This window comes from Garra rufa, chromosome 4 (genome assembly GCF_049309525.1).
Source record: "Garra rufa chromosome 4, GarRuf1.0, whole genome shotgun sequence".
NCBI classification, from domain to species: domain Eukaryota; kingdom Metazoa; phylum Chordata; class Actinopteri; order Cypriniformes; family Cyprinidae; genus Garra; species Garra rufa.
The window spans coordinates 22,006,597-22,150,775 of record NC_133364.1 but is presented as its reverse complement, the minus strand read 5'-3'; the positions used below and the strand labels follow the sequence as shown (position 1 = coordinate 22,150,775).

The following is a 144,179-nucleotide window of genomic DNA, read 5'->3' as shown; positions in this document are numbered from 1 at the left end:
TTTCAGCCTGTCAACATGATGCAAACATGAAATATCAGACATACAGTAGTTCTTCTTCACAGGTTTTTGATTCGATTGTGCTGCTTTTATGTAAACATGGACGCGTTTGACTTTTGCACTTGCGTCTCTTATTGTCTCGTGCATTAAACAGCATTCTAAAAACACACTGTTCAAGTTAAAAGAAGTTCACTCCCATCTTCTTACATGTTTTCCTATTCCACTGCCCGCGGTTGCAACTTTGTCAACACAAAAGCGCATTCTGTGTGAATGTTGTACAATAAGAGCATGTCCCATGTGAGCGGTTAATCATGTGCACCGGCATGCAGTTGGATTGTACTTTTCTCTTTACTCTTATCATTGGCATATTGTCAAAGTGTCTAATTCTAACTGTACGCTTGGTAATATTTCTATTCAAAGTCGTGATTCCTCGATTTCTCAAAAATAAAATTGTGACAAAAAAAATAATTCAAATTAATCGATAAAATCATAAAAATCGGCCAGCCCTATTAAAAAGAATAGAAATTTGTATTTTTCTTAGAAAATGACCAATTGTTTTGTTAGATGGAACCCTTATTCCTCGGCTGGGAATGTGTAAAGCCCTTTGAACCTGGACCTTTGAAATACTGGAATGTTTTCCTCAAAACCTTAATTTCTTTTCAACTGAAGAAAGAAAGATATAAACATGTTGGATGACATGGGGGTGAGTAAATTATCAGGAAATGTTCATTCTGGAAGTGAACTTCTACTTTAAGATACTCAAGATCATTCTTATTCCTGTTAAAATGACTGGATTTTGTACATGAAAATTCAAACATAAGCATGCACACCTAGGCATGATGAAAACATGTTTTAACCTCTGGCATCTCTTAGTATGTGACAACCATAGAGTACCAAAAAAACTTCCTCTCAAATACAACAGCTTCTGGCTGCGCAACCACAAGTCCAGATATCGACCCAAACACCCTGTAGACCACCCTGACAGACATCCATGCACTGAAACTTCATCGTACCCCAGAGTAACCCAGAGATCACCAAAAAAGGGAAAACATTAACCCTGTTAAAGTCTGGGTTTGCTGAAAGATTGAACTTTATCCAACTGTCATGTGTTCCAAGAGCTTTAGGCCTGTGACTGGATGTTTGCCTCCCTCCTTTCCTTTAGCAAATTCACACTCTCACCTTTTTTCCCCACCTCCTGCAATAATCCGCACACCTGCCGTGCTGGCATAAATAAATGCCCTCTCATGAATTCTGCATGCCCGCAGCTCACAGAAAGCTAATGACATTCATTACACCACACTTGGTCTGACAGGCTGTGTGTTTGCAAGTGTGTAGGAGGATGATGTGAAATGTTTTCGGATTCACATCGAATTGAGTGTTAAATACTACAAAGCAGGCAGGCCATGTTTGCACGGTTAAGTGAACCATAAAGTCAATGATCTGATCGTGCATGTTCCAGCATGCTCTCGTCATCCAGCGGGGGAATTTCTTGCGTTTTACGCAAAAAGGGGAATAATAAATCTGCAGAGCATCAAAACTGTGGTGAGAAGACTGTAATGGAAAGCATTGCTTTCAACCGCCCACTTTAAGTAAAAAACACCCAGGCATGTCAGTCCCCAACCATGGCAGGAGGAACCACAGGGCAGCAGATGAGACTGACTGTGAGAACAAGCATTTCGTGAGCTGGGAGGCCTGACAGAACGGGAGGGGTAGGATGAAGACATGAAAGAAAGCAAAAGATGAGAGCAGAACATCACTAAACAAGGGAGGTCCTCCATTATTGTTTATTAGTGTAATTGGCCAATAAATGCTCTAGTAGGTTGTAGCTTTGGGGCTTCTAAAAGGCTGGCATGCAACCATATTGGCAGAAACCCACTAAGCTGGAAAATGAGTGAGAGATTGCTGTGTATGGCATCTTTGGTCACAGCATCTTTGCATGCTGTGGTTTTTTATAAAGTTTCCCTTGTGTTTTGAAAACAAATAGTACATAACTTCATTAGGTCTTGTTAAGAATCATTATGGCAGATAAATCCATTCTATGTGTTTACAACAGAGACACTAGAGTTTGCAAACGGGTCTCTTTTTATAAAAAGACACATCAACTGTAGTTTCTCATTTTTATTACATTAAAAATTATGGAACATTCAATGCTTAATTTATTTTAATTATTCTTCTTAATATATATTAAATGAATTAAAAACTGTGTAGGGGGGGCACAACAACCTCTTTGGGGGGGCACGGCCCGTGAGTGCCCCCCCCCCCCCCCCCCCCCCAACGCCGGCACTGAGTGTCAGCATATTTAAACCAATAACATTAATGACAAACAAATGGGCACTTTGTGATTCAAATCATTTCACCCGTTCATAACCACACAACAGCGTTGAGTATCTCTTGGCTTACGATGCTCTAATTTAATATGAAAACCTCACACTACGCTCTATTGATGCAGCATTACTGAATATGACGGATAATGACTCATTTTCCAACTCTTTTCTGAACATAGGCCTGTTTTCTCAATTATCTTATTTATTAAACCAATAAACTGTGGGTTACCCTGTGTTCAACATGAACAGAAAAGAATATAGTTGTGATATTAAAGACATTTTGATGGTAGACAGAAGCAAATCAAAAGAGCAAATGTAGACAGAGAGATCAGGAGGGAGTCAGAGGGGAGCAGATGCTCTTTTTGGCCTGCTGAGATAATCCTTGATGCTAAAATCCATTCACTGATTTATGCTTGATAAAAACCCATGACTTCAACTGCCATTGCCACTGAATGCAGGATAATTTGAAATGAATTAAGTTTATCCTTTTGAAACAAATGATCCAAAACCTCTTAGAGGAGTCGAACTTCACTGCTGCTATGACAACAACACAAAAGCTAGTTAAAAATCTTGATTTTAAGGCAGTAAAGTATGAATTTCATTGTAAATAGAGTATTCAACCCACTGAGTAAATAAACCCAGTGACAGAGAAACCCACAAAACAGCCATTACACACAATATTCCTCTTTTGCACGCAGAATTTTATGATATAATGAATGCCACAATGATTGTTGTAGGGAAGGAAAGAAATTCTTCTTCTTCAGCATTTCTTGGACTCCATCCGCACCAATTCCCACTCACACACACACATACAAGCAGAAATAACAATCAGTATGGGTCCCTAGACTCAGCACTGCGAGGTGGAAAAAGCCCAAGTCTAATTCTCTCTTAATAGCACACAAAGAAAAACACACATACGAGGAACAATCTTGCTACCACAAACAAACACACACACGCCTAAACTGAGAAGATTGGATTTTGGCTGCACCTCGACGATAAAGAAAGACAGGCTGATTGTCTAGGTTATTTGGCATTGGTTAATTAAAGCCTTTCAACGTCAAAGCTAACAGGACACCAAGCTCTAATTGAAATGAAAACTGGGTGTTGAAGCTCTTTGATGATAAACATAAAAACCTCAGCATCTTCTGATTGACATTTTTAATGAAAAGGCAAGGGGCTTCTGGGAGTCTGTAGGCTATATACAGAGTTTCGATTAACAAACGCTTAAGGTAAGTTACAGCGCTGAGGTAAGACCAATTTTAGATTCACCGGCAAGTTCTTTTTTATGAACATTTTGAAGACAACATCTGTGGTAAGGCTGTTAAAATAAAAAAAATTGAAAATGATGCCTGACTATCATGTCTTTCCATTCCCAGTTTGTCTGCTTTAGCCTTAGCCTGGTGAGTTCATTAAAACATATAAATCTTATGACGTCAAACCATGTTTAGTCTCCATTTCCTTGTTGACAGAAATGAGGGAGTGGTATGGGATCAGACTGATCACACTTCCTATTCTGCTTCTCAGTTTATACACTGCAACTTTACATTCAGAAGAAGGTAGAGAAGCAGTAATGCACTATGTTCTGTCATAACTGCAGTGCATTGTTATTAGTCTGAAGCTCTGTGGTGTCCTTTGCCTTCCACACTCATGACCTGCTAGAATTTATGAGCTACACCTACAGTAAGGAGGGCAACTGTGGTTATTCACTGCTACAAAGTTAACTTAAACAACTAAGATATGTTCAGCAGAATGTGAATATCTTTATTATTATTATTATTATTATTATTATTATTATTATTAAGTAAATTGATAAAACACCTTATAATATTTTTATATTAAGCCAAGAAACTACCTGATCTCATGACGAAAAACCTGTGGGTTTCGCAAGATGCAAAATACGTACCAATAAAGTACATATCACTGCAGTTTCCAACAGAAATTAACACTATCGTATATAATAATAATTAGGGATGCACCGAAATGAAATTCTTGGCCGAAGCCAAAGCCGAATAATAATGAAATGCTTGGCCGAAGGCCGAATACTGAACGCGGTGTTTCGCATTTTTTTCCATTTATTTTGCCAATTTTTTCACCATTACAATAATTAAATAGTAAAAATTTGCTTTTTACTATTTTGCATTGCTTTTCAGAGAGATAAAATAACAAAAATACAATTTCAAAATATTTATTTAACACTGAACTAGTTTTTAATATTAATATTTTTACTAGAAATTAATATTAAAGTTTCAAAGAATAAATCAATTATATTAATTTAACCAATTGTTATCAATCAAATATTATATTACTTAAATAACATATACATATATTTTACTGCCTTTGTTTAAATTGTTTACATTTTTATAACACATTATCTTGTGGATCCATCAGTTCACATTTACAACTCTATGCGTTTCTCTTCCAGCAGGAGGCGCTATCAGAATAATATTACACAAAGCAGTGCAGCAAATGACTTTGAAACGTGCAGCGCTCTTATTTATTCAATGGATAGCCTTTTGAAGTTTCATCGCAATTCTTGACTTTCTGTCCCCACATTTAAGACCACCTGAAAGCATAATTAAGACTTTCTTAGCCCCTAAATAAAACTGCAGTCATCAATGAAAATTAAGAGCTTTATTTAAGTCTTTCAAAAAACAAACCTTACACAATATACGTTTCTTTTTATTTTTTTCCCACCATGTTCAGGGCACAAGAAAAATATTAAGGGGACTAAATTAATATCAGCATATAAAGTATAATCGCCTCTTATTGTCTCTGAGAGAATGCCTCTCAGTTTTCTGTCAGCCTGTCAGTTTTCACTTTCACATATACACAGTTTTCACGTTGCTTGTGTGATATCCATTGGCTCACCTCCATGGTTTAAAACATAAATATTTATAAAAATACAGTATATAGAAAGGACAAATCTTTAAAATATTGTGACGTAACACCAACGTAAAGCCGTTGTTTTTCACTCACTGAAAGCTACATCTGTCTCGATCTCTGCTCTCATCACTGGCTGCACACACGACTGCAGACACACCCCCTCTTGAAACTTCGGCATTACAAGTTTTGCAAATCGCTATTCTCGGATATACTGATATACGTCCGCACCACAGATGTGTTGCTTCAGACAAGCACGTGCAGGCTGCGGTTTCTGTTTGCGTCAACATACTGTTTCGGCCGTGTTGTTTCGGTGATAAAAGTCTTTCGGCCGAACACGATATGATGTGATCAGCCACACGATATGATCACCTAATCACAGTAAACGGCACCAAGAAAAAGGAGCAATACATCAAAAATCTCAACAACAACATCAGGCAGTCTGCAGAGAAACTTGGCCTTGGGCACCTGTTGACATTTCAGCACGAAAACGACCCAAAACACACAGCAAAAGTGATGAAGAAATAGTTAGCAGACAAAAACATCAACGTTTTGCAGTGGCCCAGCCAGAGTCCTGGCTTAAATCCAATTGAGAATTTGGAGGGAGCTAAAGATCAGGGTGATGGCAAGGAGACCCTCCAACCTAAAAGAAGCAAAAATGGCTAAGACAAAGGAGCTCACTGAGGACCTGCGGCTGAACATTTTCGGTGGCCGAATATTCGGTGCATCCCTAATAATAATTTCATACCTAGTTTTGATTACAGCTGCTCATGTTTCGCTTTCCGGATGTAACAAGCAACAAATCCTGTGAAAATCATGACTCACGATGAGAGAGCTAAAAGATAAGAGATCGAAAAACAAGCTAAAATTGTGATTGTGTTTTTACGTCACATTTGCTTTTGCTCAAACTATCGGGTAGATTTAGGTGTAGTGCAGATGGTATGTTATTTGAAAAAATATACAAAATATAAAATATACAGACAAAACCAACGTCACATAAAAATGTACATTCATCTGTTCCAGGGGAAAAAACTAACAATCTTTTAGCACCACTCAATGGACATGTCACATCGAATATGTCACGAAATGTACGCAGCGGTATGCATTTCTCAAAAAGCGGCATGTCCAAAATTATTCATACCCTTTACAAACTGTCACAGTCTATGGAAAAATCCAAAGTTCTATACCATTCCAAATAGTCCAAGCTGTTCTAAAGCATCCTAATTACCCTGATTCATTGGGAGCAGCTGTTTTAATCAACTCAACAGGTAAAAAACAGAAGCTCTCTGCTGTTGGTTTGTGGACAGTCATGGCTAAGACAAAGGAGCTCACTGAGGACCTGCGGCTGCACATTGTGGCTGATCACAAGTCAGGAAAGGGCTATAAGACCATATCTAAATGTTTTGAAGTTTCAGTGGCTACAGTATTATTAAAATATACAAGACGTTTTGCACTGTGAAAAAATCTCAGAGGATGTGGTCGGAAGCTAAAAGTGACACCTGTGCTGGCCAGGAGGATACTGAGAGAGGTAAAAAGAATCCAAGGATCACCACCAAGGCCATCCTGATGAATCTGGGCTCTGCTGGTGGCAACATCTCAAGGCAGACAGTCCAACAGACACTGCACACCGCTGGGTTCCACAGACGCAGACCAAGGAGGACACCACTTCTTCAGATAAGACACACAAAAGTCTGCTTGGCCTTTGCAAATGCTTATCTGGACAAAGAAGACGACTTCGGGTCTTCTGTTTTATGGTTACATGAAACAAAAATTTAATTGTTTGGCCACAATGATGTAGCCTTCATTTGGTGTAAAAAAGGAGAAGCCTTTAACCTTAAGAACACCATCCCCATTGTCAAACATGATGGTGGGAACATAAAGTTTTGGAGGTGTTTTTTACTTGGTGGATAAGGGAACCTAATCACAGTAAACGGCACCAAGAAAAAGGAGCAATACATCAAAAATCTCAACAACAACATCAGGCAGTCTGCAGAGAAACTTGGCCTTGGGCACCTGTTGACATTTCAGCACGAAAACGACCCAAAACACACAGCAAAAGTAATGAAGAAATAGTTAGCAGACAAAAACATCAACGTTTTGCAGTGGCCCAGCCAGAGTCCTGACTTAAATCCAATTGAGAATTTGGAGGGAGCTAAAGATCAGGGTGATGGCAAGGAGACCCTCCAACCTAAAAGAAGCAAAAATACCAGTGGAGACATGCAAAAAGCTGGTCAGCAATTATAGGAAGAGTTGTATTGCTGTAATAGCCAATAAAAGCTTTTCTTTTGATTATTGAGAAGGGTATGAATAATTTTGGACATGCCACATTTTGTTTAAATTTAAATAAAAGATGAGCAATATTTTTTTCCACAATTATGTCTCTTGTACATTGTCTTATTATCTTCTAGGAGACGTCTATGTCATTTCTAATTAAAAAAAAAAAACAAAAAAAAAACTTAAAGTAACTTTAAGTTAGAATTTGCCAGGGGTTTAAATAATTTCTGACTTGACTGTATATATGTATATGCTAAATGCAGTAATGATATATTCAATAAAGATAATATTCTTAGCTCATATAGTAACATAAAAGCATGATAATACACTATCAAAGGATCTCCAGAAATGTCTAAAAACCACACTAACAACCCAAAATACCTCAGTTGTAGAGATTGAATGAGGCTGCAGAGCAAAGATAAAAAGAAAGGAAGTAGTTACCGACACTTTTTTTCATTATTTCCTCTATTTCTCCTACTCAGAGGCAGTGTTGGCCACAGTCACAGACAAGTGCAGAAAAGAATGCCTATTTGTCATGACAACCTAATTCACAGGCATTTGAGAGTCGCTTCACAAGCCATCAGTGTCAGAATGTGCTCTGCTTTAACGGATCCAAGTGACAAATCAACTCGGCCTTTCTTGTTCTCTCTCCTCATCCCTTTGTCCTTCTCTCCATCTCACAATCTCTTCTGTATCTCCCTCCTCAACTTCTGTCACAATGCCCAAGAAGGATTTCTCAAGCACCTCTGTGACATCATTTCTCTCCTGCTTTATTCCTAAATTGCACTGGCGAGTCTGTTTCTAAATAACGAATAATGAAATAGAAAGTGAAAGCTAAAATACAGGTTTAAAACAAACACTACCAAGTTTTTTGACAGTAAGATTTTTAATGTTTTTTAAATGAGCCTTTTTTTGTTCATCATGCCTGCATTTATTTGATCCAAAGTACAGCAAAAACAGTAAAATTGTGAAATATTTTTACCACTTAAATTGACTTTTCTATTTAAATATATTTTGAAATGTAATTTATTCCTGTAAATTCAAAGCTGAATTTTTAGCAACATTACTCCAGTCTTCAGTGTCACATGACCCTTCAGAAATCATTCAAATATTCTGATTACTGCTCAAAAAACATTTATTATTATTATTATTATTATGTTGAAAACAGCTAGAATTTTTTCAGGTTTCTTTGATAAATAAAAAGTTCAGAATAACATAATTAATCTGAAACAGAAATCTTTTTAGACATTATAAATATCATCATCACTTTTGATCAATTTAAAGCATCCTTGCTAAATAAAAGTAATAATTTCTATAACTTATAAAACAAAATACTGATGCCAAGCTTATGAATGGTATAGTATATAATGTTAAAAAAGTTTTGTCTATTATCAAAGAATTCTGAAAAAGATTACCCAACTGTTGCAAATCAGCATATCAGCATATTTCTGAAGGGTCATGTGACACTGAAGACTGGAGTAACGATGCTGAAAATCTAGCTTTGATCATGGGAATAAACAACATTTTAGAATACAGTTTAAAAAGTACAAAATATTTAACAATATTACTGCTTTTGACTGTTGCACTACACAGTTTTTTGTCCAATCAAATGCTTTGAACCAAATAGAAAATAAAAATCATGTCCCATGTTCGAATAAACTAACTTCACTACTATAAAGTGTGCATCCTTAATTGGCCACAAACAGCAATGCAGCTGACATTGTAAGTCACATGACAACCCTAACAAGCATGCATAAATATAAAACTTACTTTGGTCAAAATGTAAATTCTTCATCATATGCCAACAGAAACCATGTAAAGATTAATCAGTTCTCTCCTCCATCTTTCCTTTAAACTTAAAGTTTGCTCTTAAAAAGGGACAAAAGACCACAGAAAAAAATACAGCATCACTTGCTCACCAATGGATCTTTTGCAGTGAATGGGTGCCATCAAAATGAGAGTCCAAACAGCTGATTTTTTAAGCAAAAACAGTTCAAAACAGCTATTACAGACTTGTGTTTTAGACAGAAGAGAATAGTTTGACATTAAAATGCCAAAATGATGGACTTGTTTCTTACAAAAATGCAGCTTTTCATGTCAGAAGACGTTAACTGATGGACTGGACTCATGTGAACGATATGTGGATTACTGGGATGTATTTATCAGTCATTCTGAAGGCACATATTCAAATAGAAAACAGTTATTTTAAATAGTAAAAATATTTCAAAATCATGTATTTGCTGTACTTTGGATCAAATACATGCAGGCTTAGTGAGCAGAAGAGACTCTTTAAAAAACATTAAAAATCTTACTGTTCAAAAACTTTGGAGTGGTAGTATAAAACCATAAAACAATGGCTGGAGGAAACACAGAATGTGAAAACAAGAACCCCAGATGGAGATGGGAGGAGAAAGGCTTGAGGAGATTGAGGGATGATCTGTGAATGTAGAAAAGGAGAAGAGAGGAGTCCTTCAGGGTCCACTGCACCGCTAGTGAAAGTGGCCACCGGTTCAAATTAGAAACCATGTGGTGACAAGTGTGAGAAAATCTCATTAACTCTCCATCCGCCCAGAGAACTGATTCATCTGTCTTTTACATGGTTCCTTTCAGCAAGCCTGGATTACAGCGATTCTCCCGTGTGCCATTCAGCACTCGAGTTCATTTACTGTAGTGCAGGATACAGGACGCTTTGAGGAGGAACTGGATTGGGACCAAACATGCGTGTGAATAACACAATCATGTAGAGAAACATCAAGTGTCTTGTCTTTCGCGACCGTGAAATCAGGAGACGATTAAGAAATGAGCAAAAGGCAATTAGTAGAAATGCGTGTAATTCGCTAGCATTCATTGCACGGATGATATCTGTCAAAAATAAGCCCCTTAATCGTAATCCATTCATAAACTACAGATAGGATGACACGGATCATCATTAGAATGCCCAGGGCTTTTTTAACAGCCAAAAAACTATCAAACCTGTGACACATATGCAGGATTTGGTCATTTACAATGTTTGAGATGCAATGTCATGTCAAGAAATGTGTTATGATATGATATACTTTATCTATAGCAATTGCAATGACATTTCTATCATTTTTGTACCAATACATTAAGTTATTTCGGAGACTAAAAATTTTAAATCACACAATTATAAAAATGTTTTGTCTCGCCACATAATTCATCATATTCATACATCATAGCAATTTTTGTGATATCATCTGAGACTTCAGAGAACTGAAATCAAACAATTATGGACTTATATATACACTTTATGATTAAATCTTACATGCAGAGAATGTTTGACGTTGAAAAATACTACTTCTACACATAATACATTAAAACATGCAATGCAAAGTGTTGCCCAGGGGTTTGTACCGCACATAAAGAATGATACTGCTCTGTTCTATGCATGTGTTAAGTCCTAAATTTACTTTTTTGCTTGCATTTAATAATAAATATGCAGCACATTCGAACAGATCTAACTGATGAGACTAAATGCTTTCTGCATGTTCCGCCGGAGCATCAGAGCATGTTTTGTTGCATCCCTCAGCATCCTTCATGCGCTTGGCTGACAATGAGCAACACTTTACCAACAGTGAGCAATTTAACACTTCAATCATAAAAGACCAGTACGAGTTCCATAAATATTCAACACTTTTGAAACCAAGTCTATCCACCTTTAATTCTATTTTAACGCCTGGTGAAAGCTCCCGCATCACTGGCAACAGTTGAAATACGACATTCACGTTAAAGTAGGCTATCTATTCGCTTCGCTTCAAAGGTTAAGTTTATAAAATAAGATAACGCGGTACTTACCTTTCCAGGGATTCACAATCTGTCCGCAAGTCTTTGAGTCCCGTTCTTTGGCATCGTCACCTTTCCGACAGGCAGCGAATTCCACAAAAGCCGCCTCACCTGCTTCAGCAGCAGCAGCAGCTCTAGGCAACGGAGGATGAATTCAAAGCGGAGATGCTGTGAAGGGGGTCGAGCTGCGAATGGCCAGTAACTCTCTCCGGGAGGTGTTAGTCCGCCCAGAGATCCGAGAGCGGCTGTCACTCCTGCCCGTCCCTCTCGCGGACCTGTCAGCGCGAGCCACCCGCTCTCATGAGCCAAACCCCAGACAAACAAACGCACCTCGCCGCTGTAACCGTTCCCGTAGCCACCGTGTGGCGCTGTTGTCTTCATAACAACGCGGGTTTGACTGAGGTGAACTCTTTCAGAGTTGTCATCTCGAGGCAGCTTTTACTTTATTTTGTTCTTAAAGAAAGGGACGTGGCGTCATATAATATGAATTCATGCTGTTTAACGTTACGGAATAATATTTGCGTGGGGGAAAAGTAAAAGTAAGCGTTTATGTGGGGTACAGACAGAGGTAGGTTAGGTGGCTCAAACCACGCCGCGCAAAAACTGACGTCATTCCAGCATTTCCGCCAGTGCGCGTTTTCTTGTTTAGTTGTTGTTTTTTATTTGTTTGTGTTTAACGCGGTGCTTTCTGTAATTTGTTTGGATTAAAAACAAAAGCTTCCAAACGCACTATGTCATCACCTGCTACGCAGTTGTTTTGTTTACGTTTAAATGTAAATATTTGTGCTCCACTCCTCCCACCGAATTTAAACTTATGAACAATGAAGTTTGATTATTTTATTTGTTTATCATACCTTTAATGTAGGCTATATGTGACCCTGGACCACAAAACCGGTCATGAGGGTCAATCTTTTTAAATTGAGATTTATACAACATCTGAAAACCTCTGAAAGCTGAATAAATAAAGTTTCCATTGATGTATGGTTTGTTAGGACAATATTTGGCCAACTATTTGAAAACCTGGAATCTGAGGGTGCAAAACAATCAAAATATTTCATGGTAATAATAATAAGTTTTCATATATTTAAGGTAGGAAATGTACTAAATATCTTCATGGAACATGATCTTTACTTAATATCCTAATGATTTTTTAAAAGAAAAAGCAATAATGTTGACCCATACAGTGTATTTTTGGCTATTGCTACAAATATACCCCTACTTAAGACTGGTTTTGTTGTCCAGGGTCACAATATACTCTTGTATATTGTCTGGTGTTATATCTTGTATTTTCTTGTGTTTACATTGTGACCAATATTTGGCTGAGATACAACTATTTAAAAATATGGAATTGGGTGCAAAAACATCAAAATACTGAGAAAATCACTTTTAAAGTTGTCTAAATAAAGTTCTTAGCAATGCATATTAATAATCAAAAATTAAGTTTTGATATATTTATGGTAAGACATTTACGAAATATATTCGTGGAAAATTATCTTAACTTAATATCCTACTGATTTTCAGCATAAAAGAAAACTCAATAACTTTGATCCATACAATATATTTTTGGCTAGTGTTACAAATATACCTCTGCAACTTAAGACTGGTTTTGTGGTCCATCACAATATACTCTTGTATATTGTCTGGTGTTACATCTTGTATTTTCTTGTGTTTACATGTAATTTTAGTTTTTGAAATTCTTTTAAAAGTCACAATGACTGCAGCTCATCTTGATGAAAATCTAACAATTTGAAAACACCAGAATGAATTACATAAGGGATCATTTGGAGATTTGAAGAGGGCGCACATTTGTCACTTTAGCCCAGGGTTCCTCAAATCATTTCTTGGAGGCAGAATGTGCTGCAGAATTTAGCTCCAACCCTGATCAAAATCACCTTCTAATGATCCTAAAGACATTGATTAGCATGCTCAGATGTGTTTGATTAAGGTTAGAGCTAAACTCTACAGGAAAGTAAATCTCATGGGCCAGATTTGAGGATCCCTGCTTTAGCCTAATAAATATAACACTTCTAAAATGAGTAATTGCATTATTTCATTGCTGTCTTATTTATTCACAAATACATATGTGACCCTGGACCACAAAACCAGCCATAAGGTTAATTATTTATATATATATATATATATATATATATATATATATATATATATATATATATATTGAATATGAAATTATACATCATCATCTGAATAAATAAGATTTCAGTTGATGTATGGTTTGTTAGGATAGGTCAATATTTGGCTGAAATACAACTGTTTGAAAAATCTGGAATCTGAGTTTGCAAAAAATCTGAATACTGAGAAATTGCTTTTTAAGTTGTCCAAATGAAGTTCTTAGCAATGCAAATTACTAATCAAAAATTAAGTTTTTATATATTCAAAATATCTTCATGGAACAAGATCTTTACTTAATATGATTTTTGGAATAAAAAGAAATTTGACCCAAACAATGTATTTTTATACCTGTGCTACTTAAGTTTTGTGGTCCAGGGTCACAATATACTCTTGTATATTCTTGTATTTACATGTAATTTGAGTTTATGAAATTCTTATAAAAGTCACACTGACTGCAGCTCATCTTGATTAAAATCTAAAAACTTGAAAACACCAGAATGAATTACAAAGGGATCATTTGGAGATTTGAAGAGGGCACACATTTGTCCCTTTAGCCCAGGGTTCCTCAAATCTTTTCTTGAAGGCAAAATGTGCTGCAGAGTTTAGCTCCAACCCTGATCAAAATCACCTATGTGAGTTTCTAATGATACTAAAGACATTGATTAGCATGCTCAGGTGTGTTTGATTAAGGTTAGGGCTAAACTCCAAAAGAAAAGTAAATCTCTCCAGATTTAGCCTATTAATGTAACACTGCTAAAACGAGTAACTGTGATGATAAAACACTGCTGTCTTATTTATTTACAAATGCATATGTGACCCTGGAAAACAAACCCAGCCATAAGGGTCATTTTTTTTAATCTGAAATTACACATCATCATCTCAATAAATAGGTTTTCCAGTGGTGTATGGTTTGTTAGGATAGGACGACAATATTTGGCTGAGATACAACTATTTGAAAAGTCTGGAATCTGAGAGTGCAAAAAAAATTAAAATACTGAGAAAATTGCTTTTAAAATTGTACAAATTAAGTTCTTAGCCATGCATACTTCTAATCAAAAATTAAGTTTTGATATATTCCAAGTATCTTCATGGAACATGATCTTAATATCCTAATGATTTTTGGCATAAAATAAAAAAAGAATATATTTTGACCCATACAATGTGGTTTTGAGTATTGCTACAAATATACCTGTGCTACTTAAGACCAGTTTGTGGTCCAGGGTCACAATATATATCTTGTGTTTACATGTGATTTGAGTTCTTGAAATTCTTTTAGAAGTCAGAATGACTTCAACTCATCTTGATTAAAGTCTAACACCAGAATGAATTACAAAAGGGAGATTTGAAGAGAGCACACATTTGTCACTTTAGCCTAAGGTTCCTCAAATCTTTCCTTGGAGGCCCAATGTGCTGCATAGTTTAGCTCCAACCCTGATTAAAATCACCTATGTGAGTTTCTAATGATCCTAAAGACATTGATTAGCATGCTCAGGTGTGTTTGATTAAGGTTAGGGCTAAACTCTACAGGAAAGTAAATCTCATGGGCCAGATTTGAGGATCCCTGCTTTAGCCTAATAAATATAACACTTCTAAAATGAGTAATTGCATTATTTCATTGCTGTCTTATTTATTCACAAATACATATGTGACCCTGGACAACAAAACCAGTCATAAGGTTCATTTTTTTTACATTTGAAATTATACATCATCATCTGAATAAATAAGATTTCCGTTGATGTATGATTTGTTGGGATAGGACAATATTTGGCTGAGATACAACTATGAAAAATCTGGAATCTGAGGGTGTCTAAATACTGAGAAATTGTCTTTTAAGTTGTCCAAATGAAGTTCTTAGCATTGCATATTATTAATCAAAAAGTTTTGTTATATTCAAAATATCTTCATGGAACATGATCTTTATTTAAGATCCTAATGATTTTTGGCAATGATCCATACAATGAATTTTTGAGTATTGCTACAAATATACCCATGCTTCTTAAGACTGGTTTTCACTCCAGGGTCACAATATACTCTTGTATATTGTCTGGTGTTCTATTTTGTGTGTGTATATATATATATATATATATATATATATATATATATATATATATATATATAATTTTTTTTTTTTTTGTGCTTACATGTCATTTGAGAAATGAGATTTTTTTTTTTTTTAAATCACACTGACTGCAGCTTGTTTTGATTAAAATCTAACAACTTGAAGACACCAGAATGAATTAGATAAGGGGTCATTTGGATTTTTGAAGACACACATTTGTCACTTTAGCCCAGGGTTCATCAAATCTTGCCTTGGACAGCCAAGTGCTGCAGAGTTTAGCTCCAACCCTGATCAAACCCTGAGTTTCTAGTGATCCCGAAGGCACTGATTAGCATGCACAGTTTGATTAAGGTTAGAGCTAGACTCTACTGAAAATTGAATCTTGTGGGCCAGATATAAGGATCCCTGAAAAAAAAAGAAGAAAATAATTGTGTTCTGTCATTGGTGTCTTTCTTTTTTTTCAATTGCTAACAAGCATTGTTCAAAACTGAAGCCACATTTTCAAAACTGTTCATACAGACTGCATTACCAACATGTCTCTTGGTCAAACAGCTGATCTTACCTCCAAAACTCACTCAGACCAACAAAACACTTCATATACATCTCAAAATAAGCTTGTTAACACCAGCAACAATTCCCATTCAAATAACATACATTTATTCATAACACACTGATCTAAAAATAAAATAAAAATCTATTACATAAACTTTGAACTTTTATCTTAAAGGTTTAAATGATTTGCCACATAAATGTTTCATTATAGGATAAGAATAACATTTTCATTTTATTGACTGTATTACAACACAGTGATTTAATGATAAAAGCAACCTTTCCCCTATTTCTTTACATATAAAAAAAATCAAAAACCCCTCAATGGTTACAAAATTTACTTGTGGGGGAAAAATAAATAAATAAATAAATAAATAAATAATGAATAAATAAATTCCTTTTAAAAATGGCTCTAGGAGGCCTTTTTGTGAGAAGTTCTCTGTGTTTCACATACAATCCAAAGACATACAGGACAAGTGAATTGGAGATCCAAATACTAGAGTGGCCACATATAGCCTCTTAAAATGCTGGATTAAAAACAACCCAACTTGGGTTATTTGGTAACCCACTGTTTGGTATATATTAAACAGAACATGTTCTGGGTTATTTTGACCCAACTGGTTGGGTTAAATGTTTTTACTTATGCTGGGTTGTAGAAGTCAACTGTTGTTTAAAAAAAAAATGATATTGCTTGCTTAAAATGGGCTGGAAATTAAAAATCACAAACAGAACTGTAGAGGCAACAGCAATAATCAAAAGATGAACATTTATTTTTAAACAAGAACACCCATAGACAAAAATATAAGACAATTTTAATTTATTAGGGTGAAAACAGCATAGTTTACAATGTCACATGCCAATAAATTCGTTAATCATTTTAGAAGTTAAAAAAAAAAATGTAATACCTAAAAGTAGTGTTTTAATTTAAGTGTATTCAACCCTTCTTTGTAATCACGTTTAACCGAAATAGTGCCAATTCTCATGCCGGTGTGTCGCCGAAATCTGATCCGGTGATGGGCCGCTGTTCGCCGGGGGGACAACTAACTTCAGACCGCCGCCTCGCGTTTCACTCGTAGCTGAAATATGCCGTGATTTACTCCATAATCTGCCCCCATAAAGAAACAACACTGAGATTAGAGAACACATTTTAACATATATTAAATTAAATTCCGTATTATAACGAATAAACTAGGTTTATGTTATGCAAGGCAAACGGCCTGTGTTTCATGCGAAACGAAAGACCGCGGCCAATGCAGGCTGACTAACACACCTTCCATGCATTTTACTTTGCATAAAACAATATAATTTACATCTCTGTTACGACTTCGTAAATTAAATAAAATGTATAAAAACTTTAATTTCGCTTAAGAATTGTAGAGGACACAAAAAGCCCACGCTCTGAAAGCCCGAATCCGGTTACATACCATTAAACAATCGTTTTAGAAGTAAAACAAATATCATTTAAAAGTAGCATTTTCATTTAAATGCATTCAACCGTTCTGTAATCACTTTTCACTGAAATAGTGCTAATTCTTGTGCCGGTGTGTCGCCGAAATCTGATCCGGTGATGGACCGCTGTTCACCGGGGGACTACTAACTTTAGACCGCCGCCTGGCGTTTTACTCGTAGCTGAAATATGCCGTGATTTACTCCATAATGAAACAACATTGAGATTAGAGAACATATTTTAACATCACATAAATTAAATTCAATATTATAACGAATAAAATCAGTTTATGGTATGCAAGGCAAAAGGCCGGCCTTTCATGCAAAACGAACGACCGCGGCCAACGCAGGCTGATTGACATACCTTCTATGTATTTTGCTTTGCGTAAAACAATATAATTCACATCTCTGTGAAGACTTCATAATTTAAATAAAATGTATAAAAGCTTTAATTTCGCTGAAGAAGTGTAGAGGACACAAAAAGCCCACGCTCTGAAAGCCCGGATACAGTTACATACCATTAAACAATCATTTTAGAAGTAAAACAAGTATCATTTAAAAGTAGCATTTTCATTTAAATGCATTGAACCGTTCTGTCATCACTTTTCACTGAAATAGTGCTAATTCTTGTGCCGGTGTGTCGCCGAAATCTGATCCGGTGATGGGCCGCTGTTCACCGGGGGGACGACTAACTTTAGACCGCCGCCTCGCGTTTTACTCATATCTGAAATAAATATGCCATGATTTTCTCCATATTCTGCCCCCATAAAAACAACAACACTGAGATTAGAGAACATATTTTAACATCAAATAAATTAAATTCAGTATTATAACGAATAAAATCAAGTTTAAGTTATGCAAATCAAAAGGCCGGCCTTTCATGCAAAACGAACGACCGCGGCCAACGCAGGCTGATTGACATACCTTTCATGTATTTTGCTTTGCGTAAAACAATATAATTCACATCTCTGTGAAGACTTCATAATTTAAATAAAATGTATAAAAAGTTTAATTTCGCAGAAGAAGTGTAGAGGACGCAAAAATCCCACGCTCTGAAATCCTGGAGACGGCCTCAACCCAGTGGTTAACATTAGGTTAAAAAAAAAAAAAAACCCAGCATCTTAACGTTAGTCACGGAAAAAATAGTCTTAAAATGGACTGGAAATTTTAAAAAGCACACACAGAACTAGAGGTAACAGCAATTGATCAAAAATGACACCATTGACAAAAATATAAGACAAATTTAATTTATTGGGGTAAATACAGCAATTGCAATGTTACATACAATTAAACTCGTTTAACAATCATTTTAGAAGTAAAACACGTAACACTTAAAAGTTGCATTTTCCGTTCTGTAATCACTTTTCACCGAAATAGTGCTAATTCTCGTGCCGGTGTGTCGCCGAAATCTGATCCGGTGATGGGCCGCAGTTAGCCGGGGGGACTACTAACTTCAGACCGCCGTCTCGCGTTTCCCTTATTTAAAAAAAATAAGGGAAACTGAAAGCCCGGAGACAGGCTCTGGGTTACAGAAAAAACTACCTAGCGCCTGGTAACAAAAAAATATTACAAATAACCCAAGAAGCCGAACCCAGCATTTTTTTTAGTGTAGAAGGTGTTAATTTATTCATCACCACAAGGCTGCGCTGTTCTTCTATTGTTAAATTCATCCAGCCGGCATTGCTACGTTGCCATACACAATGTCTTGAGAATGATTGATGCCTTGAGCAATCTCTGCCTGTTTATGCTGTGGAATGCTTAAAACCATTAGAAGGGAATGTTCACAAGTTCTCCCTTCAGCTTGTTTTGTTAAGTGCTGTCATTATAGCATCTATGTAGTACTGCATACACACACATGCGATTGTGATTTGTTCACTTGTCATTAGAATTTGTCTCATGAAACCCACAAACCATGAAACTTTTCTCATACAAATTTATCTAATTTAAATGGATTGCCATGTTTCCTGCACAATAAGCAAATCCATGCAGTTTGGTGCACATGGCTTTTATAATGAGCTGTCTCAGTCTGAGCTCTGATTAGAGCCTTTGCACACAGAGTATCAAGTAATTAGCACCTTCCCACCTTCAGCATGTGACTGCAGAGCATCTCTTACATGGAGATGTGACTGATTGCCTGGCAACCATTTTTGTCATCTAAAGCTGCATCACTCAATCACAATGCACAAAGCATTTTTTTAATACTAAATGGGCACAAAGTTTGTGATGCTTGGTTGCAGTTTTCAAAGTGTAAACATACTTAAATTATGCCAGCAGCACATGCACAGATTAACCCACATATAACCTGCATAAACATCAACTGGAACTTTAAGTTACCATAGTAAGTTTGCTGCAAACAGTTAAATACACAAATGCTAGCATTACACAATCATTTAAAACTCATTTCAGTGATCAACTGATTAAGAAAAGAGGAGCCCATTTTCACATTTTATTTCACTTTTATTAACAATTCAAAAACATTGAACATACTATTCAATTTTAGATTAAACCGTAAAGCTTAAGCAAAATCAGCTTTAGAACCACAAAGACAAAAGGGAAAAAAAACTTCTGTACAACTCACTATAAAAGACTTCAGTATTAAAGCAATTACTGGCACATGTTTGACCCGGAAAAAAAAGAAAAAAAAAAAAAAGAAAAGAAATTCCACTTAAATACCAACTTGAATTTTTTTGAAGTCATTTTTAAACAAATTGCTTCTACACAATGTCTTCAGTGTAAAAGTTTCTCTGGAACACAACTTCTGATGGATCTATCACTAAAGATGAGACACAGCCTCTTCCGATCAAAGGTCACGTGCTTCAGGCCGTTGGGACAAGCAATAATACCTTGCCAATGTGTCAGCAGCATTTGATGGGACTCCAACTCTAAAACATACAAGAGTGACAACAAAAGCTTTAAGTCATTAATCATTCTCATTTCTGAAAAGTAAACCGCATACATTTTTCACAACACCATAGTATTTTTGTTCAAATAAATGCAGCGTTAACAGGAGTTAAGTCTTTCAAAATCAAGTCTTACCAACGGCAAAACTCTTGTAGTGTAAATCACAAATATCTTTAATTTCTCATGTTTATCACATGTGCATATTAGGAGAGTTGAGACCAGATCAAACTATAAACTGTGTTTGCTCAACAAAACAAAAGAATAAAAAATATAGTGAAACGCACAAACCATACCATATACAGCGCAGATCAAGCAAAAGGACTGAAACACCCAACAGTGGATATAAATACACAGGATTAACGAGGGCTAAAACAAGGAACAGGTGGGACTAATCAATTAACAAATGAGTAACTATGGCAATCAACAACACAGGGCTGAATGCAGATAAAGAATCTAAACCAAAATTAGTACACAAACAATACGTGACAATCTTAGTTTATCTAACAATATACAAGCGTTTATTTTTCATTGTTTAGTTTTAAAGATTTAAAGAACACTTAATCACTCACACTATAATTGCATTAGATTTAAATAAGTGATCTGCAAAAACATATGCTTGAGTGTTTGTCAGATTACTTTTCATTACAATGAGTTTTAACCAACTGGTGTTGAGTGTTTTTGGAAACGTATGCAGCCAGTTCCATTCAAATTCATACAAATGTCTAAGAAGAGTAACACATGACAAGCGTTGTGTGAGTGTTTTTGAAAAGTACCTTTTATATATATATATATATATATATATATATATATATATATATATATATATATAAATAATTTGACACCTAGAAAACTCCAAATTGTGAAATGAGCTTGCACGGTCTTTCTAAAAAAAAAAAAAATCTACTTTGAGACTTTAAACATTTAATGCAACAGCCCATTAAATGACAGTTTTTATATATATATATATATAAAACTGTCATTTAATGGGCTGTTGCATTAGATGTTTAAAGTCTCAAAGTAGATTTATATATATATATATATATATATTTTTTTTTTTTTAATTCAAATACATGTTTAATAACTTCAACACAAACTTCAATGAGAATGTGTTTAAAGCTACTGTATGATTAAGTTCAAATGCATGTTAAAAATTAACCACTCAGGCTGACAGAAGACTTAAATTAAAACACAACTATATGTTTACTAGTCTTAAGGTATCAAACAAGACTAAATTAGTTTGATATCCAAAACTGTAGGTTTTGTTGGATACACAAAACAGCTTTGTAAAGTTTAAATTGTTATATTGGATTTCATTGTTACTTTATTTTAATTATTTTTAATTTAAAAAATAAAATAAAATACTTTACTACTTTTTAGCATAAACTACAAATATTTTCCATATCTCTCATCTTTGTCTCAGACACAAATAGGGAGTGTTCAAAACAAAACACTAAGGAATACAACTAGAACCACAAACCAAACCATACAGAGACCAGAACAAACAAAATAACTGAATCATCCAACAGCGGGTATAAATACACAGGATAAATAAGGGCTAAAACAAGGAACAGGTGGGACTAATCAATTAACAAATGAGTAACTATGGCAATAGGACACAGGACTAAACGCAGATAATGAAACTAAATCAAAACTAAACAATGTGTGAATAGAAACTTAGTTTTTTTTAAGAGTGACACAAAATATAAGCTTTTATTTTTCATTTTAAAGATAAAAAACACAATCACATACACACACCATTGCATTATATTTAAATTATTCAAATAAGTGATCTGCAAACAACTTATGATTGAGTCTTTCTCAGATCTAACTTCATTACAATGATTTTTAATCAATTGTGTTAAGGTTTTTTTAGTAAGGTGTGCAGTCAGTTCCATTCCAATTCACACAAATGTCTAAGAAGAGTGACACATTAACACCTGACAAAACTACTGCTAAATGAGTGTGTGCGCATTTTGAATAGTACACCTATTTTTTTTTATACAACTTAACTCCTAGCAATCTCCAAATTGTAAAATGTGACCCTGGACCACAAAACCAGTCTTAAGTCGCTGGGGTATGTTTGTTGCAATAGCCAAAAATACATTGCATGGGTCAAAATTATTGATTTTTCTTTTATGTCAAAAATCATTAGGAAATTAAGTAAAGATCATGTTCCATGAAGATTTTGTAAAATTCCTACTGTAAATGTATCAAAATGTAATTTTTGATTAGTAATATGCATTGTTAAGAACCTAATTTGGACAACTTTAAAGGTGATTTTCTCAGGATTTTGATTTTTTTGCACCCTCAGATTCCAGATTTTCAAATAGATGTATCTCAGCCAAATATTGTCATATCCTAACAAATCATACATCAATAGAAAGCTTATTTACCGAGCTTATTTATATATATACACATCTCAGTTTTATAAAATTTAACCTTATGACTGGTTTTGTGGTCCAGGGTCACAAATGAGCTTGCACTCAAATGAGCTCTCTCAAAAATTCTACTTCGACATTTTAAAATCTAATGTAGCAACACTAATAATATTTGTAAGTGTGACTCAATGGTCCATTAAATGACAGTTTTAGTACAACAGCTTTTTTTATTCAAGAAAAAAAAAAAACTCAACAGGTTTAATAATTTGAACATGTTCTATGATAGTTTTTAAAGCTACTACAATAAAATGTACCCATTAACACCTCAGGCTGATAGAAGGCAGTTAATAGTTGTTTTTATTTAGAAGTATCAAACAAGACTGGTTTTATGTATCCAACAAAACCGACAGTTTTGGATATTAGACAAAACTTACAGTATATCATCTGATGGGACCTGGCAAACTGGATCCAATATTTCTGGCATGGAGATTCAGTCTAACATTTTAGTTGGCAGGACGTCAGCACAATCTAACAGTGCTTAGCTGATTCAGAAAAGTTGATGAAGTAGTCAAACTCATTGTGCAAGTTCCACAAACTAATGAAAAACACTTCATACATAAAACTTCAATCACAAAGATTAATTGGTCAAAAGCAAAATTAATAAAAAAAAAAATTTAATGATAGAGGTGTTCCTCTGGACATTCAAGTGAACCTCCTGATGGATCAATCACTTCAGATGACCCACAGCCAAGATCGAAGCTCACAACTTGTATTAGTATGAGGGACTGCAACACCAAAACAGACAAGAAAGGTTAGTATTAACTGAGAAGAGCATGAAAAATACATAAAGGAGGTCCTCACCTGTTCCCACAGGCTTCACACCACACCCGTCCACACTGGCAGAATTTTAGTTTCTATTGACATACTCCAGATTTTTCCTCACTCAATTTAGATTCTCACAATACTGCAGTTTGTATTAAATCAGATCTTACAAATTTGCTTATTCTCTTTAATAACATCATGAAAAAAGAAAAACTGTAGAGTCATAGTTAGAATACAGTGACATTTACATTCTAAGACCTTACCAAGGAGAGGCAGATCACAAATCTGTTAATCTTTGGACTGTATGTACCTTAATAAAAAATACAGATCTAAACACTTAAACTTTTCACCAATTACTCTTGCAAATTTTAGAATTGTATATGGTTCAAAAGTATGGGGGGTCTCAATTTTAATGAAATCCCAACAAAATTACTTTTATTTGGATGCATTAAATGGATCAAAAGTGATAACCAACCTTTTCTTTAAAGACACGTCCACAAATATTAAGCAACACAAATGTTTCTTGAGTACCCAAACCAAAATGTGACAACATGCAACACTAAATACTGGAGTAATGGCATAGCCATAATTAAAAAATTATTAAGTTTAAAATTGTAATATTGTATTTCACTGTTACTATAAAAATTATGTAGGCCTAAACATATTTTTCTTAGAAAAAACTAACTAACCTCCAATTACTAACCTCAAACTTTTTAACAGTAGCATAAAAATACAGATATTTTCCACGTCTCTCATATTTGTCATAGATGCAGGCAATAAGGCCTGGTTTCACAGACAGGGTTTAGACTAAACCAGGATGACGCCTTCGTTCAATTATGACATAAGTCATTTTTATAAAAGTGCTTAGAAAAAAAACATTACTGGTGTGCATTTTGAGACAAAACAAAGACACTCATATATTTTAAGATCAGTCAGTGCAAGTTTCTGTTAGTTGAAATAGCTCAGACTTACATTTCAGTCTGGGACTAGGCTTAATCCTTGTCTGTGAAACTGGTGGAGGTAAGTGTTTTAACAAAACAAAGGACTATGGCTAGAACCACAAACCACACACAGACCAGAAGAAACAAAAGAGTCAAGTCATACAACAGCAGGTATAAATACACAGGATAAACGAGGGATGAAACGAGTATCAGGTGGGCCTAATCAATTAACAAATGAGTAAAGGGATAGGCCATATGACCAAAATCTTATTTTGCTGTATGAGAAATTTGCTTATATCTTGTGTACACACAAATAATAAATATACCAAAATATTGTTAAAAGCAACTTATTACACATGCTTTGGCTTTGTCCTTACAATTAAAAACAAAGTTAAAAACAATATACTGATTCTGTTTTGTTGTATAATGTGCAAACAATAAATGCATTTTCTTGTTTATAAAACTCTAAAAATCAACTAAAAATGAAGAAAAAATAAAAATTATACATAATAAATTAAACTATAAATATATTATTTTACGCAAATTTTATATAATTTGATCTGTCTGTGAGTAGAAAATCAAAAAGGTGTTCAATTGTGTGCCACCACAAGGTTGCGCTGTTCATCCAACTGGCATTATTGTGTTGCATGGTGTTATCTCTCATGGTCGTCTCATGTATAAACGAGGATTTAGTGTTCAGAAGCAGAAGGGAGAAACATTGATCTAGTGGTTAGTGGTTTAAAAAAAGTAGTGTGTGGATTGACTTGAACAACTTATTAAAGCCTACAGTAAGTGTATAGGCTTTGCTTATATTATTGACATTTAGTATTTACCTGTAAAGTGAGTCAGGTGCAAAAAAATGGATTTCATTTGTTAACACCACAAAAGATATATGTTAAGGGTTATGTCTGCTCGCTTCAGGTGTCACAAACAATTAGTCTGCTATGTGATGCCAGTTTGTAAGTGTGCCATTTTAAGTGCATTACTGAAACTGTTTTCCTCTTTTTCTGACAGTGAAGAATATGTTTTGTGCATTTTCTTCATGATTCTTGTTCTTGATTTTAAAATTATGGTTATAAGTGTATCAGTAATTATTAATGATTAAGCTGATTATATAGCAATCCTTTATTGACACTTCAGAAATCATGAAAACACATAAATCATCATCCAGACTTAATGGTATAACAATGAATAAATCAAAAAGGAAAAAACAAATAAAATTCTCAAATGTTCTTGATGTGCCTATATGTTTATCTTCTACTTCAACACAAGAATAATCAGCTTTTGTGAAAAATAAAAAAGCAGGATTGTGAGAAAAGCAACTAATTTTAACAAGGTAAATTACACAAAAAAAATAGCAGGCAGGTAAAATGAAACAGGCGGGTGAAGGAATGCAAAAATCTGACCTGAGCAAACTGGAAATGGTTTCATTCAAAAGCACATGGAAACTCATAATCTGTATTTGGTTCAAAACAACCATGAAAAATGAGCATGTCAAAATATTATCTGTTTACTTGTAATAATGTGATTGCTTTGTAGGGCTTTCACTTTCATTTTTTCTTGTCATCATTTACTTTATTCCTATATTTGCTAATAACCATGCTGACAGGGTGTATTTCCCATTGGCACAGGATGTGTAGGCATTGCAGATAAAGTGAGTGGTCAAAGTAAAAAAGAAAAAGAAAAATCAAATCAGCCAAAAGCCAGTGTTAAGATGGTGACACTTTCTTATTTGCCAAGTTTTTTTTTTTTTTTGGAATGAGTTTCCACAGCTGGCAAAATCAAACGAGACAGAATTAAAAAAAGTTACATACTGTACATGAATATCAAAGCATTAAATAATGATTGGGGGTTTCTCAGATCTAACTTCTCTATTCTTTAGGTGCTTATTAGAGTGTGAATGTGAAATTGGTTCCCCTCAAGTTCACATAAATGTACAGTAGAAGAGAAAACACAGCATTGTTTATCAAAGTAACAAATGACAACCGCATGTGTCAAATACTTTTTGCATTCAGTTTGACAAATATATCTGTAAAAAATAAATGCCACTTGACTTAGTTTTATATTGCAACAACATTTATACATTTTAATTTAAACCTAAGAGTCTGTTTACACAATCATTTTTTTCCATAACTCTTAATTTTTTTAAAACATACACAGTGACTTAAATACACCACTTCTAAGACAAGTTTTTTTCCTCTGAAAAACATCTACCTTATTTGTCTCGTAAGGGCGTACGTGGCCATTTGTAAATTTAATGTGTCTGCCTTCCAGTCTCGTATACGTCACTAATTGTTTATACAGAGATTGTGGGCACAACGGCTACTCAAAATGGCAATTACTTGTGCTTATCCTGATTGTTGCAACCGATTAAAAACTAAAAGATTACGTTTGTTTGCGTGAACTCATCCGGGAGCGCGCTCAGGACAGTTGGACATTGTGGTGGATGATATAAATACTGTTCAGTTTCTTGCACAGACCGATTGTTTCATGTGTTAAGACCTTAGTGTATCGTCACGAGCCGCAGGGTTTAATTTGGTTTAGTCTGTGTATGTTTTTTGACTCTCAAAGCTGTGGACCCCATTGACTGCCATTATATGACTGACAGACTGTAATGGTTTGAGTTAATAATCTTTGTTTGTGTTCTACTGAAGACATAAGTCACCTAGATCTTGGATGCCCTGGGGGTAACTTTTTCTGCCATTCCCCACTTTGGAGGTAGGGAAGGGTTCCAAGACCCCACCTGTCCCCAACCGCCCCAACTACGTTTAACTGTTAACATGTATTAAAACTTATCTTATTAACATCACATTTTAAAAACATAACCTCAAAAAACAGCATTAAAAGCTTTCAAATAGAGAAAGTAAAAGTGCAATTATATCATTACTTGGCATGAAATAAGACTCTGTTCAAAAGTAAATAATAATAATAAAAATAATGCAATTGTGTTTGCATTTTGCCTCTAATAACATCAAATGCAGAAACAGAGACAATAAAAGTGTGGACTAGCTGTTCTTTGCTTCATTTTGTCACTTTGCAAACTGCATGCGAAAAGAACACATTAACATAATTGACCAAAAGCAATAAGGTTCACTGTCTGTCTTGGTTTTCTCTGCTGGTGCCAAAGTTTCATTCCATGTCAGGAACATATCTATTGCTAACTTTCATACTGCTACCACCTACCGTCTTTTCACATTAAAGTTTTTGTTCCGCTTCAATTAACATTCTGTTCTTAAATCATTCTTGTAGGCTACTATGGTTCCACGCAACATTTTATTCACAGTCTGATGATAAAAATACACATCGTTGTATACATATTTTGGACTGGGGGGGGGGGGCATTATTTCGGTCTGCATAGCGACAATGCATTTTGAGCAAGCTTGGTGTGTTTGAATTTGGTGCTGCCGCACTAGCGTTGCTGGGAAAGATGAGACGTATTCAGTGACATAAGACCTAGCTCTGTAATGGCTCTCTAGCCCTTGGAAAGGCAAACTGCACAGCCAATGAAGAAGTTTCTCGGCATGGATTTCACTCGATATCAGGGGACATTTAGACTCTTGTTGGGAAAATCAAGGGTGTGGCATTTGGTTTAAGCCTACGCTTATATCCTTTGCCACCTGTAAGCTCTTTCAGTAGCTGTGGCCATTGTATCAGTATTTTATTTTATCAGTTGTGTTGCGGTAGAAATAGCATAGCTCAGTGCCAGTAGCTCAACGGTTCTACGGAATCAAAATAATGGCGCCAGCATAGTCCAAAATATGTATATAACGATGTGGATTTTTTAAATAACGTAAATCTTTCATGGGGTTCTACTACATATTTCAGTAAGAGACATCATTTATGTTATATTAAGCTATACAAGTCTTAATACCTGGGGTTTACTTTTAAATATTGTAAAGGCAACCCAAATTAGTTAAATGTAAGAACCATTCTTGTGCTCTTCACTGCATTTAACAGTCATCATTTTGCTTGTGTGTCTTTTAAACACATTTCATCACAACCCATCAGTGACCTCTAAAGCTGTGTGATGTATCAGCAATAATGTGGCTAAATGTTAACATTTTCTCATTTGCATATATCTGAAAAATTGGCAAAGACTCAAGTTACGGTTTACGTTTAACTTCTGCGTAAAGCTGAGAGGAGTCTACAAACAGCTCTTCCTTTGTTTGCTTTGCACTCACAATCACCTGTGCTTCTCTTGCTCTTAAAGACTTTGTGAAGTTAACTGAGGAATAAATGATGGATTCTTCATTTGCTGTGGCGGCTCCAACTGACGACATTGTGACATAAACAGAGTCATCTTGATTCTCCTGTGGAAAAACCTAAACATGAATAAGTGGCGTTTTTGTAAATGTGTAGTTTTTATGAATTAATGATTTGTGGGTTTTCGTGTGTCTGTTGTAACTTACTTCATTGGTATTTTGACCACTTCTCTTAGTGCGTTCTTGTGTAGTCGGTGAAAGTTTCCCTTTTTCTTTTCTAAAGTAAACAAACAAAAAAGCATGTGTCCAATGTTAAAATAATTTATATTCTAAATGAGCTTCACAGTTAGCAAAATCAATAAATCAGACAGGACTGGCATTTAAGTCACATATATGAATAAAATCATATTAGAAATGATCAAAACAAGTGAGATCTACAAACTATTTACTGTATGCTTAAGGGTTTCTCACATCTAACTTCTCATTTTTTTCAACAGCTTTTAAATGGTGTCAAGGTGGTTATTAGTGGTGTAAAGTGTGGGAAGCTGGTTCTTAAGTTCACAGTGTTGTTTATCACAGTAATACTTGACAACCATGTGTAAAATACTGTTCGGGTTGAAAAGTTACTGTAGTTTAAAACCACGCAAGCCTCTATTCTAATATAAATTTGTAAAACTGCTTGAAATTTGAGCTTGTAGTATTATGTGACTTAATGGTCCATTATATTACACTAATTTGTATCACTATCTATTGATTTTTAACAAAACATGTACAGTGATTAGAAAAAAAACTCTTATGATGAGAATGTGTTCCCCTGACAAATACACATTTAAAGACGGTCAGAAATCGTTGTAAGCTCTTTCAGTAGCTTTTTACAAAGATCAGAAATAATGTACAAAAAAAATCTGATCAAATATGTTGAATGTGTTTTTCTTACTAGTTTTACAGTGCTTTTCTATTATGCATCATTCTTTATACCCCATATGCGTTGTGCACCTACCGTACACAGATACATGTAATGGCACACAACACGACCACCAGAGCCACAACAGCTACTCCAATCAGCACAGAGAAAAGATTCAAACCTAAAGAAGAATAAATGAGTGTTTGGCAAACCACTGATGATTCACTGATTCAATCAAGCAGGTGCTAGAGAGATGTATTGTAATCTTTAAGCATCAATATAACCATGATGGCAGGGGAATGAGAATTTAAAAAGAGATTAGTATTAACACTGATGTCAATAGCTACATCCAAAAAGCTTGCTCCCTTATCAGGCAATGACTTTGCAGGCAGCGTTAGTGCACAAAAGGCACCTCACAAAACAGATTTAAGACAGACTTCTGAGGTAGCATAGGTTTAAATCATTCTATACTACCGACATCAAAAGTGGGGGAAAAAACTACATTTACAAATAGACCACTAACTGCAACTTCCAGGAGCCATTTTTATTTTTTAGCTCAGCTGTCACAGAATCAAACACACAGGATTGCGGGATATCAAAGGCAGCTAAACGAGATACATCTATGCTACCTTTAAAATCTGATAAGATAAAGGCACCAAAGGAGACAGTAAGTTAACACTGGATTTGGACGTGCCTTGATGCCTTGGAATGCAGCTTACGAAGGCAGCATTTTTCAGCTTTCAGACACAGCCAATGATTGTTACTCAGCCAGTGAATGCACAATTTAATGTTAAAATAAAATGTTTTGGTTTTTTTATTTATAGATTGCTGACACTATTAAATTAAATCACAGAACTGAAACTCACGTGCAACAGAAGGCGGCAGTTGAATCAGCTGACTTGCAGTTCCATGAGAGTTTTTGCTGACACACTGCAGAGTTGTATGTGTGAGAGACTGATGTAGAGTGATGGAGCTCCTCAAGCCTGTGCTGCTCAATCGCTCTTCACTGATGAACGTGTTTGAAGAGTTAGTGACAGGACGTCCAGACAGATGCCACTCCAGTTCAGGAGAGGGATTCCCATCAACCTCACAGAAACACACAGTTACATCAGTTTTGGTGCAGCTGGAGGAGTTAGAGATTTTAGGTGCATCTGAAAAAGAAAAAGGTAATGGTGAAATGTATAATCTGTAGATTCATAGGCATCTTATGGAGGAGAAAATAACAAAAATCTTACACTGAACATGTAATGTGATGTTGTTCTGTGCTGTTTTGTTCTTGTCCTGTAGCTGGTAGGTTATAGTGCAGGTGAAAGTGACTCTGGGCTGACGGTGAGTAGCAGTGAAGTTCAGATCAGAGATGAGGATGAGCTCCTGTAGTCTGCTGCTCTCACTGAAGGGGATTCTGGGAGTGGAGCTCCATGTGAGAGTTGGTGGAGGAGAGGAGCAGAGAGTCTCAGCAGAGCAGCGCAGACTCACAGAGCTCCCCTCCAACACCTCCTCCTGATCCTGCACCTCCTTCTGATCCACATACAGCTGCACTGTGGGTTTGCGGGGAGAATCTGAAACAAACATACATTTATGTCCTATATATGATTTTGAGAAAATGTCTAGTCCCATAAAATTCAGGTTTTCATTTCATCATTTCAGATAATGCTGACGAAACAGATTTTATTTTACTGTATTAGTTTAAATTGGTAATTTACAATAATCACAGTAAATAATATTTTTTGTCACTTACCGAATACATTAATTGAAACACTTCTTTCTTTAAAGGTCTCTTTCAGTTTACCTTCAGTCTCAATCCTGAAGTAATATTTACCACTGTGAGTTGATCTGAGGTCATAAAAGACAGTGGTGCAGTTCTTGTTTTCTAATTTTCCAGTTATAGTTCCTTTAATGAAGGTGTTCTGGCTTGATGCTCTTGAGTTAAACACTAGATTTTTGTTCATACCAGGTCCCTCTTTCATCCACACTCCTGTAACTATCTTAGTGAGGTATTGGTCATGTTCTTTCTTAATCTCAAATCTACAGTTTATGATCACACAGGATCCACTGAGAGCTTCAATCTTCTCTGGCAGAAAGATTTTGGAATCACTACAGCAAACACCTACAGAACACACACAATGAAAAGTATCATCTTAAAGGGCGAACAAACAGAACAACAGCAACAGTGAAATCTACTTCAAGCGTCATTGTAAATATTAATGTATTTTAAGATTTTAATTACTGTAACATTGTAAATATTTTGAATGAGATTCCAGTCTTTAGAAAACAATTTGAGTATCAATTATCTAGTTGATGAAAAGTTACCATTTAGTTTAATGCAGCAGACTAAGTTATTATCACTTGTTAAACTGGTTAATTTACATTCTCAGTCATACTGAACACCAGGTGTGAAGAAGAAAAGAAAAATCAAACCTTTTAACAGAAAACAGAAAATAATTATTTTCTCTGCAGTGTCCATCTCTTCATTAACAGATGTTCAGTCCTGTAGGGAAATACACTTGAACCTAAATATTTACATGCATAAACACATATATATATATATATATATATATATATATATATATATATATAAAAATCTTTGTATTTATCGACCTCAAGTCCCGAACTGCTGGTGATTCAAGACTGTGTGAAAGTGTGCTGTGAGAACAGACACTAACGCTATATACTAACTGAACTTCCTGTGTCAGCATCAACATGCATGTTTAACCTTGAGTGCAGTCACTCATTTTAAAACATTTTATATTTAATTTCTTAACCCATCTTGATACTCCCATGGACTGACAAATTTTAAAGCTCTAGTGCACTCTCAAAAAGGATGTGTTAATTGTTTACACATTGTTTGTGTTATGTCTATTTTAGCACATTTTGTGTTACTTTGTGTTAAATGTGTGTTAAAAACGAAAAAGAAAAAAGAAAACATCCAACACAATATGTGTTAAATATCAGCCAATCACATTGCTGCTTGCCTCACTTCATGAGCCATTATTCTACTGAGACAAGCAAATTTCCTCGTGCTGCAAGTTTTCATCGTCAGGACATAACTTCGATGTGTGAAGGTAAGAAATGTTTGTATTTGCCATTATACGTTTTTTAAAATGTCTTTTGTGATCGTTTGGAGACGGTCGAGGGGCATTTGGCACATATATACGTGGTAAAATTGCCTCACGAATGCCGATGCGAGCTGCGCCTGCGTCTGCGGCACATCACTACGGTGGGAGCTTATTTTAACAAGTTTTATAGTTTCTTTTGTCGGATTAATTGTGATCAGAATCGCTTTTAATTCATCGACACGTTGTAGTGCTAATGAGAAAATGCATTCGTTCGTCGCGTCTTTCTCTTTGAAAATGAACAGCTTCATTGTGACATGTATTGTGCAAATTGCCCTAACGCTAACATAATCTCTAATGCTAAAGCTTTTCTTGCCTTTTTAGTTATCGCTATTTTACAATATTCGCTATGTGTAGCCTATAAATAACCAAAGTATCTTTATTTTACTCTTGCAGCTTTGACTGGAAGACACTCCTGAAGTGCTTGTGGCAGTTACTGACATGACAGAGACAAACGAGAGACTTCATCTCACGACCCTCACCATCACTTGTATGCTGATAAAAATATGTAAATAAAACGATTAATGCTTAAGAGGTTGTCAAATACCACATTTTTTTTAAAGTACAAACTTTATAAACCATTAACAACTTTTCACTCAAGGAACAATTATATGTTGAAATGACTGAATTGATTGTTTACCTCTCTTTTTTTAACCTTTGAGTTTTTATGTAATTGTTAGTAGCAGGTTTAATAAATTGTGTTTAAACTATACATTAGTTTGCAGTGTCTTTATTGCATACAAAAATTTGGTAAAAAACACATAATTGACACAAATTGTGTATTTATAACACAATAGTGTGTAGAAAAAATCAACACATTTTCTGTGTTAGCTGGAATAACACACTAGTTGAGTTAAAACTAACACAAAATGTGTTGTCCTTAACTAGACACAAAGGTGTGTAAAGAAACAACACAGGCTGTGTTGTTTTTAACACATCCTTTTTAAGAGTGTGTGTCTGTTGAAATTGTTCAGAAGTTTGTGTACTTGTTTTGGTTGGTAAAAAGTACTTTTTACAACTACGAACTATGTTTGTGTTGTGTTGTACTGTGAATAAATCATTTGTGATTTTGTGCATCAGTTAGCTCGCTTAATCGGTCAAAATGTTTCTCATAGCACATCTATTCTGTGGACATTTCCTGTTTTGAAAAGCATGCGTTCATGTTCAGATATATGAGCTTTAGAGGAAGAGAAATTAATAGACAGGATTTTGATTTATCATTACATGTATAATATCACTGCATTAGACATAACATGACAATGCAAGTGGCATCTGCAAACCAATGATGTAAGAGTTTTTCTCAGAACTGACTTCTCCATTCTGTACCTTATTTTTCCTGGGTCAACGTGATTTTAGTGGATGCATGAAGTCCGTTTTCTTCAGACACAGGGCTTGGCAACCACAGTGTCAAAATACTTTGTGTTAATTTTGTGTCCCCAAAGCATTTTACATACACTTGTTTGTAGAAGCACAGTTTGTCTTTAATTGTACGAATCACAGAACTGATACTCACATGCAGCTTGAGGACGGAAGTGCATCTGAAAAAGACAACCACATATACAGCACATGGATTTGGGGGTTTATGAATGGGTAATGAATTTAAACTTCTAAACACTGTTTAATTAATATTATTGCTCTTTTTTCACAACTCTTAGTAGGATAGACTCTTGTATTTTATTTTCCATATTGTACTTTCTTGTGTTTAAGTGTAATTTGAATTTATGAACTTATTTTAAGGTCACATTGACTGCAGCTCATTTTGACTAAGATTTAAAAATCTGAAAACACCAGGATGAATTACTTAAAGGGTCATTTGGATTTTTGAAGAGGGCACTTAAAACACTTTATTGTCTATCACTAATACAATTTTAAGCCACCCACCTTGTGCGGAAAGTTGAGGGATTCTTTGATGCATCAACTTTACAACATGATCTCCATATTCCATGTTAGGTTGAGTTATGTATTTTTAAAGTTGGTCTGTATCACATAAGCTGTATAGAGCCACCTTCACACACACTTGGCTCCAATTAACCACTCATTATACAGAATCCAATTTCATATGAAAATTCATCACTTTTAAATCACAGTTCATGTCAACAAAATCCAGAATTCAAATTCAAAACATCCAAACTAAAATGGCTCCAAACATACCAAAACATAACAAATGTTCAAAATAAATAATATTTCTGCCTTTAAACATTGCTAAAAATTATATTTTACCCAGGATGGATCTGCGTCTGTGAGTGGCACCACAAGGCTGCGCTGTTCTTCTGTTCAATTAATCCAGTCGTTGTTTCTGATTTGAACCTTTTAACTGTAAAAAGTATTTATATACATATAAGAACAGTTATAACAACCCAAAAAGATAATCCAGCTAGCAGTCTGTGATTTTGTACATGTTTCAGATTGTAAAGAGCATATTTAAGTTTATACACAACATTAGCCTAAGCATTTGTGACTGTTTTATGAGTATATTTTAGTTTTTGTATGAGTAAATTGACCAAGATGCTTCTCATTTAGCCTGCAGAAGTTTCTATTTTATTTTCTGAAAATCACGTGTCCGCAATAAAACATTGCAATTAAAAATGTGTATGACATATTTATACAAAAAGATATTAAAGTCACAAGATCAAAATTAATCATTTGTATTTCTTCATGGAATATGCATAAAAATATAGCTCATAAATTTTAAATAAGTAAATTAGTAATACTTGTACTTGCTAGCTAGAACAATTTGATCCATGAGTCGACAAGCAATTTATCTCTAGGTGTTAAATTGTGTGGAACCACAAGACTGCGCTGTTTTTCTGTTTAATATCCAATGTGCATGGCCACATTGCCTTGGAGATTTCTTAAGTATATACTACAAAGCACAACAACAACAACATGATATAATTTCCATTCTTAAATTACTGTGGGGTTCTTCTTTTTAATCCCATCAGGTACTGCAGCATCCCTCTTTCTCAAAGATCAGGAACAGGACTGAAAGCATTGGTCTAGTGGTTAGTAGCTTTTAAGACGTTCAAGTTGATTAAACATGGTTATTATAAATTATAGTGCTGCTTAAAAGTGATTCTATCTATTTACACTATAAAGTTCACTCAGAAGAAAAGTTATCAAAATATTAGACGTGCTCCATGTTCATAGCGTTAAAGTTAGTATGACTTGATCTACTTAAAATGTGATCTGTAAAAGCATTATACATAGTCTTGTGTTGTTTATGGTGTGTGTTTTTTTCAGTTAGAGAGCAAACTATATTGAGGTTTTGTATGGAAAAAAAGTCTCCTGACGCACATGTAAACAGTATACACATTAGAGTCTAATGTGTATACTGTTTACATTAGAGGGTGACACGGGAGTGAATTTTCAAACCTCTCCCGTCCCACTCCCACAAAAAAATATCCTGTCCCATCCCAATCCCATAAAAAAACTGGGGGGAAATCCCATCCCGTCCAAATCCCAGAAAAATGACTCCCATTCCCTCCCACTCCCATGCTGTTTTTTTTTTTTTTTGTCAGTTACAGTAAAAAAAAAAAAAAATTACAGTGGCTGGCACCTTACGTTTCATGAAGGAAGAAATTGCCGGTTGCCTCGAGAGGGCTGCTTTGCATGTGTGACGCTGAAGGCCACTCCTGCCTGAGTCTGAATAGTACTTGATCAGTTGTCTACAAGTTTTGCAGCTGGCGTATGGCGTTTTCACGCCATCTTTCTCAACGCGTAAAAATTGAGTTATTTCAGACCGCCCAGAAATATCCGTGAGCACAACTGATGTATCATTTTCAGCCAGTAGTCGTTGCAACATACCTTTCACGTCTGCCTCCATTTTGGTTATGAGTTTCGCGGCTAAAAAGTGCGCGAAGAAGCCTACTTCTTCTCTAACATTATTGGTGGTTGGCAGTTGGCACTATCGCCACCAACTGTTACGGGTGTGTGGAGCACGCCATTCACTTAAAGGGATGGTTCGGAGTAGAATTGACTTCATTGCTATGCATTCCGAAGCCCATGTAAATACCCCATCCGAAGTTTTTTTTTACCTTAGTCAAACATTTATGGAGATATTAGAGTTTTTCGAATTGTTTGTTACAGGAGTGAATGGTACATGTGATGTATCTCGTAAATTGCACCACTAAACGTGCAAGTAATCTTACCAAACTTGTACAGTAGTGTAAATAGGTTATGTACTCACAAAATGCTGCATCAGCACATTTGTAAGTCCACCATGAGTGTTTTAAAAACACGTTTTAGCCGATCCCTACTAGTCTCAAAAACTACAAACGTCACTTCCCTGGTTTGAAAAAAGCACGTAAAAGTCCTCCTACAAGTTGACATGCACACAGATGTAGTAGGAGGACTTTTACGTGCTTTTTTCAAACCAGGGAAGTGATGTCGACTTGTAGTTTTTGAGACTAGTAGTTCTCGGGTAAAACGTGCAATTTACGAGATACATCACATGTACCATTCACTCCTGTAACAAGCAATTCGAAAAACTCTAATATCTCCATAAATGTTCGACTAAGGTAAAAAAAAAACTTCGGATGGGGTATTTAGATGGGCTTCGGAGTGCATAGCAATGAAGTCAATTCTACTCCGAACCATCCCTTTAACTGGCTATACCAAAGCAAACAGGAGGAGAGCATAAAGAGACAGGACAATAGTGCTGAGTTCAAAATTGTTTTATTTATTGAAAAAGTATAATTCTGTATAAAGTTATCACAGTGTTATTACGATTCCCGGTCCTGCCCACTCCCGCTTACATTTTTTCCAGTCCCGTCCCAATCACGTTATTAATAGTGATTTTGTTTCCCGTGACCCGCGGGATTCCCGAAAAAATGTCAGCCTCTAATACACATTTGCATTTAGAACTTTGGGAAACAAGATCACATATCTTTATTTAGAGCAGGCGTTCTCAACTCTAACGAGACCAAACACAAAAACGATGCATAGGTTGTGAGAAACTTTTCACGGAATGACATGATACACTGATTGATTTAAGCTATTGACTTTCTGGATCATGTCGAAGTTCTCCAGCATCAACGTTCAGCCAGTGTTAACTCGATCTCAGGTATGGTGAGTGGGTATTGGGTGTAGACATCAAGCGGTCACTGTTTTACAGCAGGAATGTGCTTGGATTGGACTGATCTCTGAATGACAGGTCTTCACCATGTGCTGTATAATAGAAGCGCACACTGAGAGCATGCTGGAAGATCACTGGTCATCAATCAGGACTGTATTAGCTGTTGCTTATTCTGTGTGATAAGTATTTTTAAGTTTTATTGTCATGTTTACACATGTAAGTAGTTCTTATGTTCAGTAAAACACTCAGATTTGGAGAGGCTGAACCCAGCATTTTTTGTAGAGTGTAGAAGGTGTTAAATTATTTCTCACCACAAGGTTGCGCTGTTCTTTTGTTAAATTCATCCAGCCGACATTGCTACGTTGCCATACACAGTGTCTGTGTAAGCTATTAAAGGAGAACTCCGGTGTGATATTGACCTAAAGTGTATTGAATCATGATACCGAGTGTGAACGTACCTTACATATTTCATCTCGGTTTGTGTCCAGCTGTCCGAAATCTGGGGTCAGTTAGCCGATGCTCACAACAGGCTGTCTATGAGAGTGAACAGGGCATCGGAAAAGCCATGTAAATAAATCACTGTTTTACGCCATTTACGAGGCACAAAGTAGCTCCACACTTCATCGGTAGACTTCCTAGGGCCCTGACATTTAAAACGAGACATTGAGAACTCAGAAAAAGCACCGGTAGTTTATTTACAAGAAGATTTATACAGACAGTACCTGGGAAAGAAAATCCGGTCACCGCCATCCTGAACTTAGTCACGATAAATCGAGTGTCGAGCACCAATGAATTTATCAGGTTATCAACGTATCAGGTTGTAGTTTCCTTCGTGCTCGACACTCGACTTATCGTGACTACATTTAAGATGGCGGCCACCGCTCTGTTCCTGGTGGAAGATGTCTGTATAAATCTTCTTGTAAATAAACTACCGGTGCTTTTTCTGAGTTCTCAATGTCTCGTTTTAAATGTCAGGGCCCTAGGAAGTCTACCAATGAAGTGTGGAGCTACTTTGTGCCTCGTAAATGGCGTAAAACAGTGATTTATTTACATGGCTTTTCCGATGCCCTGTTCACTCTCATAGACAGCCTGTTGTGAGCATCGGCTAACTGACCCCAGATTTCGGACAGCTGGACACAAACCGAGATGAAATATGCAAGGTACGTTCACACTCGGTATCATGATTCAATACACTTTAGGTCAATATCACACCGGAGTTCTCCTTTAACAGTCTGAGAATAATTGACTGATGTCTAATCCATGCACAGTTTGGTGCACATGGCTTTTTCTAAAGAGCTGCCTCAGTCTGAGCTCTGATTAGAGCCTTTGCACACAGAGTATTAATTAATTAGCAACTAACTTAGCACTAAGTTACCATAGTAAGTATACTGCAGTTAAATTCACAAATGCTAGCATTACACAATCATTTTTAAAACTCATTTCAGTGAGCAACTGATTAAGGAAAAAAAAGAGCTAATTTGCACAATTTAATTTAAAGGTGCCATAGAATGGAAAACTGCATTTACCTTGGCATAGTTAAATAATAATAGTTCTGTACATGGACATAACATACCGTAGGCCTCAAACAAAAAAGCCAAAAAAAAAAAAAATTGTTTCTCCCTCCTCCTCATATAAATCTGGTGTTTGCAAAAGACCATTGAAAAATAGGCTATAACATAATAAAGAGACAGGATCATTAATAGTTACGCCCCCAACATCATCAGAATTTCTGCAGCTAGCTATTGTGAAAAAAACAAAGCAAGGACAATAGCGAAAATGGCAGATCACAGGATGTTCCAGGTGGTGCAGGGAATGTAAGTGCAGGGATGGGTTGGTGTCTGTAACTCAGAAAGGCACGGAAAACAGATAATGCGTTCTAACAAAATAAGGTGAGCCACTAAAGGGACATGGTTAGCTTATTGTTAGCGGTAGCCTGTTACATTGCAGTGCATACGATTTCACTTTCCACATAAACAGAGTGAGGAGAGATGACTGCATGGATGATGCCGAAAAATTTGCAGATCCTGGGCAACACTGACAAGCATCTAAACTTGTCAAATGTGTGGTAAGTACTACCGCTGTAGTAAAACGTTACACAGCAGTTTCAATGCACCGCATATTATCAGCGGCTGATTAAATATATATTTTCCTCCATGTTGTTTTTTTTTTTTCATTCCATGTCACAAACTTATCTATTACTAACTTTTATACCTGCTACTGCCTACCGCTTTAATTAACATTCTGACATTAAATCATTCTCGTAGGCTATGGCTCTACGTGACATTTTATTCGCAGTCTAATGTTATTTTAAAGGTCCCATATTGTACACATTTCTGGAGGTTTATTTTAGTTGTTGATGTCCTTAAGAATATATATTTGCGGTATAAGTGCCAAAATCCATCTCAATATATTTTTACAGCTCCTTTTTAAGGAGCTCTGTCAAAAACAGGTCGATTTTGGCCCATCTAATTAATATTCATGAGCCTCTCTTCTGATTGGCCTGTTGTTTTCTGAGTGACGCACAGCCAGGCCAACCACAGTTAACTACGGTCATGTATGCTTTAGCCGAGCCCAGAGCCATAGAGAGAGCCTAGCCTGCTGATACTCAACAGGATATTTCAGAATGATCATTCATGTTTTTTCTTTTTCAAACACCGAGTGCAGTAAGCTACATAACTATTGCTTTAGTAAAGCCCCTTTCACAATGCGCGCTGATTCTGGAAAGAACGAGCGCTGTGTGAACAAAAGCCAGAACCATAAAGGCAGTGTTGTAGTGATGATGCACGTTATCATGCGACTCTTCACAACGAAAAAATACATGCAAAGTGGAATGCAAAGTGGAATGAAGCGGCGATCGGGCAGAGCCCTCACTATCAGCGCTGAAGCACAGTTTGTTCAGGTTAGTTTCAGTTTAGTGAAACATACGCATTGCATTACATCTCACATCCAAACGTCACATGTCTTTATGGGTTGTGTGTAAAGCAGGCACAGATTCCGGAAAACAACCGTGAATGAACCAAATCAAACAACTCCGGAACAAATCATGGGACACATTATCCGTGTATTTACCGGAATCGCTGAGTGAAAGAGGCTGAAGTTGACGTGCCACTGGTCTCTTATATTAACATTGTTCTGAAGCCTGTGCAATGATGTAGTTTCGACATCTATCGACTGAACAGGGTTTTTTTCGACTTGTTTTCGTGTTGATGTTGCTTAGCAATGTTATGGACATGATATTGTCTGGGTTTGACAAAAGGAGGGTGGGACGTGATTGGTGCTCGGGGTGGTGACTGAAGGCGATGACTGAGTAGATCGGACGTCACATCTGTACGGAAGTCACAGCGGCTCGTGAAAAGGAACAGCTACTTTATTCAGGCTGTGTGCAGTTTGCTGTGGACTGACTGTTTTGAAACTTATATGGTAGTTACATAACCCCTAGACCTCAGTTATCATGAAAAAAGCCAGGAAATTTCGATTTTGACAATATGGGACCTTTAAGTAATGCATAAATTTAAATGTGTCATTATTTATTGACCATACACTCAAAACAAAACAAAGGAATTACTAGAGATGGGCACAAAAATTACCCAATTTCCTCCCGTTTGTTGCGCCCCACTTGTCACGTCTCTACTTCCCACCAGTGGGCAGCGCCCCACACTTTGAGAAACACTGGCTTAAAGCAACACCAAAGCAAGTCACATTTGTAGTCTCATTTGAACTACAAAACCGCTACCAGACAACCCAATAGTGCTGTTATGGCTGATAGAGGGTCGCAAAGCGAATGCGGAAGTGCCATTTCACCCTGTTATGAGTTGATGAACCACTGACATGAGTTCGGAAACATTATTTTAAGGTAAAAAACCTCTTTGGTGTTGCTTTAATATAATGTTAATTATGTCTGTTACTGAAATATGTAGTAGAAATCCATTAAAGATTTGTCATTTTTTTTAAATCCACATTGTTTTATACATATTTTGGACTATAGGGGAGGATGAAAACATGCCGATGCTTGTCATGATGACACAGCCACTGAAGGAGTTTCTCAGCATGGATTTCACTTGATATCACGGGGCGTTTAGACTCCTTTTGGGGAAAATCAAGGGTTTAAGGTTTTGGTTTAAGCCTACACTTATATTCATTGCCATCTGTAAGCTCCTTCAGTAGCTGTGATCATTGTATCAGTATTTTATTTTCCAGAGTTGTGTTGTGGTAGAAATAGCGTAGCTCAGTATCAGTAGCTCACTGAGTGCAGAGGTTCTATGGAATCAAAATAATGTTGCCCCCATAGTCCAAAATATGTATATAACTATGTGGATTTTTTAAATAGCGTAAATCATTAACTGATTTTCTACTACGTATTTCAGTAAGAGGCATCATTAACATTATATTAAGCCATACAAGTCTTAAAGTCCCCCTGTAGTCAAAAGTTGTATCCTTTAAAACTAATCTTTGATTACCAAAATTACATATTTAAATGTGATTCCAGTTCGCGCCAGCGAGCATATGCATCTGAAGTGCAGACGCCAATGCATGAGAGGTGTTTCTGACTCTGGGCTACTTTTACACTGTTGCAGTGAGTTATTATTCAAGTTAGCGGTTAGCTGTTTGCTCTATTAAATTTGTGGTTTTGTGCCAGTAATCCTATTGGTATATTTTGCATGCTAATGGTATGAATCTAACCATTGATGTGATTGGTCATTGAATTTTGTGATGTAGCAAAAGGGCTGTTTTAAACCACATTTCTGGGACAGCCTTTGGGAAACCACAGTTTTAAGGAGAAATTACTAAGCAATGGTGTTGCTTAATGGATTGGCACATGGTTTGTCTAAAAGCATATTAAAAACACCTCATAGACAAATAAACAACATAAAAACTAGATTTTCACTAGAAGGGGACTTTAATACCTGGGGTTCCCTTTTAAATACTGTAAAGGCAACTCAAATTAGTTAAGTGTAAGAACCGTCCTTGTGCTCTCCACTGCATTTAACAGTCATAATTTTGCTTGTGTGTGTTTTTAAATACATTTCATCACAACCCATCGGTGACCTCTAAAGCTGTGTGATGTATCAGCAATAATGGGGATAAATGTTAACATTTTCTCTTGTTTACATTGTTTAGAAAGATAAAATTGGAAAAAAAAACTCAAGTTATGGGTTACAATATTCAACTTTTGCGTAAAGATGAGAGGAGTCTACAAACAGCTCCTCTGATTGCTTTGACTTTGTTTGTTTAGTAATCACATCTGCACTCACAATCACCTGTGCTCCTTGAAGACTCTCCCATTGAGCGCTCAGTATTTGCCAGCCCTCCAGAACAATACTGGACCACAGCGTAGTCAGTGTAAAGTGAGGAGACGCTCCAAACCTCTCTTCGTTTAGAGTTTGTGAAGTCAATAGAGGAATAAATGGATTCTTCATTTGCTGTGACAGCTCCAGCAGACGACATCATGACAGAAACAGAGTCCTCTTGATTCTCCTGTGGAAAAACCTAAAGGATCGAAATGGATGAATGAGTGCTAGAAAGCTATAGTGAGTTTTTGTAAATGTGTAGGTTTTATGAATGAATAATTTGTGGGTTTTCCTGTGTCTGTTGTAACTTACTTCATTGGTATTTTGACCACTTCTCTTAGTGTGTTCTTGTATAGTCTGTGAAAGTTTCCCATTTTCTTTTCTAAAACAAACAAAAAAAAAAAGCATGTGTCCAATGTTAAAATAAATGTATATTCTAAATAAAACCAGACAGGACTGGCATTTAAGACACATATATGAATATCATCACATAGACACAATTGATTAAAACAAGTGAGATCTACAAATTATTTACTGTATGCTCAAGGGTTTCTCACATCTAACTTCTCTATTCTTTGCAACAGCTTTTAACTAAATGGTGTCAAGGTGGTTATTAGTGGTGTAAAGTGTGGGAAGCTAATTCCTCTCAAGCTCACATAAATGTACAGTAGATGAGAAAACACAGCGTTGTTTATGACAGTAATACTGTGTCAAAAACTGTTCAGTTTGAAGTTTTACTGTAGTTTAGACCATGCAAACCTCTATTTATAAAATATAATTTTGTATGTAAATATAAACTGCTAAAAACTTGAGCTTGTACTATGTGACTTAATGGTCCATTATATTCCACTAATTTGTATCACTATCTATTGATTTTTCAAAAAACATTTACAGTGATTAGAATAAACCTCTTTTATGATGAGAATGTGTTTCCCTGACAAATACACATTTTAAAGATGCATCAGAAATCGTCTAATGTACAAAAAAATAATCAGATCAAATATGTTGAATGTGTTTTTCTTACTGGTTTTACAGTGCTTTTCTATTATGCATTATTCTTAATGCCTCATATGCGTTGTGCACCTACCGTAAACACATATATGCGATGGTGCTCAACAACATGACCACCAGAGCCACAACAGCAACACCAATCAGCACAGAGAAAATATTCAAACCTAAAGAAGAAGAAATTAGTGTTTGGTAAACCACTGATGATTCACTGATTCAATCAAGAAAGTGTAAGAGCATTGTATTGTAATCTTTAAGCATCAATGTAACCATGATGGCAGGGGAATGAAAATTTAAAAAGAGATTAGCATTAGCATTAGGCAGCTGACACCTCACTGTCTTATCAGGCAATGGCTTTGTGTTAGTGCACAAAGGTACCTCACAAAACAGATTTAAGACAGACTTCTGAGGTAGCATAGGCTTCAAAATTATTCAGAATGAGAATAATTCAAAACTACTGACATCAAAAGTGGAAAAAGACATTTTCAGCTTATGGATGCAGTCAATGATTGACACTCAGCTAGTGAATGCACAATTTACATGTTTTTTTTATTTTTTTTTTATTGCTGACACTATTGGATGAATCACAGAACTGAAACTCACGTTCAACAGATGAAGGCAGTTGAAGCAGTTGACTTGCAGTTCCATGAGTGTTGTTGCTGACACACCGCAGAGTGGATGTGTGTGTGAGAGACTGATGTAGAGTAATGGAGCTCCTCAAACCTGTGCTGCTCAATCGCTCTTCACTGATGAATGTGTTTGAAGAGTTAGAGACAGGACGTCCAGACAGATGCCACTCCAGTTCAGGAGAGGGATTCCCATCAACCTCACAGAAACACACAGTTACATCAGATATGGTACAGCTGGAGGAGTTAGAGATTTTAGGGACATCTGAAAAAGAGAAAAAGGTAATGGTGAAATTAATATACTGTAGATTTATAGGTGTCTTTTGGAGGACAAAATAAAACAAAAATCTTACACTGAACATGTAATGTGATGTTGTTCTGTGCTGTTTTGTTCTTGTCCTGTAGCTGGTAGGTTATAGTGCAGGTGAAAGTGACTCTTGGCTGATGGTGAGTAGCAGTGAAGTTCAGATCAGAGATGAGGATGAGCTCCTGTAGTCTGCTGCTCTCACTGAAGGGGATTCTGGGAGTGGAGCTCCATGTGAGAGTTGGTGGAGGAGAGGAGCAGAGAGTCTCAGCAGAGCAGCGCAGACTCACAGAGCTCCCCTCCAACACCTCCTCCTGATCCTGCACCTCCTTCTGATCCACATACAGCTGCACTGTGGGTTTGCGGGGAGAGTCTGAAACAAACATACATTTATGTCTTATATATGATTTTGAGAAATGTTTCCCATAAAATTCAGGTTTTCATTTCATCATTTTGGATAATGCTAATGAAACAGATTTTATTGTACTGTATTAGTTTAAATTGGTAATTTACAATAATTACAATAAATAATATTTTTAGTCACTTACCGAACACATGAATTGAAACATTGCTTTCTCTAAAGGTCCATTTCAGTTCACCTTCACCCTCAATCCTGAAGTAATATTTACCACTGTGAGTTGATCTGAGGTCATAAAAGACAGTGGTGCAGTTCTTGTCTTTTAATTTTCCAGTTATATTCGCTTTAATGAAGGAGTTCTGGCTTGATGTGCTTGAGTTAAACACTAGATGTTTGTTCACATCAGTCCCATCTTTGAACCACACTCCTGTAACTTCAGTGAAGTCTCTGTCATGTTCTTTCCTAATCTCAAATCTGCAGTTTATGATCACACAGGATCCACTGAGAGCTTCAATCTTCTCTGGCAGACTGATGTTGAAATCTCTACAGCAAACACCTACAACACACAATGAAAAGCATAATTTTAAAGGGCGAACGAACAGAACAAGAGCAACAGTGAAATCTACATTAAGCGTCATCGTAATTATTAATGTATTTTAAGATTTTATTTACTGTAACACTGTAAATATTTTTAACGAGATTTCAGTCTTCACAATTTGAGCATCAATTATCTAACTGATGAAAAGTTACCATATGGTTTAATGCAGCAGACTAAAGATTATCACTTCTTAAACTAGTTCATTTACATTCTCAGTCATACTGAACACTAGGTGTGAAGAGAAGAAAAATCAAACCTTTTAACAGAAAACAGAAAATAATTATTTTCTCTGCAGTGTCCATCTCTTCATTAACAGATGCTCAGTCCTGTAGGGAAACACACACTTGTACGTAGAAATTTTTACATACATAAACAAAAATAATAATAATAAATGTAAAAAAAAAAAAATCTTTGTATTTACAGATGTCAAGTCCCAAACCGCTGGTGATTCAAGACTGTGTGAAAGTGTGCTGTGAGAACAGTCAGTAACGCTTTATACTAACTGAACTTCCTGTGTCAGCATTAACATGCATGTTTAACCTTTAAATGCATGAGAACAGTCACTCATTTTAAAACATTTTATATTTAATTTCTTAACCCACCTTGATTCTCCCATGGACTGACCTCAAATACTGACAGAATTAAATCAGTGCTGGAAAGCTCTAGTAAGTCTGTTGAAATTGTTCAGCAGTTTGTGTACTTGTTTTGGTTGGTAAAAATTTTATTTATTTACAACTCTAGGTTTTTTGTGTTGTGTTGTGAATTATTCATTTGTGATTTTGTGCATAAGTTATAGCTCACATCATCGGTCGAAATGTTTCACACAGAACATCTACTCAGTGGAAGTTTCCCGTTTTCTTTTTTTAAAAAGCATGTGTTCATCTTCAAGTGTAGCTATATAAGCTTTGCAGGAACAGAAATTAAAAGGTCAGACAGAACTAGCATATTTAATTGTATTTAGAACACATGGCCATATTAAAACTTTCTGAATGTCATTAGATAAGATATGACAAAGCAGGTGGCATCTCCAAACAAATTATATAAGGGTTTTTCTCTAAGCTGACTTCTTTATTCTGTACCTTTTTTTCTGGGCCAACCAAAGTGATTTTAGTGGATGTGTAAAGCCAGTTTCTTTCAGATTCACACAAATATCCTAGAAGAGTAAACAGTGTTGATCATCACATTAGTGCTTGACTACCACAAAGTGTCGAAGTACTATTTGTGTTCATTTTGTGTCCCCAAAGCATTTCACTAATATATTTTTTTATTTTACATACACTTACGGGTAAAAGCTCAGTTAGTCTTTCATTATATAAAACCACAGAACTGAAAATCACATGCAGCCTAAAAAGAGGCAGTGCATCTGAAAAAGACAGACGCATATAGCACATGGTTTTGGGGGTTTGTGAAGGAGAAAACAAATGGAAACCACAAAAAAAAAATTAAAAAAAAAAAAATCAGGTAACGCTTTAGATTACAACCCGCAAAGATCTACGTAAGTGAACTGAATTTACCGTGTACGTTTCTGTAATTATAGTGTACCTATAAAGAACGTGCATGTAGGTATAAGGGAACAATATGTTAAATTTGGGTAATACGGGGGTAACAAGCCAGATATGCAACCTGCAATTAACTACATAAGTAAACTGAATTTACGTGTACGTTTCTGTAATTATAGTGTACCTAATAAAGAACTTACATGTAGGTATACGGGAACAATATGTTAAATTTGGGTAATAAGGGGGTAACAAGCCAGATATGTAACCTGCAATTTATGTGTACGTTTCTGTAATTATAGTGTACCTGTAAAGAACTTACTTGTAGGTATAAGAGAACATGTTACGTTTTGCTAATTGGGCATACAACCAGATATGCAACCTGCAAAGAACGAGTGTTAACAGGTATCTATTCTATTACTGTGCAAGGCAAAAATCGTGAGTTTGGTGTATCTACACGTAAGCTTTTTAGAATTACTGGGAAAGTATACTCTTGTTCCATGTAATTACAGGGTAAGTGCGACATCTGCGGGTTGTAAATTAAAGTGGCGATTGTTACCCTCTTGTTCAACGAAGTTACAGGTAGGTACGTATTACAACGTGACCCCATAATAATTCGTATGTATTTTACGTAAAATGTGATTCTGCAAAACGTACATTTATTTACGTTTTTATAGACACTAAACGTACAATACTGACATATATGCATCATCTAAACATTTAACGTTATTACTTTTTAAGAAACTGCTTTTTCTAACTTTTAATTCTGTTCTGTGTGATTTCTGTTGCCAGCTCGTTTCCAAGAATAGGTCTACATAATGTTATCAAGACTACACTTTAAACCCTTAAAATAAATAATATTTCTGCAGTCGATTAATCATTAATATTAACTTCGTTTGCTGTGGTGGAACACAAAAGCCGTTTTCTCTGACATGCTGTGACTAACAATAGAACAATAAAATACACCGAACCCGCATCATAATTACAAAATGAAACAATTTTATTTGTGTGCTGTGACCCAGATCTACAGAATCCATACGATTTGCGAGGACCAGAACCAAATTCAAGCCATTGTCCGGCGATCTTCATCTCCATCCCGAGCAGCGAGTCCAGCAACATCAGCCATAAACCCACGCTTAAGTGCATTTTGCGACAGGAAAAGCGGACATTTGGCGAATTCCAAACGGCTATTTTGCGCCCTTCAAGGGCACTTCTAGAAGGGGACGCCATTTGTAGGGACGTTCCAAACGAAAGTGAGCAACTTAATCCCTTCACGAAGGGCCCTTCCAGAAGGCCGTTAGCGAAGGGAACATTCCATGGTCACTTCACGGAAGTGATTTCCGTTAGTGATCACGTTTGCGCAGCGTTGTCAAGGTAACATTTCGTCAGTCATTCCCTTCGCCAAGGGAGTTCCAAACGGTTAAAAGAGACAGAAATGCCCTACTCCCTTAAAAGAACTCACTTCAAAGGGATCTGCCCTTCGGAGGGAGTAGGGCGTAGGGATGCGCACTTCCATTTGGAATTTGCCCATTATTATTCATTGTCTCTGGCAAAGAGTATAGAAGTTCTTTGTCTCTGGCCTGCATTCGTCACATATTACGACATGCCGTGTTTCTGGTGAGATGCGTTGGAATGATGCGCGGCGCCTTCAAGGAGTGGATCAAGACAATAATTTGGACAATATTTTCAGCGATTAACAATTTAAATTCTGCTCTCATCCTACTGCGGCTGCAAACGCATCGGTATTTGGATTAGCTACTTTTTTGCACGGCTGTTGACATTTTTGCAATAAATAAATTATTGTGATTGCACTTTGCTGTCTTTCATATTTTTATTACTGTACAGTCATAGTTAACGTTAGGTTTAGAGGTAGGAGTGGGATTAAAATATTTTATATATTGCAAAGCTATTTTGAAATAGATTGTTTTTTAAATAAATAAGGTTTCAGAGTCAAGGATATCAGATATGTATTACCTACCCTGTAACTTCATTGAACAAGAGGGTAACAATCACCACTTTAATTTACAACCCGCAGATGTCACACTTACCCTGTAGTTACATGAAACAAGAGTATACTTTCCCAGTAATTTTAAAAAGCTTACGTATAGATACACCAAACTTACGATGTGTTCTAAGTTAAGTAATTCCATTAAAAATTATTTGTATCTACCTCCATATACCCAAACGTTCTCTTACAATATAAATACGAAACATACAACCACGTAACTTCAGTTTACTTATGCAGTTCTTTGCAGGTTGCATATTTGGTTTGTTAGCCCCGTATTACCCAAATTTAACATAGGCTATTGTTCCCGTATACCTACATGTACGTTCTTCAATAGGTAGGCCTACACTATAATTACAGAAACGTACACGTAAATTCAGTTTACTTATGTAGTTAATTGCAGGTTGCCTATCTGGTTTGTTACCCCTGTATTACCCAAATTTAACATATTGTTCCCATATACCTACATGCACGTTCTTTATAGGTAGCCTACACTATAATTACAGAAACGTACACGTAAATTCAGTTTACTTACGTAGTTCTTTGCTGGTTGTAATCTAAAGCACTACCAAAAATCCTACTGTTGTCCTGTGCTGTCTTGTACATATTTTTTTTTCTCAAAAAAAAAGAAAAAAAAAAAAAAAAGAAATTGAAGATTGTATTAGACTAGAATAACTATAAAATCAGCCAAACAATCAATCCGTCTATCACTTTTTTGGCTTACCCTGGAGGTTCAAAATACAGAAAACTACTTTCTTCACCAAGTGTGTTTCAAACTAATTTTTTTTCTATTTATTTATAGTATGTTTAACATAAGATGCCAAATAAGCGTTTCATAAAGACTGTTAAAAAGACATTTGACTTATGTCATTTATTTATGCCATACAAACAGATACATTGTGATTATATACAAAAGTGGCATTACTTAAGAGGTAAATGAATCAGATATGACATTTTGTTTTTTATTAGTCTTTTATATGTGAATTGCGCATTTTTAAATTCCTGAAAGTACAGATGACTTAAGACGACAAAGAAGATAAAATGCTTTTGTTGTTTATTGTGTGTCACCTCTCTTAATGTTCACAGTCTCATATTCAGAGGGTGGAGCAGAAAGCTGAAGAGACACATATGTGCCGGCTGCCTCATTGTGAGCCTGAAAACAAAAACACTTTTCAACACCATCATCATCATGGTGACTTAACATATCTATTAAGAAAAAGGACTTACCCCCTGCTTAGTGGACAATCTGTTTAAAAAATTAAGTATTTTATTTATATGTATATTAAAGTATAGTACATGTTTTTTTAGATCAGTAAGTTTTGTAATGATCTTTATTCAGATTGTTTTTCAGATATCCCCTAAAATTGACACAAATATACAAATGAGCTTCACAGTTAGCAAAATCAATAAATCAGACAGGATTGTTATTTAAGTCACATATATGAATATCACCGCATTAGATACAAATAATCAAAACAAGTGGTCTCTACAAACTATACTACAGGCTCAAGGGTTTCTCACATCTAACTGATGTGATGTTGGTTCCTCTCAAGTTCACATAAATGTACAGTAGAAGAGAAAACACAGTTGACAACCACATGTGTCGAATACTTTCTGCGCTCAGCTTAATCTATAGTTTAAAACCAAGCAAGCCTCTATTTATAAAATAGAAATTTGTAAAATTGCTTAATTTAGCTTGTATTACCCTTCTTAAAATAAATGCCAAAAAGTTTAAAAGTTTAATACTGCAATAACATTATCTCTATTAATTTTTCAAAAACACAGCAACTAGAATCAACCTTATTTACGATGAAAATGTTTTCATGTGACAAATACACATTTAAATATGTATCAGAAATTGGCTAATGTACAAAAAAATTATCAGATCAAATATGTTGAATGTGGGGTTTTTACTGGTTTTACAGTGTTTTTCAATTATGCACTATTCTTAATATTTCATGTGCTGTGCACCTACCGTAAACACATATATGTGATTGCGCTCAACAACACGACCACCAGAGCCACAACAGCAACTGCTATCAGCACAGGGAAAAGATTCAAACCTAAAGAAGAAGAAATGAGTGTTTGGTAAACCACTGAATATTCACTGATTCAGTGCAATGACTATGCAGGCAACGTTAATGCAAAAAGATACCTCACAAAACTGATTTAAGATAGACTTTAACAATTACTCTGAATGATAATAATTAAAAACTACTGACATCAATAATAATAATAATAATTTTTATTTATATAGCGCCTTTCCAGAGCTCAAGGACACTTTACAATGAATGTAACAAAGACGAGATAATACGAACAGACTTTGAAAGAAACCACAATCAAGTAGAGAAACATTAGGTTAACAAATAAAGAAGTCAAATATTATCAAATAATATTATCAAATAATATCAAAATTGGAAAAAGTAGGTAATACAAACCTACATTTACAAACAGACCACTAAGTGCAACTTTCAGGAGCCATTTTTATTTTTTAGCTCACCTGTCACAGAATTGAACGCACAGGATTGTGGGATATCAAAGGCAGCTAAACAAGATACATCTGTGCTACCTTTAAAATTTAATTAGATAAAGGCATCTCAAGAGACAATAAGTAAAGTTAACAATGGATTTGGACGTGCCTTGATGCCACACAACCTTGGAATGCAGCTTCTGAAAGCGGCATTTTTCAGCTAATGGACGCAGCCAATGATTGTTACTCAGCCAGTGAATGCACAATTTACATTATTTTTTTTATTTATAGATTGCTGACACTATTGGATGAATCACAGAACTGAAACTTACGTTCAACAGATGATGGCAGTTGAAGCAGTTGACTTGCAGTTCCATGAGTGTTGTTGCTGACACACTGCAGAGTGGATGTGTTTGTGAGAGACTGATGAAGAGTAATGGAGCTCCTCAAACCTGTGCTGCTCAATCGCTCTTCACTGATGAATGTGTTTGAAGAGTTAGTGACAGGACGTCGAGACAGATGCCACTCCAGATCAGCAAAGGGATTCACATCAACCTCACAGAAACACACAGTTACATCAGATCTGGTACAGCTGGAGTTAGAGATTTTAGGTCCATCTGAAAAAGAGAAAGGTAATTGTGAAATGAATATACTGTAGATTTATAAGCGTCTTATGGAGGAGAAATAAAACTAAAATCTTACACTGAACATGTAATGTGACGTTGGTCTGTGCAGTTTTGTTCTTGTCCTGTAGCTGGTAAGTTATGGTGCAGGTGAAAGTGACTCTGTGCTGACGGTGAGTAGCAGTGAAGTTCAGATCAGAGATGAGGATGAGCTCCTGTAGTCTGCTGCTTTCACTGAGGGGGATTCTGGGAGTGGAGCTCCATGTGAGAGTTGGTGGAGGAGAGGAGCAGAGAGTCTCAGCAGAGCAGCGCAGCCTCACAGAGCTCCTCTCCAACACCTCCTCCTGATCCTGCACCTCCTTCTGCTCCACATACAGCTGCACTGTGGGTTTGCGGGGAGAGTCTGAAACAAACATACATTTATGTCTTATATAAGATTTTGAGAAATGTTTCCCATAAAATTCAGGTTTTCATTTCATCATTTTGGATAATGCTAATGAAACAGATTTTATTGTACTGTATTAGTTTAAATTGGTAATTTACAATAATTACAATAAATAATATTTTTAGTCACTTACCGAACACATGAATTGAAACATTGCTTTCTCTAAAGGTCCATTTCAGTTCACCTTCACCCTCAATCCTGAAGTAATATTTACCACTGTGAGTTGATCTGAGGTCATAAAAGACAGTGGTGCAGTTCTTGTCTTTTAATTTTCCAGTTATATTCGCTTTAATGAAGGAGTTCTGGCTTGATGTGCTTGAGTTAAACACTAGATGTTTGTTCACATCAGTCCCATCTTTGAACCACACTCCTGTAACTTCAGTGAAGTCTCTGTCATGTTCGTTCCTAATCTCAAATCTGCAGTTTATGATCACACAGGATCCACTGAGAGCTTCAATCTTCTCTGGCAGACTGATGTTGAAATCTCTACAGCAAACACCTACAACACACAATGAAAAGCATAATTTTAAAGGGCGAACGAACAGAACAAGAGCAACAGTGAAATCTACATTAAGCGTCATCGTAATTATTAATGTATTTTAAGATTTTATTTACTGTAACATTGTAAATATTTTTAATGAGATTTCAGTCTTCACAATTTGAGCATCAATTATCTAACTGATGAAAAGTTACCATATGGTTTAATGCAGCAGACTAAAGTTTATCACTTCTTAAACTAGTTCATTTACATTCTCAGTCATACTGAGCACTAGGTGTGAAGGGAAGGAAAATCAAACCTTTTAACAGAAAACAGAAAATAATTATTTTCTCTGCAGTGTCCATCTCTTCATTAACAGATGCTCAGTCCTGTAGGGAAACACACACTTGTACGTAGAAATTTTTACATACATAAACAAAAATAATAATAATAAATGTAAAAAAATAAATAAATCTTTGTATTTACAGATGTCAAGTCCCGAACCGCTGGTGATTCAACACTGTGTGAAAGAGTGCTGTGAGAACAGTCAGTAACGCTTTATACTAACTGAACTTCCTGTGTCAGCATTAACATGCATGTTTAACCTTTAAATGCATGAGAACAGTCACTCATTTTAAAACATTTTATATTTAATTTCTTAACCCACCTTGATTCTCCCATTGACTGATCTCAAATACTGACAGAATTAAATCAGTGCTGGAAAGCTCTAGTAAGTCTGTTGAAATTGTTCAGCAGTTTGTGTACTTGTTTTGGTTGGTAAAAAATGTATTTATTTACAACTCTAGGTTTTTTGTGTTGTGTTGTGAATTATTCATTTGTGATTTTGTGCATAAGTTATAGCTCACATCATCGGTCGAAATGTTTCTCACAGAACATCTACTCAGAAACTTCCACTGACTCAGTGGAAGTTTCCTGTTTTCTTTTTTAAAAAGCATGTGTTCATCTTCAAGTGTAGCTATATAAGCTTTGCAGGAACAGAAATTAAAAGGTCAGACAGAACTAGCATATTTAATTGTATTTAGAACACATGGCCATAATAAACATTTCTGAATGTCATTAGATAAGATATGACAAAGCAGGTGGCATCTCCATTATGCAAGAGCCTTTCCCTGAATGGACTTATTTATTCTGTACCTTATTTTTTCTGGGCCAACCAAAGTGATTTTAGTGGATGTGTAAAGCCAGTTTATTTCAGATTCACACAAATATCCTAGAAGAGTAAACAGTGTTGTTTGTCACATTAGTTCTTGACTACGACAAAGTGTCAAAGTACCTTTTATGCTAATTTTGTGCCTGGGTGTCCCAAAAGCATTTCACTAATATATGCAAAATTTACAGTTTATTTTAGATACACTTATTGGTAGAAGCTCAGCTTGTCTTCCATTATATACAAATCTCAGAACTAAAAATCACATGCAGCCTTAAGTGCATCTGAAAAAGACAGACACATATACAGCACATGGTTTTGGGAGTTTGTGAAGGAGAAAATAATGGAAACCACAAAAAAATCCTACTGTTGTCCTGTGCTGTCTTGTACACATTTTTTTTTCTCTAAAAAAAATGGAAGATTGTATTAGACTGAACGAACTATAAAATCAGCCAATCAATCAATCTGTCAATCACTTTGTTGGCCTATCCTTGAGGTTCAATAGGCTCTAAACAAAATACAAAAAGCTACTTTTTTCCACCAAGTGTGTTTCAAACGGATTTGTTTTATATTTGTTTGTAGTATGTTGGTTAACATAAGAAGATGCAAAATATACGGTGGCCGAGAGAGCTCAACATGCTGCAACTTAAGAAAACACATGCATTGCAAACAGAAAAAAACGACAACAAATTGACGAACCCATCTGGGACCGGATTATTAGAGCAGAGGTGTTATCGGTGAACTAAAAGCTGATAAAGATGAACTATCACCTTTTAGTTCACCGACAACACCTCTGCTCTGACCAACAGCCACTGAACAAATAATCAGGTCCCAGATGGGTTCGTCACTTTTTGAGGTCCCCCTGAAACATTTCCGTTGTGGTCCGTGCTATTTGCAGCTCGTTCGTGTGTTTGCAGCGCGTTTCCGTATTTGTGTTTGCGTTGCGGGGATTTGCAGCGCCTGTTGTTGGAGCAGAGAGCTGAAGAGACGCATGTGCCTGCTGCCTCATTCTGAGCCTGAAAACAAAAAACACTCTTCAACACCACCACCACCATCATCATCATCATCATGGTGACTTAATATATCTATTATGAAAAGAACTTACCCTCTGTTTAGTGGACAATCTGTGAAAAAAAAGTATATTAGATATGTATATTAAATATTAAAATGTAGTACGTTTCTTTAGATCAGAGTAATTTTGCAATGACCTTTCTTCAGATTTTTTTGTCTGATATCCCCTAAAATTGGCAAATGAGCTCATTTTAAAACATTAAGTCTTAATCCACCTTGATTCTCCCATGGATTGACCTAAAATTTTGACAATTTAATCAGTGCTAGGAAGCTCTAGTGTGTCAGTTGTTCAGAAGTTTGTGTACTTGTTTTGGTTGGTAAAAAGAGTATTTATTTTCAACCACAAACTAGGTTTGTGTTGCGCTGTAATGTGAATAAATCATTTGTGATTTTGTGCTTCAGTTACAGCTCACTTAATCGGTCAAAATATTTCTTATAACATCTATTCTGTGGACGTTTCCTGTTTTGAAAAGCATGTGTTCATGTTCAAGTGTAGCTATGAGCTTTACAGGAAGAGAAATTAATAGACAGGATTAGCATTTATCATTACATTTATAATATCAATGCATTAGACATAACATGACAATGCAAGTGGCATCTGCAAACCAATGATGTAAGAGTTTTTCTTAGAACTGACTTCTCTCTCTACCTTATTTTTGCTGGGTCAACGAAAATTTTAGTGGATGTGTGAAGTCAGTTTCCTTAAGACTCAAAATACTTTTTGTGTTAGTTTTGTGTTTCCAAGCATTTCACTAATATGCTAATATGTTTCTTTATTTTACATACACTTATTGGTAGAAGCACAGTTTGTCTTTTATTGTACGAATCACAGAACTGATACTCACATGCAGCTTGAGGAAGGAAGTGCATCTGAAAAAGACAAACACATACACAGCACATGGTTTTGCAGCAGGGCCTCTCTTTGGTTTTGGGGGTTTGTGAAGGAGTACTGAATTTAAACTTCTTTGTAGGATATACTCTTGTATTTTATTTTATATACTGTACCTTCTTGTGTTTAAATGTAATTTGAATTTATAAAATTATTTTAAGTCACATTGGCTGCAGCTCATTTTGACTAAAATCTAAAAATTTGAAAACACCAGAATTAATTACTTAAAGGGTCATTTGGATTTTTGAAAAAGGCACTTCATACACTTTCTTGTCCACCACTAATACAATTTATTTAAAGCCACTCACCTTGTGCGGAGAGCTGAGGGATTCTTTGACGCACCAACTTCACAACATGATCTCCATATTCCATGTTTGGGTTGAGTTAAATATTTATTTTTAAGTTTAAAAACCAACAAACATTCAAATTTGTCTGTATCACATAAACTGTATGCTCTCTCCACCTTCACCCACACATGGCTCCAATTAACCACTCATTATACAGAATTCCATTTCAAAATAGAAGTCATCACTTTTAAATCACAGTTCATGTCAACAATAAAATCCAGAATTTATAAAATGGCTCCAAGCAGAAAACATAACAAATGTTCCAAATAAATTATATTTCTGCCTTAAAGCATAGCAAATATATATATATATATATATATATATATATATATATATATATATATATATATATATATATTTACCCAAGTGATCTGTGTCTGTGAATGGCCACATAGAGCCAGTCATTAATCGAGGAGGTGGTAAATTATGTATCACCACAAGGGTGCGCTGTTCTTCTGTTCAATTCATCCAGTCATTGTTTCTGAACTAAACCTTTAACTAGTAAAAGTATTTATATACGTATAAAAACAGGATACAAAATAACCTAGCTAGTCTATGACTGTGTACATGTTTCAGAATGTAAAGAGCATATTTAAGTTTATACACAACATTAAGCATTTGTAAATGTGTTTTATGAGTACATTTAAGTTTTTGTATATGCGTAAATTGACCAAAATGCTTCTCATCTAGCTTGCAGAAGTTCCTATTTTATTTTCCATGTGTCCACAATAAAATAATTTCCATTTAAAAAATAAATAAATTGTATGGCGTTTTCATACAAAAAAGATAAAAGTTACGAGACTAAAATTAACCAGTTGTATTTTTTCATGAAATGTGCATAAAATATAGCTCATAAATGTTAAATTATTAAGTAAATTATTAATACTTGTACTTGCTAGCTAGTCAAATTTGATCCATGAGTCGACAAGCAATTTATCTCTAGAAGGTGTTAAATTGTGTTGAACCACAAAGCTTCGCTGTTTTTTTTTTAATATCCAATGTGCATAGCCACATTGCCTTGGAGATTTCTTAAGGTGCTGTGTACTAATAGTAAAAAATGATTGTTTGTTGCCATTTCCTAAAGCACATTTAAACTGCTAACAGAGGTGTCTGGTTATATAACAACAGCAACAGAATATAATTTCCATTCTTAAATCACTGTGGGGTTCTTCTTTTCCATCCCATTAGGTACTGCAGCATCCCTCTTTCATCCCTCAAAGGTCAGGAGCAGGACTAAAAGCATTGGTCTAGTGGTAAGTAGCTTTTAAGACATTCTAGTTGATTAAACAATTAAAGGTTATCCTAAATTATAGTGCTGCTTAAAAGTGATCTATTTTCACTCTAAAGTTACTCAAAAGAAAAGTTAACATCATGGTAGGCCTACTTGATAACCACTTGCTTGACCGACACAAAATAGGTGTCATTTTAAAGCTTAGAAGCTTGGCTTTACGATGAATATAACAAAATATTAAATGTGCGTAGTACATAGCATTAAAAAAAGACTTGATCTACTTAAAATGCGATCTGTAAAAGCCTCATACATACAGTAACAGATAGTATTGTGTTGTTTATGGTTGAAACATTCTCAACTAGCAAAATCTAAAAATCATATTTCGTCACCTTAGAATTATAAGGTTCTATCTGCATTCTGAGCACTTTTGCGATATTAAGCTTCAAAGTTTTTGCATTCCATAGACTTCTGTAGATAGAACCATTTTAGTTGTCTAAAAAAAGGCCCAAAATGTACACAGCTTACAAAAGAAACATCAAATAATGTAAAGAAGTTGTCACAGAATAAGAATATGTGAATAACTCAATTTTGACAAAAACTTTGGAAAACAAGATCACATAGCTTTATTTAGAGCAGGTGTTCTCGATTTAAACGAGCCCAAACACAACATAAAATGATGCGTAGATCGTGAGAAAATGATAATTTAAATGATATGCTGTTTAGTTAAAGCTATCGACTTTTTGGATCATGCCGCAGTGTTCTCCAGTTTAACTTGATCTCAGGTATTACACATGTAAGTAGTTCTTATGCTCAGTAAAACACGTTTGGAGATTTATAGAGGCTTTGGGACTTCTGAAAAAAGCTACCTTGGTTCCAAATGCCATAACTTTTGATTGCTTTAAGATATCAACATAAAATTAGATATGAATGTAAACAAGCCCAAACTGGATTTTATACCTAGTCACAGATGCTTTCTAATAGTCATCATGTCAAACAAGAATAATAACAAAATAAATCAATACATTTTCACTTTTTCTTGGCTTAATATAAGGTCAGTAACTTTTGACCAGAACACCAAATTAAGCAAATGATTTTCAACACAACACAAAATTGTTTTATAATAATTTGATAATGATAAAGAAGTTGATTATGTAGCACTTTATAGACTTTTACTGACTCTTGAAAAGTCACGTAAATCCACAAATCATAAACATACATTTTTTGCAACAGCAAAAAAAATTTAAGAGAAAGAAAATTATTTTGTTTTGCTTATAATGATAGTTGAGCTCATAGTTGAGACATTTAAATGCATCTCCTGATGGATCCATCACTACAGATGACATACAGCATCCCCAGATCAAAAGTCACATGTTTGTGGCCATTGGGACAGATTACAACATTTGTCCAACTTGATCCAGGGGGATTCGATATAGTGACACCAGCTCTAAAATACACAAGAGTAATGGTTTCTGCTAAGGAAAATAATTTAATTTTTCTACATAATTGTCCATTTCTGTGAACTAAACAAACTTTTATTACTTTTATTGTAATACAAGTGTTTTGTAGCTCACCTTATATATAAATTCCCTTGAGCGTCAACACCAAAGACGTTGCCATCACTTGCTACTTCGACCATGGACAGAGCTCCAGCAACGGCCTCAAAAGTACCTGAACCTCCACAGGAAGCACCTGTAACAGACTGATACACAAAAAAGTAAGAATTTAAAGCCTAGAATTAGAAGTTGCCTATTTTACTGATGTACTTTACAAGATTCTGAATCCTAGTGGTACACTTACCCTTCTGATGACGACATTCCCTGCAGCATTCACTCCCCAACAGCTGTACGGGCCACAACTGTAGTACTTCAGCTTTCCTGCAAGCTGTACCCAAAGAGCATCACCAGATGGCCTGACATTGTTAGCATCCTTATTTAAACAGAAGACGTCATCTATCGGTGAAACACCTACAATAATCTGGTCACCTCCGGCATCTACTTGTTTGAGTTGAATGCCTGACGGTAAAAAGAAGAGACTGAATGAAAAAAGTCAGTATATAGACAGACTAAACATCTCAAACATTAAGGCCACAAAACACAGCAGCAGAATATGTCATCCTGTATTTGAGTCCTAAATACAGTTACATTCACACACAGCAGTGCAATGGAGGATTTAGTTCACTCCTGAATTAACATCTCCTAATAATAATTTAATAATTTACTCACCCCCACGTCATCCAAGATGTTCTTGGCTTTCTTTCTTTAGTTGAAACGAAATTATGGTTTCTGAGGATTTTTCTACATATGGTGAACTTCAATGGGTATCAATGGATTGAGGGTCCTAATTGCAGTTTCGATGCAGCTTCAAAGGGCTTTTTAGACCGGAAATGACACGGGCTTCTCCCAAAAGATAATAAGACGATGTACAAGAGGCATCATTGTGGAAAAAAAAAAACTCAGCTTTAATTTACATTTGAACAAAAAGTTGCATGTCCAAAATTATTCATACCCTTTGCAAACTGTCACAGTCTATGGGAAAATCCAAAGTTCTATACCATTCCAAATAGTCCAAGCTGTTCTAAAGCATCCTAATTACCCTGATTCATTGGGAACAGCTGTTTTAATCAAGTCAACAGGTGAAAAACAAAAGCTCTCTGCTGTTGGTTTGTGGACAGTCATGGCTAAGGCAAAGCAGCTCACTGAGGACCTGAGGCTGCGCATTGTGGCTGCTCACAAGTCAGGAAAGAGCTATAAGACCATATCTACATGTTTTGAAGTTAAAGTGGCTACAGTGTTCTGCACTGTGAAAAATCTCAGAGGATGTGTTCGGAAGCCAAAAGTGACAGCTGTGCTGGTCAGGAGGATAGTGAGAGAGGTAAAAAAAAAAAAGAGAGGGGGGGGGGGGGGAAATAATAATTCATTGTTATTATTCTTGTTTGACATGATGACTATTAGAAAGCATCTGTGACTACACTATATATATATATAGTGTCTATGACTTCTGCAAAAGGTCACATGCAGTTAGATCTTCGTCTGTGTACTTTGGTTCAAAAAGTTAGGGTAGGATGAAAAACTCCATCTCATTTTCTCCTCCAACTTCAAAATCGTCCGACATACTGTAAATCCTCTAATATTGGCCTGTATTCCATTAGCGGCCCGGTCTCCAACATTGGCCGGTCTCACTGTCAGCTGAGGTAAATATTGGCAGGTCTCTAATAGCGGCCGGGGCTATTATTAGAAACAACGTTTGTCAGGGCAGCAGAGTATGTGAGTGGAGCGGTGTAATTTTGAATGGAGGGAGGAGCAGATTTTTGAAAAGTCGGAGCGTTGTGGTTTTCACTCGCTCTAAGAGCGCTCCACCATCCCTCCATCATGAGTACATTCATGCCAAAGGTCCGTAATACAATTGCATATTAAGCAAGAATTCATATGTTAAACATGTTTAGCTAGCTTGATAGAGATGGATCACTCAAATCAGAAACAATGTAAAGGCTATGATGACGGCAATGGATAAGCGGTAAATTATAGTTCTCAAGGAATTATTTTGTTCCTTCTAGATACTGAATATTTTCAGGTGAAAGCATGATTTAAATGGGTACAAAACTAATTCACATGCAATCGCTCTGTCAGTAATGCATTAATACAAATGTAATGGTATCTGATTTCGAATAAACAGACCTCTGTAAGAAATGCAGCGATCCATAGGTAAAATAACTGACAAAAATGTATTTTTATTTTCATTACAAACTTTGCACGGCATAAAGCAGCAGTTATACTTTTTTAATGCTGACAATGTTATTAGCTTGGTATGTGGTAGGAACAAAGTTTGCACACTAGTGTTCCAAACTCTCCTGTTATTTTATTTTAGTATTTTTTATTTTAATATGTGTTATGAACAGGACCATTATATTTCAAACATTATTTCTGATTTTTTTTCTAATAAAGGCCTGGACCGCGATGCGCTGGAGTAAAATAAAGGCCCGGGCCTGTATTAGGGGATTTACGGTAGTTTTAGCTTTTTTGTAAAATGTGTTTGACTTTCTTTGCACGTCCGCTTTGTAAACACTGGGTTGGTATTTTCACCATGTGACTTATCTAACATGATTACGGAATGCGTGAAGTCATGGGCGCAGATCTAGTTCAAGACGAGCATTTGTGGTTAAAAAGTATATAATTTTTTAGAAAATGGCCAATCATTTTGTTAGAAAAGACGTTTATTCTTTGGCTGGGGATTGTGTAGAGCCCTTTGAAGCTGTATTGAAACTGCAATTTAGACCTTCAACCAGTTGATCCCCATTGAAGTCCACTATATGGGAAAAAAATCCTGGAATGTTTTCCTCAAAAACCTAAATGTCTTTTTGACTGAAGAAAGAAAGAACATCTTGGAAGACATGGGGGTGAAATTATCAGGACATTTTTGGTCTGGAGTGAACTTATAGAATGTTAGATGTAAGAACTGGACTAATCTGGTTCTTCTCAAGGTTTTTCTCTAATGTATACCTTGAATGTTCTGTCAGCATTACAATGCTAGAACTTGGACACACTTGGAAGCATATCACAACATTTCTTACTTGGAATTAGCTTGAAGCTTCCATCTGCAAACTTGAAGACATTGTTTGATGAATTTGCCCCTAGCTGTCCAGCAGGTCCGACAGTAAAGTGCTTCAGGGATGATCTTATCCTTTCAAATCTGGTTCCCAGGAACAGGAAGACTTCGTTGTTATCGTTCACCCCACCTTCTATCCCTAGTCCAGCATCAATCTGCTTCAGGGTACCAGGTATCACTTCACAATTCCAAGCTATGGGGAAAAATACAATAAATTAATCAGTGATGCAGATTATTCTGAAAATGGTTTCATCTTGATATGATGAATAGCCACTAGAAACACATTCATAGTTTACCTATGGAATAAAGGAACAGGCAGCAAAATAGCAGGATGCTCAAACAACCTTTCATTGTTTCTGGTCCGTTCCTAAAAAGAAAAAGAAAAAAAGAGTGTTAGCTGACATGTAGTTGCAAAGACTGAAGTAAAGTGTAACCAAAAAGATCTGCGTCTTAGCTCTCACTGATTGACATCTTTTTAGAGACAAAATGTGTAAAATTCCCTACAACATTAACAAGTTGTTTCTAGTTTATATATACAGGACCTGATATAACAATGCTAACACCAACATTACAGTTATGTACAATTATGTGTATGATTAAATGAAGCCAACCTTCTATTGTGTCAGTGGATTCGGTGATTCTTCTGTGCTCACACTACAGGTGCTGCCACAAAATTTGGAGACACTGTTGCGTGACAGTTAGCTTATATACCTGCCCTTTGTTTCCTGATTAGGTCATGTCTATCATTTACAGGAATTAGGCAGTGGTTTGAGGGGAATTTGGCTAGACCTTGGTATTTTTATGTTTTGGTATATCAGTTGTACAAGAACCTGTTTAGCTCACATTGATTGAATTCTTCTTTTCTTTATCACAAGACTGTTTTTTTTCCACATCAATGACTTACAAACTTTTGATTATCACCGATACTGTTGTGTTGTTGTTTTTTGCTTGAAAAGTTTAGAATGTCTATACCCAGTGTTGGGAGTAACACATTACAAGTAATCAGATTACTTTTTTCCAAGTAACTAGTAAGTAACTAGTAAGCAATTGAGAATCTGTGGAGGGAGCTAAAGATCAGGGTGACTGCAAGGAGACCCTCCAACCTGAAAGATTTGGAGCTCATTGCTAAAGATGAATGAGGACAAATACCAGTGGAGACATGGAAAAAGCTGGTCAGCAATTATAGGAAGCGTTTGAATGCTGTAATAGCCAATAAAGGCTTTTCTATTGATTATTGAGAAGGGTATGAATAATTTTGGACACACTTTTTGTTCAAATGTAAATAAAAGCTGATTAATAATTTCCACAATCATGCCTCTTGTACATCGTCTTATTATCTTCTGGGAGATGTCTGTGTCATTTCTAATTTAAAAAAATCTTGCTGGTTGAATAAAAGTAACTTGAAGTCAGAGTTTTGCATGGGTATGAATAATTTCGGGCTTGACTGTAAAACCTACATATTTTATATGAATTCCCCAATTCATATAAATTCCTATGAATGACTTACCCCTAACCCCACTGCTAAACCTACCAGTCACTGGGGTCTAGACAAATCTGAAAAAACGTACGAGTAAGGTTGTACGAATTAGCCACCTCGTAAAATACAAATTGGTTGTGAGATAACATTGGAATTTGACACAAATAACATTAATATCATTTATGCATTTAATCCCATTTTATTAAATAATGTCTTTGTTGCTTACCTTCAATGATCCAATTCAACCAATTCAGCTAATAAGCAAGAAATACTTTAGATAAACTAAAACCACTACATTTGTGCATTATTTTTTTTATATATCTGAAGACTGTTTACTATTATAAGACTGTTATACTATTCTTCTCTTGCGTTCTACTGTACAGATGTGAATTTACTTTTTCTTTAGTCTGAGGCTTATTCATTTAAAAAAAATAACGCAAAAGTTTGCATTAGTTTTAAATCTTTAATTAGTTATTATAGTATAGTAATTAGTTACTTTTTTAGGGAGTAAAGCAATATTGTAATGCATTACTTTTAAAAATAACTTTTCCCCACACTGTCAATACCTGACTGTGTGAAACTGATAATCACTGTGTTAAATGTGTTAAACGTAACCAACTTAACTACACACAACAACATATATAAAGAAAAATATCAGAGCATACAAAAATAAATAGTTTGTACAAAAAATATATATAGGGTACAACGGGGCTAAAGGCAGCCTGAGGTAAAAGGCGCCTTTGATATTATTTTCCTCCAAACCACAGGCAGAAAAATGTGCCATAGCACTTTCTAAAACATCCACTTTTCAAGATACACGTGCAATTTTGGCTGAGGCTTGACTCGATCGCGGGCAGCAGCGCAAAGCGATTCTGTGCTTACTTGATCTAATATTTGATGTTTTTAAAAATGTTGTAGATTTAAGAGGCAAATGAGAATAGCTAAAATTCTTAAATATATTTTGAGACAGAGGTCTTCCTCATTTTCATTTTCAATGTTTTGTTTAAGATAATTAAAGCAACAGTTTTTAAATAACGAAAGAATATGTAAAAGCATAGTATTTGGGATAAAAAGCACTCCTGCTGTTAAGGCATAATAATTAACATGATAATTAATAGAAGGCTGACTTTTCCATTTGTTGACATGACATGGTTAGATTCAGATGGTAAATATTATATATTATGTTGGGTGTCCATCTTAAAGATAATCACCATGTTTAGAACGAAACCATCATATTTAAAAACATGCTATTAATCATATCATACAATAAAATATAATTTGTTGTTACTACTGTAAATCTATATTAAATTACTATGGGATCTCCTTCAATGGTTTCAGTATCTTTACATTTTAAAATGTAATTTGTTTTTGTATTTTAAAATATATGTTTTATTTTAATGACAGTGTATTTATTAGACAAAAATATAATTATTTTATTTATCAAAATAAGCAGAAAATAGTACAAACTTTGCTAAAGTGATTGTTTTAAACAAGTATTAACTCAGACATTATTAAAAAAAAACATTTTAGCCTAATTTAACTAAAGTATATGTATCATACTGTGTGCCTTTTACCCCATGCGAGCCTTTTACCTTGTGAGTGGGGTAAAAGGCCCCTCTTTCCACCTTATACATTTATAAGATTTTTAAACAAAATAAACAACTTATATGATTTATTTTCACACAAAATCTGTTGCTCCATAAATGTTCAATACAAACTTATATATTTTTCGGCAATCATACACTTTGGCCACAGTGAAAAGCACACCTTTTTCTTAAATTGTGCCTTTAGCCCTGTTGTACCCTACTATAAATGGTTTGTTAATAATTGTATAATTAGTATACCAACCTGATCTCAAGACGAAACGTGCCTGTGGGAACTTTTTTGCAAGATGCAAAATATGTGCCGCCAAGTAAGTTTCGTGACATATTCGATGTGAAAAGTCCACAGAGTGGCTCTAAAAGAGTGTTCTTTTTTTTTCCTTGAACAGATGAACGTACATATGGTACGTTTGACGTGACGTTTGTTTTTTTATACGTGCCACCGCAGCTCTGACTTGAAATGTCCGTTGAGTGGCGCTTATAACTCTTTACATATGTTTTAAAATAACGTACCATCTGCACTTCACCTAAACCTACCTGACAGGTATGTACTTCGCATTTTGTGAAAAAGTTCACACGGGTATGTTTTTAGCTTCATCTTATTTATTAGAAACATCAAATCAGTGTTTTGTGTCCAATTATTTACATAAGTGCTAAAGAGTCATGTAATAAGAGGTTGGCATTAAAAAAAATTACTTTATTACTTTATGGTTTTCCATTCCTTCTGACAAACTGAAGGGAACATCTCTCTCTATGATACATGTCAGTTTATTTTAAAATCGTGTAAATTGATTATTGAGTAATTATTGATTATAAATTATGATTATAAAGGAAATTTATTATGTAGCAATTCTTTATTCACACTTTGCAAAATAATAAAGCATACATAAAAACATGTTAATTGGTCAACAACAAATGTAACAAAGCAAAGAAAAAAATCAAGTTTAATTTTCTGTTTATAATGATAGATGAGCTCCACTGTTGGACATTTAAATGCATTTCCTGATGGATCCATCACCACAGATGACATACAGCCTCCCCAGATCAAAAGTCACATGCTTGTGGCCATTGGGACAGACAAGATATCCTAACCAACCTGTGCCAATGGGATTTGACGCAGAGACACCAGTTCTAAAATAAAATATGAAGGAATAATGTTTAATGCAAGTGAAAATTGTTCTCATATTTTACATTTGTTAACAAAATAAGCTTTTTTTTATTAGCTTACCTCTGAAATAAAGACCCCTGAGTGTCAACAGCAAATACGCTGCCGTCAGTCGCTACCTCAACCATGGACATACTTCCAGAAAGAATATCAAAAACACCCACCCCTCCACAGGAAGCACCCGCTACACCCTGTGCAACACAACAAGATACATAAAACTCACTTAGTGCGCGATTACATCTATTTTCAAGTCTTTTAATGTAACAAAGCTGCTTAGAACTATAAGCTGCCTATTTCAGTTATGTACTTTACAAGATTCGGAATCCTTAGTGGTACACTTACCCTTCTGATGACAATATTTCCAGCGGCGTTCACTCCCCAACAGCTGTACGGGCCACAGCTGTAGTACTTCAGCTTTCCTGCAAGCTGTACCCAAGGAAAATTACTGGCTGACCCAATGTTGTTAGCATCCTTACTTAAGCAGAAGATGTCATCTAGCGGAGTAACGCCTACAATAATCTGGTCACCGCCAGCATCCACCTGTTTAAAAGTGACTGACATTAAAATACAGAGAATGAGTAAAAAAAGAATAGTGTGTATCTTTAATATTTAATTATTGGCTTATTTACTTACCTGGAATCGAGCTGAATTGACCACTCTGAAACTTAAAGACGCTGTTTGATAAATTCACCGCTAGTTCTCCGGCAGGTCCGACGGTAAAGTGCCTCATTATTACATTTATCCTTCTAAACTCATTCTCCAGCAACAGGAAGACTTCATTTTTATCGTTCACCCCACCTACTATCCCAACCCCAGCATCAATCTGCTTCAGGTTACCAGGAACCACTTCACACTCCAAAGCTATGGGGAAAAATATAATAGCATTTATTAAAAAAAAAATGTATTACTATACAGTATGTTCACGAATCCTTAAAAACACATTCATAGTTTACCAAGAGTATAATGGAGGAGGCAGAGTAGAAGGACGCACTGAATAACTTTCATTGTTCCACAATGAAGTATTTGCCTGGTTCCGTTCCTGAAAAGAAAAGAAATATGTCTATTACCTCAGAAAAAGACACTGACTTGTGTCTTTTCTAACATTAACAACACAGTTATTAAATTATTAAACAAAGCTAACCTTGTATCAGTGGATTGAGCGATTCTCCTGTGCTCACACTACAGGTGCCGCCACAAAGTTTGGAGACAGTGTTGCGTGACAGTTATATAGCACTTTGCTTCCTGATTCTGTAAGGGCAGCTGTTGATACTGTAAGTGGAGGGGGAATTTGGCCAGATGATTTAGAAGAATCTTCACTCTTTATTTCCAAGTACACTGATCACATTTTTTGTTCTGTTTGTGTGCAGTGTGCACCCATGACCAATTTGTCCACATGCCATGGTTTTGATATCACTGTTCTCCCCTCCACTAAATGATAAGTTAGATTGCTTCCTTGCTGGAGGTTACCTATACACTGTTTTAATTATGTATCACTTTAACTACATCATTTATGCAGCATGAAACTAGCTTAACATTCATGACAAAAACCAGTGTTATGTCTTTGATTTCGTTCTTAAACAAGATCAGTCTATCGTCCATCCTCACAGTTCACGTTTCATCGCGAAAAATGCTCTATAATTATGTCCGGGATTTTATTTAAACTGCTTGACCTATAAAACCTGTACGCCCTTTGTCAATGGGGAGACAACAGTGCTCTGTAAAAGACCAATTATGATGGTTTCTCATAAATAGTCATTTATGAAAAAAAGAGCACGGTTATTTGTAAATGTAGGAACAAAGTACCTGATGACTATAGAAAAAAAAAACAAAAGTGAAAGCACTACAAAGCAATCACAAGTAAACTGATAACATTTTAACATTCCCATTCTTCCATTGTTGTTTTGAACCAAGTATACAAATAAGTTTCCGTTTGTTTTTAAATGACCCTGTTCAACTGTTGCATTTCTCTCATACATTTTACAGTGTTCTAAAATAACTTTGCATTTTCCCCCGATTCTACTGCTCAAGTCTTTTTTGTGCAAAAACTTTTTCTGCGTGAACTGCCCCTTATAAACAAATAAAGGTTCTTTATTGGCATTGATACTTCCAAGAGGAACCTTGAACATCTGTTGATTCTTTATAATGGAAAAAAAAATCTTTAGATTATTAAAATATTCTTCACACTAAGAAAAAAATTGTTCTTTAAATAACTGAAAAGTTATTTTAGTGAACTTTCTATGGCTCACCAAAAGGCATCACTATGAAAAACTTCTATTGGAACCTTTATACAAATAGTGCTGGCAGTTTTTTCTAGGTTTTACATATAATAATAGTGTCATTACCCTGCTGAAAAAGAAACCTGACCTGCTCAGGAAGTGGCAAAAAAAAAAAAAAAAACACTCTAAAACCAGCCTACTGAACAGCTATGACCAGCTTTAACCAGCCAACCAGTTTTGGCCACTTCCTAAGCTGGCAGGCTGGGAGATTGGAACAACCAGCTAAAACCAGCTACTTCTAAGACCAGACAACCAGCCTATGCTGGAACCAGCCTAAAGCAGAGTATTCATCTGAAGTTAGTTCAGTGTTATCCCAGTTCAGTTGAATAGCAAAAGTGAATCAGTTGTACTATATTACTATTGTTGTTCTCCATTACCTGGCACACGTACAAAACAAGATGTACGAACAGATAAGAAGATCAGATTAGAAGATACCATCCGTAATGCCAATCCTTGTGAAAGCACTAGAAAGAATGAATGTAACTAAATACATAAGAATCAAGCTATGAGAATTGTTCGTTCCAAACTGTTTTGATAATTATTTCAATTACACTTCTGACACTTTAGGTCATTTAATTACCTCCTGAAAATGTTCCCTGTCAAAAAACAAACAAATAAACAAAAAAACAGCTAAAACCAGCCTAGGCTGGTTGGCTGGATTTAGCTGGTCATCAGGCTGATTTTAGAGGAGTTTTATCCACTTTCCCAGCCTGACCAGCCTGGTCAGCTAAAACCAGCTACTTCCAGCTTAAAACAGCTTAGACCAGCCAATCAGCCTAGCAGGTTTTCAGCAGGATTGTCATGTGTCAGCATCACGTTTCATATGGTCAGGCTTAATGTGGAGAAATGTGATTGTATTCCCCACTTGAGTTATTGTTAGTTGAATGACGGATAGTTTGATTTTTAATAAAGGCATGGGGTGGGGGAGGGGTATAGCCTACGCCATAAACACTGTGAGATACAGTGAGAAAAGCTTGGTAACTAAAATATGTTATATCATTCCAAAACGACAGGAAATATTGAATCAGTCTCTTCACCAGATCAGCCAAAGACAGAGGAAGCTATGAAATAGCAAAAAGCAGTAGGCGAAGTTATGCTAAAAAATAACGAGTTTATTGAGTTATCTTTGAATATCTTTCAGTTCTCAGCACTTTGTCCGAACTTAATTCCTTTTTCATCTACCCATCACAAGTTCAACAACTGCTATTTTACCAAATCAAAAGCAACGAAAATAAAATGTAAAGACAAATAGGCTATTTTTGTGATGAAAACACAAAATCATTAAACAACTGTAACAACTACTGCAAGAGAAAGTAGAAGAGAAGTAACGACAAATTATTAACATCTTAAATGATTATATGATTACTTCTTAAATGATTATATGATTAAATGCAAAAAATAAAGTACATTATTGCATATTATAACGCACACACACACAAAATAATATATAAGGACATAAAGTATGTTGAGATTAGACAAGTAGTTGAAGCTTTGCCTGCATGTTAAAGACATTACAAAAAAGTCAACAGGCTTAGGATATGTACAAAATTCGACAGTCTATACAAATATATGAAAACAATTTTTTTCTTTGTGTTAGTCCACTTTCTTAGGAATGTAAAATAAAGGTAATTCATTTTAGAAAACCAGTACCAGTTTTTAAATATGTTAGATTGTGTATAAGTATTAATGTATTAAACAATCAATGAGACAAGGCAAAGATCCTTGTTAAGTTTAGCAAGTTCAGTGTCATACTAAATGATTACCATATTCATGTATGATACTTAAAGTCACTTCAAAGAATACCATCTTTTTACTCTCTAAAATCATGCCCTTGCTGAGGCCTTCTAAGGGTTACGACGTTGAACTGTTGCGTAAAGCTGAGAGGAGTCTACAAGCAGCTCTTCCTCTGATTGCTTTGACCCTATTTGTTTAGTAATCACATCTTCACTCACAATCACCTGTACTTCTCTTGCTCTTGAAGACTCTCCCATTGAGCTCTCAGTCTTTGCCAGCTCTCGTGGTTTAGAGTTTGTGAAGTCAATGGAGGAATAAATGACTGATTCTTGGTTTGTTGTGGTGGCTTCAGCAGATGACGTCATAACAGAAACAGGGTCACCTTGATTCTCCTGCAGAGCGGCCTAAAATATTTACAGAATTGAATCAGTGCTCTTTATATTCTTTAAGTTTGCTTTTAGGTTTTGGTGTTGATTGTGTGAATAAATTGTTTAGTTGTCATTTTTTTGTGTTAGTTGTAACTTACTTCATTGGTCAAAATGCTTTTTGTAGCATCTTCACTTCTAGCCTGCAGAAGTTTCATATTCTGTTTTCTGAAAAGTATTAGTTCATGATTAATATCAGCTTTATACCAAAGTCCAAAACATGATAGATTGTATTTGCATATCACAATAGCAATGCAAACAATCAAATACAAACAGAGAATCATAACAGTTTAAGAAGAAACACATTTTTTTGTAACTTTTCTTGAAAGTTATATTACATTTTATTCAAAACGGATGACATTTCACAATAGCCGCTACTTGGAATAAAGTTATATTTAAATATTTCCCTCCCCATAACTGGGTAAATCACTTTCATCTGCACCATGTCCAAAAAAAATATAATATAATTAGTCAGCTTATTGTCATATGCCAAATCTTTCCTGTAACAATTCTCTTTCAAAGTGATTTGTTTACAAGTGTTCTATTTTGTTTACAAGTGTTCTATTGCTTGTTTTTTTATATCACCTACCGTACATATGTATATGTAATGGCACACATCGTTAAGACCACCAAAGCACCAACAGCAACTTCAATCAGCACAGATGAATGATTCAAACCTTAACAGGAAAAAATAAATATTTGGAAAATATGATGAGCAAGAAAATCAATTAGAAAATCATATCATAATTGTTAATCAACAAAAAAAACACTATGGCAGGGAATAACTGTTACTATGTTACTAGGCTGGTGCATGCATAATTTACACTTTTGTTTATTAGAACTGAAACTCACATTTAACAGGAGGAAGCAGCAGAAACAGTTGACTTGCATTGCCATGAATGTTTTTGCTGACACACTTCAGAGTGGATGTGTGTGAGAGAGACTGATGTAGAGTGATGGAGCTCCTCAAGCCTGTGCTGCTCAATCGCTCTTCACTGATAAACGTGTTTGAAGAGTTAGTGACAGGACGTCCAGACAGATGCCACTCCAGTTCAGGAGAGGGATTCCCATCAACCTCACAGACATACACAGATACATTCCTAATGATACAGCTGCAGGAAGAAGAGATTTTAGGTGCATCTGAAAAAGAGAAAAAAAGATATGGTGAGAAGCATATAGAATTATAGGTGTTTTATGGTGAACAAGAGAACATAAATCTTACACTGAACATGTAATGTGATGTTGTTCTGTGCAGTTTTGTTCTTGTCGTGTAGCTGGTAGGTTATAGTGCAGGTGAAAGTGACTCTGTGCTGATGGTGAGTAGCAGTGAAGTTCAGATCAGAGATGAGGATGAGCTCCTGTAGTCTGCTGCTCTCACTGAAGGGGATTCTGGGAGTGGAGCTCCATGTGAGAGTTGGTGGAGGAGAGGAGCAGAGAGTCTCAGCAGAGCAGCGCAGACTCACAGAGCTCCCCTCCAACACCTCCTCCTGATCCTGCACCTCCTTCTGCTCCACATACAGCTGCACTGTGGGTTTGCGCGGAGACTCTGAAACAAACATATGATTCTGAGAAATGACCAGTCCTGTAAAATGCATGTTTTCATTTCATAATTTCAAATAATTCTGATGAAACCGCTTAAACTTTTACTATACTAGTTTAAAAATTGTCATTTACAGTAATTACAATAATGAATTTTCATGAATCATGAATTTACTCACCAATCACATTCATTGAAACACTGGTTTGTGTAAAGGTTTCTTTCAGTTTACCTTCAGTCTCAATTCTGAAATAATATTTGCCGTTATGATTTGATTTGAGGTCATAAAAGACAGTGGTACAGTTCTTGTCTTTTAATTTTCCAGTTATATTCCCTTTAATGAAGGAGTTCTGGCTTGATTCTCTTGGGTTAAACACTACTTTCTTTTTAAAATCAAACCCATCTTTGAGCCACAGTCCTGTAGCTCTCTCAGTGAGGTCTTTGTCATATGTTTCATTAATCTCAAATCTGCAGTTTATGATCACACAGGATCCACTGAGAGCTTCAATCTTCTCTTGCAGACTGATGCTGAAATCTCTACAGCAAACACCTACAACACACACATGATTTAAAAAAAAAAAACATTTTAAACAAGCAGAAACAAACAGTGAAGCATTTTGATACACCAATACAACATTGTGTTATATAAAATACAAAATATTACAAAGAAAATGTTTTCATTACTTTTACAAAACTTCAGCAGCAGTATTTTTAAAAGATAAACATTAAGCAAAATAATAGCAACTGTGAGGAAAAAAACTATTACAATTATTTAAAAAGTTGTATTAGTCTTGGGAAATGCAGCAAATGTTTCAAAGTGTCTTTTAGCAGACTATCTGAAGCACCACAGTATCACAGTTCAGCAATTAAACATGTCACATTTGTAAAAATAGATGAGAAGATGAGAAAGGAAACCACACCTTGTAAAAGAAAACTGAAAAAAAAGATTTTCTCTGCCATGTCCATGTCTTCATTAGCACACACTTTGTCCTCTGGGCAAATACACTCTTGTAACTGCAAAATTGAATTAAACAACATAGAAAACATAAATTTAGCCCTAAGAAAATAAATGCACATTGATTAAACGTTTTCAGATTTATACTAAACAGTTATTCTGGAATAACTTTTGAGAAGCATCCTACAGCTCAACAAACTGAACTGCTCTTCTAAAGAAACATCTAACGAAGAACAATACGAGTTTAAGACTTACCAGACTAAGCTCTATCCAGTGTAATATGTTTCCTAAACGCAGAAGGACACCAAGTTCTGCACTGATGATCTAAGACTGAGTGAAACTGCTCCGTGTGAACATACAGTGATATACTGAGGAGTGACGACTACTGTGCAACTTCCTTTTTCAGCGTCAGAATCATAATGGGCCTCTGTCAACCTCTGGGCCCTATGCACTCTGTCACCTTTTACCCCACCACTAGCTTAGCTTAGCTGTTCTTAGTGTTAAAAAATAAATGTCAGTTTCACCAGTTTCCTGCTTAAAGTTTTTCACATTTGCTAAGACACTAAACCCCATTCTCTGAATCAAATTCTCAATGGCCTAAACCAATTTGTCAAAAAAATAACTCTTTCTGCAAAACCTTAAACAAGTTCAGGCAGTTTAGACAGTTTGCAGATCTCATGCACTCTTTTTTTTCAAAACTCTAAACACATTCTCACTCACTAAGGCACGATTTACACTGTGATGAAGTTGTGATGCGAAACCATAAACACAAGAAAGCAAAAATTAAGCACAAATACAACACAACTGTCACAATAATTTAAACATTTTTCTCTTGTTTCTAAATACATATGAAAATACAACATATAAACCAGTACAAATTGCACAGATATGGATACATCCATCAGTCATGATATGTAGAGGAAGAGTGCACATATGAGGTGGAGGAAGAGGTGGATGAGGAACAGCAAGAGCAAGAACAGTCTTTTTAGATAAAATTAGAGCTACTGTGATAGACCATGCTGTTGTGCATGGAATGACAGAGACAGAACAAATAGTTCAGCCAAATTTGAGCAGATTGATTAATTGCAAAGTTCAAAAGAACAGCAAAAGAAAAGCAGAAGAGAATCTTGTGCAAAATAATAGCATGAGTACCACGTTAGGGTGGAAAACATGTTACATAGACGTGCTATCTTGTAAAGGCCACACCAGAGGTTTTTTTTCCCCCTGTTGCCTGCCTGCGACATAGATGAAGTACACACCCACACACACATTTTTTTGTAACTACATGCACTGGACACTGTGTTCTCCATTTTTTGATGTAGTATCTAATGAATGATCTGTAGTGCATATAGTATTGACTGATATGTGTATGATTTGAAAGCTTTGTTTAATTTTGACTTTAGGTGAAATGGTTTTGAATTTTGCCAGTGGAGTCAGTGGTTCTGTGAATTTAGTTTGGACATTTGAATTTGTGTTTAAGGTTTTGAGATGGTTTCAAGAAATGTGTTTTAGCAATTCAAAAAAAGAATTTTGCATTGATACATTAAAAATAGCTTTTCAAACCCTTTCGGTGAATATGATTTAGACCAAAAGCATCCGATATGTCGAATCAGGTATTTTTCTAAAAATTAAAAACATACAGAAAACGATACAGAAAAATAGTATTGTCAGGGTTGTTCAATGTGTTTTCAGTGTTCTTGTCATTTGACCCACTTTTCCCAGCGTGTTTGTTTTTATTCAGTTCTCATTAATTACCTCTCTTTATTTGCCAGTCAGTAGATGTTGGTCATATAGCAACAAACGCACAGTTATCCTAAATGTCCAAAATGTGGGTTCCCTGTACCAGGACTGAAAACCACTTTGTATTTCATTTGGGACAACATTTGTGTTACACTGTTCCCTTTGACAAACGGTCACTTTGAGAGACATAATTGCCCTGCTCCCTTCAGAGCTCCCACTTGAAGGACTTTGCAAGGACATACAGTAGGGATGCTCACTTTTCTTTGCTTATTTAAATCTAAATGGTGTTCGTTTATTTATTTACTTATTCATTTATTTATTCATTAAGGCAGCGTAAATAGAGACAGAGCAACACACGTCATAAACTAAAAACCACGTCCACCGGAGTGACAAGGTGTACAGTAAACAAGCTAAAAAAAAAAACTACATTTTTATAAGCTGTCAACTCAAAAAACTAGCGTTTAAGGACACGGAAATAGAGCGCAATGTGTTACTCTGAGAACTATGCCCACTGGAGGGAAATTTATAGGAGAAGTTCTTACAGATAATTTACTCACTCCCTTGTCATCCAAGATGTTTGTGTCTTTCTTTCTTCAGTTGATAAGAAATTATGTTTCTTGAGGAAAAAAATCAGGAATTATCTCCATAGTGGACTTTAATGGTGCCCCTAAGTTTGAACTTCTAAAATGCAGTTTAAATGCAGCTTTAAATGTCTCTAAATGATCCCAGTCGGGGAAGAAGGGTTTTATCTGGCTATTTTCAAAACTAATTTACAATTTATATACTTTTTAACCTTAAACACTCGTCTTGTCTAAGTCTGCGTAAACTACATTTTTTTTCCGGTTCAATACGGTCAATACAGGTAGGGTATGTTTAAAAACTGTCCCATCTTATTTTCCTCTCCAAATTCAGAATCGCCCTACATCACTGCAGAAGTATCGACCCAGTGTTCATAAAGTGAACATGCAAAGTAGATCAAACAAACTTTACAAAAAAAAAAAAAAAAAGAGGTAAAACCGCAATGTAGAATGATTTTGACGTTGAAGAAGAAAACGAGACAGGAGTTTTTTTGACATACCCTAACTGTATTGACCCAGATTACACAGACTACGCATGCTCATCGCAGAGACAAGCATTTAAGGTTAAAATTATATGAACTGTCAATTTCTTTCAAAAATGATAGAAAAGACCCTTCACTAGATAAGACCCTTCTTCCTCGACTGGGATCGTTCAGAGCCATTTAAAGCTGTATTTAAACTGCATTTTGGAAGTTCAAACTTGGGGGCACCAATGAAGCCCACTATATGGAGAACGTTTCCTCAAGTTTTCCTCAAAAAACTATTTCTTATCAACTGAAGAATGACATGAACATCTCGGATGATAAGGGTTGAGTAAATTATCTGCACATTTTTGTTCTGGAAGTGAATTTCTTTAATTTGCGACAGGAAGCATTCATTATTTTTAACCATGTTAAAGGATTTTCCCCCACCCTATGTGAACCTGAGAAGAGAAGATATTTTGAGAAACTAAATTTTATTGGTCTATGTCAGTGCACCTTTTCCTTACCTTCCTTTTGTCGGAGAAATGATTCAACTGAGTGGCCCAACGTGAAATGTCTTTAAATGCTTGTTTTTTTGGGTCGACAGCTAATAAAAACCTAGTTCTGTTTTTTAGCTTGTTTACTGTACACCTTGTCACACAGCAACTTTTAGACATTGTTTATTGTTATAAGTCAGAAATGACAAGGAAGCAGCGTCCGCCAATCCAAAGTCAATGGAGAGCGTTGGATTGCTTTGATATGGACATGGCCTAAATGAGCTCTGACTCTATACATATTCATCTAATAACAAGAGTTTCTGAACTCATCAAATAGCTCCTTTAAAGCTAAATACAGACTGCAATAAACAATTCACTGAAAAGTGATTGATTATTAGGTTAAAACAAAGCAAATTGCTTGCCGGTGATCCAGTGCGGGTTTGTCTTCAATTAGCCAAACAGGCAAAGAGAAAAATCCGCAAAATAGTAGAAAACAGAAGACAAAGTTATGTTTAAAAAAAAGAGCAGGGTTTATTGAATACTCATTGCATACACGCTCAAATTTTACTGTTATTTTTTTAAGTTAACAAAGAAAATTACAATTTTCACTTTAAATACAGTGCTACTTGCTAGTTATTTGTAATTAGTTACATCATTTCTGCATAAAAAATGTTTCAACTTTTTTCATCGTATGTTTCAGTGATATAAACTTCATCCTTATATTGTTTACCCAGAGTTCAAACATTATTGTTGAATAACATATTGTTAAATTATCATATGATTAAATGAAAAAATTCAACCATGACTTTACCAATTACTGATTGGCTCCTTTATTAAGAAGGCGGGACTATTCTGCAATATTGTTTGTTGCACTTTCTCCCATACATAAGTAATAGGAGTAAACCGTCTTTGTATATCCAAATATCTTTTGAATTACATCTATCCACCTTTTTCAAAACAAGTGTACTGTGTATTAAATTATGGGTGGCAATTCTGGTTTAGCAAACTTCCACTCAACTGCTGTATCCTTAATTCACCTACTTATACTATGCTCTAAAAGTATGTACTCTTTTTGTAAAGAAAAAGTAGATAATTTTAAGTGTGTAGAAAGAGAGCAAGCTTTGGGACATACTATCTTGACATACAATTAATTTATTTTATTTATTTATTTATTTATTTATTTTGCATGATGCATTTAAAAGTTAATGGCCAAACGGATGTTTATAAACGTTAACATTGTTGTTGAACACAGATAACATTAAATAAACTTTTTTTTTTTTTTATCTGGTCAAAAGTAGATTATTAGTAACTCAAACCCCTTTTATGTAAACCTGTCTCAGTCAAGCATGTCTGCCATGTTTGTAGTTTTTTAACACTTTTAACCAAATATTTCTCCAAAGCGCAATGGGTTGTGGGTAATTTTAGAGTTAAAGTGTGCACTGATCCACCCTTGAAAAATCGACCAATTTTGCGGCATACTCTTTTCAGCATGGTATGCTTTGGGACACACTTATTCTAATCTCACATAATATTTAGGATCGATAGTATGCACATTGGGACATGGGGAAGATTACTGAAACAAGTCATTTGACCAGGAAGAGATACATTTAAAAAAGCAAACTTTTAGTAAAGGAAAGAAACTTTCTAAAACCTTAAAGAACCCCAAAATACACTTTTGCTGTAACTTCTATAAAATCAAATAATAAAACAATCTTTTTTTGGCTTACCCTTGAGCCTTTCTAGAGGGAATTGCTTCCTTTATCAAGTGTGACTCAAACTTGATTTTTAGATGTATGTTTATATAATATATTGGTTCATATTAGAAAATGCTAAAAAGACATTTATCTTTATATAGACAGTTAAAACATATTTATTTTTAACAGCAAAAAAAATACATTTTTGGAAAAAATAAGCAGTCTGAATATTTTATATGGAAAATGTCCATTAAAAGTTCACTAAAAATGATTTTAGAAGATAACATTTTAATCACATTTTCTATTAGAACAAGCCAATAGAAAATGTGTATGAATGTGAAAATAACTGTTTTATTCAAACAACTAAATAGTTTTAAACTTTTGAGTCTAATCAAATTTTGGCACAATTCATATTTTGCTGCCAATAATTCTTGGTCTTTAAGCTTTTGTTCCATATCAGACATGAGATCCATGTGAAGTTAGGCGATCAGTTGTGTGTTTGTTGTTTATTTTGTGTCACCTCTCTTAATGTTCAGAGTCTCATATTCAGATGGTTCAGCAGAGAGCTGAAGAGAAGCATATGTGCCTGCTGCCTCATTCTGAGCCTGAAAAAAAAAACAATCTTACACAATAGCATCCTCATCATGCTGCCTCATAATGTAAAATAAAAGATTTACCTTCAGCTTTGCAGACAATCTGGGGGAAAGAAAGGATATTAGGTTACTAATGTGTAGTCCTTTATAATATCTTACTATAGAAATGGACTGTTGCCTGTAAATGACTTACTGTCTCATTTTGTAGAGCCCAAGTCCAACAGTCAGAGCATACAAAACCAGAATCAGTGGTAATATGACCAAGAGTGAAACTGTAGCCTGTTGACATTCTGAAAATACACAATATGCACATTGAAAGAAAATATAAACATAATTCACAGTTAAAGGAGAGAAAATAAAAATAGTCAAAACAGCAGTATACACTTCCAAAATAGTTAAAGGGCCACTATTATGCAAAATTCACTTTTACATGTTGAATCATAAATGTGTGTTAGCAGTGTGTGTACACAACCACTCTATAATGATAAAAATCCCCATGAACCATAAGCATTGTCTCAGAACAAGCCATTTTTTTATTTGATTCGCTACAGCAGGCCTTTATTCACCCCCTGGAGTCGTGTGGGGCACTCTGTGTTATGGATGGATAAACTTTATTGGACTTGTTTTGGATTTGAAGAAGAGAAACACCTCCCCATGCAATTCTGAAGCTTAGAACTGCCAGGATCATTTGTAATATAACTCCGATTGAATTCCGAAGGAAGTCATATACACCTAGGAGGCCTGGCGGGTTAGTAAATCATGGGCTAATTTTCAGTTTTGGGTGAACTAACCCTTTAAAGAGAATTCAGCAAAATGCACAAAATTACTGATAAAAGCTGATAATGATGTATCTGTGTTGTACTTAAACAATTAACATAGTAACGACTGACTGAAATATTATGTGTTTTACCTGCAAACTGCAGATGAGAGAGCGGCAGTTGAAGTTGTTTTCTTGCAGTTCCATGAGTGTTGCTGCTGACACACTGCAGGGTGGATGTGTTTGTGAGAGACTGATGTAGAGTGATGGAGCTCCTCAAACCTGTGCTGCTCAATTGCTCTTCACTGATGAACGTGTTTGAAGAGTTAGTGACAGGACATCCAGACAGATGCCACTCCAGTTCAGGAGAGGGATTCCCATCAGCCTCACAGAAACACACAGTTACATCAGTTCTGGTGCAGCTGGAGGATGGAGAGATTTTAGGGACATCTGAAAAAGAGAAAGAGAAAATAATGTGACACATATTCAACACTATTTCCAAAAAAGTTGAGACATTTTGTAAAATGTGATTAATCCTTAACCAATATTTAACTGTCAAAAAAAAGATGTCCAATGTTTTCAGTGATCAAATTAATTGCAATCATAAACAAATTTTGATTGTGATGACTGCAACACACTCCAAAAAAGTTGGGACAGAGGATGAAATAAAAGAAAAAAAAGATTATAGAATATCCAAGTGGATGTGCTTGATCCCTGCATGGAGTCCAGATCTGTTTTCTATTGAAAATGTATGGTGAGTCATGAAGAGGAGAATAAAACAATGACCAATGGATAGTTGAACAGATCAATTTAGATTGGACAAGAAATTCTGCATGCAAAACTGTAGCAATTAATATACTCAGTTCAGAAATTAATAAAAAGGTATTTAAAGGTCCCATATTGTACACATTTCTGGAGGTTTATTTTAGTTGTTGATGTCCTTAAGAATATATATTTGCGGTATTAGTGCCAAAATGCATCTCAATATATTTTTACAGCTCCTTTTTTAGGAGCTCTGTCAAAAACAGGTCGATTTTGGCCCATCTAATTAATATTCATGAGCCTCTCTTCTGATTGGCCTGTTGTTTTCTGAGTGACGCACGGCCAGGCCAATCACAGGTAACTACGGTCATGTATCGTTGTAACCGAACCCAGAGCTATAGAGAGAGCCTAGCCTGCTGATACTCAACAGGATATTTCAGAATGATCATTAATGTTTTTTCTTTTTCAAACACCGAATGCAGTAAGCTACATAACTGTTGCTTTAGTAAAGCCCCTTTCACAATGCACGCTGATTCTGGAAAATTAAGGGAACGAGCGCTGTGTGAACAAAAGCCAGAGCCATAAAGGCAGTGTTGTAGTGATGATGCACGTTATCATGCGACTCTTCACGACAAAAAAAAAAAAAAAATGTGCAAAGTGGAATGAAGCGGCGATCAGGCAGAGCCAGCTCCGCGCTATCAGCGCTGAAGCACAGTTTGTTCAGGTTAGTTTCAGTTTAGTGAAAAGTACACGTCGCATTACATCTCACATCCAAACGTCACATGTCTTTATGGGTTGAGTGTAAAGCACTCACAGATTCCGGAAAACAACTGTGAATGAACCAAATCAAACAACTCCGGAACAAATCATGGGACACATTATCCGTGTATTTACCGGAATGGCTGTGTGAAAGAGGCTGAAGTTGACGTGCCACTGGTCTCTTATATTCACGTTGTTCTGAAGCCTGTGCAATGATGTAGTTTTGACATCTATCGACTGAACAGGGTTTTCTCGACTTGTTTTTGTGTTGTTGTTGCTTAGCAATGTTATGGACACGATATTGTCTGGGTTTGACAAAAGGAGGGTGGGACAGTGGTTGGTGCTCGGGGTGGTGACTGAAGGCGGTGACTGAGTAGATCGGACGTCACATCTGTACGGAAGTCACAGTGGCTCATGAAAATGAACAGCTACTTTAAGCAGGCTGTGTGCAGTTTACTGTGGATTAAAAGTTATACAGTTGTAAACATGTCTCTGTCCCAATGTTTTGATATTTAAAAAATATAATTAAATTGCTCAATGAAAACATTTGAGATATTTTAGTTTTGTCAGCTAAATAACGATAAAGAAAAATACTTTTTTTAGAAATAGGGTTGTAGATGTGCGTCTAATGGAAAATAACTGATGGAATAAAAATCTTACACTGAACTTGTAATGTGATATTGCTCTGTGCTGTTTTGTTCTTGTCATGTAGCTGGTAGGTTATAGTGCAGGTGAAAGTGACTCTGTGTTGACGGTGAGTAGCAGTGAAGTTCAGATCAGAGATGAGGATGAGCTCCTGTAGTCTGCTGCTCTCACTGAGGGGGATTCTGGGAGTGGAGCTCCATGTGAGAGTTGGTGGAGGAGAGGAGCAGAGAGTCTCAGCAGAGCAGTGCAGACTCACAGAGCTCCCCTCCAACATCTCCTCCTGATCCTGCACCTCCTTCTGATCCTGCACCTCCTTCTGCTCCACATACAACTGCACTGTGGGTTTGCGGGGAGAAACTGAAACAAACATACATTTATGTCCTATATATGATTTTGAGAAATGTCTAGTCCCATAAAATTCCAGTTTTCATTTCACCATTTCAGATCATTCTAATAAAACAGATTTTATTGTACAGTATTACTTTAAATTGGTAATTTACATTAATTACAGTAAATACAATTTTTTGTCACTTACCGAACACATGAACTGAAACACTTCTTTCTTTATAGGTCCATTTCAGTTCACCTTTAGTCTCAATCCTAAAGTAATATTTACCACTGTGAGTTGATCTGAGATCATAAAAGACAGTGGTGCAGTTCTTGTCTTTTAATTTTCCAGTTATAATCCCTTTAATGAAGGAGTTCTGGCTTGAGGTACTTGAGTTAAACACTAGATTCATTTTTAAATCAGTCTCATGTTTGAACCACTGTCCTGTAGCTCTCTCAGAGAGGTCTTTGTCATGTTTATTCTTAATCTCAAATTTGCAGTTTATGATCACACAGGATCCACTGAGAGCTTCAATCTTCTCTGGCAGACTGATGCTGAAATCTCTACAGCAAACACCTACAACACACACGATTAAAAAAAAAAAACATTTTAAACAAGCAGAAACAAACAGTGAAGCATTTTGATACACCAATACAACATTGTGTTATATAAAATACAAAATATTACAAAGAAAATGTTTTCATTATTTTTACAAAACTTCAGCTGCAGTATTTTTAAAAGATAAACATTAAGCAAAATAATAGCAACTGTGAGGAAAAAAACTATTACAATTATTTAAAAAGTTGTATTAGTCTTGGGAAATGCAGCAAATGTTTCAAAGTGTCTTTTAGCAGACTATCTGAAGCACCACAGTATCACAGTTCAGCAATTAAACATGTCACATTTGTAAAAATAGATGAGAAGATGAGAAAGGAAACCACACCTTGTAAAAGAAAACTGAAAAAAAAGATTTTCTCTGCCATGTCCATGTCTTCATTAGCACACACTTTGTCCTCTGGGCAAATACACTCTTGTAAATGCAAAATTTAATTAAACAACATAGAAAACATACATTTAGCCCTAAGAAAATAAAAGCACATTGATTAAACGTTTTCAGATTTATACTAAACAGTTATTCTGGAATAACTTTTTAGAAGCATCCTACAGCTCAACAAACTGAACAGCTCTTCTAAAGAAACATCTAAAGAAGAACAATACGAGTTTAAGACTTACCAGGCTCTATCCAGTGTAATATGTTTCCTAAACGCAGAAGGACACCAAGTTCTGCACTGATAATCTAAGACTGAGTGAAACTGCTCCGTGTGAACATACAGCGATATACCGAGGAGTGACGGGTACTGTGCAACTTCCTTTTTCATCGTCAGAATCATAATGGGCCTCTGTCAACCTCTGGGCCCTATGCACTCTGTCACCTTTTACCCCACCACTAGCTTAGCTTAGCTGTTCTTAGTGTTAAAAAATAAATGTCAGTTTCACCAGTTTCCTGCTTAAAGTTTTTCACATTTGCTAAGACACTAAACCCCATTCTCTGAATCAAATTCTCAATGGCCTAAACCAATTTGTCAAAAAAATAACTCTTTCTGCAAAACCTTAAACAAGTTCAGGCAGTTTAGACAGTTTGCAGATCTCATGCACTCTTTTTTCAAAACTCTAAACACATTCTCACTCACTAAGGCACAATTTACACTGTGATGAACTTGTGATGCGAAACCATAAACACAAGAAAGCAAAAATTAAGCACAACTACAACACAGCTGTCACAATAATTCAAACATTTTACACTTGTTTCTAAATACATATGAATATAACAAGTACAAATTGCACAGATGGCATGGGTACATCCATCAGTCATTATACGTAGAGGAAGAGTGCGCAAATGAGGTGGAGGAAGAGGTGGATGAGGAACAGCAAGAGCAAGAACAGTCTTTTCAGATGAAATTAGAGCTACTGTGATAGACCATGTTGTTGTGCATGGAATGACAGAGACAGAACAAATAGTTCAGCCAAATTTGAGCAGATTGATTAATTGCAAAGTTCAAAAGAACAGCAAAAGAAAAGCGGAAGAGAATCTTGTGCAAAATAATAGCATGAGTACCACGTTAGGGTGGAAAACATGTTACATAGACGTGCTATCTTGTAAAGGCCACACCAGAGGTTTTTTTCCCCCTGTTGCCTGCCTGCGACATAGATGAAGTACACACCCACACACACATTTTTTTTGTTACTATACATGCACTGGACACTGTGTTCTCCATTTTTGATGTAGTGTCTAATGAATGATCTGTAGTGCATATAGTATTGACTAATATGTGCATGATTTGAAAGCTTTGTTTAATTTTGACTTTAGGTGAAATGGTTTTGAATTTTGCCAGTAGAGTCAGTGGTTCTGTGAATTGAGTTTGGACATTTGGATTTGTGTTTAAGGTTTTGAGATGGTTTCAAGAAATGTGTTTTAGCAATTCAAAAAAAAAAAAATTAGCATTGATACATTAAAAATAGCTTTTCAAACCCTTTCAGTGAATATGATTTAGACCAAAAGCATCCGATATGTCGAATCAGGTATTTTTCTAAAAATTAAAAACATACAGAAAACGATACAGAAAAATAGTATTGTCGGGTTGTTCTGTTTCAATGTGTTTTCAGTGTTCTTGTCATTTGACCCACTTTTCCCAGCGTGTTTGTTTTTATTCAGTTCTCATTAATTACCTCTCTTTATTTGCCAGTCAGTAGATGTTGGTCATATAGCAACAAACGCACAGTTATCCTAAATGTCCAAAATGTGGGTTCCCTGTACCAGGACTGAAAACCACTTTGTATTTCATTTGGGACACAACATTTGTGTTACACTGTTCCCTTTGACAAACGGTCACTTTGAGAGACATAATTGCCCTACTCCCTTCAGAGCTCCCACTTGAAGGACTTTGCAAGGACATACAGTAGGGATGCTCACTTTTCTTTGCTTATTTAAATCTAAATGGTGTTCATTTATTTATTTACTTATTCATTTATTTATTCATTAATGCAGCGTAAATAGAGACAGAGCAACACACATCATAAACTAAAAACCACATCCACCGGAGTGACAAGGTGTACAGTAAACAAGCTAAAACAAACAAAACTACATTTTTATAAGCTGTCAACTCAAAAAACGTGTTGCTCTGTGTGTTACTCTGAGAACTATGCCCACTGGAGGGAAATTTATAGGAGAAGTTCTTACAGATAATTTACTTGTCATCCAAGATGTTTGTGTCTTTCTTTCTTCAGTTGATAAGAAATTATGTTTCTTGAGGAAAAAAATCAGGAATTATCTCCATATAATGGACTTTAATGGTGCCCCTAAGTTTGAACTTCTAAAATGCAGTTTAAATGCAGCTTTAAATGTCTCTAAATGATCCCAGTCGGGGAAGAAGGGTTTTATCTGGCTATTTTCAAACTAATTTACAATTTATATACTTTTTAATCTTAAACGCTAGTCTTGTTTAAGTCTGCGTAAACTAATTTTTTTTTCCGGTTCAATACGGTCAATACAGGTAGGGTATGTTTAAAAAATCTCCCATCTTATTTTCCTCTCCAAATTCCGAATCGCCCTACATCACTGCAGAAGTATCGACCCAGTGTTCATAAAGTGAACATGCAAAGTAGATCAAACACACTTTACAAAAAAAAGAGGTAAAACCGCAATGTAGAATGATTTTGACGTTGAAGAAGAAAACGAGACAGGAGTTTTTTGACATACCCTAACTGTATTGACCCAGATTACACAGACTACGCATGCTCATCGCAGAGACAAGCATTTAAGGTTAAAATTATATGAACTGTCAATTTCTTTCAAAAATGATAGAAAAGACCCTTCACTAGATAAGACCCTTCTTCCTCGACTGGGATCGTTCAGAGCCATTTAAAGCTGCATTTAAACTGCATTTTGGAAGTTCAAACTTGGGGGGACCAATGAAGCCCACTATATGGAGAACATTTCCTCAAGTTTTCCTCAAAAAACTATTTCTTATCAACTGAAGAATGACATGAACATCTCGGATGATAAGGGTTGAGTAAATAATCTGCACATTTTTGTTCTGGAAGTGAACTTCTCCTTTAATTTGCGACAGGAAGCATTCATTATTTTTAACCATGTTAAAGGATTTTCCCCCACCCTATGTGAAACTGAAAAGAGAAGATATATTGAGAAACTAAATTTTATTGGTCTATGTCAGTGCACCTTTTCCTTACCTTCCTTTTGTTGGAGAAATGATTCAACTGAGTGGCCCAACGTGAAATACCCTGACATCTACAAATATCGGTGTCTTTAAATGCTTGTTTTTTGGGTCGACAGCTATTAAAAACCTAGTTCTGTTTTTGTTTTTTTTTAGCTTGTTTACTGTACACCTTGTCACACAGCAACTTTTAGACATTGTTTATTGTTATAAGTCAGAAATGACAAGGAGGCAGCTTCCGCCAATCCAAAGTCAATGGAGAGCATTGGATTGCTTTGATATGGACATAGCCTAAATGAGCTCTGTCTCTATACATATTCATCTAATAACAAGAGTTTCTGAACTCATCAAATACCTAATTTAAAGCTAAATACAGACTGGAATAAACAATTCACTGAAAATGAATTGATTAATAGGTTAAAACAAAGCAAATTGCTTGCTGATGGTCCAGTGCGGGTTTGTCTTTAATTAGCCAAACAGGCAAAGAGAAAAATCTGCAAAATAGTAGAAAACAGAAGACAAAGTTATGTTTAAAAAAAAAACAGGGTTTATTGAATACTCGTTGCATACACACCCAAAATTTTACTGTTATTTTTTTAAGTTTACAAAGAAAATAAAAATTATTAAATTTAAATTCAGTGCTACTTGTCATTTATATGTAAATAGTTGTGATATTTACCATCGTTTCTGCGTGAAAAATTATGAAAACAATTTTCTTTTTTCATTGTATGTTTCAGTGCTTTAAACTTCATCCTTACTTTGTTTAGCCAGAGTTCAACAAACGTTATTGTTGAATAACATATTGTTGAATTATCATATGATTAAACGAAAAAATTCAACCATGACTTTACCAATTACTGATTGGCTCTTTTATTAAGAAGGCGGGACTATTCTGCAATATTGCTTGTTGCACTTTTTCCCATACATAAGTAATAGAAGTAAACCGACTTTGTATATCCAAATATCTTTTGAATTACATCTATCCACCTTTTTCAAAACAAGTCTACTGCGTATTAAATTATGGGTGTCAATTCTGATTTAGCAAACTTACACTCAAATGGTGTGTCCTTATTCACCTACTTATACTATGCTCTAAAAGTATGTACTCTTTTTGTGAAGAAAAAGCACATAATTTTAAGTGTATAGAAGAAAGAACAAGCTTTGGGACATACTATCTTGACATAGAATTAATTTCTTTTTCTTTTTTTCTTTTTTTTTTGCATGATGCATTTAAAAGTTAATGGCCAAACGGATGTTTATAAAAGTTAACACTGTTGTTGAGGTGAAAAAAAAAAAAACACAGATAACATTAAATAAACATTTTTTTTTTTTAATCTGGTCAAAAGTAGATTATTAGTAACTCAAACCCCTTTTATGTAAACCTGTCTCAGTCAAGCATGTCTGCCATGTTTGTAGTTTTTTAACACTTTTAACCAAATATTTCTCCAAAACGCAATGGGTTGTGGGTAATATTAGAGTTAAAGTGTGTACTGATCCACCCTTGAAAAATTTACCAATTTTGCGGCATACTCCTTTCAGCATGGCATGCTTTGGGACACACTTATTCTAATCTCACATAATATTTAGGATCGATAGTATGCACATTGGGACATGGGGAAGATTATTGAAACAAATCATTTGACCAGGAAGAGATGCATACATTTAAAAAAACATACTTTTTAGTATAGGAAATAAACTTTCTAAAACCTTAAAGAACCCCAAAATACACTTATGCTGTAACTTCTATAAAATCAAATAATAAAACAATCTTTTTTTGGCTTACCCTTGAGCCACTCTAGAGAAAATTGCTTCCTTTATCAAGTGTGACTCAAACTTGATTTTTATATGTATGTTTATATAATATATTGGTTCATATGAGAAAATGCTAAAATGACATTTATCTTTATATAGACAGCTAAAACATGTTTATCTTTAACAGCAAAAAATATAAAATTTTGGAATAAACAAGCAGTATGAATATTTTGTATGGAAAATGTCCATTAAAAGTTCATTTAAATTATTTTAGAAGACAACAATTTTAATGACATGTTATTAGAACAAGCCAATAGAAAATGTGTATGAATGTGAAAATAACTGTTTTATTTAAACAACTAAACAGTTTTAAACTTTTGAGTCTAATCAAATTTTGACACAATTCATATTTTGCTGCCAATAATTCTTGGTCTTTAAGCTTTTGTTCCATATCAGACATGAGATCCATGTGAAGTTAGGAGATCAGTTGTGTGTTTGTTGTTTATTTTGTGTCACCTCTCTTAATGTTCAGAGTCTCATATTCAGATGGTTGAGCAGAGAGCTGAAGAGAAGCATATGTGCCTGCTGCCTCATTCTGAGCCTGAAAACAAACAACAACAAAAAAACACTCTTACACAATATCATTGTCATCATGCTGCCTCATAATGTAAAATAAAAGATTTACCTTCAGCTTTGCAGACAATCTGGGGGAAGGAAAGGATATTAGGTTACTAATGTGTAGTCCTTTATAATATCTCACTATATAGAAATGGACTGTTGCATGCAAATGACTTACTGTCTCATTTTGTAGAGCCCAAGTCCAACAGTCAGAGCGTACAAAACCAGAATCAGTGGTAATATGACCAAGAGTAAAACTGTAGCCTGTTGACATTCTGAAAAGACACAATATGCACATGGAAGAAAAATATAAACATAATTTACAGTAAAAAAATATAAAAGCAAGATTAAAGTGATAATTATGTTTTAAATATGGATATTTTTCGTACAAAAAAAATGCATTGATTCACTACAGCAGGCCTTTATTCACCCCCTGGAGTCATGCGGGGCAGTTTGTGTCATGGATGGATGCACTTTATTGGACTTGTTTTGGATTTGATGAAGAGAAACACCCGCCCATGCAATTCTGAAGCTTAGAAATGCTAGGATCATTTGTAATACAACTCAGATTGAATTTGAATTGAAATCATATACACCTAGGAGGCCTGGTGGGTGAGTAAATCATGGGCTAATTTTCAGTTTTGGATGAACTAATCCTTTAAAGCATCACCCATAAATGAGAATTCTGCAAAATGCATAAAATTACTGATAAAAGCTGATAATGATGTATCTGTGATGTACTTAAACAATTACCATAGTAATAATGACTGACTGAAATATTTGTTTTACCTGTAAACTGCAGACGAGAGAGAGGCAGTTGAAGTTGTTTTCTTGCATTGCCATGAATGTTTTTGCTGACACACTGCAGAGTGGATGTGTTTGTGAGAGACTGATGTAGAGTGATGGAGCTCCTCAAGCCTGTGCTGCTCAATCGCTCTTCACTGATGAACGTGTTTGAAGAGTTAGTGACAGGACGTCCAGACAGATGCCACTCCAGTTCAGGAGAGGGATTCCCATCAACCTCACAGAAACACAGTTACATCAGATATGGAACAGCTGGAGTTAGAGATTTTAAGTGCATCTGAAAAAAAAGGAAGAGAGAATGAAAAAATACACATTACGTAGAAGGTTTTTAGACATCTTTTAAAGGAGAAAAGTACTGATTCCATAAAAAATCTTACACTGAACATGAAACACCTACAACACAAAATGCAACAAACAGAATTTATATTTATAATTTTACAAACATTCAATTACAGTATTTTTAAAAGGTGAACATTAAGCAAAAAACAGCAACTGTGAAATAAACAATATACAATTGCAATTTTATTTAGGTTGTAATAGTCTAGAGAAATGCTTTGCAGAATTGTGTATAAGTGTTTGAAAGTGTCTGTTAGTAGACTATCTGAAGCACCACAGTAACACAGAGTAAACAGTTCACACGTCTCATTTGGTTGTATAAATAGATGCAAAGAAGAGAAAGGAAACCACACCTTGTATAAGAATAATAAAAAATAATAATTTCCCCCGCAGTGTCCATCTCTTCATTAACACATTTTATCCTGTGGGAAAACACACTCTTGTAACTCACAAATGACATAAACTCATAGAAATGGTAAATTTAGCCTCTTGAATAAATGCACGTCAACCGTTTTCCAAATTGTACTGAACAAACAGATATTCCTAAATTCAATGCAGCCATCCTACAGCACAAGACTTATGAATAAAACTAAGAAAACAAAAAGTTTAAAACTTACCAGACAAGAATCATTTGTAGCAGTGTAATGTTTCCCTAAACGTAGAAGGACACCAAGTTCTTCACTGATGATCTGATGAGCAGTGTGAATGTATTGTAATATCCTGACTGACAGCTAGTGTACAACTTCCTGTATCAGCATCAACATCATAGTGAGCCCCTATTGACTGAGTCAACCTCTGCAATAAAAGCTGACAACAGTAGTTTAACATTCCAGGTGATTTTAGGGATCTAACAAAAATGTTCAATTCACTAAAGGGGCTCAACTTTTCTAATCAAAATAAAAGTAATACGGGGTTCTCCAAGTCCAAACATTCAATATTCCAAGAAGTATTCCCATACAGGCCAACCAAAATCAAACCAAGCACTTGCCACTTTCGCCTTCTACAGACTGTGAGATTTCTATGTGTGATCTTATAAGGTTATTACAAATCACACAACATAATTGTTGCGTCTCTTCTTGTAAGTTATGTGTTTGCACAAGTGTGAGCATGAGCAGGAAGTTTCTGGCTGCAGTTCACTTAACGGCCAACGGTGTCGCTAATAACAGGAGTTTCTGAATTCTACAGACAACCACTTTAAAGCTAAATACACACTGGAATAAACAAATCGCTGAAAACGATTGCTTGATTAATAGACTAAAACAAATCAATTGATCATTAGCGGTCCAGTGTGGGTTTGTCTTCAAATAGCCAAACAGGCAGAGAGAGAAATCCGTGATTAAAAACAAAAGACAAGCTACAGTAGGTTTATTGAATGCTTTTTGCATACATTGTACAAAATTACTTTAAAGTTTGAGTATGTTTTACAAGAAAATACTATGTCTATCTATTTCATATTAAATTCAGTGTTACTTTTATTTGTAATTATTTGTTAAATTTACTAGCAATATTTGAGTGAAAATTGTTTCCACACTGTATGTTTTAGTGCTGGGTGGGATGTTGTCCAAACTTCACCCCTACTTCGTCTACCCAGAGTTCAACAGTTGTTATTGAACCAATCAAAATCATTGGAAAATTACATGAAGTGAAGACAAATATGCCTTGAAACTACAAAATCATAAGATTAAACAAAAACAAGCACTACAAGTACAAAATAATAAGTATTGGTAAATGATACAAAAGATTATGTGATTAAACAAAATTATTAAATTATTACATGATAAATATTTATATTAATTAGAAGGTGTCCACCAAATCTTTTTTTTCCCAGAGGCTAGCATATTTTTTCAATTGTTTTCAATGGGAGTGCTGCATTTTTTTAAAACACCAATAGTGCAACAAGGCTTTGAATGTTATTTTCACACTAAGCGCTGCTTACCCTGGTGTTTTTTTTTTTTTTCTCAGTGCTTAGAGTTGAAGAATGTTCAAATTTGGGTAAAACATAGGGCTCATCACTGTCACTTCTTAGTCAGCTGTCCAATCACAGTGGAGAAAGGCCAGGGCAAATACCACACAACCAATTGTCAAATATTGCTTGTCCTATGACTGTGGAGGAGGAGAATTTAATCTATCTTGTTTTCTAGTATTCATGTCTGTACCAGATGGGATTCCTGGACTACGAATATTGAAATGTAAAATAGTGCATGTGCCACATTACTGGTTGTCAGCTGGCTAAAAATGCCTTGGTGGTCACATGGCCTAATGATATAAGTAGATATACAAAGATGGTACACTTCTGTTATTTATGAATGGGGCAAAGTGCAAGGTCTGTTATGGCAAGTATTAAGGCAAGTCAGTTCACTCTGTGGCCATCTTTGAAAATCTTGGGCTTAGGTACTTAGTCTACTGTTTAAAAATAATATGAAAAGCTATTCCGGTTTAGTGAACTTATGCTCAAATGACTGAAACAAATCATTTGACCTGAAGGAGATACATAAATAAAAAAATAAAAATAAAAATAAAAATTTAGTAAGAGAACTGAACTTTTCAAATGCATTAAGATCCACAAAATACTTTTTTTTTTTTTTTTTTATATTTAAAAAAAAAAAAATTTTTATGAGTTATACTGTAACTATCTTAAAATAGTTACATGTTTCTGCCGTACCTTTTGGTGTCAAAAATACCTGTTTTTGACACTTTTTAGTGTTAAAATTACTTTTTGTAAAATTATCTGCAAAGTTAAAAATGCCAGTAAGTGAAAAAAAAAGTAAAAAAAAAAAAAATACATTTGTAAGATATATTTACTCTTTTTCCCATATCTTACACACTTTTGAGACTGGATTTTGTTTATAAACAAGTTAAGATAATTTATTTTGTCTGAAAAATCTTCAGTGTGTAATGTTCATGTTGTTTTGATGTTTTCTTAGAAATACATATGTAGGTTTCATAAATGTATCTATGTATCTATGTATCTATCTGTTTTTTTTGTGTTATTTGAAATGGTAAAGAATATCTCAATTTTTTCAGTAATAAAAAAGTAAATGCAGTAGTAAACAGTACAAACATGGTAACAATCAAGACTTTTCACATTTACTCAATAAAGAGAATATATGGTGTTACACTATGAAAATATAACAAATGAACCCAGAAAGCGAAAATTTGTTATTTTTAGGGTTAAGGTGACATTGACATTACAAGAATATCTATGACAAAAACTCCTTTCAGTTTGCTAGCTGTGTTTTGTTCCTTCAATTTTTTTCCTTTGCATCTTGCTATATTAATATGAAAAAGACAACAGAGATGTTGCAGTTGTTTAAGTTTGCTTTTGATATTCATTGTTTGAGGATTGACAATAATGTCACCTTATTGTTTTTGCAAATAATTATTATTGCATTCTTAGAGCAAGTTTATTGGCAGTCATTTACGCAAGTTACTCCCATAATTTGCTCAAAGCCTCATTTCCGAACCCTTAAAGGAACACTCCACTTTTTTTGGAAATAGGCTCATTCTCCAACTCCCCCCGAGTTAATAAGTTGATTTTTACCGTTTTGAAATCCATTCAGCCGTTCTCTTGTTCTGGCGATATCACTTTTAGCATAGCTTAGCATACATCATTGAATCCTATTAGACCAGTAGCATCACGTTCAAAAATGACCAACGAGTTTCCATATTTGTCCTATTTAAAACTTGACTCTTCTGTAGTTATATCGTGTACTAAGACCAGCGGAAATGTAAAGCAGCGGTTTTCTAGGCTGATAATATTAGGAACTACACTCCCATTCCGGCGTAATAGTCAAGGAAGTTTGCTGCTGTAACATGGCCGAAGCAGGCGCATTAATATCACACAGCGCCTGAAATTAGATCCCAGCTAGGTAACTTCCAATGTGACCGGTGCTAAATTTGTGTAATTCCGGTTGTTGCAGCTGTCAGAGTTGCAGCTGGTAAATTGTTAGTGGCTGGATTTACCTGTGTGATTAGCTATGGTTATGTGCATTGTAAGGGGCTGTGATAGTAAGTCAAAGACGTAATCTACTACCATCTTTCATAGAATTCCCACGAAAAAAAAGCAATTTCGACTAATGAATCAATGGCTGGCTGCTCTGAACATGGATCTCAAAACACCGTTAGAAACGATCAAGAAATGGCATGTTTGCTCCGAGGATTTTGAACCAGATGACTATTTGGATAGTTTTACCGGTACTACAGCACGGCGTCTAAAGAGCACGGCGTCTAAAGGACACGGCGATCCCAACAATCTTCAAACTAACGTTACAGACAGGACAACAAGGAGCATCGCCCACGGCTGTAAGTGAAACATGATTAATTGCTAACGTTACCTGTGAAATGCAACCCCTGACGACTAGGTTTGGGCGAACAGTTGGCTTAGTATTTGCTATGACCAAATTCCATGTGTGATTGCAAAAGAAAGTTATTGCGAACAGTCGGTGGTGTTTTAAAGTCAGTTTTGAGTAAAAGTGTACATCATGAATGTAAGCCTGAAAAGGCAAACTGACAGTATGCATTTAAAATCTTTATATTATATAATGTAGTGGTTGCAGGAATAACTTACTCTTGCGACAGCTGGCCATTAGGTCCACTCGGCGTGTGACGTTTTTTCTAGTTTATTTTGTCAAACCGGAAAAAAATCTACTACTGCAGGATGCAGCATTGCATCCAAGTCCTCGGATGTTGCGACATGCCACTTCCTCATCAGGTAGATCCACCCTTGCCATCGATGGCAATACCTGGTCCCACTCGCGACAACACATGCAGGCACTCACTTTTAGTTGGCAAGGGTTGGCAAGCCCCACCAGCGCGAATCTGCTCTCCTCATCCCTTCTGTCCAAGGCAGTTCAGACACACTTTCTTGTCTTTCGCGTACCAAAACCTTAGCTTCAGTGAATTCTGGTTCAAATTGATACGGTTCAGGATCTGCACCAAAGTAAATATCTTCTAAATCGTCTCTCACAAATGTCTCCTTGGCGAGGAACGCTGTCTGTGCTGTGCATGCACGTTGGATATGTTGACGGAAGTAAACATTTGCACATGTGCTGTGTGGTATTACTGCGCCTGCTTCGGCCATGTTACGGCAGCAAACTTCCTTGACTATTACGCCGGAATGGGAGTGTAGTTCCTAATCTTATCGGCCTAGAAAACCGCATCTTTACATTTCCGCTGGTCTTAGTACGCGATATAACTACAGAAGAGTCAAGTTTTAAATAGGACAAATATGGAAACTCGTTGGTCATTTTTGAACGCGATGCTACTGGTCTAATAGGATTCAATGATTTATGCTAAGCTATGCTAAAAGTGATATCGCCAGAACAGGAGAACGGCTGAATGAATTTCAAAACAGTAAAAATCAACTTATTAACTCGGGGGGAGTTGGAGAATGAGCCTATTTCCAAAAAAAGTGGAGTGTTCCTTTAAGCAACATCTAAAGTTGTGACATGCCAGGAATAATGGGGCTCATCTCTGAGAGTTACGATGTTGAACCTTTGCGTAAAGCTGAGAAGAGTCTACAAGCAGCCGTTCCTCTGATTGCCTTGACTGAGTTTGTTTAGTAGGCACATCTTCACTCACAATCACCTGTGCTTCTCTTGCTCTAGAAGACGCTCCCATTGTGCTCTCAGTGTTTGTCAGCCCTCCAGAACAATCCTGGACCAAAGTGTAGTCACAGTGAAGTGAGGAGACGCTCACAACCTCTCTTGGTTCAGAGATTGTGAAGTCAACGGAGGAATAAATGATGGAGTCATCTTGATTCTTCTGTGGAACGACCTAAAGGACCAACAGGGATGAATCAGTGCTGGAAATCTCTAGTGTGTTTGTTAAAATTGTTCAGTAGTTTTTGTACTAGTTTAGTTGGTATTTAGGTTTATTTAAAACTTCATGTGTTCATTAATTTGTGTATTGTTTATTAATTATTTGTGGGTTTTTGTGCGTCTGTTCTGTTGTAACTCACTTCATCTGCATTTTGACCACTTCCATTAGTGACTTCTTGTGTAGTCTGTGGAAGTTTCCCATGGTCTTTTCTAAAAAATAAAAAAATGTCCATGTTAAATAATTTAACTAGTCAAAATGAATAATTCAAACAGGATAAGCATAATCACAAATATTAATGCAAATTATCAAAACAAGTAGCATCTTATATGTACGCTGGAGAGATTCTCAGGCTAACTTCTCTTTTCAATTTAAAGACTTTTAACCAAAAGGTGTCAAGCTGTTTTTTTAGCAGTGTGAAATGTGATACTTTATTCTCCTTCAAGTTCACATATCAAGCTCAAAACACACCTACACATCAAATCAATGACTTGAATACACCTCTGTTAAAATTCTACATCAGCTAATATACAGTGGGTACGGAAAGTATTCAGACCCCCTTAAATGTTTCACTCTTTGTTATATTGCAGCCATTTGCTGAAATCATTAAGTAATTTTTTTCCTCATTAATGTACACACAACACCCCATATTGACAGAAAAATACATAATTGTTGACATTTTTGCAGATTTATTAAAAAAGAAAAACCACATCATCATCAACATCATTTATTAAAATCAGAAATATCACTTGGTCCTAAGTATTCAGACCCTTTGCTGTGACACTCATATTTAACTCAGGTGCTGTCCATTTCTTCTGATCATCCTTGAGATGGTTCTACACCTTCATTTAAGTCCAGCTGTGTTTGATTCTACTGATTGGACTTGATTAGGAAAGCCACACACCTGTCTATATAAGACCTTACAGCTCACAGTGCATGTCAGAGCAAATGAGAATCATGAGGTCAAAGGAACTGCCTGAAGAGCTCAGAGACAGAAAAAGTTTCTACTGCACTTAAGGTTCATAAGAGCACAATGGCCTTTATAATCCTTAAATGGAAGACGTTTGGGATGTCCAGAACCCTTCTTAGAGCTGGTTGTCCAGCCAAACTGAGCTATCAGGGGAGAAGAGCCTTGGTGAGAGAGGTAAAGAAGAACCCAAAGATCACTGTGGCTGAGCTCCAGAGATGCAGTCGGGAGATGGGAGAAAGTTGTAGAAAGTCAACCATCACTGCAACCCTCCACCAGTCGGGGCTTTATGGCAGAGTGGCCAGATGGAAGCCTCTCCTCAGTGCAAGACACATGAAAGACACATGAGTTTGCTAAAAAAAACACCTGAAGGACTCCAAGATGGTAAGAAATAAGATTCTCTGGTCTGATGAGACCAAGATAGAACTTTTTGGCCTTAATTCTAAACAGTATGTGTGGAGAAACCCTAAGTACACAGCTAAAAGTACTAAGGAGTGGCTTCACAACTCGACTGTTCTTAAATGGCCCAGCCAGAGCCCTGACTTAAACCCAATTGAGCATCTCTGGAGAGACCAAAAAATGGCTGTCCACCAACGTTTACCATCCAACCTGACAGACCTGGAGAGGATCTGCAAGGAGGAATGGCAGAGCATCCCGAAATCCAGGGGCCTCATTTATAAAGACTTGCGTAGAAACCATCCTTGATTTTATCTAAGAACTTTTCTGATTTGAACGTAAGAGCGATTCAGAGAAAACGAACGTACCACGAAATCCATGCATACGCCAGTCATTCGGTTATAAATCACAAATGATCGTGGAATTGTGTGCAGCTGAATGTTCCGCCGTCGAAACGACCCTGCTTAATTAATTAACATATAAAATGAGCTCATTCCTAAAGCAAAAACTCTGTGACAATGGCAAAAGAGCGCAAGAAATCAAATTATAGTGAGGCTGAACTATCTGCAATACCAGGCATTACCACAAGGAAACGGTCGTACGCCAAGCTGGAATCTGACGTGGAGATAAGTACTTTTCCACGTCAAAGACGGTTTTTATAAATCTGTACTTTGACGTGGATTTGATCGTACGAACACTCTAAGATCAAATCAGTGCGTAAGAAAGTTTTATAAATGAGGCCCCAGGTGTGAAAAACTTGTTGCATCTTTCCCAAAAAGACTCATGGCTGTATTAGATCAAAAGGGTGCTTCTACTAAATACTGAGCAAAGGGTCTGAATATTTAAGAGATATTTCAGTTTTTTTTTAAATAAATCTGCAAAAATGTCAACAATTCTGTGTTTTTCTGTCAATATGGGGCACTGTGTGTACATTAATGAGGAAAAAAAATGAACTTAAATGATTTCAGCAAATGGCTGCAATATAACAAAGAGTGAAACATTTAAGGGGGTCTGAATACTTTCTGTATACTATAATTTTGTCACAGTGCTCTTCTATGCATCATTCTTAATACCTCAGGTGTGTCGTACACCTACCGTTTACATTTATATGTAACAGCGCAGAACAACAGGACCACCAAACCCACAACACCAACTCCAATCAGCACAGAGAAAAGATTCAAACCTAAAGAATAAATGAGTGTTTGAAAAACCACTTATGATTGATTAAGCAAGTGTTAGAGAGTCATATTGTTATCTTTAAACAACAAAGTAACAATGATCGCAAGTGCAGAGGAAAAATCCGAAAAGTGAGATATTAGGATTAGCATTCCCATCAAATCCAGTAACTGTCACTAAGCTGATGAATGCATGATTCACATGTTTTTCCATTTATAGATTATTGACAGATGCTCATATATTGGATGAATCACAGAACTGAATCTCACGTTCAACAGATGAATGCAGTTGAAGTTGTTTTCTTGCAGTTCCATGATTGTTGTTGCTGACACACTGCAGAGCGGATATGTTTGTGAGAGACTGATGTAGAGTGATGGAGCTCCTCAAGCCTGTGCTGCTCAATCGCTCTTCACTGATGAACGTGTTTGAAGAGTTAGTGACAGGACGTCCAGACAGATGCCACTCCAGTTCAGGAGAGGGATTCCCATCAGCCTCACAGAAACACACAGTTACATTAGTTCTGGTACAGCTGGAGGATGGAGAGATTTTAGGTCCATCTGAAAAAGAGAAAAAGTTAATAGTAAAATGCATAGAGATTTAAAGGTGTTTCATGGTAGACAAAAGAACATAAATCTTACACTGAACATGTAATGTGATGTTATTCTGTGCTGTTTTGTTCTCGTCCTGTAGCTGGTAGGTTATAGTGCAGGTGAAAGTGACTCTGTGCTGACGGTGAGTAGCAGTGAAGTTCAGATCAGAGATGAGGATGAGCTCCTGTAGTCTGCTGCTCTCACTAAAGGGGATTCTGGGAGTGGAGCTCCATGTGAGAGTTGGTGGAGGAGAGGAGCAGAGAGTCTCAGCAGAGCAGCGCAGACTCACAGAGCTCTCCTCCAACACCTCCTCCTGATCCTGCACTTCCTTCTGCTCCACATACAGCTGCACTTTGGGTTTGCGGGGAGAGTCTGAAAAAAAAAAGCACATTTATATACATATTTATATTGATCATAGTATAGACTACCATTCAAAAGTTTTAGACTCACCAATCACATGAATTGAAATACTGGTTTTTGCATAGTTCCATTTCAGTTTACCCTCACCCTCAATCCTGAAGATATATATTGACCACTGTGATTTGATCTAAGATTATAAAATACAGTGGTACAGTTCTTGTCTTTTAATTTTCCAGTTATACTGCCTTTCATTTGGAAGTTCTGGCTTGATGTGCTTGAGTTAAACACTAGATTGTTGTCAACATTAGTCCCATCTTTGAACCACGCTCCTGTAGCTCTCTCAGTGAGGTCTTTGTCATATGTTTCATTAATCTCAAATCTGCAGTTTATGATCACACATGATCCATTGAGAGCTTCAATCTTCTCTGGCAGACTGATGTTGAAATGTCTACAGCAAACACCTACAACACATATGACAAAAGAATTTTAACATTAAAGGAGGATTTTTATAGGGGTGAACATAAAAGAACAACAGCAAAAGTGAAATATATCTGAAAAACAATTATTGTAACTATTAATGTATTTAATAATAACTAAGATTTTCTATTTTTAATGAGATCCCAAACTTCAGAAAACATTCAGTCACTATCTAAATGAAAAGTTACAGTGTAGTTTCATGTATGCAGACTAAACCTTGTTTAACACTTATAATAGTTAATTTACTAGTCAATTTAACACTTAAACTAGTTAATGTACATTCTCAGTCACACTGAATAGGTCACACTTTACTAGATGAAGTAGAAGGGAATGAAAATCAAACCTTGTAAGAGAAAACGTAAAAGAATGATCTTCTCTGCAATGTCCATCTCTTCATTAACAGATGCTTAGTCCCTGTGGGGAAAACGCAAGTATTTACATGCAAAAATTACAAAAAGAATTCACGAGAATTAGAAATTTTAAGATTAAGAAAAATTAAAAGATTTGTAAAATCCATATTGATTCTCAAACTGAACAGCACTGAAAGAAAAGCAATAATAAAACATCAGAAGAAAAACAAGAAGAATATAAGACTTACCAGAAATGAGAAAACAGTCAAGCCATTGTAAATTCTGCACCGCTGCTGATTTGAGACTGAGTGGAAGTGTGTGAATGAATCATGAACACAATATACTGACTGAACTTCCTGTGTCAGCATTAACAACACGTCTAAATGAAGTGTTTCTTTAATCAACTAGATGGATGTACTGTTATTTCCTCTACAGTCAAAAATCTGGGTGTTATATTAGACAGCAACCTGTCTTTTGAAAATCATATTTCCTATGTTACAAAAACAGCATTCTTTCATCTTCGAAACATTGCTAAGCTACGGAACATGTTACCTGTTTCTGTTCCAAAAAAGTTAGTTCATGCATTCATGACGTCTAGACTGGACTATTGTAATGCACTACTAGGTGGTTGTCCTGCTTCTTCAATAAATAAGCTACAGGTAGTCCAAAATGCAGCTGCTAGAGTCCTTACCAGGTCAAGAAAATATGATCATATTACCCCAATTTTACAGTCTCTACACTGGCTACCTATTAGGTTCCGTATCACTTACAAAATATTACTTCTTACCTATAAGGCCCTTAATGGTTTAGCTCCTGCATACCTAACTAGTCTCCTACTACGCTACAATCCCTCACGCTCCCTAAGGTCGCAAAACTCTGGACTTTTAGTAGTACCTAGGATAGCAAAGTCCACTAAAGGAGGGAGAGCCTTTTCTCATTTGGCTCCCAAACTCTGGAATAGCCTTCCTGATAACGTTCGGGGTTCAGACACACTTTCTATGTTTAAATCTAGATTAAAGACTCATCTCTTTAGCCAAGCATTCACATAATGTATCTCATAACGTTGTAATTTCAGTTACATCTGATCAAATGCACATTAATATTCTTCAGCTTGGGCTAAACCATCATTTTTGTTTGGTCGGAAGTTGGAACAGCAGCTACGCTAATTATTTCTCTGTTTCTCTGTCTCTGCCACGGGATTTCCATCCCATGGTAACTAGGATTTACACAAGACTCAGCCCGGATTCAGATGAAGAGATGATGCCAACCCCTCAGAGGACCGCAGATGATGCCAGCCTTGAAACAACATACAGCACTACATAATTTTCCTACAAGTTGATTACAGCACATAACCATTGCAATTAGTGTTCATCATCTGTTTGATTACACAGTTACTGATTTAATATTTATATCATATGTACATCGACTCAACATACAGTATTCACCACTAATAAGCTACTAAATATATTGTAGTAGCCTAAAACTTTTGTGCAGCTGCTCTGCAACAATCTGTATTGTAAAAAGCGCTATACAAATAAACTTGAATTGAATTGAATTGAATCAGTTGTACAATCATGAACTTTTAGCATTTTATGTTCTGGAATCCCCTTCTTTCTCTTGTGGAATGATAGAAAAGTGCTGGAAAGCTTTGTTGACATTGTTCAGCAGTTTATGTGCTTGTTTTGGTTGGCAAGAAGTGTAAGTTTGTTTACAAAAAATTAAATGTAAAAAAATAAAACATAAGGTTTTGCATTGTTGTGAATCTTTTGTGTGTTTTTGTGTATCAGTTCAATAATTCACTTCATCTGTCCAAATGTTTCTTGTAGCACATTAGCTCTGTGAAAGTTTTCTACTTTATTGTCTAAAAAGCATGTGTTCATGTTCAAGTGTAGCTATATACAGTATGAGCTTTACAGCAAGAGAAATATATAGGTTAGACAATACTGGCATTTATAATCAAATTTATAATTCTCCAAACTTAGTCACACTTAAACTGTCTAAATGTCATTGCAATCTTACTTCTCTTTTCTGTGCTTTGTTTTTGCTAGGCCAAGTAGTTTTTAGGTTGCTGTGAAGACAGTTCCTCTTAAGTTTAAAAAACAGCTGAGTAAACATTATGTAAAACACATTGCATTGGCACTTGGCAACCACAAAGTTTAAAAATACTTTTAGGGTTGATTTTGTATCTGTTGTTTTTATTTAAAAACTAATTTTGTTTTGTGAAATGATGGTTTAAAAATTATATTATGTATCAATTATTATACTATTAACATTTAAATTAATCATTTGATAAAGTGCACTTATTTGTAGATATATGCATTTCCAAAATTACATTTCTCTTTATATGGACAACTAGCTCGGTTTAAAAAAAAAAAAAAAAACATTTCTTTATGGGTATAACCTCTAATAGCAGAAAGTAAAACGCATAGGAAAAACAAGCTGTATGAATGTTTTATATGGAAAATATACATTTAAAGTTGTCTGAAAAGTAATTTAGAAGACAACACAAAAAAAATATGGATTTGTTATAAGTTTACATAGCAGGCCATAAAATAAAAAAATATATTTTATAATAAGCAGTAACTAGAATACACATAAAAAATTAGTTTTTTTCAATCTGATCAACCCTTTATATATTTTCAACAGATTCTTGGTCTTAATGCTTTTGTTATGTATCAGACATGGATCCATGTAAAATGATGTTTTTCATTTTGAACATGTGCTTTTTAAAGTTCTGTAGATACAGCTGACTGAAGAAGACAAAGGAGGAGATCAGATGTGTGTTTCTTGTTCATTGTGTGTCACCTCTTTTGACGTTCAAAGTCTCGTATTCAGAGGGTGGAGCAGAGAGCTGAAAAAAAGCATATGTGCCTGCAGCCTCAGTCTGAGCCTGAAAACAACACAAAAAACACTCAAACACCAACACCATCATCATCACCATCATGCTGCCTTACAATGTAACATAAAAGATTTACCTTCAACTTTGCTGACAATCTGGGAAGGGAAGGATATTAGGTTACTAATGTGTAGTCCTTTATAACTTTTCTCTATATACAAATGGACTGTTAACTGTAAATTACTTACCGTCTCATTTTGTAGAGCCCAAGTCCAACAGTCAGAGCATACAAAACCAGAGTCAGTGTTAATATGACCATGAGTGAAACTGTAGACCGCTGACATTCTGAAAATACACAATATGCACATTGAAAGAAAATAATAGCAAAATTCACAGGAGAAAAAAAATAGCACTGGCAAAATGGTTCACCCAAACATTTATATTCTGCAAAATGCATAAAATTACTGAAAATTTTAAGGAAGATGATAATGATTGATGCGTAAAATGATTGATTCGAAGTCAGACGGGTGGGGTTAAAAATTATTATACAATTTATTCAATATTTTTCAGATAAAATTCATATATTCCAGAAAGGTCAATGTAGAACACAATCCAAACGAGAGTCATAAATGAAAGATTAACACAATTAAGAGTCCATAAATCCATTAATCAGGAGTAAACATTAGTTTCAATGTTATATTAATAAGCCAATTCAAATCTGTTCAATAATAGTATACTTCTTTAAGAAGATATACAAATGCAGAAATTATAAGAAATATTGCAATAATAAGAATATTTACTCAAAGTTGAGAATTCCATAAAAGCCAAATTGCAATGAATAAAGTCAAATTTAGTTAAATAGTCTATTAATATTATCAAATCTGAGAAAAATAAGTCTAATAGAAAATTAGACCGTTTCAGGTGCACCCAGAAGAAAGTTGAGATCGGAGTAAAGGAGGTTGAGAAGTCTGAAGTCTCCGATCTGTCCAGAATAAAATTGCAAGACTTTTTATACCCTAAAACCAGACAACTCAGGAAGTCTGAAGGTCAAAGTCAGTTGAAAATACATCAATACATCATCTCGCGAATAAACTTGTGATTAGTAATTATAAACTTGGTTGAGTGGACGTGCAGTTTCATTTCTCCTTTTTAGTTTAATTTATATCTTGAGACATTGAGACGTGTTAATGTTAATCTAATTGTCCATCTAGACTGTCTTCATTAAGTACCAAGAATAACCGTTTTGCGGAACTGTGCTTCGGACATCACACACATACATAGATGATGAAAAATACAGATGAATCATATACTTCGAAGGATGAATAAAGCTTTCAGCACTATATTGAGTAGCTTAATCAATAAGACATAACCAAACTTCTAATATTTCAAGATGATTATTAATATGTGTTAATATTTCTATATTTTGATTAAGAACGCAATACTCATGTCTCAGCTCGTGATCTAAAGTGTTATTAATTTGCATATTTGTCCACCAACCCAAACTTTAAAAAGGCACATTTACTAAGAAGTACTTCTTGTTCTAAGAACATCAGTCTGTCTGTCGGAGTTAATGATAGATATGATAAAATGTACGAGAATAACATAGCAACAGCATACAGTCTCATGTCATGTCTCAAAAGGTCATTGAATACATATTCTCAAAAAATATTAATAATGATATAAATATAACAATTCATAAGACATATTCATAAAACACTTAATAATGCATAATCCTACATATGAATATGCAAATTCTTGTTAATTTCATAAAGTCGACACATCAATGATGAATGAATGAATGATGCATTTATATAGCACTTTAATTGTGTATTCCCGTACACCCAAAGCGCTTTACAGTCACATGGGGGGGATCTCTCCTCAACCACCACCAGTATGCGGCATCCACAATACAACGGCGCCAGTGTGCTCACCACACACCAGCTACAGGTGGAGAGGAGAGAGTGATTCAGCCAATTCAATGAAAGGGGATTATTAGGAGGCCATGATTGACTAGGGTCAGTGGAGGGAATTTGGCCAGGACACCGGGGTTACACCCCTACTCTTTACGAGAAGTGCCATGGGGTATTTTGTGACCACAGAGTCAGGACCTCAGTTTAATGTCTCATCCGAAAGACGTTGCTTTTTACAGTATAGTGTCCCCGTCACTATACTGGGGCATTAGGACCCACATAGACCACAGGGTGAGCACCCCCTGCTGGCCTCACTAACACCTCTTCCAACAGCAACCTAGTTTTCCCAGGAGGTCTCCCATCCAGGCACTGACCAGGCTCAGCCCTGCTTAGCTTCAGTAAGCAACCGGTGATATGGCTGTGGTTAATGAGGATATAATGATGTGTCCATGTTTTACTTGACTGACTGAAATATTTGTTTTACCTGTAAACTGGAGAGGAGTGAGAATCCACTGGAACAGTTGACTTGCAGTTCCATGAGTGTTTTTGCCAATACACTGCAGAGTGGATGTGTTTGTGAGAGACTGATGTAGAGTAATGGAGCTCCTCAAGCCTGTGCTGCTCAATCGCTCTTCACTAATGAACGTGTTTGAAGAGTTAGTGACAGGACGTCCAGACAGATGCCACTCCAGTTCAGGAGAGGGATTCCCATCAGCCTCACAGAAACACACAGTTACATCAGTTCTGTAACAACTGGAGGCAGAAGAGATTTTAGGTGCATCTGAAATAGAGAAAAAGGTAATGGTAGATTGCTTGTAGATTTCTTATGGAGGGGAAAAGAACAAAAATCTTACACTGAACATGTAATGTGATGTTGGTCTGTGCGGTTTTGTTCTTGTCGTGTAGCTGGTAGGTTATAGTGCAGGTGAAAGTGACTCTGTGCTGACGGTGAGTAGCAGTGAAGTTCAGATCAGAGATGAGGATGAGCTCCTGTAGTCTGCTGCTCTCACTGAAGGGGATTCTGGGAATGGAGCTCCATGTGAGAGTTGGTGGAGGAGAGGAGCAGAGAGTCTCAGCAGAGCAGCGCAGACTCACAGAGCTCCCCTCCAACACCTCCTCCTGATCCTGCACCTCCTTCTGATCCACATACAGCTGCACTGTGGGTTCAGGGGGAGACTCTGAAATATACACACACATTTATATTTTATATTTGAATATGTTGATTTTGAATCGAAATGTTGCCCTAAGACTATCATCACCATAAAGTTTATTTTACCCCCCAAAAAAAGACAAATTAGTCGGCACCGATAGCCTTGTACGCCGTCGCGCTCTGGGCGTCCCATGTGCGAATTCCGACTCGATGACCTTTCCCGATCCCGCCCCCTCTCTCACTCCCACTTCACTTCCTGTCATTACCGATCTGTCCTATCACAATAAAGGCCAAAATGCCAAAAAGTAAAAATCTAATAAAATTAAAACATCACAAGTCTGGCATGAATCAAATGTTGGTTGTATTTTAGACTACTGTCATAAAATTTTCATTTCAGAACGTTTTGTACTATACAAGATCACAATTTACAATTTCTAATATTTTCCAGACATGAAGTCACTCACCAATCACATGAATTGAAACACTGCTTTTTCTATAGGTCCAATTCAGTTCACCATCAGTCTCAATCCTGAAGTAATATTTACCACTGTGAGTTGATCTGAGGTCATAAAAGACAGTGGTGCAGTTCTTGTCTTTTAATATTCCAGTTATATTCCCTCTAATTAAGAAGTTCTGGCTTAATGTGTTTGAGTTAAACACTAGATTGCTGTCAACATTAGTCCCATCTTTGAACCACACTCCCGTAGCTCTCTCAGTGAGGTCTTTGTCATGTTCTTTCTTAATCTCAAATCTGCAGTTTATGATCACACAGGATCCACTGAGCGCTTCAATCTTCTCTGGCAGACTGATACTGGAATCTCTACAGCAAACACCTACAAACAAAACACAAACCCCAAGAAGAAACAAAGAGTGAAGCATTCAGGCACTAATTTCTTACGTGTTCTAAATAAACAAAAAGAACAACAACAACAACAACAACAGTGAAATATATAGTGCCCTCCACTTATATTGGCACCCTTGGTAAATTTGAGCAAAGGTGGATGTGAAAATAAATCTGCATGGTTTATCCTTTTGATCTTTCATTCAAAAATTTCACAAAAACTTATCATTAAAGTAAAACAATCAAACCTAGGGGTGAAATCTCATTATTAAAATAAATGTTTTTCTCTAGTTCACGTTGGCCACTATTATTGGCACCCGATTATTGCAATGTCCTTTTCCCAAGATAACAGTTCTGAGTTTTTTCAACAATGTCTAATGAGTTTGGAGAACACCTGACAAGAGATCAGAGACCATCCCTTCAAACAGAATCTCTCTAGGTTCTCCAGAACCTCTCTCTTTCCAGCTTCATGTTGGTGCTTCTTCTCTTCAGTTTCTATACAGGGTTCAGGTCAGGGAACTGGGACGGCCATGGTAGAAGCTTCATTCTGTGCTCAGTGACACAATTTTGTGTTGATTTTGATGTTTGTTTTGAATCATCATCCTGCTGGAAGATGCAACCATGGCCCATTATAAGATTTCTAACAGAGGCAGTCAGGTTTTGATTTTTTTATCTGCTGGTATTTGATGTACAGGACCTCCGGCAGAAAAATAGGTCCACAACATTAAAGAACCAGCAGTATTTTTAACCGTGGGCATGGGGTACTTTTTGAACCCTGTCTGCACCAAAACCATCTGGAGGGTTAGCTGCAAAAGCAATAATTTTTAGTTTCATCTGACCATAGAAGCCAGTCCTGTTTGAAGTTCCAATCATGTCTGACAACTGAATATGCTGGAGTTTGTTTTTGGGTAAGCCAGGAGGATTTCTTCTTGAAACCCTCTGGAACAACATGTGGTGATGTAGGGGCTGTTCGATCATATTATTTTAGGCTTTCTGATCCCAAGACTCAACAATTCTCTGCAATTCTCCAACTGTGATCCCTGGAGAGTCTTTGGCCACACAAACTCTCCTCCTTATCATGCATTAGGATGATATAGACACACATCCTCTTCTAGGCAGATTTGTTACATCTTTAGTTGATAGGACTAAATTATTGCCTTGATGGTGGGAATGGGGATTTTCAATGCTTTAGCTCTTTTCTTAGAGCCACTTTCTATTTTCTAAAGCTCAACAAACTTGTTCATCAGAAGTAAATTCTTTGGTTTTACTACTTGTGATGGATGATTAAAGGAATTAAGGCTTTTGTGTTCCTCATATTTATAATTCTTATGGAACAGAAAGTCATGAATGGACATTTTTTTACTCTCAGCCAGCCTGGTGTGTAATATAAATGGGAATATAATTTAGAGATATTTTACTTAGACAAATTTTTATGGGTGCCAATAATTGTGTCCGACGTGAACTAGAGAAAAACATTTATTTCATAATGAGACCCCCCCCCCCCATTTTCCATCATTTTACTTCAATGAAAGGTTAGAATTTTGTGAATTTTTCAAATGAAAGATCTAAAGGATAGATTATGCAAATTTATTTTCACAGTCACCTTTGCTCATATTTACTAAGGGTGCCAATATTAGTGGAGGGCACTGTAACTCAAGAACAATTTGATTAACTGTTAATGTATATGCTACAAAAACTAGACAGAAAGAAGAGAAGCAAAACCAACCTTTTAACAGTAAACAGAAAAGAATGATTTTCTCTGCTCTGTCCATCACTACTTCATGAACAGACACTACTTAATTTTGCTGTGGGGAAATACACACACGTACTTATAAATATTTACATAAATTAATACGAAATATCTAAAGAAAGACAAAAAATTAAAAATAAACTCACCAGAGGTGAACAAAAGGGTTGAAGCAGTAGGTCTGTACTGAAAAAAAGATGGCTAAAATTTCACATTTACAGATCCGAAGTTCTGCACTGCTGTTGATTTGACACTGAGTGGAAGTGTGTTGTGTGAGTCACTAACACTATACACTGACTGAACATCCTGTGTCAGAAATTAGCATTCGTGTTTAACCCTGCAATGTTTGGAATGTTTTTACAAATAACTCATGTTCACTGTCACTGCATTTTGAGGAACATTTCCGTACATGAACTTTAAACATTTGAACAAACTAAATATGCGTTTTACAGCAAGGTGACACTGATACCCTTGGAAATTTGCTGAGGCCCCCTAGTGATCACAAGCCTCTTGATTGAGAATGAATGTTTTCAAATGTAACTGTTTCAAAGTAATATCCATATGGCATACATGTACAGTTCTAACAGACTAACCATGCAGTTAGTCAAATTTACATATTCATTCAAGAAACAATGAACACATTAAAGAGCACGTATTATGCAAAATTCACTTTTACATGTTGTTTGAACATAAATGTGTGTACAATGTGTTTATAATGATAAAAATCCACCTACTCCTTTTTTTAAAAATCCCCATAAATCATAAGCAACATCTCAGAACAAACCGTTCACAGAATCCGTAAAATGTGATGTAACATTTTACGGGCCCAGCCCATGACTGTTGATGGACACTGCAATATTAGCAGAGAGTTTATCTTCAGGCAAGAGCATATGAAGGAGTAGTTCACTTCCAGAACAAACATTTATAGATAATGTACTCACCCCCCTTGTCATCCAAGATTTTCATGTCTTGGAGAAAAATCATGAAATGTTTTCCCTCAAAAAAACACAACTTCTTTACGACTGAAGACAGACAGACATGAACATCTTGGATGACAAGGGGGTGAGTACATTATCTGTACATTTTTGTTCTGGAAGTGAAGTTCTGCATTAAAAGCAGCATTCAAGAAGAAAATGTCTTCTTTATTAGAGCTGCAGAAGTTATTCATTCAAGAGCAGTGAGTGAGTTTAAGTGCAATAAGACATGAAAGAGAACTTCAGTTTTGATCCAAATAAGTTTAGACAATTCTCAGCTGCAATGAGTTTGCACAAACATATGTATAACCAAAACACTATTAAACCAAGTAAAAATAAATATAATAAAAAAATAGAACAAGAAAATGGTGGTTTAGCAATAACAATGCATGGACACAATCAATCATAAATAATTAGGAAAAATGTTCAAGAAACATTTAGTATTTATTTATTTAGTGGTTTTCATCAACCTTTTCTCTGAATACATACGAAGTTTGACTTCAGCAATAGAAAGAGCATACACAGCAATACGTAAAGTATAAAGTGAGCTAATCAGCCAAATACTAAATACAGGGACTAAATTCTGATTTAAATACGGAGTTAAAATTATTTTATAATATTACCTGTATATTATCTAAACATATGTATGTATGTATGTATATATATATATATATATATATATATATATATATATATACACAGTATACACGTACATACATATTTATATATACACACACACATATATATATATATACACACACACATTTCTGCCAAAAGAAAGAGCTCTTAGTCTTTGCCAGCCCTCCAGAACAATCGTGGACCACACCATAGTCAGCATGAAGTGAGGAGATACTCAAGACCTCTTGCTGGAAAGCTATGGTTTCTGTTTAAATTGTTTGCAGTTTGTAACTTACTCCACTGGTTGAAATGCTTCTTGTAGCACCTTCACTTCTAGTCTGAAGACGTTTACTGAAAAGCATGTATTCATGTTTTTATTTCATGTTTATCTTAATTTGTGTTCCGTAGATGAACAAAAGTCTTGCAGATCTGGACCGACATGAGGGTGAGTAATTAATGACAGAATTAAAATTTTTGGGTAAACATACCTTTTTTTTTCCAAACCATATTCATACTGATGACATTTCACAATAGCTTCTACTTGTAATAAAATTATATTTAAATAGTTCCCTTCCCAAAATTGGGTAAATCACTTTCATCTGCACCATAATGTCAAAAACGTATGTGAACTTATGTACAATAGTTTCCATCAGCTCTTTAACATTATATTATTTATCTTTTCTTTTTTAAGGTACTTTATTTGTGTTGTTCTGCTATGATTCTTTAATATCTTACCTACCGTACACAAGTGTATGTAATGACACACATCATCATCACCACCAAAGCACCAACTGCAACTTCAATAAGCACAGAGAAAATCTTCAAACCTAAACCGGAAAATATTTGGAAAATCACTGAAGATTTACTGATTCAATTAAAAAAGAAATTAGCATTAGTATTTCTATTCATGTCAATGAACTTTACTTTATGCACAATTTACATGTTTTTTCAGTTAGTTTGATTTGTCTTCTATTGGATGAATCACAAAACTGAAACTCACAAGTGCCACACGGAAGCAGCAGAAACAGTTGATTTGCAGTGCCTCGAGTGTTGTTGCTGATACACTGCAGAGTGGATGTGTTTGTGAGAGACTGATGTAGAGTGATGGAGCTCTATGTAAACCTGTCTCAGTCAAGCATGTCTGCCATGTTTGTAGTTTTTTAACACTTTTAACCAAATATTTCTCCAAAGCGCAATGGGTTGTGGGTAATATTAGAGTTAAAGTGTGCACTGATTCACCCTTGAAAAATTTACCAATTTTGCGGCATACTCTTTTCAGCATGGTATGCTTTGGGACACACTTATTCTAATCTCACATAATATTTAGGATCGATAGTATGCACATTGGGACATGGGGAAGATTACTGAAACAAATCATTTGACCAGGAAGAGATACACACATTTAAAAAAGCATACTTTTTAGTAAAGGAAAGAAACTTTCTAAAACCTTAAAGAACCCCAAAATACACTTATGCTGTAACTTCTATAAAATTAAATAATAAAACAATCTTTTTTTGGCTTACCCTTGAGCCACTCTAGAGAAAATTGCTTCCTTTATCAAGTGTGACTCAAACTTGATTTTTAGATGTATGTTTATATAATATATTGGTTCATATGAGAAAATGCTAAAATTACATTTATCTTTATATAGACAGCTAAAACATGTTTATCTTTAACAGCAAAAAATATACAATTTTGGAATAAACAAGCAGTATGAATATTTTGTATGGAAAATGTCCATTAAAAGTTCATTAAAATTATTTTAGAAGACAACAATTTTAATGACATGTTATTAGAACAAGCCAATAGAAAATGTGTATGAATGTGAAAATAACTGTTTTATTTAAACAACTAAACAGTTTTAAACTTTTGAGTCTAATCAAATTTTGACACAATTCATATTTTGCTGCCAATAATTCTTGGTCTTTAAGCTTTTGTTCCATATCAGACATGAGATCCATGTGAAGTTAGGAGATCAGTTGTTTGTTTGTTGTTTATTTTGTGTCACCTCTCTTAATGTTCAGAGTCTCATATTCAGATGGTTGAGCAGAGAGCTGAAGAGAAGCATATGTGCCTGCTGCCTCATTCTGAGCCTGAAAACAAACAACAACAAAAAACACTCTTACACAATATCATTGTCATCATGCTGCCTCATAATGTAAAATAAAAGATTTACCTTCAGCTTTGCAGACAATCTGGGGGAAAGAAAGGATATTAGGTTACTAATGTGTAGTCCTTTATAATATCTTTCTATATAGAAATGGACTGTTACCTGTAAATGACTTACTGTCTCATTTTGTAGAGCCCAAGTCCAACAGTCAGAGCATACAAAACCAGAATCAGTGGTAATATGACCAAGAGTGAAACTGTAGCCTGTTGACATTCTGAAAAGACACAATATGCACATGGAAGAAAAATATAAACATAATTTACAGTAAAAGAATAGAAAAGCAAGATTAAAGTGATAATTATGTTTTAAATATGGATATTTTTCGTACAAAAAAAATGCATTGATTCGCTACAGCAGGCCTGTATTCACCCCGAGAGAGAGGCAGTTGAAGTTGTTTTCTTGCAGTTCCATGAGTGTTGTTGCTGATACACTGCAGAGTGGATGTGTTTGTGAGAGACTGATGTAGAGTGATGGAGCTCCTCAAGCCTGTGCTGCTCAATCGTTCTTCACTGATGAACGTGTTTGAAGAGTTAGTGACAGGACGTCCAGACAGATGCCACTCCAGTTCAGGAGAGGGATTCCCATCAGCCTCACAGAAACACACAGTTACATTAGTTCTGGAACAGCTGGAAGAGTTAGAGATTTTAGATGCATCTGAAAAAAAATAAATATATGGTGTGATGCATATTCATTTATGGGTGTTTTATGGTGGACAAAAGAACATAAATCTTACACTGAACATGTAATGTGATGCTGTTCTGTGCTGTTTTGGTCTTGTCCTGTAGCTGGTAGGTTATAGTGCAGGTGAAAGTGACTCTGGGCTGACGGTGAGTAGCAGTGAAGTTCAGATCAGAGATGAGGATGAGCTCCTGTAGTCTGCTGCTCTCACTGAGGGGGATTCTGGGAGTGGAGCTCCATGTGAGAGTTGGTGGAGGAGAGGAGCAGAGAGTCTCAGCAGAGCAGCGCAGACTCACAGAGCTCCCCTCCAACACCTCCTGATCCTGCAGCTCCTTCTGCTCCACATACAGCTGCACTGTGGGTTTGGGGGGAGACTCTGAAACACACACACATTTATGTTGTACATATAAATATGTTGATTATAAAGTGTATGTTGATCACGGAAAGTCTGGCATGAATTAAAATGTTCTTGTCTTTTTGATTACAGTCATAACATTTTTATTTCATATAGTGATTGTGACTACTAGATCACAATTTACTAGGGATGCACCGATACGAATCGCCGATCATGCTTGCGCGTTTTGTCAGTAAAGCCGGTTCTTGTAATCAGCGGTAAATGCAATCAGGTGCGTGATTTCACGTTGAGCCGTATATACTACACACAGCCGTTGTTTACCGACGAGGTGCGCAAATCAATGTTCATTATCAATGTGCGCAGCTCATCAGTGAACAACGGCTGTGTGTAGTATATACGGCTCAATGTGAAATCACGCACCTGATGGCATTTACCGCTGATTACAGAACCGGCTTTACTGACAAAACGCGCAAGTGATCGGCCGATACGGATCGGTGCATCCCTACAATTTACAATTTATAATATTTTCCAGATATGAAGTCACTCACCAATCACATGAATTGAAACATTGTTTGTTGCATAGGTCCATTTCAATCTACCTTCACCCTCAAACCTGAAGTAATATTTACCACTGTGATTTGATCTGAGGTCATAAAAGACAGTGGTGCAGTCTTTCTCTTTTAATTTTCCAGTTATATTCCCTCTAATGAAAGAGTGCTGGCTTGATGTGCTTGAGTTAAACACTAGATTGTTTTTCAAATCAGTCCCATCTTTGAACCACACTCCTATATATCTCTCAGTGAGGTCTTTGTTATTGGTTTCATTAATCTCAAATCTGCAGTTTATGATCACACAGGATCCACTGAGAGCTTCAATCTTCTTTGGAAGGCTGATGCAGAAATGTCTACAGCAAACACCTACAACACATAATAAAATTGTTTAAATACAAGCAGAAACAGTGAAGCATTCAAACATATCAACATACTTCTGATGTGTTATAAACATACAAAATGCTACAAAAAAAAACATTACTTACAAAATAAAGTTTTTTTTGTAACGGGTGATACAAGCAGAACAACAGCAAGAGTGAATATATTATGATAAAATATTTAAGTACAGTTTAATTTAAAACATTGTAATAATATTATTCAAGTATTGTATATAAATGTTCTAAAGTATCTGATTATCTGAAGCACTGCAGTATCACACAGACAGAATAATCATAGTTTAGCACTTAAATTCACACTTTCATTCATGTCACACTGAATACATCAAACTATTTTATAGATATGAAGATGACAAAGAAAACCACACCTTGTAAAAGAAAACAGAAAAAAAAAATCTTCTCCACAGTGTCCATCTCTTCATTAAATCACGGTCAGAACTGTATGGAAACACACACACTTATAAATTTGCAAAACTGACAAAAAAACAGCACTTCTGAAGAAATAACTAAAGAAATAGAAAAGGAGTTTAAGACTTACCAAACAAGGCTCTATCCAGTAGTTGTAGCAGTGTAATATATTTCCTAAATGCAAAAAGACACCAAGTTCAGTGCTGATAATTTTGAGAGTGAGTGAAACCGTGATGTGTGAACAATATATGTTCCACCAGCTTCCTGCAGCATTCACACATTAAGAGCCTTTCAAATCCTCTCTGTGAATAAAGGTCATTTTTTTCCTTTAGACCAAAAGCATCTGATACAGTCCGATCAGATATTTGTGCAGAAAAGAGAAATTATTTATAAAAAATTCTGCATTGGTGTATTGTAAATAACTAAAGTAAGCCAAACTGAATTCCCCAAACCATTTCCAGAAGAACACTGTGCAAAACTTTAAACAGCTCTTATGTTTTTACATGCATGTATTTTGGCTGTAGGTGAAGACATATTCTAAATAAATCAAAATAAAAAAGTATAAGAGAAATACAGGGTTCTCCAAGTCTAAAAATTCAACATTCCAAGAAGTATTCCCACACAGGCCAACCAAAATCAGTTCAAGCACTTTCCACTTAGCCACCCATGTTCCTTACACCTTTCCTTTTGAACACTGAATATATATATGCACTTTTTTAATCTTCATCAAATCAATCTAAACTTTTTTCTTTTTTAAATGACAAGTTTTTAGAACAAACCAATGTCTGGTGTCATTGCATTAGATACAAAAAAGCAAGTGGCATTAGCAAAGAAATGATGTAAGCTTTTCTTAGAACTAACTAGTCTATTCTGTGCCTTCTTTTGCTAGACTAATATGGGTTAAAGGGCTTTTAGTGGATGTGTGAAGTCAGTTCTAGCCGAGTAAACATGATGAAAAACACTTCACATTAGTGCTTGACAACCAAGTGTCAAAGTGTCAAAATACTTTTTGTTCATTTTGAATTCTATATTTGTTGTTTTTGTAAAATGTTTTTCTTGAAAGTTAGTGCCAAATGTGAGTGCTTTCAATTGGTCCCAAAAAATACAATATTTATGATAATTCATATATTTGTTAATTCAAAATAATAATAAAAAATAATTATTTCAATAATAAAATAATGTTTTTAATTTGCAATACATGTAAAACCATTTTGAAAATAAGAATCTGTAGGAAAATATTTGTTACATTTTAATTGATGGACATAACCATTTTAGAGCCATTAAATATAAACTTTTCTTAAAAATGGTATTGTGGTATTTTCCTAAACCAGGTTCATACTAAACACATATTATAATAGCTGCTAAAGTTGTATTTTTATTACACATTATTTGTCTTATCGACAAGGCATATCATATTATTTTTCTATTTATGTTTACATTGTAAAGCTTTATTATCCATATACACAGTGCCTAGAAAATCATCATACCCTATGAAAATATAATGCCAAGCCAGCAGAGGGAGCCCTTTCCCATGAACTGACTGTTGTTGCTCCCTCTGCTGCCTCGTTGGTAACTTCCTGTTTGGTGGCCATATAAGCAGGGCCTATACCAAACAGGCCTTGCGAAGTATTGTTTTGCTGTGCGGACTCTACTAAGCGTTTTCTCTTTTTTCATTGCCATTGCCATGTTTTGCCATTGCCATGTTTTGTTTTGTTAGTTAGTCATAGTCATAGTCTAGCCTAGCTTTGTTTCATTGTTTTGTTTATTTGTTACTTTTGGACTGCCCACTTGGATTTTGGACTCTGCCTGTATTTTCTGGATTACGCTTTTGTCTTGCCCTGGATATTACTGTTTGCTGGTGTTTGACCCTGCCCGTCTTGACCACGATCTGTTCAATAAAGCTCGCAATTGGATCTTACACACTTCCCTGAGCCCTGCTTTACAGAATACTTCGCCTACCAAAGATCCAGCGGCTTTTGGACACAGATCGCCATGGACCAAGCAGCTTCTTGCCTCCTCAACCTACGCCAAGGTAACCGGGCTATAGAGGACTATGTGCAGGACTTTTGTGAACTGTGCCACTTGGTGGGATTTAATGATGTTGCCCTCAAGGACATTTTTCGTTTCGGCCTCACTGCTAAGATTTCACATTTAATGCCACACCGTACCCCTCACTGGACTCTAGAAACATATATTGACTTTGCTCTCCGGTTGAGTGGTTCCTCGTTTACTGTGGGAATAGCTGATGAGGAACCCTGCTAATCCCCAGTATCTGCCACTCCTCATTGTCCACACTTAACCGCCATGTCTGGAAATATTCACGTGTCACAGCCTGCTCACGTCATGCCTGCCAAGCCAAAGCCTGCTCAAAGTCACACCACAGCCTGCATACATCACGCCTGCCAAGCTACAGCCTGCTCACGCCATGCCTGCCGCTCCAGGGCCTGCTCACGCCATGCCTGCCGCTCCAGGGCCTGCTCACGCCATGCCTGCCGTCCCTAAACCTGTTCAAAAGATGGCCGCCATTCCAGAGTCTGTTCACAAGATGGCCGCCTTTCCAGAGCCACTACACAAGATGGCCACCACGCCAGAGCCTGTCGCCAAGATGGCTGTCGTCCCAAAGCCTGTTCACAAGATGGCCGCCGTCCCAAAGCCTGTTCACCATATGGCTGCCAAAATGCCCGCTACATCCACGCTTCATCGTGTCAACCAGCTTTCAAGATGGTTGGCCTCCAGCATAGAGGACCCACCACTGCTGTCGGCGCGAGCAACTGGTCTCCCTAAACTCATGTCAGCCAAACCAGCACCTGCTTATGACACTTCAGTCAAGCTACAGCCTGTTCACGTCATGTCTCCTGCTCCAGAGTCTACATCTATCATGGCTGCCCTAACAGCTACTGTTCCTGTCAAGTCAAGTCACATTACAGCTGCTGTTCCTGTCAAGCCAAGTCACGTTACAGCTGCTGTTCCTGCCAAGCCAAGTCACGTTACAGCTACTGTTCCTGCCAGGTCAAGTCACGTTACAATCAAGCCAAGATACAGCTGTTGTTCTCCATGAGTCAAGCCAAGATACAGCTGTCCTCCATGAGTCAAGCCAAGTCACAGCTGTGCCCCACGAGTCAAGCCAAGTCACAGCTGTGCCCCACGAGTCAAGCCAAGTGGCAGCTGTTGTTCCTGAATCAAGTCAAGTTACAGCTGGGTTGTCTATGTTAAGCCAAACCACAGCTGATTTCCATGAGCCAAGCCAAGTTACAGCAGATCTTTATGAGCCAAGCCAAGTTGCTGCTGTTATTCCAGAGCAAAGTCACGTCTCGCCTGACCTGCCAGAGCCACGCCATGTCTCGTCTTACCTGCCAGAGCCACGCCATGTTTCGTCTGACCTGCCAGAGCCACGCCATGTTTCGTCTGACCTGCCAGAGCCACGCCATGTCTTGTCTGACCTGCCAGAGCCACGCCATGTCTCGTCTGACCTGCCAGAGCCACGCCATGTCTCGTCTGACCTGCCAGAGCCATGCCATGTCTCGTCTGATCTGCCAGAGCCATGCCATGTCTCGTCTGATCTGCCAGAGCCACGCCATGTTTCGTCTGACCTGCCAGAGCCACGCCATGTTTCGTCTGACCTGCCAGAGCCACGCCATGTCTCGTCTGACCTGCCAGAGCCACGCCATGTCTCGTCTGACCTGCCAGAGCCATGCCATGTCTCGTCTGATCTGCCAGAGCCACGCCATGTTTCGTCTGACCTGCCAGAGCCACGCCATGTTTCGTCTGACCTGCCAGAGCCACGCCATGTCTCGTCTGACCTGCCAGAGCCATGCCATGTCTCGTCTGACCTGCCAGAGCCATGCCATGTCTCGTCTGATCTGCCAGAGCCATGCCATGTCTCGTCTGATCTGCCAGAGCCACGCGATGTCTTGATTGCCAGTGTAATGGACCCTCATCCAATGTCAGTGCGGGCTGCAGGCATACCAATAGAGCCGACGCTTCCAGCCCACCGGGCATCCCATTAACCACTGCACTACCTGTGATGGCCATCGCCATATGAAGTGTGTGGGCTGCACACTGCATCCCAGAGGTCTCGTCTGTCCACGAGTCTGCTCCAAAGGCCTCGTCTGTCCATGAGTCTATCCACAAGTCTGCTCCAGAGGCCTCGTCTGTCCACGAGTCTGCTCCGGAGGTCTCGCCTGTCCATGAGTCTGCTCCGGAGGCCTCGTCTGTCCAATAGGCTTCCTGCTTTGCCTGCTCCACCATGGCTTACTGCTCTGCCTGCACCGCCAAGGCTCCCTGCTCTGCCTTCTCCGCCATGGCTTCCTGCTCTGCCTGCAATGTCAAGGCTTCCACTACTCCACAGTCTGCCATTGTTTCACGGTCCAGGCCCACCTCCGCTTCATGATCCAGGTCTGCTATTGCTCCATGGCCCAGGTCCTCCAAGTTTCCACTGTCTGCCACTGCTTCACTACCCAGGTCCTCCAAGTTTCCACTGTCTGCCACTGTTCCACGGCCCAGGTCCTCCATTGCCTCACTGTCTACTATTGCTCCACGGCCCAGGACCTCCATTGCTCCACTGTCTGCCACTGCTCGACGGCCCAGGTCCTCCAATGCTCCACTGTCTGCCACTGCTCCACGGCCCAGGTCCTCCAGTGCTCCACTGTCTGCCTCTGCCCCAAGGTCCAGGCCCTGACTCTGAACCTCTGCCTGTATTTTCTGGATTACGCTTTTGTCTTGCCCTGGATATTACTATTTGCTGGTTTTTGACCCTGCCCGTCTTGACCACGATCTGTTCAATAAAGCTCGCAATTGGATCTTACATGCTTCCCTGAGCCTTGCTTTACAGAAAACCTTTACCTTTTGTCACATTACAACCTGGAAAATGAAATTAAGTCTAACTTTTTTGAGCAGCAAGTATACATTATAACCCTTAACATTAAAGTAAAAATATCATTTTTAAAAAATCTGGTATGGCAAAGAATTCACCATGTGTGGGAAAAGTGCTTTCAAAAGACCTCTGGGATAAAGTAGAAAGACACAAGTTTCAAAGACTTTAGCTATCCCTCAAAGTACTGTTCAGAGCATCATTAAGAAGTGGAAAGCGCTATCCAAGCGCTATGTTTAGCAAAAAGCAAACACAGCACATCACCCTAAACACACCATACCTATTGTGAAGCATGGTGGTGGCAGCATTATGTTGTGGGGGTGTTTCTCTTTAGCTGGGGCTGGGCGATTGGTCAAGATTGAACCGAAAATGGATGCTGCCAAATACATCCAAATTCTTGAGGAAAACCTGCGTCCCTCTGCTAGACAGCTGAAGATGGGCAGGTGATTCACCTTTCCAACACACTAACGCTGCCATACTGCCAAAACAACAACGAAATGGTCAGAGCCCTGACTTAAATTCAATCAAAAGTCTGTGGATAGATTTGAAGAGAGCAGTCCATTGCTGCTCACCACAGAATTTGACTGAACTTGAGCAATTCTGCAAGGAAGAATGGGCAAATATCCCCCAGCCAAGGTATGCAAAGCTAGTACAGACATATCCAAAAAGACTGATGGCTGTAATTTAAGCAAAAGGTGGCTCTACTAAGTATTAAATCAAGGGACTGATGACTTTTCCAACCCTGTTATTCTATTATTATTATTTTTTTAATTTGCAGAACTGGTTGGTCTAGCACAGGGGGGGCCCAACCCTGTTCATGGAGATCTACTATCCTACAAAGTTCAGCTCCAACCCTGAAAAATCACACCTGAACCAGCTAATTAATCTCTTAAGTAGCACTTGATTATTAAAGACAGCTGTATTGGAGCAGGGCTGGAACAAAAATCTGCAGGCAGGTAGATCTCAAGGAGCAGGGTTGAGCAGCCCTGGTCTAGCACATCCCAATAATGCTCAATCGGATTGAAATCTGGGGAATTTGGAGACCTAGGCAACACCTTGCACTGCCTTGTTCCTCAAACCACTACAGAACAATGCATGCAGTGTGGCAGGGGCAGATATTGATTGTGACAGTCACCAAAATCAGAAAAAAAAACTCACCAATCACATGAATTGAAAAATGTGGTTTTGCATAGGTCCATTTCAGACCACCTTTGTTCTCAATCGTGAAGTAATACTGACCACTGTGATTTGGAGGTCATAAAATGAAATGATCATATGTTCATAAAAGACAGTGGTGCAGCCTTCGCTTTTAATTTTTTAGTTATATTCCCTCTAATGAAGTAGTTCTGGCTTGATGTGCTTGAGATAAACACTACATTTCTGTTCACATCAGTCAGAGGTGTCAAGTAACCAAGTACAAATACTTTGTTACATTACTTAAGTAGAAATTTTGGGTGGATGGATGAGAAGTATAAACGTATACCATTCCTACACCTTATTGGTTAGTACACCATCCATCGCACCCACCATGAAAAAAAGAAAGAAAAGGATCTCACAAATTTAGCCCCATAAATAAATGCACATTGACTTTTAAAAAAAAAGTGTCCTACAGCTTAACAAAATGAACATCACTTTCAAAGAAACAACTAAAGAAGAACAAGAACAGTTTAAGACTTACCAGACAAGGCTCTATCCAATGTAGCTGTAGCAGCGTAACATTTCCTAAATGCAGAAGGACACCAAGTTCTGCGCTGATGATGTGAGACTGAGTGTGACTGCGATGTGTGAACATAATTTATGTGCCACCAGCTTTCTGCAGAATTCACACATTAAGAAGGTCATTTCATCCATAAAGAGAACACCTCTTCAAAGTGCCAGACGCCATCGTACAGTCGGTTACAGATCGAGACCCCGATGAGGATGACAAGCATGCAGATGAGCTTCCCTTAGACGGTTTCTGAGTTTGTGCAGAAATTCTTTGGTTATGCAAACCGATTGATGCAGCAGGTGTCCGGGTGGCTGGTCTCAGACTATCTTGGAGGTAAAGATGCTGGATGTGGAGGTCCTTGGCTGGTTACATGTGGTCTGCGGTTTTGAGGCCAGTTGGATGTACTGCCAAATTCTCTGAAACACCTTTGGAGATGGCTTATGGTAGATAAGTGAACATTCAATTCACGGGCAACAGCTCTGGTGGACTTTCCTGCAGTCAGCTTGCCAATTGCACACTCCCTCAAAACTTGCAACATCTGTGGCATTGTGCTGTGTGATAAAATTGCACATTTTAGAGTGGCCTTTTATTGTGGCCAGCCTAAGGCACACCTGTGCAATAATCATGATGTCTAAACAGCATTTTGATATGCCCCACCTGTGAGGTGGATGGATTATCTCAGCAAAGGAGAAGTGCTCACTAACACAGATTTAGACAGATATGTGAACAATATTTGAGAGAAATAGGCCTTTTGTGTACACAGAAAAAGTCTTAGATCTTTGATTTCAGCACATGAAAAATGGGGGCAAAAACAAAAGTGTTGCGTTTATAAATTTGGTCAGTATAAATATATATATATGCACACTCTTTTGTACAATCTTTATTAAATCCATCTAAACTTTTTTTTTAATTACAAGTTTCTAGAAGAACCAATGTCTGATGTCATTACATTAGATACAAAAAAAAGCAAGTGCCATTAGCAAGGGATGAAGACCTTTTCTTTTCAACAGGTCGAGTCTGCTCCAAAAACTTGTTCAATTGTCTAAGAAACCTATGTAATTCTAGCACCACTAAGACATCCAGCCATTGAGTGATGACAGTCTGCTATGTATCTCGTCACCATGGTAAGCAGGGAGGGGACCAGAGCATATTACAGTGCCTGACATCGTACTTGCAAGTTCACACACCTCTTTAACATTATTTTTAGTGATCTCCGACTGGCGAAGTCGAACATCATTATTGCTGACATGAATAACAATCTTAATGAATTTACGTTTAGCATTAGCCAGCACTTTTAAATTTGCCAAGATGTCAGGTGCTCTGGCTCCCGGTAAACATTGGACTATATTGCCTGGTGGCTCTATTTTCATGTTCCGTACAATAGAATCACCAATAACTAGAGCACTTTCATCAGGTTTCTCAGTGGGTGCTTCACTGAGTGGGGAGAACCTGTTTGATGTTCTGATCAGAACAAAAGAGCGGTGTTTCGACCCGCGACTATGCCGCCTCACAGTCACCCAGTCGCCCTGCTGCACGGGCGCTGTAACTACCGGAACCGAACATGATCCATGAACATGATCTTGCTATCCTCTATTAAAGTTTGGATGTGTGTCTGTAGTTCTGAAATCTTCTCTGTCAGCCTAGCTATTTCCTTTGATCCATTGATCACATGTATAACGCTCACTGCCGACAGAGATAGATAAGCTATACATGTGGCAAGTGGTGCAAACAAAAATAGCAGGAAAAGAAGACATTACTCACCATTATTGTAGAATGATTCCAACTTACCACTGTTATTTGATGAACTCTTGAAGAGAGGAACGGGAGGAGGAACAACGGAGTGAATAGGAACATAAAAGGAATCGCAAGTTAATCGGCTAACAGAATGCTAACATGCTGCAAATCACGGTTATTAAATAAAAGCGAACGGTCAGCGAGAGAAAAAGGAAAACAGTAATAGACGCAAATAGAGAACGAAAATGTAAAATGTAAGATGCGAGTGGCAAGCTAAATGGCAAATGGAATGCTAACGCGCTGTACTCGCGGTTAACGAATAAAGTGAGCGATCAGAGCAGTCAGATTAGTGTGATGGATAATATGAAAAATCTGTTGGGAATAAAGCTATGTTTTTATTACTTTAAACAACAGAGAGTAATAATAAGATAGAGATTTCTACAGAAAAACAAGCTCCAGAGAGGTACAAACACAGAGAGCTACAAACACAAACCACTCTGCAAAAGTGAAATGTTACAATATGCAATGTTATCTGGTCAAATGAAAAAAATACACAAACTATAATATTTTGTCAATAAAATAAAATCCAATCTAAAAACGATATAAACTAATTAAAAACAGATTGGAGATTAAAATAATAGCAGATTTGTCTTGTTTTAAATTAATACTAAAAACTGAGCTGAAAATTTTACTTCAGCCAGAAACTTGTGTTGCTATGTCAACTAATAAATACCATAAATTTGGTTATGATAGCATGGATGAAAATATTTAAACCACGTGTGTTACAATTAACTGCGCATTAGTTTGTGCCCTGGACTCCGTGTTTATTATTATTATTATTAGGCTATTATTAAATGATAAATGAGCGCGTTTCCATTTACAAATGAAACTATGTGAATGATTTATTATGTTTTATTCAGTGAAACACTATAGTATTTATATAGGCTAGTCCATTAATTAGAGGATTCATTTCTATAATAATTTCTTGATTTAAAATAAAATATTAATAAATCCATCTCTGATAATCCCGGGTTACTGTGGTCACGCAGGTTTGTTTACGCATTACACTTGTGGCTACGAGAAATGGATGTTGTTCCCTCATAATAGCATCTTTGTCATTACTTCAACAAAATGATCTTGTGGCCACAACATAATATGACGTTCCTACAAATTAATATCTAGTGGCCACAACAAACTTAGGTGAACCGAATATGTCCCCTGGCTGTCACCATGAAAGACTTATTTTTTTTGTGAAATGATTTGCTTTAAAAGTTATACCCACTTTATATTAAGTATCATAAATTATTATACTACTAACATTTAAATTAATCATTTGATAAAGTGCACTTATTTGTAGATATATGTATTGACAAAATGAAATTTCTCATTATATAAACAGCTAGCTTGATTTTTAAAAAACATTTATTAATGGGTATTGCCTTTAATAGCAGAAAGTAAAAGCATAAGAAAAACAAGCTGTATAAATGTTTTATATGGAAAATATACGTTTAAAATGGACTAAAAAATATTTTAGAAGACAACACAAAATATGTGATTTTGTTATAAGTTTACATACCAGGCCATAAAACAAAAAAGGTAACTAGAATGCATGCACATAACATTTTTTTTAATCTGATCAACTAATAATATATATTAACAGATTCTTGGTCTTCATGTGTTTGTTATGTATCAGACATGGATCCATGTGAAATTACGTCTTTCATATTGGAAATGTGCTTTAGATACAGATGACTGAAGAAGACAAAGGAGGAGATCAGATGTGTGTTTCTTGTTTATTGTGGGTCACCTCTCTTAATGTTCAGAGTCTCATATTCAGAGGGTGGAGCAGAGAGTTGAAGAGAAGCATATGTGCCTGCAGCCTCAGTCTGAGCCTGAAAACAACACAAAAAACACCAACATTATCATCATCATCATCATCATGCTGCCTTATAATGTAACATAAAATATTTACCTTCAACTTTGCTGACAATCTGGGTGGGAAAGGGTATTAGGTTATTAATGTGTAGTCCTTTATAACTTTGTTATATATAGAAATGGACTGTTACCTGTAAATGACTTACCGTCTCATTTTGTAGAGCCCAAGTCCAACAGTCAGAGCATACAAAACCAGAATCAGTGGTAATATGACCAAGAGTGAAACTGTAGCCTGTTGACATTCTGAAAATACACAATATGCACATTGAAAGAAAATATAAATATAATTCACAGTAAATCAAAAGAAAAAATGGCAAAATAGCAGTGTAAGCTAAAATTATTGACCGTTTTAGGGAAGCTGAAAATGATGTGTCTGTGTTGTAATTGAACAATTAGTACATTGATTGATTTAAATATTTGTTTTACCTGTAAACTGGAGAGGAGTGAGAACCAGTTGAAACAGTTCACCAGCAGTGCATCGAGTGTTTTTGCTGACACACTGCAGAGTGAATGTGTTTGTGAGAGACTGATGTAGAGTGATGGAGCTCCTCTAATGAAGGAGTGCTGGCTTGATGTGCTTTAGTTAAACTCTAGATTGTTTTTCAAATCAGTCCCATCTTTGAACCACACTCCTATAGATCTCCCAGTGAGGTCTTTGTTATAGGTTTTATTAATCTCAAATCTGCAGTTTATGATCACACAGGATCCACTGAGAGCTTCAATCTTCTTTGGAAGGCTGATGCTGAAATGTCTACAGCAAACACCTACAACACATAATAAAATTGTTTAAATACAAGCAGAAACAGTGAAGCATTCAGACACACCAACAGACTTCTGTTGTGTTATAAACACAAAATGCTACAAAAAAAAAAAACATTACTTACAAAATAATGTATTTTTGTAAAGGGTGACATAAGCAGAACAAGAGCAAGTGAATATAATAAAAAAATAAGTACAGTTTAATTTAAAAACATTGTAATAATAATATTAATATTATATTAATAAGTAGTCTTGAGAAAAAACATGTTTTCAAGTATTGTATATAAATGTTCTAAAGTATCTGATTATCTGAAGCACTGCAGTATCACACAGACAGAAAATTTATAGTTTAGCACTTAAAATCACACTTTCATTCATGTCACACTGAACATAGTCTCAGCCTCAGACGTCACGCCCACGGAACGTTGGCTAAACGTCTGATGCATATGGTACACTTAACTGGAAACACTTCAGGAATGTCGAAGTCGTCATCTGATTAGTTGAATTTGATCGGATATCCGGAACACGCGAGTGTCGCGTTTATTTTCGGTCCGCTGGGAAACAAAGCACAGACTGATTTACTCGCGTTTTGCTAAAAGGTGCTTATGCAGACGCCGTTGTTGTTATACACATTTGCGACGTTCGCGAACAAATTACTGATTTACTGCTTGTTCTCCCTCTTCTTCGTTAACTTTCAATGCTGGTTATATCAATGACTGACTTGTTCCATGCCAGTCTGTTGTTGTGGGGGCATTTCTACACCCTGAAACGAACTGTGATTGGTTGTTTGATATGTCGGTCAAACGGCCTTATAGGCGGGCCTTGGCCAATTAAAGCTGCCATGAATTCCAGACCTTTAGCCGTCAGTCTGAAGGTCTGGCTACGCGAGACTACACTGAACACATCAAACTATTTTATAGATATGAAGATGACAAAGAAAACCACACCTTGTAAAAGAAAACAGAATAAAAATATCTTCTCCACAGTGTCCATCTCTTCATTAAATGACTATACGGAAACACACACTTGTAAACTGACAAAAAAAAACAGCACTTCTGAGGAAACAACTAAAGTACAAAAAGAGTTTAAGACTTACCAAACAAGGCTCTATCCAATGTAGCTGTAGCAGTTGTAGCGAATTTAGCTCAAAAGGGAAATGTATATAAATAATTACAATTAATTGTGATTAATTACAATTATTTATATCAGCCGCCAGTAGAAACTGTAGCGGGATTAAATCGCCATCAATTAATCTGTTCGTCTAGCGAACATACAGGGTAATTTCGTATCAACCCTAAGCAATGATATTTTCTAGGCCACAGAAAAATAACATTCTTACAGTAATAATGCATTAGAGCATGTAGCTTGATCGGAAATCGTAAAGGGACATTAATTTGCAAGGCAGAATCAGAGACTCATGTACTAACATATAACTAATCTAAACAAACAAACATATACTCACTCATACAGGGTAGGGTAGGAGGATGGTTAGAACAGTACAGGAAAAGGGCATGAGGCTGAGCTGACCATCTAAAAGAACCATCAGTTTCTACTCGAAAACATAGAATACGATAGTTTTACACCAAACCTCTGTTTAGTGGAAGAAACGATACTTGCATCCGAACGAGAGTCTCGTGGAGCCTCTGAAGACGTCCTGGATGGTTCCATTTGATGGCCGAAGTTGCAATTTCTTGAAACTCCAAGGTTGTTCTTGAGTCTGTTGAGGTTAGGAGAGGTCTCTCTCCTGTGTAAGCAGTCCTGAGGAATTGCAGTCCGCACTTCAGAGCTGGGGATCCAGAGACGGCCAGGAGTGAAGATAGAGAGATGTCTGATCGTGGTCATTTTCATGATGATAAGTTCCATGGTTGCGTGAAATGAACTCCAGTGGTAGTAGTCTGACTCTGTGTGGTTGAGAGCCATCTTCTAGACTGGGGAGAGTCCACACAGCTCCATATGTTGAGGCCCCCCTCTGGGCCTGGGCCTGTGGAGGCCCTCCCCACAGGCAGCAATCAAGGGTTTTTTGAAGAACCTAAGGCAGAACTGTGTGTGAGCCCTTTTAACATCTGGGAAGAGTCACGCCTCTTAGAGTGGACTTGACCAATGAGAGAGGCTGAAATCCAAGCGGGAGATTTGGAGATAATGTGAACTTTTATGGCTCTTTGTCTGAAAGCAAGGCAATTTGCATGTGTGCCAGGATTGGGTATTCATGCAAACTACTACAGATTCTTGAAACTGTAATATGTTACATGTGTATCAACACATAATATGCATCATCTTTTAGATCAGCAAAATACGAATTCAGAGATACCAAACATGACCGTGTGGTTATACTACATAATATATATCTATCTATATCTATAGTAACACATGCATAAAAACATTACACAATACAAAAGACAAGGTACATAAACCACAATAATATACACAATGATTGGAGGATTTGTGTGTTCATTCATAGGAAGGTTTGGTACAATAAGGCCCAGTTGCCTTAATGTTGGTCGAATTGGGGGTTGTTTCTAGAATGCCAACCTAAAGTTGGCTTGTTGGTTTTAAGGATAATTTGTTAAATGTAACAAATAACTATGTCTGATGGCACTGGCGCTACACAGTGTAATATATTTCCTAAATGCAGAAAGACACCAATTTCTGTGCCTATAATTTTGAGACTGAGTGAAACTGCAATGTGTAAACAATATATGTCCCACCAGCTTCCTGCAGCATTCACACATTAAGAGCCTTTCAAATCCTCTCTGTGAATAAAGGTCATTTTTTCCCTTTAGACCAAAAGCAAAATTCTGTAAGTATGATTAAAAAACATAAAGTGTAAATGTGATAAATGTGTTTTTTGTCAGACAGTCCATAAAATAGTCAACAAAATTACATAAATGTAATAAATATTAAAATGTATGTAAATATTTTTAAATGACAAGTTTCTAAAACAAACCAATGTCTGATGTCATTGCATTAGAAAAAAGCAAGTGGCATTAGAAAAGAAATGATGGAAGCTTTTCTTAGAACTAACTGGTCTATTCTGTGCCTTATTTTGCTAGACCAATATGGGTTAAAGGGGTTTAGTGGATGTGTGAAGTCAGTTCTAGCCGAGTAAACATGATGAAAAACACTTCACATTAGTGCTTGACAACCAAGTGTCAAAGTTTTAAAATAATTTTTGTTCATTTTGAATTCTATATTTCAATAATAAAATGATGTTTTTAATTTGCAATACATGTAAAAACATTTTGAAAATAAGAATTTGTAGGAAATTATTTGTTACATTTTAATTGATGGACACAACAATTTTTAGAGCCATTAAATATCAAAAATCAAACCAGGTTCATAATGAAGACATTTCACAATAGCTGCTACTTGAAATAAAAGTTGTATATATATATATATATATATATATATTTTTTTTTTTTTTTTTTTACACATTATTCATCTTATCGGCAAGGCATATCATATCACTTTTCATTTATGTTTATATCTTAAAGCTTTATCGGTCGATTCCGGTAACGTTCTGACAATATATCTATTATATTTATAGATATATATATACACACACACACAAAATATACAAAAAGTTATTCCTACCTGCCTAATATGCTTTTGGTCCTCCAAATGCTGGCAAAAACAGTACTGACCCATCAAGGCATGGACTCCACAAGACTTCTGAAGCTGTCCTGTGGTGTCACCAAGATGTTAGTAGCAGATCGTTCAAGTCCCATAGTTTGCGAGAGCTGCTGTGGAACGCACTTGTTGGTCCAGCACATCCCAAAGACACGCAATCAGATTGAGATCTGGGCCCGTATTCACAAAACATCTTAAGGTTAAAAGTAGCTCATAACTTGCCAATTTAGGAGAAAATCTTAAAAATAATGGGCGTGTCAGTCCTAAATTTAGGACTCCTAAAATGTTGCTCTAAGAGTATTTCACAAAGCATTTAAATGCTAAAACTAGATCCTAAATCTGTGAAACATGAGTAGTGAAGAGGACTCCTAAGTCACTAAGACCAAATGAGATTTGGAGACCTAGGCAACACCTTGCACTGACTTGTTCCTCAAACCTCTCCAGATTTCAGGGGTATCTGAAAAAATGTAAAAACAATATTTTGGAATACGAATATTGTATAAATGTTCTGAAGTAAATGTCTGAAAGAAGACTAACTGAAGCGCCACAGAATCACATAGAAAGAACAATATCACAGTTTAGCACTTGAATTCACACTCTCATTCATGTCACACCAAACATGTCAAACTGAAGAAGAGAAAATTATAAAGTGAAGAAGAGTAAGGAAACCACACCTTGTACAAGAAAATAGAAAAGAATGATTTTCTCTGCTGTGTCCTTCTCTTGATCAACAAATGCTCAGTTCTGTAGGGAAACACATTCGTAAATCTGCAAAATTGACAAAAATAAACTCATGGAAATCATAAATATAGCAACACAAAAAATGCACATTGATTTATCATTTTTGAAACAGATATTCATAAATGCACTGCAAGTCACCTACAGTTCCAATGCCTAAATAATACTTATATTATTGGGGTTGTGACAAACTGTATCAAACTGCACAAGTGAAACGAGACAAATATCCTGAAGGTGGTGCTGTTGTCTATGTCAATCTATAATAACAGTTGGATAGTATTTTTTTTTATAAAGTGTCGGCTGTAAAAAAAATAAAAATAAAATAGGGTGATAAAGGTAGAGTGAAAGTGGTGAGAGATGATGGAGTACGGAAATGAGACAAAAAAGCAAGTTTGGTGGGTTTACTATAATAGTACTATGATACTGAATGATACCACATTCATGTTATGAAACTCCAAGCCATTTAAAAAAAAAAAACATACAATTGTTTTATCATCCAAAAAACAAGCCAAGCTGAGACATAAAGCTGAGAGGAGTCATGGCACAAAATGACAAAGATGCATCTGCAAACAAATGATGCAAGTGCTTTTCTCAAAACTATTTTCTCTACTCTTCACTTTATGTTATGCCAACTTCTATTTTTAGTAGATGTGTGAAGGCTGTTCTTGTCAAGCATACTTTTTCTGTTTGTTTTGAACAGTTTTTCTATGGTATATCATCTAAACCCTAACATCTTTTTAAAAAAACGTTTTGTCCTAACATATTTTAAATAAATGTCACATTGTTTATTCATGTTTTTTAACGTAAAATCACAAAAGTTTATTCTAAACAAAATCCCAAAAGTTTATTCCAAACAAAATGTAAAACTTATATTTCTCCAGAATTTAACTTACAATTGAACAATTTAATTTATCACAAAATGAATCCAATGTCAACTGTGACTGCAGCTTTTGAACTTTAAACGTGCAGTCACTTCATTATTTTTAGCAGTCAAAATAAATGTGGCCAGGCTATAAGCTTCCTGCTCAGCATTCACACATTAAGAGCTTTTCTAAACCGCTCTATTATTAAAGAATACATTTTACTCCAGACCAAAAGCATCTTATGTCTAATCAGATCTCTGTGCACAACAAAAAAGTAGTTTAAATAAGCCATTTCAAAAGAAGCTCATCATTATGAAGAACTGAAATTAATTTGAAAAGTATTAAGTGCTTATATTTTATCTGCTATTCCAGCTTAATTTACACACAACTATAAACAAGCCATAGGCTATTATATGTGTTATAAATGACAGATAACTTGCTGCTCAGCATTTACACATTAAGAGATTTTTAGATCCACTCTGTTAATAAGGAAACTTTTTACGCCAGACTAATACAATCTATTCATATCTTGCAGGCCCAAAGGGAGCTCACCTGCATCATAAGCACATAACAACATTTAGCACTTGGTTTAAAAAAAAACTTTAGTACCATTAAAAAAAAAAAATAGGTAAGAGGTAATTAGGTAGTTAGTTGAGATTTTAATGCCATATCAGCATCTGAGGCTAATTTTATGGCAACACATAAATGATCTCCATCTTAAGTGGTCATGTGCAATGCATTGAGCTACAAATCTTCCTCATTGTATATCCCTTTCTTATTTTAAAGGCCAATTCACAATGCATAGACACCGACAATCACCAGATTAGTTCATGCCACTTCTCAGACTTTCCACTACCCGACAAATACCGATGGCGTTCAATTGACGGTGGAACACGCTAATCAACAACACCTGGCCTTAAAAACGTTGTCCTTCAGGGGAAATACAAAAACTTATACAAACAATGAAACGTAAATATGTACAAAAATAAGGGATCCTGATAAGTAAACTAGCATTTAAAATAATTAAAAAATAGAGAATTTAAGAAAACTTACCAGAAATGAGAAATCAGTCTGCCCTGTACAGTTGCTGAGTGAGATAACGTACACTACACAGAAAGGATAATATTGCCATTTCAACCGTGCCTCTCAGATTTTTGAGACAACTGGATTTTGAACGCAGCTTCCAAAAGACAAAAAATTCCGAATAATATTTTTTATGTCTGATATAATATCACGCCGCTGGTGTGATTACTTTGTTCAGTGCGGCAACATCCGCTGCCAAATTCAAATCTGTGTTCGCGCTGCGCGTTTTAACCAATAACACACTATTCTGTTGAGTTTAAGAACGCAATGGCCATTCAGAAGCGTTCAGATGAGTCATCGCTGAAACGTGATTTGTTCAGTTACTAAAGGACAAGGCGCGTTCACGCCATATCGGAATTCCCGTAATTACCAGATTCCAACTTGTAAAAAGCGTTCACTTCCTCGTAGAACTTGTAATTACAACTTGTGAACTGGGAGTCTTCTGAGAGCTATGACTTGTACCGCATGACTATGGCAAGCTATTTAGGCCTAAAATATACTAAGCGTTACTCGTAATTGCATTTTTACTAGTAACAATTCAATTAGAGAGCTCTATTATTAAATTCTTACTAGTAACAATGCCAATGAGAGAGCTCTCTAAATCATTTTTTACTAGTTACAATTACAATTAGAGAGCTCTCTAATTCAATTCTCACTAGTAACAATTCCAATTACAGAGCTCTCTAAACAAATTTTAACTAGTAACAATTCCAATTAGAGAGCTCTACAAATAAATTTTTACTAGTCATGTCTCCATTGACTTCCATTCATTTTTAATTGCAGAGTTCTACAGCAGAATTTTTACTAGTATTTTTAGTTTACTCTTTAATGTTTTATTACTAGTAAAAATTTAATTATAGAGCTCTGTAATTGCATTTTTAGTAATTATTAAATTAGAGAGCTCACTAATCAGAATTGTTACTAGTAAAAATTGAATTAAAGAGCTCTTTAATTGGAATTATTACTAGTAAAAATTCATTTAGAGAGCTCTCTAATTTAAATTTTTACTAGTTAGAATTTAATTGTAAAACTCTCTCATTTTAATTATTACTAGTAAAAATTCTGTTGTAGAGCTCTGTAATTAAAAAATGAATGGAAGTCAATGGAGACATGACTAGTAAAAATGAATTTGTAGAGCTCTCTAATTGTAATTGTTACTAGTAAGAATTAAATTAGAGAGCTCTCTAATTATAATTGTTACTAGTTAGAATTTAATTAGAGAGCTCTCTAATTGGCATTGTTACTAGTAAAACTTTAATTGTAGAGCTCTCTAATTGAATTGTTACGAGTAAAAATGCAATTACGACGAGTATCGCTTAGTACATTTTAGGCTAAAACGGCTTGCCATACATGACCGCTGTATCGCCTATACAACATAGGCTCGGTTTAGGCGTTGATAGTGTTGCAATTGCTCATTGACTGTTGTAGATCAACTAACATGATCTGGTGCAAAAATGCATCTACTTATATTTGAGAATCGAGATATTTAACACATTTGGGGAATATTTTGAATATAAAAGGACGCAATTTTTTTTTAAACGCAATGTTCACAGAGTCATAATCCTTCCCTGCAAGTAGGACCATAAAGGCTATGAGGTTTACAGCTGTTCACACTAAGGAATATATATAACAGTACACCCTGATCTGACACTGGAGTGCAATGAAAATGCAATGAAAAATGCAGAGACAGCTTAAAAAATGAATAATAGCATTTTATGTTAGACTATGTTGCTTCAGAAATTAAATGTTGTGCATAAGTTTATAAGTTTGCCTGACATCAAAGTTTTTCATACAGTCTCATCAGATATGGATTCAATTCCACGTATATACAATAATTCTAACACTCAAAGTAAACAGAGTCAAACCGTAAACATTAAAATACTAAGTTTTACAAGCATAGCAACAAAATGTAAAGAACATGCATTGCGCTGCGCTTAAGTTCGAAAGCTCCAGTCCACACTTATTGTAATACATGGGAAAACATGGTTGTGTGAGCAATTCTAGCTCAGATGGTGATACTTTCATATGTTGTATCTTCTGATGGCTGGGAGAATACTTCTCTGCTCTCGGCTTCCTGATCTAGTATGGTTTGATTTTCCTCAGACTCCATTTCAGCTGAGATGCTGCTCTTGGGCTGAACACCTCCTACTGAGCTCTCTGTCTCTGATACTTCATCCGGATAACATCGGACCTCAGCATAATCTTTTGTCAATGAGGAGATGCCCCTGATCTCGTCTGACTCTGGTTGCATGTTTGTGAAGTCAATAGAGGCATAATAGAGGGGTTCTTTACGCTTCTGGGTGGCAGATCTAGTTGGTGACAGTGTGGCATTATTGGCATAAATAGGCTCACTCGCATCCTCCTGTTGAACAGCATGATAGATGAACAAAGCAGTGCAGAGCTGTGGTACATTCTGCATTTATACAATAGTTCTTTCTGGTCCTCGAAAATGAAATGAAATGCTGTTTTAAACAGAAGTTATTTTTACTTTCAACAACAGCTTAACTCATCTAACAAATGCACTGAGCAGTGCTGTCATCAGAAATCACCCTTAGGTAAAAGGATATTAATGTTACGACAAAGACAACGCTTTCCTCAACAGTTTTTGTGAATATGAGATTGATCTAAAAAATAAATGCTGTATTAGATGCAGGTAATCACACTTGCTCAGTCAATCTCTCTCTCATAAGACTCTACTCCACATGATACAGTGAGCTTTCAATACAGTATACAATAAGCTTTCAAATAAGTGTTAAACAGTGACCTTGAGATTTGAATCTGTAGTGGAATGAAATAGTTCTGCACAAAAGAGGGTTTTTAAACCCTCTGTTGTTATTTTGTTTTTATACACACTTGTGCCATCGAACTGTTGTATAAATGCAATATCACACTCGTAGACATGAGATGTGGCTGTATATCGGCATGCTGTGATTACCTACGGCTGGATCACAGCCATGCCGATATACAGCCATATATTTTGATATTTATTTACCAGATGTTGCAATATTTAAAAATTAATCATGTACACTGAGAGAACTCACCCTGTCAGTCAGAACGAGTCCAGGGTCACAGTCTCGTCTGGGCCAGGGCCATCTTTCTCTAATAATAAATATGAATAAAAAATTAAATAATAAATGAATTAAAAAATGATCAAAAATACTAACATAAACATCAACCATGTATGGATTTAAATTTTAACAAACATTTGGCAGATGACCGTGGCAAAGAAGTTGATAGTTGATAGTGTATATATATATATATATATATATATATATATATATGTAACAAATGTCCACTGAGACGGCGAGATGTGATGAACCCAAGTGCAGTTTATTTACAGTGACGATAATCCATAATCCAAACAAACAATCCAAACGTGAAATCCAAACAACAAACGTAATCCGAACAATGACGAGACTAGACTTGACTTGACTTGGCATGAAACAGACTTGACTTGATAACTTGACAAAAGGCTTGACTTGGCATGAACAGACTTGACTTGACTTGACTTGATACAGACTTGACATAAACTTGACTTGAAACAGACTTGATCAACACTCACCAAACAGCAGAATTACACTTCAATACTTCAATACGCGACAGGGAACCATTCAAACACAAGGGCTATTTATACTAGACAATACAGGTCACATGACACAAACAACCAATGAGAATCAAGGAACAAGACCATAGCAACCAATCAGGACAAGACACATGGAACAAAGGGACCAATGGCAGGAATACATGAGGGAAGGGAAGCAAGACACAACAGCATGAAAATGATTACATAATAAAAGACATGAAAACATGAACATGAAACAAAACCCCAAAACAAAACCAAAAACACCCGTTACATTTCCCCCCCTCTAAGGGCGGCTCCCGACGCCCAAAACAAAACCCTAAACTAAAAAGTCCAGGAGGGTGGTAGAGCAGGGGTGAAATAGGGGGCGGGATGGAGGGCCAGGTCCATGTAGGGGAACAGATTCAGAATCATGGCATGGAGCAAGAAACAATGGGCAAGACCAAGGGTACAGTGGTGGACCTGGGCAGTGGAGTAATGGAGGACCTAGACAATGAAGCAGTGGCAGACAGTGGGAAACTGGAGGACCTGGGCCGTGGAGCAGTGGCAGACTGTGGAACAATGGAGGGCCTGGGGCATGGAGTTGTGGCAGACAGTGGAAACTTGGAGGATCTGGGCCGTGAAGCAGTGTCAGACAATGAAACAGTGGAGGGCCTGGACCGTGGAGTGATGGCAGACAGTGAAGCTCTGGAGGATCAGGGCCATGAAACAGTGGCAGACTGTGGAGTAGTGGAAGCCATGGCGGGGCCGGCAGAGCAGGAAGCCATGGCGGGGCCAGCAGAGCAGGAAGCCATGGCGGGGCAGGCAGAGCAGGAAGCCATGGCGGAGCCGGCAGAGCAGGAGGCCTTGGCGGTGCAGGCAGAGCGTGAAGCCTTGGCGGAGCAGGCAGAGCAGGAAGCCTTGGCGGTGCAGGCAGAGCAGGAGGCCTTGGCGGTGCCGGCAGAGCAGGAGGCCTTGGCGGAGCAGGCAGAGCGTGAAGCCTTGGCGGTGCAGGCAGAGCAGGAGGCCTTGGCGGAGCAGGCAGAGCGTGAAGCCTTGGCGGTGCAGGCAGAGCAGGAGGCCTTGGCGGTGCAGGCAGAGCAGGAAGACTAGGCGGCGCAGGCAGAGCAGGAAGACTAGGCGGCGCAGGCAGAGCAGGAAGACTAGGCGGCGCAGGCAGAGCAGGAAGCCATGGCGGAGCCGGCAGAGCAGGAAATCCCGCTATGGACGCCGCCTCGGTAAGAGGCATGGGCGCAGCGGGTTCATGGACAGACGTGGCCTCTGGGACGCAGTGAGCAGCCCACACACTTAAAATGGCGATGGCCATCACAGGCAGCGCAGTGGATAGAGGGGAGCCCTCCAGGCTAGTGGGTGTGTGGCTTGGGAGCGTTGGCTCTGCGGGTATGCCTGCAGCCCGGACTGACATTAAAGGAGGATCCAGTATGCTGGCAATCAAGACCTGATGAGGCTTTGAAGGATAAATTGAGGCTTGGCATGGCTCTGGCGTGGCGGCCATCTTGGCCGGGGACTCTGGTGTGGCGGCCATCTTGGCCGGGGACTCTGGCGTGGCGGCCATCTTGGCCGGGGACTCTGGCGTGGCGGCCATCTTGACAACAGGCTTAGGGATGGCAGCCATCTTGGGTGCAGACTCTGGCATGGCAGCCATGATGGTTGAAGGCTCTGGAAGGGCAGTCATGACAGGTGTAGACTCTGGAGCAGCAGCCATCTTGTGAACAGGCTTTGGGATGGCGGCCATCTTGTAAGCAGACTCTGGAATGGCGGCCATGACAGGTGCAGACTCTGGAGCGGCAGCCATCTTGTGAACAGGCTTTGGAATGGCGGCCATCTTGGGTGCAAACTTTGCGTGAGTAGGCCCTGGAGCGGCAGGCTTGGCGTGAGCAGGCCCTGGAGCGGCAGGCTTGGCGTGAGCAGGCCTTGGAGCGGCAGGCTTGGCGTGAGCAGGCCCTGGAGCGGCAGGCTTGGCGTGAGCAGGCCCTGGAGCGGCAGGCTTGGCGTGAGCAGGCCCTGGACGGGCAGGCTTGGCGTGAGCAGGCCCTGGAGCAGCAGACATGGTGTGAGCAGGCCCTGGAGCAGCAGACATGACGTGAGCAGGCCCTGGAGCAGCAGACATGACGTGAGCAGGCCCTGAAGCAGCAGACATGACGTGAGCAGGCCCTGAAGCAGCAGACATGACGTGAGCAGTCCCTGAAGCAGCAGACATGACGTGAGCAGTCCCTGAAGCAGCAGACATGACGTGAGCAGGCCCTGGAGCAGCAGACATGACGTGAACAGGCCCTGGAGCAGTAGACATGACGTGAGCAGGCTTTGAGGCAGCAGACATGACGTGGGCTGGTTGTGGCTTGGCAGACATGACGTGAGCAATACCAGACATGACGGTGGGGACGTGAAAGCACTCTGATGGTGTGGGTACTGTGGGATTGTGGGGTTCTTCATCTACAACCCCTACAGTAAAATGTGAACCAGCCAGCAAAAGAGCATGATCAATATACTGTTCAAGAGTCCAGTGTATTTTTCCTCCAGGAAGCCATGAGCGAACGGGATCATTCAATCCCACTCTAAAAATGTCCTTGAGCGCCACGTCATTAAAACCCACTAAGTCACAAAGTCCACAAAAATCTTGAACATACTCCTCTATAGCCCGTTCTCCTTGTCGCAGGCAGAGGAGGCGTGAAACTGCTGGGTTCATAGTTGGCGGTCGCGTATTCTGTAACAAATGTCCACTGAGACGGCGAGATGTGATGAACCCAAGTGCAGTTTATTTACAGTGACGATAATCCATAATCCAAACAAACAATCCAAACGTGAAATCCAAACAACAAACGTAATCCGAACAATGACGAGACTAGACTTGACTTGACTTGGCATGAAACAGACTTGACTTGATAACTTGACAAAAGGCTTGACTTGGCATGAACAGACTTGACTTGACTTGACTTGATACAGACTTGACATAAACTTGACTTGAAACAGACTTGATCAACACTCACCAAACAGCAGAATTACACTTCAATACTTCAATACGCGACAGGGAACCATTCAAACACAAGGGCTATTTATACTAGACAATACAGGTCACATGACACAAACAACCAATGAGAATCAAGGAACAAGACCATAGCAACCAATCAGGACAAGACACATGGAACAAAGGGACCAATGGCAGGAATACATGAGGGAAGGGAAGCAAGACACAACAGCATGAAAATGATTACATAATAAAAGACATGAAAACATGAACATGAAACAAAACCCCAAAACAAAACCAAAAACACCCGTTACAATATATATATATATATATATATATATATATATATATTTTTTTTTTTTTTTTTTTTTTTTTTTTTTTTTTTTCAATAGAAAACAATAAATAGCAAGTTATGGAAAAACAACAACAATATGAAATTAATTGTGCAATGTTTTCTGAACCATCTGAAACATAAATCCTCTTTTGTCTGTGTTTATAAGTGAGTGAATGAGTGAAGAACAATGAACAGTGCACATACCTTGCAAAGATAAGTAAAATGCCACATAAGATCATTACTGTAGCCCCAAAAGCTGCTCCAACCAAAAAAGAGAAACTATGGAAACCTAATAATAAAAAAAAAATATTACAAGTTTTTGGACAATCACTAAGAGAATTTCTCAGCTATATTAAATAAAATGCATCTTATTCTAATGCAGCTAATCATTTCACTTCCTAAAAGCAAAAATGGTTTGTGTAGTTTATGTTGTAAGCAAAAAAAGTGTTTACATAAAAGTGTGTGAAGTAATAAAGAATTAAGCATTTATCCTTTGCCCTTTCTCTAAATTAACAACTGGAAATGAAATGAAAAATACCAATTGAGCTGTATTAAAATGTATAAATAACAGTATTTAAGATTATGCATTAAACATCAGTAAATGCCTATAAAATTTACCTGACTCTTGAGGAGTGACATGAAGCAAATGAAACAGCTGACTTGCATTGCCATGAATGTTGTTGCTGACACACCGCAGAGTGGATGTGTTTGTGAGAGACTGATGAAGAGTGATGGAGCTCCTCAAACCTGTGCTGCTCAATCGCTCTTCACTGATGAACGTGTTTGAAGAGTTAGTGACAGGACGTCCAGACAGATGCCACTCCAGTTTAGGAGAGGGATTCCCATCAATCTCACAGAAACACACAGTTTTGTAACAGCCGGGGGATGGAGAGATTTTAGGGGCATCTGAAAGTAATAAAATCCGAAAAACAAAATAACTGTAATGATGCTGATGTGTTTTTAGGGGCATTTGATTCATAGAGAAAAACTGGAGGACTTTGAAAGGTTACATACTGTATACAGTGGCTCGATTATTTGGACATAAGCATCGCTTAACATATATATACATTTGCATATGAGTGTTACTTTGGACCCCCCTGATTTCAAATGGGTCATAAACTGAGAAACCAAAATTCCCTTGATCTTTCAACACATAACAGGTCATTGTACAAAAAAAAAAAATCCTGTAAGTTTCAAAACTCAAACCATTTTAGTTAGTCTAAAAACAGCTTATATTGAAGGCAGTCTGCCAAAGCGAGAGCTTTGTGAATGTTCTACTCTGTGATGTAATGGTAGATAAGCACCGCCTCCACAGAAGATTGACATCACTGCCTGTTTAGCCACGCCCACCGATTCACACATAGTGAAAAAAAAAAAAATCATCAGTGGGCATTTACTTCCTAGTCTACAATCTGCCACACCTTTTCAAACACAGCGTTGTGCTGAGGGGTGATAAAAGCAGGTCAGAAAACGGCCTATTACTTCTAAATTATGATGTTTTTTGATGTCAAAATCTTGATAACATTATAAGAACAGTACAAAATAAAAAAACAATAGCAGTTCATGACCCCTTTAACTGTCACAGTTAGTTGTGATCTCTGTTTTTCACTGACTCTGCCCTCATCACACTAGTTAAATCAGCATGCTGCAAGAAATGCTACAAAAAAGTACTGTCACAAATGCATGTGTGAATCATGGCTAAATAAGCTCCAGTGCTGATGCATCAACAGTCAGAAAAATGCATTTGCAAAACACTCTTGTCTTACTGACTAGAATCCAGATACACTGGTCTGAAGGTCTAAAGCTACAATATTTGGGACTCAAAAAATCAAAGAGCTTGAGAACTTAAAGCATTAAATTTGTCCCTACATTTCAATTAAATAAACAGAAATGCGGTAACAGAGGCTTTTTAGTTATTATTTGGCCTTAAATATAGTAAACAAACTTTTTCACAGTAGCTATTACTGTTTTAACTGTTCATTTTATAATTGACTAAGGTGCTAAATGAATGTGACAAGGTCAAATTGACTGTTATGTATTACTCACACTGAATGTCCAGCATCACTGATGAGTTCTGGCTGCCATGTTGGTTCTGAGCTGTACAGTGATACCAGCCTCTGTGTTTCAGGTCGGTCCTATTGAAGGTAAGAGTGTCTCCAGTCTGCAGCTGCTCCAACTGTCCTCCACTCTCTTTAAACCAGGTGTAGTTCACTGCTGGATTTGCATCACTGCTGCAGTTCAGAGTCACTGAACTGCCCTCCAACACAGAGCTGGAGGGAAGCACAGACACTGATGTGTTTTTAGGAGCATCTGAGAAGAAAATATAAAAGATTTTTAGTACGGAATAATTGATGGCATTTTTCTTTTTTTTTTTTTCTTTTTTTATCTAATGCAACAATATTCAGAAATTATGTGTCCAAAAGTGTTCAAATATGTTTCGGGGCAACTGTATAAATACTTTTTTTAGTCTTAAAAAGACAGTTCTTCCAAAAACTAAAAATAGACTTTCATAGTTTAGGCAAAATCAGAATATCTTTTGTGTTTAGCAGAAGAAATTCATACAGGTTTTAAAAGACATGAGGGAGACTAAATCATGAGAGAATATTCACTTTTGTTTGAATTATGCCTTTTCTTAACACTTATGATCTCTGTTTTAGTACTGGCTCTGTCCTCTTCACACTGGTTAGAACAGTGTGACTGTAACTGCAATAAAAAGCACATTTTGTGTCAAACTAATGTGTGAATAATGTTGAACTTGGGGGTGTTTCTCAAAAGCATTGGTAGACAACTATGGTGATAAGTTCCATAGTCACGACACAACTTGTAACCATAGTTGCATTGAAGTGTGCATTTGCAAAACACATTAGTATCCAGATATACTGGTTTAAAGGTCTCAAGCTACAATGTCTGGAACTCAACAGCAAATGCTCAAGCACTAATGAGAATTAATCCCAACATATAAATTAATTTAAATAATAAAGTAATTTAAATGCTAACAGAACGACTTAGAGGCTTTGAAATTATTATCTGTAATTTAATTTACTCAAGATAAACGTTTTAATAGTAACACAATAACAGTGTCATAACTGTTCATTTTGTAATTGCTTGTAAAGGTGCTGATGAATGTGACAAGGTAAAATTGGCAGTTATGTAATACTCACACTGAATGTGCAGCATCACTGATGAATTGTGGCTGCCATATTTGTTCCAGACTGTACAGTGATACCAGCCTTCGTGTTTCAGGTCAACCCTATTGAAGGTAAGAGTGTCTCCAGTCTGCAGCTGCTCCAACTGTCCTCCACTCTCTCTGGACCAGGTGTAGATCACTACTGCTGGATTTGCATCACTGCTGCAGGTCAGAGTCACTGAACTGCTCTCCAACACAGAGTCAGAGGGAATCACAGACACTGATGTGTTTTTAGGCGAATCTGAAGGGAAAGCAAATTCAGGGGCTCACAATAAAAACACAAATATATGAATAACAAGTCTAACAAAACTAAAAAGCATCACGAACTTACACTGAATTTGTAATGTGATGCTGTTCTGTGCTGTTTTGTTCTCGTCCTGTAGCTGGTAGGTTATAGTGCAGATGAAAGTGACTCCATGCTGACGGTGAGTAGCAGTGAAGTTCAGATCAGAGATGAGGATGAGCTCCTGTAGTCTGCTGCTCTCACTGAGGGGGATTCTGGGAGTGGAGCTCCATGTGAGAGTTGGTGGAGGAGAGGAGCAGAGAGTCTCAGCAGAGCAGCGCAGACTCACAGAGCTCTCCTCCAACACCTCCTCCTGATCCTGCACCTCCTTTTGTTCCACATACAGCTGCACTGTGGGTTTGGGGGGAAACTCTGAAATAGAGAGAGTAAAATGACAATGGCAACTTTTAAAACACTCATTTAACACATTTATAAATAAATTGCTCAAATTACTCACCAATGACATTCACAGTGGAGAAGGGTTGTGGGTAGGTATACTTCAGATCTTCACCACTCATAATCCTGAAGTAATATTTACCATTGTGATTTGAGCTAACATTATAAAAGATAGTGGTGCAGTTCTTCTCGTGTAGTTTTCCAGTTGTTTTCCCACTGAAGCGATTAGATTTGGAAACTCTGGAATTAAACACCTGATTGATATTTGCATCCATTCCATCTTTGAACCACAGTCCTGTAGTAGCAACCTCAGTGAGATATTCGTCATATTTGTCCTCAATATTAAAATCGCACTTTATGGCCACACAGGATCCACTGAGAGCTGTAATGTTCTCTGGCATATTGACACTGAAACCTCCACACGAAACACCTACAACACACACAAAATAGAAATGTGAGAAATAATAATTTTTTTTTAATAAATATCAAGAAATAAGATCTGGAATGTTTTTTAGCTTATAAATGGAAATATACTCAAACCTTTCAACAGGAAACCAAGAAGAATTATTTTCTCTGCTGTCCAGATGTCCATCTTTTCATTTTTTTTTTCAAGGAACACCAAATAAAAAATGGAAAGAAATAAAGAAAAATGAATAAACTGAGCCACCCCCGTACACCTCATTTATGCACAAATTCTGTTTAGGGATACCTAATTAATAATAGATTCTCAATTTTTCTTTGAGTTTGCAATAACACTGACAACATGCAATCAAGATGAATAAATAACGCAATGAATTTAGAATTAGATATTTAATCAATATGT

The 144,179-nt window shown here is 36.5% G+C and overlaps 10 protein-coding genes and 1 pseudogene across 10 annotated transcripts; all 11 read right to left on the bottom strand.

The window, feature by feature from the left end:
* Positions 1-28,605: 28,605 nt before the first annotated feature.
* On the bottom strand, positions 28,606-32,072 carry LOC141332835 (sialic acid-binding Ig-like lectin 14). The gene is made up of 7 exons (XM_073837792.1): positions 32,027-32,072; positions 31,347-31,715; positions 30,844-31,167; positions 30,484-30,759; positions 29,705-29,804; positions 28,912-28,981; positions 28,606-28,824 (listed from the first exon to the last, which is right to left on the bottom strand). The coding sequence occupies exons 1-7, from the start codon at positions 32,070-32,072 to the stop codon at positions 28,606-28,608; spliced, it is 1,404 nt and encodes a 467-aa protein (XP_073693893.1).
* Positions 32,073-43,024: 10,952 nt separating this feature from the next.
* On the bottom strand, positions 43,025-46,279 carry LOC141332834 (sialic acid-binding Ig-like lectin 14). Its single transcript, XM_073837791.1, has 7 exons — positions 46,234-46,279; positions 45,570-45,935; positions 45,071-45,394; positions 44,704-44,982; positions 44,171-44,273; positions 43,396-43,465; positions 43,025-43,282 (listed from the first exon to the last, which is right to left on the bottom strand). The coding sequence occupies exons 1-7, from the start codon at positions 46,277-46,279 to the stop codon at positions 43,025-43,027; spliced, it is 1,446 nt and encodes a 481-aa protein (XP_073693892.1).
* Positions 46,280-46,286: 7 nt separating this feature from the next.
* On the bottom strand, positions 46,287-53,859 carry LOC141332833 (sialic acid-binding Ig-like lectin 7). Its single transcript, XM_073837790.1, has 8 exons — positions 53,814-53,859; positions 53,150-53,515; positions 52,651-52,974; positions 52,281-52,565; positions 51,454-51,541; positions 50,706-50,724; positions 50,547-50,631; positions 46,287-46,303 (listed from the first exon to the last, which is right to left on the bottom strand). Exons 1-8 carry the CDS (start codon positions 53,857-53,859, stop codon positions 46,287-46,289), a joined length of 1,230 nt encoding a protein of 409 aa, XP_073693891.1.
* Positions 53,860-59,502: 5,643 nt separating this feature from the next.
* On the bottom strand, positions 59,503-63,153 carry LOC141333325 (fish-egg lectin-like). The gene is made up of 5 exons (XM_073838307.1): positions 63,099-63,153; positions 62,768-62,995; positions 59,998-60,212; positions 59,772-59,899; positions 59,503-59,644 (listed from the first exon to the last, which is right to left on the bottom strand). Exons 1-5 carry the CDS (start codon positions 63,151-63,153, stop codon positions 59,503-59,505), a joined length of 768 nt encoding a protein of 255 aa, XP_073694408.1.
* A 3,716-nt stretch (positions 63,154-66,869) lies between these two features.
* LOC141333326 (fish-egg lectin-like) lies at positions 66,870-68,071 on the bottom strand. The gene is made up of 5 exons (XM_073838308.1): positions 67,999-68,071; positions 67,679-67,906; positions 67,388-67,599; positions 67,109-67,236; positions 66,870-67,011 (listed from the first exon to the last, which is right to left on the bottom strand). The coding sequence occupies exons 1-5, from the start codon at positions 68,048-68,050 to the stop codon at positions 66,870-66,872; spliced, it is 762 nt and encodes a 253-aa protein (XP_073694409.1). The 5' UTR covers positions 68,051-68,071.
* Positions 68,072-71,165: 3,094 nt separating this feature from the next.
* On the bottom strand, positions 71,166-73,983 carry LOC141332832 (sialic acid-binding Ig-like lectin 14). The gene is made up of 7 exons (XM_073837788.1): positions 73,938-73,983; positions 73,199-73,567; positions 72,703-73,026; positions 72,333-72,620; positions 72,070-72,157; positions 71,582-71,648; positions 71,166-71,459 (listed from the first exon to the last, which is right to left on the bottom strand). Exons 1-7 carry the CDS (start codon positions 73,981-73,983, stop codon positions 71,166-71,168), a joined length of 1,476 nt encoding a protein of 491 aa, XP_073693889.1.
* Positions 73,984-79,448: 5,465 nt separating this feature from the next.
* Positions 79,449-83,775, bottom strand: LOC141332831 (sialic acid-binding Ig-like lectin 7). Its single transcript, XM_073837787.1, has 7 exons — positions 83,730-83,775; positions 82,994-83,362; positions 82,474-82,815; positions 80,446-80,742; positions 79,729-79,825; positions 79,620-79,638; positions 79,449-79,547 (listed from the first exon to the last, which is right to left on the bottom strand). The coding sequence occupies exons 1-7, from the start codon at positions 83,773-83,775 to the stop codon at positions 79,449-79,451; spliced, it is 1,269 nt and encodes a 422-aa protein (XP_073693888.1).
* Positions 83,776-89,272: 5,497 nt separating this feature from the next.
* Positions 89,273-100,700, bottom strand: LOC141332830 (uncharacterized; annotated as a pseudogene).
* Positions 100,701-103,452: 2,752 nt separating this feature from the next.
* Positions 103,453-109,170, bottom strand: LOC141332827 (sialic acid-binding Ig-like lectin 13). Its single transcript, XM_073837786.1, has 7 exons — positions 109,125-109,170; positions 107,022-107,390; positions 106,262-106,585; positions 105,892-106,188; positions 103,746-103,842; positions 103,637-103,655; positions 103,453-103,551 (listed from the first exon to the last, which is right to left on the bottom strand). The coding sequence occupies exons 1-7, from the start codon at positions 109,168-109,170 to the stop codon at positions 103,453-103,455; spliced, it is 1,251 nt and encodes a 416-aa protein (XP_073693887.1).
* Positions 109,171-111,332: 2,162 nt separating this feature from the next.
* Positions 111,333-115,300, bottom strand: LOC141332826 (sialic acid-binding Ig-like lectin 14). The gene is made up of 6 exons (XM_073837785.1): positions 115,255-115,300; positions 114,489-114,857; positions 113,641-113,961; positions 113,277-113,561; positions 111,477-111,564; positions 111,333-111,336 (listed from the first exon to the last, which is right to left on the bottom strand). The coding sequence occupies exons 1-6, from the start codon at positions 115,298-115,300 to the stop codon at positions 111,333-111,335; spliced, it is 1,113 nt and encodes a 370-aa protein (XP_073693886.1).
* Positions 115,301-134,616: 19,316 nt separating this feature from the next.
* On the bottom strand, positions 134,617-143,948 carry LOC141332825 (sialic acid-binding Ig-like lectin 13). Its single transcript, XM_073837784.1, has 8 exons — positions 143,897-143,948; positions 143,418-143,786; positions 143,009-143,332; positions 142,721-142,918; positions 141,537-141,605; positions 140,109-140,396; positions 138,545-138,633; positions 134,617-134,973 (listed from the first exon to the last, which is right to left on the bottom strand). The coding sequence occupies exons 1-8, from the start codon at positions 143,946-143,948 to the stop codon at positions 134,617-134,619; spliced, it is 1,746 nt and encodes a 581-aa protein (XP_073693885.1).
* Between the last annotated feature and the right edge of the window lie 231 nt (positions 143,949-144,179).

Excerpts from the sequence above, each read along its gene's own strand:
- LOC141333325 (XM_073838307.1), bottom strand. The coding sequence starts at position 63,153 with ATGAAAGGTTGTTTGAGCATCCTGCTATTTTGCTGCCTGTTCCTTTAT. Across the intron at positions 62,996-63,098 it reads CCTGTTCCTTTATTCCATAG|CTTGGAATTGTGAAGTGATA; the intron begins GTAAACTATGAA and ends TTTTCCCCATAG. Across the intron at positions 59,645-59,771 it reads CAAGGGAATTTATATATAAG|AGCTGGTGTCACTATATCGA; the intron begins GTGAGCTACAAA and ends TGTGTATTTTAG.
- LOC141332825 (XM_073837784.1), bottom strand. The coding sequence starts at position 143,948 with ATGGACATCTGGACAGCAGAGAAAATAATTCTTCTTGGTTTCCTGTTG. Across the intron at positions 142,919-143,008 it reads CATCACATTACAAATTCAGT|ATTCGCCTAAAAACACATCA; the intron begins GTAAGTTCGTGA and ends CTTTCCCTTCAG. Across the intron at positions 140,397-141,536 it reads AGTGATGCTGGACATTCAGT|ATGCCCCTAAAATCTCTCCA; the intron begins GTGAGTAATACA and ends TATTACTTTCAG.
- LOC141332831 (XM_073837787.1), bottom strand. The coding sequence starts at position 83,775 with ATGGACATGGCAGAGAAAATCTTTTTTTTCAGTTTTCTTTTACAAG. Across the intron at positions 83,363-83,729 it reads TTTCAGTTTTCTTTTACAAG|GTGTTTGCTGTAGAGATTTC; the intron begins GTGTGGTTTCCT and ends TGTGTGTTGTAG. Across the intron at positions 79,826-80,445 it reads CTCTCATCTGCAGTTTGCAG|AATGTCAACAGGCTACAGTT; the intron begins GTAAAACACATA and ends GTGTATTTTCAG.
- LOC141332835 (XM_073837792.1), bottom strand. The coding sequence starts at position 32,072 with ATGGACACTGCAGAGAAAATAATTATTTTCTGTTTTCTGTTAAAAG. Across the intron at positions 31,168-31,346 it reads TGTTTCAATTAATGTATTCG|ATTCTCCCCGCAAACCCACA; the intron begins GTAAGTGACAAA and ends TGTTTGTTTCAG. Across the intron at positions 29,805-30,483 it reads GCTGATTCAACTGCCGCCTT|TTTATTCTTCTTTAGGTTTG; the intron begins CTGTTGCACGTG and ends GCCAAACACTCA.
- LOC141332827 (XM_073837786.1), bottom strand. The coding sequence starts at position 109,170 with ATGGACAGAGCAGAGAAAATCATTCTTTTCTGTTTACTGTTAAAAG. Across the intron at positions 107,391-109,124 it reads TTTCTGTTTACTGTTAAAAG|GTGTTTGCTGTAGAGATTCC; the intron begins GTTGGTTTTGCT and ends TTTTGTTTGTAG. Across the intron at positions 106,586-107,021 it reads TGTTTCAATTCATGTGATTG|AGTCTCCCCCTGAACCCACA; the intron begins GTGAGTGACTTC and ends TGTATATTTCAG.
- LOC141332834 (XM_073837791.1), bottom strand. The coding sequence starts at position 46,279 with ATGGACACTGCAGAGAAAATAATTATTTTCTGTTTTCTGTTAAAAG. Across the intron at positions 44,274-44,703 it reads ACTGCTTCAACTGCCTTCAT|TTTCTTCTTCTTTAGGTTTG; the intron begins CTGTTGAACGTG and ends ACCAAACACTAA. Across the intron at positions 43,283-43,395 it reads GTGGTCAAAATACCAATGAA|GTTTTTCCACAGGAGAATCA; the intron begins GTAAGTTACAAC and ends TCGATCCTTTAG.
- LOC141332833 (XM_073837790.1), bottom strand. The coding sequence starts at position 53,859 with ATGGACACTGCAGAGAAAATAATTATTTTCTGTTTTCTGTTAAAAG. Across the intron at positions 52,975-53,149 it reads TGTTTCAATTCATGTGTTCG|ACTCTCCCCGCAAACCCACA; the intron begins GTAAGTGACTAA and ends TGTTTGTTTCAG. Across the intron at positions 51,542-52,280 it reads ACTGCCATCATCTGTTGAAC|GTTTGAATCTTTTCCCTGTG; the intron begins GTAAGTTTCAGT and ends CTTCTTCTTTAG.
- LOC141332832 (XM_073837788.1), bottom strand. The coding sequence starts at position 73,983 with ATGGACATGGCAGAGAAAATCTTTTTTTTCAGTTTTCTTTTACAAG. Across the intron at positions 71,649-72,069 it reads ATTACATATACATATGTACG|AAAACAGAATATGAAACTTC; the intron begins GTAGGTGATATA and ends AATACTTTTCAG. Across the intron at positions 71,460-71,581 it reads AAAGCATTTTGACCAATGAA|GCCGCTCTGCAGGAGAATCA; the intron begins GTAAGTTACAAC and ends TAAATATTTTAG.
- LOC141333326 (XM_073838308.1), bottom strand. The coding sequence starts at position 68,050 with ATGAAAGTTATTCAGTGCGTCCTTCTACTCTGCCTCCTCCATTATACT. Across the intron at positions 67,600-67,678 it reads TCAATTCAGCTCGATTCCAG|TCACTTTTAAACAGGTGGAT; the intron begins GTAAGTAAATAA and ends TTTTAATGTCAG. Across the intron at positions 67,012-67,108 it reads CAGGGGTCTTTATTTCAGAG|AACTGGTGTCTCTGCGTCAA; the intron begins GTAAGCTAATAA and ends ATTTTATTTTAG.
- LOC141332826 (XM_073837785.1), bottom strand. The coding sequence starts at position 115,300 with ATGGACACTGTGGAGAAGATTTTTTTTTTCTGTTTTCTTTTACAAG. Across the intron at positions 114,858-115,254 it reads TTTCTGTTTTCTTTTACAAG|GTGTTTGCTGTAGACATTTC; the intron begins GTGTGGTTTTCT and ends TATGTGTTGTAG. Across the intron at positions 113,962-114,488 it reads TGTTTCAATTCATGTGATTG|AGTCTCCCCCCAAACCCACA; the intron begins GTGAGTGACTTC and ends TGTGTGTTTCAG.